Here is a 119,698-nt window from a genome sequence, read left to right as displayed (position 1 = left end):
CAGAATGATTGTATGATTTTTACTCTGCTTAAATCATTTAAAATCATTGTTAATGTATTCACATGTAAATCACAGCAAGAATTGCACTGAGGTAAATATTTTACAGAAGAACTTCTGTTTCCTCAAATCCACATTATGATATATGATATATAACACACATCTCAGAAAAGCAGGTCTTAGATAGTGATATGAAGCTAAACTCTCAACCACTGCCTTCAGCACCTGGTCGTTGTGCCACAGAAAATAGTGTATTACAGAAAATACGCACTAAGATTTAAATATGGAACCCAAGATGATCTGTAAATGAAAGAGTTCAACTACAGCTAAAACATGTAAGTGATGCTCATCATAATGCCTCGTAGCTAAGTGTAGAAGTAAATCTGGTTTTACAACATGCTTTCACGGTCATTGAGCTGCAAATTGGAAACTACCTACTAACGAGAACTGTTTGTATCAGTGTTTGTTATGTAACCAGAACAATGCTTGGTTTGGTTTTTGCTTCTTTACATCCTGGTTGTTGTGCCAAATGGTGGCCCTGAGTGGATTCATCAGTCCTATTTTACAAACATTCATATTAAATAATTCTAACATGCATATTCAGAACACTGTAGAAGTAACACAATAATCCCCAAAACTCTCCAAATAAAATAATGAATCCAGGTCATAATGCTAGAAACACAGCGTCACCGGTCAGATCAACTTTGACTTCATGGCGGTAGTTTACTAAATATAAAGTGATAAAACCCATAAATCATCACATAAATAAATCTCCACTCGCAGCAGCACTAAGACTCTCATTATATAAAGTAAAACCATAGAAGTGCAGTCGTATGACTTCTTGTAACTCTTGGAAAGAAAATGAAAATGACAAAAACAAAGTAAAACAGTCTTGGGGACGTTCCCTGGTGTGTGCAGAGGTCCGTGTCTGTGTTTACTGATCAAATTTGAGAAGGATAACAGGTGGGATCCAAATGAACAGAGTGCAGATAATTCTATGAAAACCGAAGCTTTAAATTTGTCTGAAGATGATGTGGTTTCACTTTGAAAGCAATAAAAGCTTGACTTCTACAGTTTAGCATGTTGTTGCTTGCAGGGCAAGATCTTCTAAATTCACAATTTTTCTCTCGACGTTTGTGCAGGTAATGAACGGCTTCACTGTGATGTGAGTCATGCACCAATTACACCGTTTGACCAGTTAAAGAAGTTAACTTTTTTTTAAAGATTCTTCCACACATTTTCACTTCACTTCAGGGACTGTGAGGCATCAAAAGCTTCAGCTTCTTCTTTTGGTGTAACAAGACAAGCTTTTTTCATCGCTCACTCATTTTCAGCTAATGAAGCTGAGTGTGAAGAAACTGGGAGGAGAATCAGCACCTAAAGTCTGGCCATGGTTCCAGCTGAAATGGGTGGAGCGCCCATCAGCACTACTTTTCGGGGATGAACTGCTGCCCTGATTGGAAGATATCAAGTATTTTGAGGGCATGTATAATAAGTGATGGGAGAGTGGAGCAAGAAATGGACAGGCAGTTTGGTCCTTTATTGGTTTGGTGTGGTGAAAAGAGCAAAGGGTAAAAATAATTAAGATTATAACTAGAAACTCAAATTAAAGATCATAACAAAATACTTAAATGTGGCCTGATGTATTTGAGTAAAATATTGGCCTGAATTGTCCAAGCTCCAACGCCAGGATTTGAACAAGTTAGCAACACCTCATTTGATATAAGCTTGTAGATTTTTCTTTCTTCCTGCCTTGACGTTACTTAGAGCCCAGCAGATAAGTAAAAATCATCATGTAAAATATGATCTCTTATTTAAATTTGTTATCGGAAAATGTGGTTTAGTTGTGCCAATGTTGATTTTAAAGTATTTACAGAAACAGCTAAACTAGTATAATAATCAGGATAAGGTGAAAATTTCCTCAGAGAACGTTTCTTTGAGGTTACATAATGGAACGTTTTGCATTTAATTTTTTCATTGACAGTCTGATTTCTCTGAGACAGTCTTCTATTTTATCAAAGTTAAATGATGCAAACCACGAGGAAGCCAGATTCCTATTTATTTCTTCCACATTTAGCTTTGAGTCATTAAATATATTCTGAAAAAGATTTACTTAATTGTTGTGATTGTTAACTGAACAAAACATGTCACAGAAAATGAACAATTACGTTTTAAAATATAATCTAGGATCATTTGTGAATCACAATGTTTACATACAGACATCAGTGAGCCAAACAATAACATTTGGTGATGGGCATTTATTCATGTACATTGTAAAAAGATAATGTATCACATAGGAAATTGACAATCAATGTGTTCCTTTGTTTCAGTATTTACTTTGTGGAGGTTCGTCTGTGTATCGTTACATTTATTCTAATTTCTTCCTGTAATAATAATAATATGAGCTTCCTTACTGATTGTTTGTATCCTCTGTTTCAGACAGTGGATCTATGTGATGTCAGTGAGACTAAATAATCCTAATATTGTCATCTCAGGCACACACCTCTGACTGCGAAAACAGAAGCCCCAGAAACTTGGTAATAAAATAAAACAAAACTTTTGAACCTCAATTAATCATTATTAATATGTAATACTGAATTAGTGCTGACTATAGGTATGATAGGAGGTGTAAAATGTGAAGAAAGTACAAAGGAGAAGGAAAGCCATAGATGCAAGACTTCAATCAGAATTTTGTGTTTTGTTCTTTACATGTATTTATGGTTCAGTATATCCTGTAAATTTGATGTAGTCACATGAATTCATGATGGACTCCTTCATCCTCCGTGAACCATAATCACCGCCTGCACTTTTTTGCCGGCTTTGATTTTTAGTACAAAGCCGTTGTCCAGTGGCATGCCATCAATGTGCAGCTTCAAAACATCCTTAGTGTATCCTACAACAGCTTAACAGAGGACAGAGAGGATTTTACTTTACAGTCTTTAAAATAAACATAGCTACAAATATGTCATCAATAATTATACCATGTTCCCTGCATTAAAGTGAGCCGCATCAGATTGATTGTCAGTAAAGGTGATCCGTAGCGGTTAATTAATAATATATTTTTATTATGAATAATAATAAAAAATAATTTCAAGAAAAAAATCTTCCAAGGCATTTGCACTTCATAAAATTTTATTGATTCTTTTAAATAAAAAAAATAATGAATGTAGAGTCATTAAGCACTTATCATTATAATTTTTATTTATTTGTTAACAATTTATAGGTTACTTACTTTTCATCATGAGCATTTTTAGCACTTCCTCTTCGAGAAGGCTCACAGTCATTTCTTGCAGCTGTTTAGCGCTCAGAGGCATCACGTGCCTCCGACCATCAGGCAAGATAATGAAGACTTCTAAAAGCATCTGAAAGTTATGAGAGGAGACGGTTACTACCTTTGTTTAACAGCGCTTAACACATTTATTAGATCACATATCATAAAAAAAGGAAAACACAAATAGTTTAGAAACCTGTCTTCTCTTTTCAGTGAATGCTCTAAGTGCAACCATTTTGAAATGAAGTGATGAAACTCGGTTCATGTTTTTATACCAAAATATTAAGTTAAAATAAAAATGTAAACTAAACATTTACACAGAAATGAATTATAATTTATTCCATGTGATATTAAATTTGTGTTGGGCATAGGTGTGACAGGAGCCTTAAAATGAGAAGAAAGCTCAAATTAATGATGGACCCCTTCCGCCTCCCTGAACCTTAATCACCTGCACAGTTGAGCCGGCTTTGATTCCGCAATCAGCCAGCAATGCAGAGGGGTTGTCCAGTGTCTTGCCTTCAACTTGCAGAGTGACATGTTTCTCAGTGTATCCTACACACACAGTATTAAACAGGTTTGAGTAACTGTATGTGCAACAAATTAAAAAAAATCTTTGAAGGTGTTTGCACTCCTATTCACAACATTTAATAGTTTTTTTGGTAAAATAAACAACAACAAAAAACAAAAAGAAAACAGGTTTTAGGGACAGTTGATCATATCCTCATTAAAGACTGTAGGTTAGATCATTATTTATTTAATGTATCAGTTTTCAGTTCTTAGGTTATTTACCATGGATGGCCCACACTCTCAGTATGTCCTCTTTGAACTGGCTTACAGTCATACTCTGCAGCTGTCCGGGGCACAGCATCATCGACACCCTCCGACCATCAGGCAAGATAATGAAGACTTCTAAAAGCATCTGAAAGTTATGAGAGGAGACGGTTACTACCTTTGTTTAACAGCGCTTAACACATTTATTAGATCACATATCATAAAAAAAGGAAAACACAAATAGTTTAGAAACCTGTCTTCTCTTTTCAGTGAATGCTCTAAGTGCAACCATTTTGCAATGAAGTGATGAAACTCGGTTCATGTTTTTATACCAAAATATTAAGTTAAAATAAAAATGTAAACTAAACATTTACACAGAAATGAATTATAATTTATTCCCTGTGATATTAAATTTGTGCTGGGCATAGGTGTGACAGGAGCCTTAAAATGAGAAGAAAGCTCAAATTAATGATGGACCCCTTCCACCTCCCTGAACCTTAATCACCTGCACAGTTGAGCCGGCTTTGATTCCGCAATCAGCCAGCAATGCAGAGGGGTTGTCCAGTGTCTTGCCTTCAACGCGCAGAGTGACATGTTTCTCAGTGTATCCTACACACACAGTATTAAACAGGTTTGAGTAACTGTATGTGCAACAATTAAAAAATTAAAACAAATCTTTGAAGGTGTTTGCACTCCTATTCACAACATTTAATAGTTTTTTTGTAAAATAAACAACAACAAAAAACAAAAAGAAAACATGTTTTATGGTCAGTTGATCATATCCTCATTGAGGACTGTAGGTCATAATTTTTTTTTTTTAATGTATCAGTTTTCAGTTCTTTGGTTATTTACCATGGATGGCCCACACTCTCAGTATGTCCTCTTTGAACTGGCTTACAGTCATACTCTGCAGCTGTCCGGGGCACAGCATCATCGACAACCTCCGACCATCAGGCAAGATAATGCCGAGTTTACAATTTTCCTTGTTTAGGCGGGGAACTTGTGATCTTTCCAGGTTGTCTGTCTGAAGGTAATGAGAGGTAACAGTTAGTACCTTTGCTAAACAGCGCTTAACATTTTTTATACCACATATCATGGAGACAAAAGAAAATGCAAATATTTTAGAGACATGTCACCGCTTTTCAGGTAGCCCTCGACGTCCAGCTATTTTGAACTGTAGTGAGGAACTTCAGACTTAGTTCATGTTTTTAAAAAAATATAATATTAAAATAAAGATGTCAGATAAAAATGTTCACTTCAATGATTATTATCTATTCACTTTAATAAAGAATTAGCATAAGTATGACAGGAGCCGTAAAATGTGACAAAAGTGCAAAGGGGAGCAAAAGCAAAAGATGCTACACTTCAATCAGAATCGTGCATCTTTTTCTTTACGTGTATTTATGATTCATGAATTTGATGTAGTCAGATGAATTAATGATGGACTCCTTCACCCTCTGTTAACCTTCCTCACCATCTGTACAGTTGAGCCGGCTTTGATCCCGTATTTTTTCACTGGTGCAGAGTCATCATCCAGTGGCTTGTCATCAGCCAGCAGCCTGATATTATCCTTATTGTATCCTAAACACACATAACACCGGACAGGGAGGATTTTACTTCGCAGCCTTTAAACTAAATATAGCTACAAATGTGTCATAAATAATTATATTATGTTCCCTGCATTAGAGTGAACTGCATGAGAGTTTGATTGTAAATAAAGGTGATCCTTAGCAGTTAGCAGTTGAGCCGTTTTATTAGTAACTATAATATAATATAATATAATATAATATAATATAATATAATATAATATATGAAGAGATTAAGAAATTATTAAGAAATTTGAATATAGAGTTTTTAAGTGCTGATAACTATAATTTTAATGTATTTATTTTCTGTTTTACGTTACTTACCTTTCTTGATGAGCATTTTCTTCACTTCCTCTTTGAAAATGCTCACAATCATTACTTGCAGCTGCATGGCGCTTAGGAGCATCGAACACCTTTGACCATTAGCCAAGATAACGAAGATTTCACACATTGCCTTGTTTAGGAGCACCTGAAGGTTATAAGAGGTGACAGTTATATCTTTGTTTCCATGTAGTATTAAATCAGCGCTGAGTATAGGTGTGACAGGAGCCTTAAAATGTGAAGAAAGCTCAAATTAATGATGGACTCCTTCAGCCTCTATTTACCTTCCTCACCACCTGCTCAGCTGAGCCAGGCTCGGCAGTGGACAGTGGTGCAGAGTCGTGGTCCAGTGACTTTCCTACATATTTCTCAGTGTATTCTAAACACACATAGCACAGAACAGAGAGAATTTTACTTTGCAGCTTTTAGACTAAATATAGCTACAAATACGTTTTAAATAATTATACCATACATTAGAGTGAACCACAACAGAGAATATTTTAAAAATTAAAAAAAAGAAAATAAAGGTGACCGTAGCAGTTAGCAGGTCAGCAATTTTATTCATATTATCTGATACCTAAGTGTATCTCTAGGTACAACATTACAAAAAACAAATATGTGAACGTGCTTTCGCTTCACAAAATTTCACAGATTTTTTTGTAAATAGCAAACAAACATGTTTTAAGACATTTGAATAAACTGGGACAGTGGCGCGGCTGCCCCTCTGTGGGTCTTCCTTGGTCTCTTGTGTTCTGGGGGCCTCTGGATGTCTGGAGTTTTGATCTCCTCCATACCTGCTTGATACCATAAAGGACAGGGCTGTGGCCCCCCCACACTCCCTAGCAGATCATTACATGGAGAAACCTTTGGAATGCAAGCATGCTGATCCACACAGGTATGCACACAGGTGTACACACGGGTATTCACAGACGCGGACTACAGCTTTCTTGGCTGCTGCCTCAAAGCACACTGTGTGCTGTCTATCTTGCGTGCTGCACAATATCGTTTATTATTTAGTAACTATTGATATCTACTGCTAGCTAGTTTATTGTGATGGTGCTTTTTTTTCTTATTATGTTGCTCTTTGTTGTTTGCTTTCTCTTCTGTTTTTTTTCTCCATACAGGTGACCCAGGAGTTTTGTTTTGTTTTTTGGTTGTTTTTTTTCTTTCTTCCCCCCCTTCTCACCGTCTCTTCTCCCCTTTGGTTTTCTTTCTCTCCCTCTCTTTCTTTCATTCTTTCCCCCTGTCCTATCCCACAGTCATGTCTGTCCCGTTTGTAGCAACTGAAAATAAATTCATAATTATAATAAAGGTCAATCAAATGGACCAATATGGCAAGGCCATGATGATCCACGTGGTAAAATAAATCCGCTTGGCATCTTTCTTGGCCTCAAGACAACAATTCTGATGGCTATAGATCCAAACGGGACAAAAAAAAAAAAAGACATTTGAATATAGACTCATTAAATTACTAATAATTACACATTTATTTCAGTTTTTATATTACTTACCTTTCAGCAGGTGGGGATTTTTCTTCAACCCCCACCCATAGTGGGGGTTCATAACATCGACTGGCGCCATTGCTTTGTTTAGAAAGTGAGGCTGCGATCCTTTCAGGTTCTCCGTCTGAAGGTTATGTGAGTCGACGGCGTGTTTATATTATTTATAGACTCGCGGGTGGGTGTTACCTGTTCGTTGTTTCATCTTCAAAGGGATTTAACATTGCACACATTATCATTATCATTCATCTGACTCTACTGTGGGTATTATCGACACACCTTTAAAATTCAAAGTGAAAGCATTTTTGTGCATTTTTTCTGTTGTTTCCCCACACAAATAATTTCTTAGTAAATGAAAAAGACATGAGTAATAAGAAATACATTTTCAGTTGTTTAAACAGTGCTTAACAAACAGTGCTTATCATGCCACGTGCTATAAAAAAGAAAATGCAAACTTGTCTCTGCTTCTCGGTATGTCCTCGATGTGCAACCATTTTGAACTGGAGTGAGGAACTTACACTCACTTCATAGTTTTATACCAAAATATGATGCAGCACATTGGACTACTCTGAAAACCCAGAAATTAATCAAACACAAAATTCAACCACTGAAAACATTCAGTTTAGCAGTTCAGGCAAGCAACTATAATTTGGGGTCTTATAAATAATAATAGTGTTTTACTATTTTTTCTTACTTTTTGTAAAACAGTAACTTAGCAAACAATGACTGAGAACCTTCACAGACATATTGCCCTAAACTTTGGGAGGAACACCCTTCAATTGGTGTGGAAGTATAAAAAGGACTCAAGGAAACTAGCGGATTATAGGAACAATCTCCGCATCAACCTAAGATACAGACAAACTAGAGTCGTTCCTAAGAGTTTGTGCCTTGGATTCATGGTCAGGAGACACAGAGCTGTGTTGATTCTAGGGAGAGCACAAAACAACTTCTAAGTGAAAGGATAAGACAGGTCCATTTCACTGTTGATGCCCTCCGGACCAAATTAGCCAGACTCTGCAGGAAGTGAAAACACTTCTACCCTCCCCTATCTTGTAAACAAGGCTCAGCATGCCCAACTCACTAAAGGAAAAGAAAGACAACTCAGGAAATTTCACACTTTACTAACAAAAATTAGAGCCTATGCCACACAGAGGAGAACAGGAAGACTTCACAACTGAAGGCAGTCAGGAAAAATTCAATAATAATGTGGGCTGTATTCTTAAATGAAAAGAACAAGTAACTGCTTTGGAGAGGGGAAAAGCATGTAGCTAAAAAACTAAACTAAACTCCAGTCCAGTGGAATACCAAAGAAAGATGACAAAAAATGATTACTTACCTGTTTTAGAGGGTCCCACCTGAAAATGAAGCAGCTAATGAAAGAGGTGAAGAGAGAAAGATGGCAGCTTGGTCAGCATTAGTGACCTACATATACCCACATGTATATGCAAATACATGTGGGTTGGAATCAAGCGCGCCCCCAGAAGACAAAACAGAACCAGCAGATTGAAACTGAACAAAGAGAATTGTAAGCAAAACAAAAAAATTATAGTTTCAATTGTTTTATTTTTTTCAGTTTCAATACAAGATTTTTTCAGTACATTTATTTCAGTTACAATAATTTTTTTTCAGTTTCAATATTTTGTCAGTTTCATTTTAAGTTGGCATCAATGCTTAATCAAAATTTAATAAATAAAACATGCAGTTCATTTACATAATTTAATTTCAAATTACAAAACAAAGTATCCCTGAAATTAAAAATACAAGTAACACGAAGGTTTAGGGAATTCGGGGTGACCATTCCTATTCTGTGTTTATCATTTGTACTGCGTGATTCGGGCTAAACGCAGCAAAAGGTTTAGGAAATTTGTGTTTTGGTCTGGTTAATTGTTTCTTTTTTGTGCTTCTTGGCAATAAAGGAAAACAAATTTGTGGGTTGAGCAGCAGAGTGAGTATCAAATCTTCTGAGCCAATGTTAAACAACTCCAAACTTTGACCTTTCGATCCAGCTGCTATAGGCAGAATCTGGACTCATTGCAGAATATAATGTTCCACCACATCTTCTGGTTCCAGTGAATCATTTTGGGAATAACAATACAGACAGGTCTGAGTGCAGGGCAGTGACTGACTGTGTAGAGAGCCGTCTGCCAGATCATCCTGCAAACCATGACCATAAATCTGTAGCTACAGCCTACAGTTCTCCTCAGTGCTGACACTGAGAGCAAACTTGTTCACTTTGGGGTTTGTCTCTGACATTCCCCTGTTATACTTGGCCTTGCATTTGGAGATGGTACTGGGGCTCGCTCCAAATAATGCTGCAGCTTGGTTTTGCAGAGCACCAGCTTGAAGTTGCCCCATGGCAGTAATGTTGATCACAATGCCTGGAAAATCATTGTAGAAAAAAATCTCCTTATTAAATCAAATGTTGTCATTCAGATGAGAACTGGAAATTACCTAACACACCCTCATCAGTCTCATATGTAACCACAACAATGTTTGGTATTTTTCTGGGTTTTTGTCTGCTTCACATCCGTCTTGTTGTGCCAAATGATGGCTATGAGAGAATGCATTAGCTGTGTTGTATAACCATATAAATAATACAACTTTTTAACATCTAGTTTCATGTAAATTCAGAACACAACAGTGGCAAAAGCAACACAATAAGCCCACAAACTCTCAGAGTAAGATGACTACATGGTACAATGTTCCAAAAGTAGTGCAATAAAACCCATAAATCGTAAAATAAACCTGGACTCTCAGGAGCACTATGAGGGCTTAAGTAAAATATGTATAAAATAATCATGATCGTTAATCTGCAGTCACATGCCTTCCGATTACTGCTGGAGAGAAACCGAAAGTAATAAAGATTAAATAAATAAAGAATTTTAGCAGCATTGCCTGGTGTGTGCAGAGGGCATGGCAAACCGTGGGGGGTGTGGGGAAGGAGGACCCAGGCGCGGTGCTCTATGTACAAGCAGTGCGTTTATTTACAGTGATGGAACTGATACACAACAATAATACATCCCCGTGTGCTCCCGACTTCCACTCCGTGTCTTCTCCCAGTGTTTGTGCCCATGTGTCTGCTCCCTCGTGCCAGTGCACTCTGTGTCTGCTGCCCTCTCATCCAGCAATCCTTCCTGGGAAAATAGAGGCAGTAGTTAGTACCCTCAGTTCACTTGGTAAGCTCACACTCACAAACAGACCAGCTGGAGAACTGACGGGAAATCTCACAAAATGATCCCACGCCAGTGGGAGCTCCAAGACTCTCTTAAGTAGCTCCCCCGACGAGGCCTGATCAGCAGCAGGTGTGTGGCTTCGGGTGTGGCCAGTCCGCCAGCAGGGCCATACCCACCAGGCCTGAAGGTGCCCGCAGAAACACACACACACACACACACACACACACACACATACACACACACACACACGCAGGGATAACGAGGGACAGCAATACAAAATATATATTATAATATTAGTCCATAACTGCTCAGGGATCCCAGGACCCTGACAGGTTCAGTGTTTACTGTTCATTCAAACAGGTGAAAGGATAACCGATTGGCAGCAATCAGAGGAAAAAGAAGGGAGACTTAACACAGAGATATGACTGTCTGTGTTTGTGGTTTTGCCATGAAAACAAACATTTCATGTGTGCAGCAGAATCAACTTTTGGAGATTTACTTACCTGGATGGTTGAGCATGCATCAAGATGTTCTTTTTTTTGTAGTTTATATTGAAGCCTAATGTCTGGTTCAGGTCATTATTTGGTTTCTCACTGTTTAACTTTCCTGGCTGTAAAACAACCTCTGTATTTTCCCTCTAAAGAACAAAAGTACAATATGTTCTTTCATCAAAAGCTGAATGATATCTGGTTAGTGCATGTCTTTCTTAAAAGAAGTTCACATGTCATTTGGTGCACAGCCCCACCTTGTGGCAGTAGGAAAAGTACTTTTTAGGTACTCCGTGAACTATATGAACTGCAGTATATCCGGTATCTGTGATTAATGGTCCTTTTATTAGAAAAAAGACTGATTCAGGTACTAATGTGATATGTGGAATGCTAACTGACACTGATAAACCCATCAAGACTTTTAAATGTAATTAAATAAGCTTTAGTTGATAAAACTGCTGGTGGTGCTTTATTGTAGTTTTAATATGTTGATGTTGAAAAGAATCAGCTTGGTTGCAAGAGTTAAATAACTTTAACTGTGTTCAAATTAACTTCCATGTAGTCATTCATATTAACTATAGACTAGAGGACTTAATGAAAGCCTAAAAAGAAAAACCCCAAAAGCATTATATCCCAGATTTCAGGTCAGTCCTTTGCAGTAACCATTTTGGTAAGGACATACAAACAACAGCTCAGAGTAACAGTTCATAAACATTTTAAAGCCACAGTTTTAAATTCGCTTTCAGAACAATTTCTGAAAGCTGAGCCCACGTCCTCATTTTAGGTTTGACAGCTTTTAGTTGGTAAAGATGAACTGCTTGGACAAGAACTGAGCTGTCGCCTGATCATTGGGATTTAAATTTTAAATTTAAATTTAAATAAAATTGAATTTAATTGAAATATTTAGATATTTCCGAAAACACATTGTAGTGACGTATACTGAACACAATAAATGATATAATGTAAACAACTACCTGAGAAAAAGCAGATAAATTAATTACAGGCATTTACTTTTGTATCGATTATTGCATTGATGGAGGGAGTGATGTATGCTGGGTAATGGCACAGCTAGTGACTGGGTGACTTTATTCACTTTATTCATACCCACTTTGGATGTTATCAGTCCATACAATGTGCGTTATTAGCACAAATCTGTCCCATAGATATGGGCCATCTCCACCTGCTAATTTGTTCAGAAGGTTGTTATCATCCATCCAGATGGAGGATCACTAAAAGGAGCGTGGAAAGACTCCAGAATCCACTCTGGCTGGAATCCGGTGAATACAGCAGTGTTTACAGGTAAGACCATTTAAATGGACAGCATTTATAGAATGACTATTAAAAGTCAGTGAGTGTCAAAAATGTTAATGTGGTAACGTTTATGGTGTGAGCATTAGATTATATTGTAGTAAAGCTGTTACTTTTTAAACCACGTTAGGACAGAAATATTAGCTTCTGTTATGGACTAATGAAGTTACTAGTTAATAAAGTTTCCAGTAAAGTGATTTATCGCTGCCACAGATTGACAGTAAATATCCTAATTAGCTTCATTGCATCAATGCATCAGTTTCAGTGCTTCATTTAAACTGTATGACACTTATACTGACCCAGGGTCAGTGTAAAATACAATCCTAGCTGTGTGAACAAAGCCTGGCTCTTTTAATCCTGCATGACAAACCGCAGGATGCAGGTTTATTGAGCCTCTTTCCTGCTGGCACACCTGTCACACCTGAGAGTCAGCTACAAACTTACAGTAATGTGTACATCTTGCAAAGACTGCCAGACTCTGTAATACTGTAAATGATCAGTGACTCGGGTTAAAACTAAACCTTAAACAGTACCTCTGTGTCTGTGTGTGTGCTGAACATCTAGAATCAGGATGAGTCAGGCTGCACATTGCTGGCATTGCGTCTTTCAACAGGTTTGTGGGTAGATTTGGATGCACCAGGGGTAAGTGCAGCCACTCAGCCTCTACTCAATGTGATCATAGCAGCAGGTGCAGATGTGTGTCACAAGTTAATCTAGTAGTAGGCTATGGTTCTTGGCCACAGGTGGCAGCAGTGGACTCACCTCCATTGGAGACTGCTCCAGCTGCTATGTGATAGTCAGTAGATGGATTCCAAATTGAAGATCATATGAAAGTTTTGGACACTGTTTATTACTAATCACTGTGTAACTCCTGTAAATTCACAGTAACTGCCATCTCCTTACAAATGTTTATTGGATTAACCACACTTATACAGACTGTATATAACTACCACCTCTAAAATGTTTGTTTGCAGAGAAAAGACACAGACAGACGATGCTTACAGGATGTGATGTGACAACACTAATGAAATATTGATGTGTCATTTTTGTTCAAGACGTTTTTCTTATGGGCCAAAATATTAAGATCATGATGAACAGGGGTGGTGATTCCTATGACTTTGTGTATGTAATTTGGAATTTTTTACAAATGTGGTCCAAAATAGATACATGATATCATTTCATTCATTTTAAAGGTTTATTTGCATGACGCACAAACAGACAAAATTGAAAGGTACAAATGTGTTGTGCATGAAACGAATTCAAACGTGGTGCAGATGTGTGTCACAAGTTGATCTGGCTGTAGGCTGTGGCACTTGGCCAGAGGTGGCGCTGGTTGATTCGAGTCCATGTTAGTGCACAAAGTAAACTGCTCGCTTTAGTTGTGCAGCAAAAACGCTGAAACCAGAGAAATAAAAACGTGCGAGGGGGACGATAACGACGAGTCTCCCGATCGTTTACTCTTGCTGTCCCGTGAACAACATCGGCGTGGTGTTAATTGTTTGCTGTTTTCGCGATCGCGTCGCGCATGAGGATATCACCAGGTAAACTCGCGACGTTTTTAAACATTATTGTTCAACAGCATCAAGACTGACGGAGTGTGTTAACCTCACAAGTGTCACAGATGACACATTTGGCGTTTTTTTTGCTGGTTTGTCGGTAGCAGCTCCTGAAACGCAAGACTGCCACACATCTGTTCGACCAACGCCAGTTGATCTAAACGCCAGTTGATCTGGAACACCGGCTGTAGCTTTTCAACTCACAGCCCGACACATACCAACAACAGCATAGAGAGCACAGACGTTAAGGCGGCGAGGCGTGATTGCGGGTGCCGCTCAGGTGCGTCCTTTTCCCCTGGAGCGGCGCTGCAGACCACGCCCGCCACGCACATTAACCAGGTAAAATACACATTTAGGCAGAATTTTGCAAATATCTATTTTTAATTTTTTAGCAGCATAGTGCTTTTTTTCCCAATTATTTTTTAAAAGTCAGGTCAAGGCTCCAAAAGCCCAAAGGCGATATAAGGGTGGCGGCTCCCAACAGTTTTTGTTTGCTACATGGATCATTTTAGTTCAGCTGGGTGTCTTTCCTTTTGTTATATTTCTTTAAGAGTTCAAAATGTGTTAATTACATAAATAAAATGTAATTTTCTCTGTGGCACTTCATAAGCAACACACCTTAGTTGTTCACACAAAGCATAAAGGTAAAAAACAATATAAACAGTGTTATCTTCATTTTCAATCAATCAATAATTTTAGATGTCAAAAAGTATTTGCAAAAACATACTCAGGAGAAATGTATAAAATCAGCTTTATTCTATGATGTTATACACATTATTATAAAAATCATTTTCTCATGACTGGAACATCAACTACCTGAGAGTAAAAGTGCAACTAAGTTAGAAAACCAATTTTATGCCATTTATGTGGATATAAACATATTTCAACTATATTCATTTTAAAAGGTGTGCTGCACTGTCAGCCTATGAGCACAGACCTTTAGACAACCTATGTAGTGGTACCAGCTTAAGTTGTCAAGTTTTGGAAAGAGGCCACTGAGTGGTGCTCCATCCCTGCAATGCGTGGGCTGACTTCATGGCTGCAAAGGTCACAAAGTCATGAGGGTTGTTTTAAAGCTGAGCCAGCTGCTTCAGCGCCTCCCCCTCGCAGCGCATGCAGTGGTAGCCTATGGTAGCAGTGGCATCGAAGCAGCCCTGGCCAAGGTAAAAGTCCATCGATGGTTTGTTCCAGTTCAGGACGGTGAAGTTGAGCTGGTGGCAACCAGCAGCCAGAGCCAGCTACAGGAGGGCAAAACCAAGAAGGAAGACAGGAATGACTGCTGAGCTGAGATCTGTATGCTACCTCTGAGACACTGTTCATCATTTTTTTGTGCAAATATTGAAAATAGGAAAATCCTCAAGGTTTATCTTCTACAGTGTTCACACGTTTTACTCACCTGTGCCACCTTGCTCATTAGTGCTTTACCAACACCCTTCCCTGAAAGACAGATCATGTGCATTACTTGAGATTTCGTGCAAATACAGATGCACAGCGATGATGTGACATCTTCTCAGAGGCTGTACTGTACCTCTGAACTCAGGCATCACGTACAAGTCCTCCATATAAATGGCTCTGCCTACAAACGAGCTGTAGGAATAGAAGTAAAGTGTATAGCCGACCTTCCTGTGTCCTGAAAGAAGAAAAATATCAGTAAGCTAGCTTACAGTTTACGGTTAACAGCTTCAGTATTCTTAAATCTTTATATTTGTTTTGTTGTTCCTTCCGATTGAGTTAATGTCGGTGAATATTCAGAACACTGATTATTAATAACATAATGTTTTATTGTAAACACATAACTATGTAACATTTCCTTTATATCAGTGAAAAAAATGATCGGATTTGTCGTGTTGCTCAAACTTAATGTGCAACAGCCTTTATAAATGTAACCTCACAAGAAGGTGACTGTTTACTATCTCTCGTATTGTCTTTCCCTGATGAGCGACAAAGACTTCATGTTCCCTCTAAAACTTAGAGGCACACTTAGTGTCAGTGCACTGAAAACCACAAATTCTATTTTACAGAGAACTGAATTTCTCAGTGGGACAAGATTTTTTACATGCTGATGTTTTATCCTAAACATACTTGCTCCACAGCGTTTTAGATCAGTGCTGGCTAGGTAGTTTTAGGAGTTTGTTAAGATTTTAGACAGCATAGGTTCATTTTAAAGTTTCTTCTATTTAACAATTACCCATCAGTTTCGAGTTTGTGTAAGTGTTGGGTCTGTGTTTCCACATGCCCCGCTAGTTTAGAGACTTATTCCTCATGAAGAACACACGACATAACAGATCATCTTCAACCGGTCTTTATCTCGCTAACAAGGGAAAGGTTTGGTCAGAACCAGGCAGTGGAGCATAATGCTCATCACCTGTCTCTATCCTAAATCCTTCAAAGAGCAGCTGTCCTGCGTTTGTGTGACCTCCTGCTCACCAAAAGGACCATAAAAGCAGGAAGCGTACAACACAAGAAACAGATCTTTCAGATAGGATGTATCTGCAATAAAACCTCCCCCAGCACAGAGTGGCTGGAGAGGTGGTCAGGATCAAAGGAATGGCTTTGATCCTACTGCTTGAACTAAGACTTCACAAATTTAAGAAACACAATGACACATTCAACAATTTGACTTAACAGTAAGTAACTGGGTTAGAGTTGTTCGATAGTAGCTTGAAACAGTGTGTGTGAAAACTGTGTAAGATGATCTTCCTCACCTTCTTTTGTTCTGTGCTGCTCTGGCACCTCAGCGATGATGCCATGAAAGAACGGGTTATTGGAAAAGCCATCTTGCTCCAAGTCTGAAAAGAAATTACAGACAACTAAACATAATAGATCTAATTTTTTTTACTGACATTAAAGTTACACATTACAGAATATTTTCAAAACGGGGACATTTAATTTATATTTAACATTGAGAACCTTTTACAGTTGTAGCTCTGACGGGTACTACCAAAACTGGTGTTTTGGACAGAATAAAGAGGGCAAAGACACTTAGTGGTGGAATGAGGAAGTGTGAGAAAGTATGAAAAGAATTTCTGCTCTAATTCATCCCAAAGCTGTTCTGTTGGTTTAAGGTCAGGACTTCAGGACTTTGCAGGTCAGTCAAGTTCTTATGCTGGTGCCCAGTCAGTCACTTTGTTGTAATACCAAAAACAGCTGACAGTGGAATATGGGAATATGTTGAAATGTCATGACTGGACTTGTTGCACAGGTGGCATTCCATCACGGAACTATACTGCACTGAGCTCCTAAGAATGACCCGTTCTTTCACAAATGTTTGTAGAAGCAGTCTGGAAGTCTAGGTGCTTGATTTTATACACCCATGACCATGGAAGTGATTTGATCACCTGAACTGAATGATTTGGATGAGTGAACTAATATTCTTTGGCAATACAGTTGTTAGGTTTTGTATTGTTGATTGTCATTTATGCTTAGAAATATTTAACCATATATGCTTAGAGGTGTATAATCAATTGTGTAGTGATAGGACTGTGATCTTTAGCAGGCTGTAAAGGCTTGGTGTGTATTCCACACTAGAATGCACACCCACAGTCTAGGAACATCAGAGAGGTCCTATCTTCTCTTTGTTGATATATGGTATAGCAAACACACGTATATCTCTTTAAGTATAAGAGCCTTTTGTTTAGATAGATCTGCTAGACGCCTGGCACCAGCTTTGGGGAGTCTTCACAGGGTCACATCTTGACCTCACACAAATCACACCACATACACACACACACACACACACACACACACGATACTCTTTGTTTGTATGTAGACGTCATATGTTAATGAACCTATGCATATTCATGTAACCTCAATAAAAGAACAGTGTTACGGGAGAACGAACGAGAGCAACTGGGGTCAAGCGAAGGAATGGCGTTTGTCCGGTTCTCTCCCGTGCACGAGAAACATGAAGAACTTTGCCTACTCGTGTCTTGCTTTGCTGTGTAATTATATTGCCTTCAACGTTCCAGCGAATAGGTTCAAGCTACAAACCTATCAACAGTGCACCTGTTGAGATATAGGAGACAGCAGTGGAGTTTTTAACCAGACTTCGGAGTCTTCCGCTTATCCGTTCCAGGGTCACGGGGGGCGCTGGAGCCTATCCCAGCTGTCATAGGGCGAGAGGCGGGGTACACCCTGGACAGGTCGCCAGTCTGTCGCAGGGCTAACACATAGAGACACAGACAACCATTCACACTCACATTCACTCACAGATTCACAATTTAGATTGACCAATTAACCTATCCCCACTAACTGCATATTTTTTGACTGTGGGAGGAAGCCGGCGTACCCGGGGAGAACCCACACAAACACAGGGAGAACATGCAAACTCCACACAGAAAGACCCCGGCCTGATGGTGGAACTGAACTCGGGACCTTCTTGCTGTGCAGCAACAGTGCTAACCACCGTGCTGCCGCGCTTAAACCAGACTTACAAACCAGATATTACAAAGTTCACATTACTACAAAATTAATATGCAATTCTGGGTATGTGATGTCTTTGAACTTCATTTGGCAAAGGGTGTTATTTATGGTACTGTGCCAAAGTGTTGAGCCACCCTTCGTTCCTTAGTATTTTACTTCCAAGGAGCAAGATTTTCTTTAATTTTTCTTTTCTAAATGGTCTTGAGCAATAGTTCTCCAAGCTTTCTGAAGGTCAGTCAAAATTTATCTTTTACATTCGCTGTTTTTTCATAAATTTTCAGTCGAGTTATATCTGGGCATTTTCAGAGGAATTTTAGATTTTATTTCAACACTGAATCGTTCAAGCAAAAACAAAAAAGGCACTTGTCATGGGGGCTCAGAGGCCAGTATGTGGATGTGGATCCAAGTGTAGATTCAAACACATGAAACAGCAAAATGGTTCTCTCCCTAGCTTTGTTGCTGAACATACAGTAAATGTGAAAAATTGTTACAAGGAAGGAATGGGAGGATCTGAAGTAGCGGAAGTGTGGACAGATGGAAAGTGTGGTTAGGAAGGGAGTGAGGGAGGCAAAGACTGATAATCGTGGGAATGATTGGATTTGTGTCTTACTTGGCAGGTGGAGTGAGTATGGCTCTGGTAGGAGGGGAAATGGCTGGGTGAGCATCCTGGAAGGTGAATGAGTGGAGAGAGTTGACCTTGTTAATACAGAGATCCAGAAGAAACAAAGGCAGGTGGGCAGGCAGGTTGCGAGAAGTTTATCAGTGACAGAGAAGCAGAACAAAGAGTCTTGTTGTGGCAACCAGCATCCTGGAAATACGCTCTGAATGTAACTTGACTGATGGTTCCAGGTGGGCAATGCCCCCTGCGTTCGTGTTCAGACGTGACAGTATTGCATATGATGCTGGACCGAAGGAATGGCAAGCTCCACCTCGGCTGGCAGCCTAGAGAAGCTTCAAAAGGGGAAACCAGTTGTAGATAAAATGAGGGAATCATGCACATACTCAACCCATGGAAGGTGTGATGACCATTTTGGCAGATTATGTGTTGTGATGCAGCAGAGAGTGGACTCTAGCTCCAGGTTGAGTCTCTCGGTCTGGCTGTGGTAGCCTGAGCTGAGATTGGATGGGCCAGAGAGCTAAGCAGAAAGCGTTTTTGATTTGTGAGGTGAATTGGGGTACTGTGTGAGAAAAAAAATCTCAACCAGGATGCCGTAAAGCATTTATCTGCTTTAATGTACAACCGGTTTTCCAGAAGACATTGAAATATGAAATGCTGAGGTGAAACAGTTAGCAACTAAACAATTAGCAAGACAGAAGACATTCCAGCTAGTGATGTTTTGCCCAGACCAGTCAATATGTGGATTAATAGAATTAGTGGGTTGTCAGAGGACATGAATGTGAAGAATGCGAGCATCTCCCGGTGGTTGCCAGACGTGACTAGGGAGACAGGCTTGGTTTGGAGGGTGATAAGGGCAAAAACTTGATTCTTCGGCGCCGTGGTACGTATGGGGGGGATTAAGCAGAATTAGGGGCAAATGCAACTGCTTGGCCAGCGTAGTGTCTGTTAGATTTGGCTTGGCCCCAGAATTGATGAGGGCATGAAGGGAATTAGTGGTCTGGTTCACACTGAGAGACACAGGTTTTAGAAAATGGTGTTTGAAATGAGTTAGAGATCCACCCGCCCATATCCCCGATGTTGTAACTTTATTGCAGTTTTGTTTGATAACAGCATTCTGATTATTTTGTAAGTGATTTAAGTGTTAGTCACATGTTTAGTGAGGGCTGTTAATTATAGATTTAATTTTCTGCTAAAAGGGAGCATTTAACAGTTATTTTCATTAGAAACTGCGTTTCCCAGAATCCTTTGTGGTAGACGAAAGTTACTCTGGGGTTTTTTTAGCTAGCAAAGAAAGTTTGGGAAGCCATTATATGTTGCTCTGATGTCGAGCAGTTTATTTGTTGTACATTCCCCCTTTTGAAGCCTTATATAAAGACTATCGTTTCTCCAATTGATGTCCGATCCATTTTTTTGGCTAAGTGGATTCGCCACAACACCCAGAATTACTGGTGAGTGGAGCCTTTTGGCCCAATTGGGCAGACCGCGAGGTAGTGATTGAGAGAACCACATAAAAACACTCGCGGGTGCGAAAATGTCGTTCCCGCTCCTCCAGAGAGAGCTGAGAGTGACCAGTTTGCATGGGTCCGACCTTGTTAATCAAGATATCCAGAAGAGGTGAAGGTAGGTGGACACGGAGGTGGTGAGGAGTTAATCCGTGACAAAGAGTCTTGGTGTGGTGGTGACCAGTGTCCTGGAAATGGGAGCTGCAGGTAACTCGAGTGAGAGTCCCATGAGTTGACTACAGGCACAAGGAAACTGAGGTATATGCAACACAGAAACAATGAGCATGAAGCAATGCTGCCTGCTACTGGCAGAGAAGAGATGTGGATGCTGTTCTTAAATACTGCACTATACTGTTGACTGTCCTGAATCTCCATCAGGTGAGCTGAGCAGGTGGACTGACAAGTGGTCCGCCCAGAGGTGAATACACAGGGAAGTAGTAGAAAAACACAGATAGCTCACCCAGACCATGACAGCGCCTAACTTAAGGGATCAAACCCGTAACTGAAAGGATGAACCAGCAACTTAAGAATGAATGACAATTTAGCAACAAACCTATCTTAAATTCTAACTTTAGCCAGTTTATGAGCCTGTTGTAATCATTGTCATCATCATCATCATCATCATCAAGTGCTGCTCCCACCAATGGTAACACAATTTGGCAGACAGAAAATAGAACTTTTTGCACTATTTGCACCTTTTTACAAGGTGACTTCTAAAGAGCTATTACCTCAAACATTGGCATATCTCAGCATTTTGTGCAAGGTGTCTTTAAAAACAGAAGAAAATACATTATGCATTTTTTTTTCTTTTTTTTTTCTTCTTTTTTTTCTTTTTCTGCTCATTCTGTTGGTTTTTGCCCTTCTCCCCCGTCCCTCTTCTCAGCTGTTTCTCTTTCCCTCTTTCTTTCTCCCCTTCTTTCCCCCAGTCAAGTCTGTCCCATATTCAGTAAGTGAAAATAAAATAAACAATAAAAGGTGAATCAAATGGACCATTATGGCAAGGCTGGGATGGTCAATTTGGTAAAGTAAATCCGTTGGGCATCTTTCTTTACCTTTAGACAACAATTCTGATCGCAAAAGAGCCAAACGGGACAGGCAAAAAAAAAAAAAAAAAAAAAAAAACAGAAGAAAAGAGAAGTGTGACAAAGTCAGCATTACCTGAAAGACATTGCCTTCAGAAATTGTGCTCTTCAGTTGATCCTTCTACTGTTTACTGAGGCACATGAAAAATGACGTATTTGCATGATTCAACAAACTGCTGCAACCATTTCCCATTTTCCCAGCAAAATAATAAGAAATGAGGGGTGGATTAAGATTTTCAGTACTGTTCTTTTAATGACCATTGACATGCAAAGCTTACCTTTCCTGAAGCAGCTGAAATACACATTTAACAAAATGTCAGCTGAATATCTTTTTTGGTTCACAGTTTATTTTACAGCTGCAGATAAAGATATTAAAAATCTTCTTTCTGTGTTTTACAAAAGATTTTTGGAAGGGCAAGAATAAACTCTGAACCATGTTCTTATAGTTAATTAACAAAAACATAAAACACAACGTGAGATGTGGAAAAAAAAAGTTCACTAAAATAAAAACTAGACTTCTGAGTTTGATTGGTAAAAATGTGGTAAAAAAACAAACCCAAAACGTTATTAGAACTTGTCTGCTTTGACGGATGTGTTTCTTGAGACTTTGGGTGTCTACGAGACTGTGAGCTAACTGCTTTCATAATGATGTGATATTGTGTTTGTGTTTTTATTGTCATACCTGTAATAATTTTCCTAAATCTGGCCTCTGACATATGTCCTCAATACAGTTAGAAAAAGACTAAAACTAAGACTGAAACTAATAAATAATCAACTAAAACTAAACCTTTTCAAACAATAAAAACTAAAGTGAAATAAGAAAATCAACTCTGTAAACTAAACTGAATAAAAAACAATAGTCAAAATAACATTAAATAAATAACAGAAAAAAACTACAATAACTCAGCTCTGAACCTCTATTGAGATATCACCTTGGATTTCATGTTTTTTTTAAAAAAATAAAACAATATATTTAAAGTCAAGACAGAAACTTGAGACATCGCTACATACATTACCTTTCTGGGTCACTTTCACATGCTCTGCCAGGTTCTCATACTCTGCCAGTTCCTGGAGAAAATCATAAATAGGATCAGCTGCCATCATTTATTAGGACTTCACTGTTCCTCAGCCAACAATAAAAACATTATTTACAGGGAGTTTATTAGCCTGTTTGCAATAAAACTAACAAGCAGGACAAGCACAGTTCATCCAATAATATCTCAGTAATCTAATAATAACTGCAGCGTTGTGTTTTTAATACTCTCAAACATTTAAAAATAGATAAACATGTAAAAACATCAACAAAATAAGGCACAACAATTCTAATTTCCACATTTCAGTTTTTCACAACATAAAGCTTTTTTAACCAATACCTACAGTAAATCATAGGAATATATGAACATTGCAAACCATTTCCAGTGACAAGATATGCTGTAAACTTTGTATTCATTTTTGATCCAAATGGCACAGCAGCCTCAGCGAAAACATTTAAACGAGGCAACTTCAACATATGTACATACAAGGTTGCTCACTTTACCATAAATTGTATGGGTGTGCATTTTTTTTCTGCATATTTAGAAAAAATATGCCATTTCTCCACTCAGTGAAGTGATGGTTAAGCTTCAGCAGCAGTTTGCTCTCATGTTTCTTTCTGTGAAGCTGTAACTGTTTAGCAGTGAACAGGAGTGCTGCCTGACTAAAAAGTCCTTCACAGGCTCCAGATGCAGGAAGAGCTGTGTAAGGACAAGAAAGACATTGTGGACAAAACAGGACACCCCCCATAATCTTTAGTTACAATATTATAGTTAGTTAAATGGTCTGATTGTTCAAATCTGTATTTTCTTTGATTGTGGTAAAATAATGTGTGCCCCAGTCTCCAAAAATGACATAGTGCAGGAAGCGTAGTTATTCCTCCGTTACACCACAAGAGGGAGTATCCCCTAAAATGAGCAGCTCTAGCGGGAGTAAATAAGCCCAGCCACTACCCATAAGGCAGTGCGCCTATAAGAGTTGTGTGCGACTGCAAAGGTGTGTAAAGTTGTGCTATGTCCATGTATATATTTGCAGGTAAGCAGATACAAGATGGTAAATAACTTAAAATGTATCTACAGATGAGTCCACGGGGTTGCAGAGAATGTGGGAAAGTTGGCCGTTAATCCCCACTATGTGCCATTAGTGTATAAGTTATTGGTAGCGATGTGAATTAGCCGTGATGCTAACGATTAGCAGCTAGATCTAATTCATTAGTTTGTGCGGAAACCTCGTGGCACTTTTGTGGATTTATACCTGTACCGGGCTGTAATCACAGCAGATATAGACTGGTGGATCACACTATCTTTTGTTTATGTTTATTTCATTGTTACACTGTAAGAAATATTAGTGATTTGAGTTTAAAGACTACCCATAAGGCAGTGCGCCTATAAGAGTTGTGTGAGACTGCAAAAGTGTGTAACGTTGTGCTATGTCCATGTATATATTTGAAGATGCAGTAAAGGCGAACTCACAAAGCCACACTGGTTTCAATTCATTTTAATCCAAGTGTGCAACAGCTGTATTGACTTTGATTGACAGCTTCTTGATGTGAGGAAAGCCATGCAATAGATCCGAACCTTCAGTGAATGGACATGAATGGTACCTCTCCAGCTCCCCTGCTTCTGGCTTTCCTGACCCCATGGATCCAAAAAAGTCATCTTTGTCGAATAGGCCGCTGTTTGTGCTGGCTAGTGATGTGTCAGTCGCGAAGAAAACGAGAGCCGGATCATTGACATGAACGACGGGAGTCGGAGCCGTATTTCTTTTTTCCCCCTTTCTCTCACACTCTCTCTCTCACTTTTTTTTCGCTTCATGCTGCACGTGAGGCTTGTGTTTGTGCTGAGCAGAGGGGGGAGGGGCGCAGACACAGCTTTATGCTTGCCGAGCAGAAAGGGGAGGGGCGGTAGTTACACTGGCAGTAGCACAAGAACAGAGCAGGAGATAGAGAGAGAGCCAGGGGCAACAACAAGAGACAACATCGTCACATTAGAAAGGTATAGTAATCATCCACAAGTATTTTCAGTTGCAGATGATAAAGGATTCAGAAAGTTTATTCATGCAGTGAATCCTATGTATGCAATTCCAAGCAGGAAAAAACTCTCCCACAAAACCATCCCAGGCCTATATGACAGAGAATGTGGATCTTCTTTTTGTTTTGCATATTTTAATGTATATTTTATTGTGTTATGGTTTGCAGTGTTTTGTGTTGTTTCACTTTAAATTTGTTTAAAAGGAAAAAGCTGAAAATATAAATAGTCAAAAAGTTAAAAGTTGAATTGTAAATAGTTGTTTTTTGTATTTTATAATTTATTTTTTAAATTTATGTGGAGTGAATAAATAAGAGCACATTTATATATTAAACATATATAAATAAAACCACATTTTTTTTACATTAGTACCGTATTTCCCGGACTACAAAGCGCACCTGAATATTAGCCGCACAAGCTAAAATCAGGGGAAAATCCTGTTTTGTACATACAGTAGCTCCGAATGAAAAATAGATTCGGCCTACCTTTTAGGCTCAGGTGCAGTGACACGGCTTTAACAAGAAGAAAAGTCAGTCATTCACCATCTTCCTGCACACTAAAACCACCAAAGTCCTCTTCTCCAGTGTCGGAAACGAACAGGCTCAGGATGGCTTCGTCATCCACTCTCAGCTTCTCTCCTTCGTTGTCAGTGTCAGAGTCGAACACCCTCAGAAGGGCCGTGGCGGTGTCCTCCTCTCCATCATGCAGCAGTCCAGCCCTTCGAAATCCGTTGGTGATCATGGATGTTTTCACACTTTTCCACGCTGTCAGATTCCACCGGTGGAGTTGAGCATAACTTGCTTTTCGCAAGTTTATTGCCGCTTGTCATCCACGCCTCCGGCTGAACGTGTAGCGCTACTTTGAAGTTTGTTTTTCGCGCTACTTGTACGGCACTATGTTGCCTGGCGGATGGACACGTGACCAACATACCACTCTTGAACTGTGTGTCTGATCACATGCCCTTCCGCCAGGCAACGTAGTGCCGTACAACAGCGGAACAAACAAAACAAATCGTCTTACGATATGACAAAAATCATGGACAATCCAGAGAAAAGCCGCACCTGACTAAAAGCCGCAGGGTTCAAAGCTTGTGCAAAAAGTAGCGGCTTATAGCCCGACAATTACGGTAATTCATTTTGTGCATCATTTTATATTGTTGTTGATAATAAATTAATTAAAGCAACAAAACAACCTGAAGAGCCGGTTGGGAGCCGAAGATCCAGCTCTTTTTAGTGAGAGGATGAACAGGATGAAGAGGATGAACATCAATCAATCTTTATTTATAAAGCAATTTTCATACAAAGATGTAGCACAAAGTGCTTTACATGGTTAAAAGCAGCCCACCCCACCCCGCCCTCCAACTCACTCCCCACACTCTCATTAACATGAACGATCATGGTTACATACACCCCCCCCCCCCCCCCTCACGCACGCACACACACACACACACACACACTTAAAGAGTAAAATTGGGCTGGGCACACATGGTGTTGGGTGCCATCTCCAACAACGATGAGGCGGCCTACATGGATGAAGTGAAGAATCTGACATCGTAGTGCCAGGACAACCACCTCCAGCTGAACGTCAGCAAGACCAAGGAGCTGGTGGTGGACTTCAGAAGGGGTCAGCACAGAGACTACAAGCCCATTATCATCAATGGAGCTCCAGTGGAGAGGGTGCAGTCCTTCAAGTATCTTGGTGTCCACATCTCCTCAGACCTGACATGGGCTGCCCACATTCAGGTCCAGACCAAAAAGGCTAGGCAGCGCCTGTATCACCTACGACAACTGAGGAAGTTCAGGGTCTCTCCAAAGATCCTCAGGATTTTCTATACAGGCGCTGTGGAGAGCATCCTCACACAGAACATGACATCGTGGTTCGGGAACAGCTGTGTGAAGGACCAAAAAGCTCTCCAGAGAGTGATCCGTACAGCAGAACGCTGCTGCAGGATTGCTCTCCCCCTGCTTCAGGACACCTACACCAGGAGATGCCGGACTAGAGCAGCGCAGATACTGAAGGACCCGTCCCATCCTGGCAACAAACTGTTCCAACTTCTGCAATCTGGTAGAAGGTTCCGCATCTTCTGGGCAAGGACAGAGAGACTCAAGAGACTCAAATTGACTGAGACAGGACTCTCTTCCAGACACTAAACCAAGGCACAATGTACATTTCAATTCCTTTAATTTTAAATATGTTTATATTGTCTATCCTGTAAAATAGTCAGATGTCTATTCATATTAATGTACAGAATTCACCTGCTTGCTGCTACTACTGCACATTCACCCAGTGTATATACTATATGTATATATATATATATATATATATATATGTAATGTTCTTCCTCTACACCCCCCCCCCCCCCCCCCCAATTTTTGCACATGTCGAGGAGCGTGTCAGGCTACATTTCACTGTGTGTTATACTTGTATAACTATGCATGTGACAAATAAAGAACCTTGAACCTTGAACCTTGAACATGGGGAGCCGTCTGCACCGGGAGACGGTCACAGACCGCAGCCTCTAGGCTGGGCACACAGCAGGAGGGAGGCAAAGAAGCCCCCCAGCCAGGCTGAGAGGACCCACAGAGCCCCAGCAGCCACGGTCGATCACAGCCCCGGTGCAGAGAGCCCTTTTCCCATTCCTCCCTGTACTTTTGCAGCCTTTTTTTCCCTCTTTCTCTGAGGTGAACAAACATTGCTGCTCTAATGCTGGGCTTACACTGTGTTATTTTTGGCCTATTTTGAGACGATTTTTGAGTATATGAGTATATGAGTATTTTAGTATATGTGGGGTAACGAGAAGCGCTCACACTGCTCAAGCGCAAACACGTAAACGTCGGTGAAAAAGACGGAGCAGCATGGCAGTGCAGCATGTGATCTGGACACAAGCGATGGAGGCACAACTTGTAGAACTTTGGAAAGCTCATCCGAGCCTTTTCGATGTGGCATCACAAAATTATCATGACCACAACAACCGTGAAAATAGTTGGATTTACACTGCTGCTCAATCACAGCCGTATAAATGATGACACTGGACGCAGCGTGTTCGGGTGATGTTTTCCAACTTTACTCGTAACCCGGAAGCTCCCCCCACACACAGCCTTATGGGAACAGTAGCCTACTGCTACACCTCCTCCTTTTAGCTAAAGACATACTTCATAACGTCTCAAACAGCTCACTAGAACAGAAATGGGGAACATCATGAAACGTGAAAATTATACACATCCCTCATTTGTTCACTTACATTTAAACAAAACACATTATTGTAAACATCTCTGACAGCTTAACCCAGCTTTGAATAGGGTATGAATGGATAACTTCAGAGAATTACACATCCAGTCTTTCAGGAGGTCTCACCACTCGACCAGATCTGGTAATAATAATAATGGATTGGATTTATATAGCGCTTTTCAAGGCACCCAAAGCGCTTTACAATGCCACTATTCATTCACTCTCACATTCACACACTGGTGGAGGCAAGCTACGGTTGTAGCCACAGCTGCCCTGCGGCAGACTGACAGAAGCGAGGCTGCCATATCGCGCCATCGGCCCCTCTGGCCCACACCAGTAGGCGGCAGGGTAAAGTGTCTTGCCCAAGGACACAACGACCAGGGCAGAGAGCCCGGGAATCGAACCGGCGACCTTCCGGTTACAGATACGCTTCTCAACCCCCTGAGCCACAGTCGCCCCACATAGTTCCTGTTGGTCTGAGGTGGCTCCTATTTCTCCTCAGAAAACCCCTGTCTGTTTCTACCACATAGGATCTGGGAGCACTGGCAGGTCCAACTACTGCTCCGGTAGTTCCTTCAGTGGTAATCCACACTTTCTGTCCTGACGATAGTTCCGGAAGCGGTCTGACTCTATGTCTGCGGTTGTAGTGTTTTGCCTGCTCACGCCTCCCCTCCTCATCTTTTTTGCGAAAAACCTGTAGGTCAGGCCACTTTGGCACCAGCTTTGCCACAGCTTGTGGCAGCGTGGTCCACAGGTGTCTCCCCATAAGCAACTGCGCCGGCGAGAGCCCATGTTCCAGTGGGGTGGCCCTGTACGCTAGCAGTGCTCTGGTGTAGTCACAGTCCTTTTTCCACAAGTCTTTAATGGTACAAACAGCGCGTTCTGCCTCCCCGTTGGCTTGGGGGTACCTGGGGCTGCTCGTTTCATGTGTGAACTGGTACTCTTTGGCAAAGTGCTTGAACTGTTCTGATGAAAATTGCGGCCCGTTATCCGATACCACAGTCTTGGCAACACCATGTCTTGCAAAGGCTTCTTTTACAGCATTAATAGTGACCTCTGCAGTTGTGTGTCTCAGTTCAGCTATCTCAATGTACCTTGAGAAAAAATGAATAATCAGCAGGAAGTGTTTCTTTGACCACTCGAACAGATCCATGCCGACTTTTTGCCATGGGCGGTCGGGAACAGGAGTTGCCAGCATTGGTTCACGGCACTGTAACCTATGTTTTTGACATGTTTCGCACCTGTCTACCATTTGACGTATTTGGGTTGAGATGCCCGGCCACCACACAGACTCTTTTGCTCTGGCCCTGCATTTTGAAACGCCCTGGTGGCCTTCATGCAAACGTGACAAAACCTCCGCTCTCATTTGAGGTGGTATCAAATTCAAATTCAAATTCAAATTTTTATTTGTCACGTACACAGTCATACACAGTACGATATGTAGTGAAATGCTTGGACAACTGCTCGTGACCTAAAGAAAACAAAAAAGGAAAAGGCTATGAATAAGATAGGAAATAAATATGAGAAATTAAAAAGGGTAAATTTAACTAAGAAGGAATAAAATATAAATTAAGGTTAAAATGAAATAACTGTACAACACAAATTAGAATGAAGGGTAAATTTAACTGGGAAGGAATAAGATAAAATATATAAATTAAAGTTGAAAATAAAATAACTGTACAACAAAATACACAATATAGAACTATATAAGAATGTATGAAGCAATCTAAATATAAATAAATATATACACAATAACAGCAGCTGTACAAGTATTAACCGGAAATGAAGAATATAGTGACCAGTGTTGTGCAAAAAAAACCAATGTGTGCAAAAACAATGTCCAGAAAGTCCAGTGTGTGTGTAAGAACCATATGTGTGGGTCAGTACTGTGTGGTGGTGTGATTGAGAGACCGTATCGCCTGCGGGAAGAAGCTCCTCCTCAGTCTCTCTGTGTTGGTCTTCAGGGAGCGGAATCGCTTTCCTGACCTCAGCAGAGAGAACAGTCTGTTGTTGGGATGGCTGAGGTCCTTCACGATCTTCCTGGCCTTGGTCCAGCACCGCCTGCTGTAGATTGAGTGCAGGTCAGGGAGCTCGGAGCGGATGGTGCGCTCAGCTGACCGCACAACCCTCTGTAGAGCTCGTCTGTCCTGCATGGTGCTGTTCCCGAACCAGGTTAAGATGTTTCCCGCCAGGATGCTCTCTATGGTGCACGAGTAAAAGTTCCTGAGCACCTTGGAGGGCAGTTGGAAGTCTCTCAAGCGTCTGAGGTGGTAGAGACGCTGTCGGGCCTTTTTCACCACGGTGTTGATGTGACAGGACCATGACAGGTCCTGCGTGATGTGAACTCCGAGGTATTTGAAGCTGTCCACTCTCTCCACTGGGCACTCGTTGATGACGGGGGTCTGGTAGTTCCTCTCCTGCTTAGTGCTGAAGTCCACTATCAGCTCCTTTGTCTTGCTGACGTTTAGAAGGAGGTTGTTCCTCTGGCACCAGTTCTCCAGATTCCTAATCTCCTTCAGGTAGGCCGTCTCGTTGTTATCAGAGATCAGGCCCACCACGACGGTGTCGTCAGCAAACTTGATGATGGTGGTGGAACTGGTAGTGGCCACACAGTCATATGTGTACAAAGAGTACAGCAGGGGGCTCAGAACACACCCCTGGGGGGCTCCAGTGCTGAGAGTGGTGGAGGCTGAGACATGTCCGCCCATCCTTACTGCCTGTGGTCTGCCAGTTAGGAAGTTGGAGATCCACTGACACATAGATGAGCTGAGTCCCAGATGCTCCAGCTTGGTGGTGAGTGTGGAGGGAATTATGGTGTTAAATGCAGAGCTGTAGTCTATGAAGAGCATTTTAACATAATTCCCCCTTCTAGTGTCCAAGTGAGTGAGTGATGTGTGGAGGAGATGAGAGATGGCATCGTCTGTGGAACAATTTGGACGGTAAGCGAACTGTAGTGGGTCCAGTGTGTCTGGTAGTGAAGAAATGATGAAGTCTCTGACCAGGCGTTCAAAGCACTTCATCACTACTGAGGTGAGGGCTACAGGGCGATAGTCATTGAGAGAAGCAGGGTGGGGTTTCTTCGGGACAGGAACAATGATGGACTCTTTGAAGCATGTGGGGATCACCGACTGAGATAAAGAGATGTTGAATATCTCAGTGAACACAGGAGCTAGCTGGTATGCGCAGTCTCTTAGGATACGACCTGGGATGCCGTCTGGTCCTGCTGCTTTCCTGGTGTTCACTCTTTTGAAGGCTCTCCTTACTTCATGCTCGGAGATGACGAGCACGTTTCCGGTGCTGGCAGTATCTTCCTGTCTGCAGCACAAGTCTCTCCCCTTTCATGAGAAGACCATGGACTAGATTGAAGTCCATTCTGTATTGCCAGTACCCCTTTAACTCTGGATCTAGTTTACCTTTTTCTGGCCAGCCTGTCCCACATTGATACACCACCTTTCTACACAGGTCATCCATTTCCTGCGCCAACTTAATCTCCTCCAGCCTTTTATCTGTTGCTGGGAGATGGGAAACTACACCGTCCACGAAAACCTCCACCTCTTTTTCCAGCTGAAGATCCCCAGCAGAAGGAGGCCCTGCCAGCGGTGCTCGTGAGAGAGCATCAGCAGTGACAAGGTTTTTCCCTGGAACATGGACAATGGTGAAAGTAAAGCGCAGCAGCCTGAGGCGGAATCTCAGGATGCGTGGAGGCAGGTCGTCCAGGCCTCTTGTGCTCAGAAGAGGGACCAGGGGTTTGTGATCTGTGATTAGAGTGAACTGTAGGCCCATGAGGTAAGATGACAGTCGTTCACACACCCACGTTACAGCGAGCGCCTCCTTTTCTATCTGCGCGTAGCGTTTCTCTGTGTCTGTGAGACCTCTTGAGATATATGTGACCGGTCGCCAGGAGTTGTCAGACTGTTTCTGAGTGAGAACAGCCCCGACACCGTATGACGAAGCATCTGCAGCGACTCGTGTATCTGCTGAGTTGGAGTACTGAGCGAGCACTTCTGGAGAGCTTAATATCCCTTTTAGTCTCCTAAATGCTGTTTCCTGTGGCTCCGCCCATATCCACTCGTTTCTGTCTTTTAGCAGTTCCTTTAATGGTGTGGTGATTGTGGCTAGTTGTGGCATAAACTTGGCAAGATAGTTGGCCATGCCCATGAGACGGCGCACATCATCCACGCTCTGAGGCTGCGGCAGCTGCTGGATTGCTGTTATCTTGTTGGGATCAGCCTCAATGCCTTTTGCTGACACTTTGTGTCCCACAAAGATTATTTGACTTTTAGCAAACTCACACTTCTCATTCAGAGTGAGACCCTCCTTCTGAAACATTTGGCGCACACAGTGCAACCTCTGGTCGTGCTCCTGCCTGTCTCTGCCATATACAAGCACATCATCGGCGTGACAAATCACCCCTTCAAAATCTTCCAGCATCTGTGACATTCGCCTTTGGAAATGTTCCGGCGCTGATGCAATGCCAAAAGGAAGGCGGTTGAACTGAAACCTTCCAAAAGGCGTGATGAAGGTAGTGAGTGGCCTTGACTCTGGCGTGAGCGGAATTTGCCAGAATCCAGACCGGGCGTCGAGCTTTGTGAACACTTTAGCATCTTTCATCATCGCTAGTGTTTGATCTACTGCTGGGAGGATGTGTCTTTCTCTTTTGACTACTGTGTTCAGGGGTGTGAGGTCCACACATATTCTGGGGGGCTTTCCTGCTGGTCTGGGGACCACTACCATGCCAGAACACCACTCTGTAGGCTCAGTGACTTTGGAGACAACACCCATTTCTTCCATTCTGTGCAGCTCATTTCTCACTGCATCTCTGAGGGGAAGAGGAACACGTCGTGGGGCAGATAAGGCTATTGGTACAGCTCCTTGCTCTATCTCAATGTGATAAGGCTCCCTCAGCACGCCTAAACCTTTAAAAACGTCTGGGTATGCTGCCCTGAAATTTGTCACCGATTCCGTTACTGTGCTTACTCTGTACACAAGACCCAGAGCCTCACACGCTGGCCTGCTTAGCAGTGGCTGTACTAGACCTGACACAAGGTAGACGTCTTGAGAAACACTGCGCCCTTTCACTGCTAGCTGTGCCTCGAAGCAGCCTTTAACATTGAGTGGGTTACTGCCCGGCCCTAGTAACTTCTTTTTGGGTCTCTGCAGCTTACCATCCCTGTCTGGACTTTACAAACCCTCTGGAATAGATGTAACATCCGCCCCTGTGTCAAGTTTAAAATATACATTTTCCTCATTTAACTTGACCTTTTGCACCCAGGGCTGTGACCTCCCAGTCTCTACTTCACCCAAGAACACACAATCCTCGCTGTCTGCATCTTTCTGATTTTCTGTCACTTTGCGTAGCGCTGTAGCTTCACTACTGCGACAGACCGCATCAAAGTGCCCTTTTTTCTGACATTTTCGACACTGTACCTCTTTGGCTGGACATTCTTTCCATGAGTGTTTGTTCTTGCGACCACAGCGGCCACATTCCTTTCCGCTTTGCTTGATTGGCTTTTGTTCTTTCTTTTGCCACGTCTGCGTTTTCCCGCGTGTTGTATTTGTCCGTATTGTGTCCATGTTCAGTGTTTTCTCCACTGCCGCGCTGCTGTGAAGTATTGATTGTTGTTTCTTTACCGTTTCGCTCTGCCTAACTTTCTCAATGGCTTTAGCAAGAGTCAACTCTGAGTCCATTTGCAGCAGCTCGGACAGTCTTTTGTCTTTTATGCCAACTACAATTCTGTCCCTTATGAGTTCGTCTTTGAGTGCTCCAAATGCACAATTTTCTGCAAGTTTGTGCACAGCAGTGATGAACGACTCTGTACTTTCCCCTTCCTGTTGCCGTCTGGAGTTAAACTGTGCTCTTTCAAAAATTACGTTATGTTTTCCTACGTAATGTTTGTCAAATGCCTCTTTGACAGTTGCATATTTCTTTTTATCTGCATCGCACAGTGGTAAAACTGCCAAAACATCATCAGCAGCGTCTCCCATAGCGTACAGGAGTGCATTAACTTGATACTCGTCTGATTTGTTATCAAGAGCAGTTGCAATGCGAAATCTTTCGAACCTTCTGATCCACTTTGGCCATTCGGCAGGATGACAAAAGTCAAATGTTTCTGGGGGTGTTATTTGTACCGTGGTCGCCATCGTGACGTGTGGATCCCTGGCTTCCTCGCGTTCAGAATCCAAGCTTTCCGGTGCGCCGACCTCGTCTCCTCCTTCCGACATGTGAAGCTCGTGCTCGACCGCGCGCGCGCACGCGCCCTGTTGCTAGCGCCGGTCACAGCCTCGGCCACGCTTCACCTGCATGCCGGTCTTGTTCGGGTTACCAATGCGAAAACTTCTGTCGCAGTTAACTGCACAGTACTGTACTCGAAAAAGAAGAAGAAAAAAAAACTGTGGAGACCGCCGTTCGCACTTCTGACACCACGTATAAATGATGACACTGGACGCAGCGTGTTCGGGTGATGTGTTCCAACTTTACTCGTAACCCGGAAGCTCCCCCCACACACAGCCTTATGGGAACAGTAGTCTACCGCTACAACAGCTGCCTGACCAGTGTTTTTCATTAGCAATTTAGCAAAGTTGATGGTGGTGGTGTGTCTGTGTGAGTGAAAGACAGAGAGGGAGAGAGAGCGAGCGAGTGACAGAATTTCTGTTATAACCTTCATGTTATGGAGGCACAGTGTGAGCACTCAGGTCGCATCAGAGCATCGGGCGGTATAGTGTGAGACCCTGCATCGTGACCTACCAACTTCTAACCCCTGCGAGTCAATCGTGCAGTTTGAGCAGGAGCTGAATAATGTGACTGAAAAAATCGCAGTGTCTGGCCAGCTTTAGGTGTACTGTCGTCTGAGACTTGCACCGCAGTGTCGGCATTTGTTTCCCTGTTGGAAACAAATCTGAATTGTCATACTCGAATTGTCATAAGTGTGCTGTCAGTTCATTGGTCACAAAGCAGGAGAGGGGCTGGGAATTATGTTTTCAAACAAAGCGTTAATTCCATTAACATTTATAGACTACTTTTGATTCTCACTGTATTACGGGACAAAGTGCGTCCCTTATTAGCTCAATATGGGACGATTCCGTTTTTAAAGGGACGGTTGGCAACCCTATCCATGACCGCTGGCAATAAGGAAAGGCTGCTCTTCATAGAGGACTCACGCTCGGGGAGACGTTTTCTGGTTGACTCTGGCTCCCAGAAGAGCCTCAGGAACTCACGTGTTGTCGTTGTATACCTTGTGAGATTATTATATTATCTTATGCCACGTTACACCCCTAATTAAAGATTGTGAGACTATTATGTAGTTTTAGTTTGCATTATTCTCCTGAAGAGGTGATAACTATTAGATTTATTAAACTGATTTGTATTACATTAGACTGCTGATTTATTGTGAATGAATGATATTGTTTTATGATGCATTATACTGCTGAGTTATAAGAAATACAGAGAGTTATGGCCTTATTTGTCTGATTAGAAGAGAACAGAGCATACCGGAGAGGTTTTCTGCCCCATCTCATAAGGAGAAGATAAAACAGGGAGCCAAGGCCGTCACTTAGGCGCTGTAAGAGAGAAAGAATGTGGATGTTTAGGTTTTTACGACTAGGTGGGGGCCACCAGAGGCTATAAGAGTTTGAGTAACCCTCCACCATTTTGAGATTTGCTGTGACCCTCTTCATGCATGTCTCCCCATCCGGATGGTGTATGCTCATAAAGTGTTGAATTGTATGGAATAAAATAATTGTTGATTGAGCATTTATACACCGAGTATTGTCCTTCCTTCAGCCCAAAGATCAAAAGAATTGGGAGATTTTAACAACCTCCACAATGGTATATTATTTAATCTCAAAAAAATTTGTAGATTCCCCACTGTGGCGGGGCGTGGCCTGCGGTGCCGTGCAGAGGAGGCGGACGCACCTGCACGGCATCCGCAATCACGCCCCGCCGAATTAAATATTGTACTGGGTCCTGTGGTTGGGTTGTTGGTGTTATGTTGAGCGGGCAGCGGGAGAGCTGCAGCTCTGTGAGTATTGTGGACAGCAACTGTCAAAGCTTTAATAAAAAGCATCAAAATGCCACTGGGTCTGCCGTGTATGTTTACACCCACGTACTACCAGAGAGAGCCCGCGTACCACAGTTTGGAAAAGACTGATCTAATGTGTAAAAGAAAAGTAATGAGTCAAATATTGCCAAATATAGTGGAGTAAAAGTAATGTTTCTTCTTCACAAATGTACTCAAGTAAAAAGTATGGTGCAATAAAAGTACTTTTAAAAGTTTTTTTTTTTCCAAAACTTACTTGAGTGTAGCTAACTCATCACTACCCACCTCTGATCACACACACAGCTGGACTGCATGTGTGAGGATGTGTCAGCTCACCATGATCATCCGCATGATGTCCTTGCAGTCATCCAGGTTTGCCGTGCGGATGGAGAAGTCCATGTCAAGTGGATGCAATGAGGTTTTGCTCCAGTCTGTTAGAGGACGGACTACTTAAGAAGTAGGTGAGCTCTTTATCTTGGTTGGACATTGTGGGTGGGCGGATTAATCCAAATATTGGATACTTTAGTTTGCTCTTACTGAATGTTTTTGTTCTCCATTGTTAATCATGAAAGAACACCAAGTGATTTTGACCCACTTGGCAATCCAAACATTCTGCAACTCCGTTTAAACAAAATCCCATCGTTTCACATTTTCTGACTTTTCCTAAAATGGCCTTATTCGTTAAATACTGAATTTTGGGGTGTGTAGCTAAAAATAATAAATACATATGAAAAACTTCCTTTTGAAAACATCATTTTGAAACCATATGAGTTAATGTTATTTTGTGTGTGTGTGTGTGTGTGTTTTGTTGTTTGCTCATTTTCTTTTCATGATTTTATTCTCAGTCCTGGTTCCACAATTTGCAATTAGTGAGTTTATAGCAGAGTAGCTTGAAAAGCGTGTTGTGTTGCAATGGCCCAGGCAAAGTAAAGACCTCAATCTTACTTAAGTGCTGTGCATAAACAATGTCAATTCAATTCAATTTTATTCATATAGCGCCAAATCACAACAAGTGCCTCAAGGCACTTATGTCCGCAAACCACAATGAACTGAAGCACCGTCGTAAAGAAGAGTGGGCGCAATAGAGTCATAGAGTAAACTTACTTAAAGTTATTGCTGGTAAAGGTGGTTCTACAAACCACTGATTTAATACTGTGTGGGTTATCTCCAGGTATCCTCCCACAGTCTAAAGACATTTAGTTAGTTAGGTTAAATGGTGATTCTAAAATTGGATGCAGATGTGAATGCTTGTGTCTGTGGCGTACCTGCTTTGCGCCCCATGGCAACTGGGATAGACTCCAACCTACTTCCATACTACTCTCAGCAGTGTCCTTGAGTGAATTTTAAACTGAACTTGAAAGAATAGAAGAGCAGATCAGAATTGTTAAAGGATCTTTTAACAAAAGGCATTCACTTGGGGGTTCATACTACAGAAAACGAATGATTAAACCTGATTGATCTATCTATAAAGAGTATTTGAAATGTTAGATTTATGTTGAACACTAAAACAAAACATTTGACACTCAAGTTTAGGTAAAGTAGTATCATCATATGAAAAAAATTAAAATACAATCTTAGTCTAACAGTGAGGGATTTGTTTCATGAAGATGGGCTTTATCCACCAAACAGTGAGCCACCCTACCATGATAACAAGTGCTGACATCTCCTAACTACAGGTGCTAAATAAAAACAAAACACAAAAAACAAACAAAAAGGTTTTTTCTAACTTTTAGTAACCCAACAACTCATCTTTTTTTTTAAAATCACTACACTGCAAATTAAACCGTTGTTCATGTGGTGAGGAGCATGAACTTGTTTTGAGAGTTCAAAGAGTTTAAAGTTTTACTGCTTCCAAAGCAGAAAGTGTCACTGGCTCTTCACACTGTGTGCTGTCTACTCTAAGCAACCAGCTTGAGTAATGGGCAGAACAATTACATTCTCTTCCACTAGAGGACAGTACAGCTACCTGCTCTAATTAAATGGGTCGCCAACTGCCAGTAAAACAGAAGAAGACGAAGAAGAAATCTAATAGAGATTGACAGACCACGTAACTTTCGCGCATTGCATGCCGGGAACTCGTGGCAAAACAATCCAAGTACTGCATCAAATGCAAGCATTTTCAGCACCGCAAAACGTTCATTCTCCGGTTCCAATACCTTCTTGCTTTTTCTTTGCCCCCCCAAAAAGTAATGTACAAAACGAAGGAGAACGATGCTCATTTCACCCCACATCACCCTCCTTTGACTTGCATACTTCCTACAACTAAGGAGCACATGCTCAACTGTCTCCATAGCATTGCACCCATCACACAACCCAGTCGGATGTTTCCCCATCCTAAAAAGAGTACCATTTAAAAAGCAGTGGCCTGTTCGTATTCTACTCATAATAACCTCCTCCTGTCTCTTTAATCCGCTACTCCTCTTAGCTTCTATTTGCACCCTATATAAATGTCTCCCTTTTGTTTCATTATCCCATGCCATTTGCCAGAAATTCTTACTTTCTGTCCAAACTACACTTTTCCCCTTCAGATTTTGACAGTGGTGTCTGTACATCTATATTGACTATTTTAACAGCTGCTTTGGCCAACCTATCTGCTCTTTCATTACCCAAAATACCCACATGAGCCGGAGTCCACATTATTACTACATACTTATTTTGATCAGACAATCTATGATGAGCAAAAAGAACGTCATACAAAATCTGCTGATGGTAATTTGTGTTTCCTTGTTCAATACTTAATAATGCTGACAATGAATCACTACATATTAGTACTTTTGAGATTCTGCTGTCTTCCACCCATTCTAGAGCCAGCAGTATGGCATATAACAACTGCATATATACCCAGAAGATTTGACGTTCTTTTCGCAATCTTTATATTTAACTCCGGAATTACCGCTGCTACACAAGTTGCTTCAGTTTTAGGATCTTTTGACCCATCTGTATACACCTGTATGACCTTTAATATCCCTGCATCTGTCCACTGACAAAAAGGCGAAATTACTTAAACATGATTTATCGAGACAGAGAAATTAATGTATGATGACCCATCATGGCAGACAGAATCCGAGGGGTGACAGAATTTAGGACAGGACCCCTTTGAGTCTGTAAAGTGGTGGTGGTTATGAAGATGGAAACTGAAGCTTGGCTCTAACTGAGGTGTCTGTGAGGTGGTTTGCGAGAAAAGTACTAAGGTGGAAAGCAGAATGCACATTAACAATAAAACAACGGAATGAGGTTTTCAAAACATAAGGAACGGTAAAAGGGAATATTGGAGAAAATATTGTGAATTACTGGGTAAAAATACACCATTAGACAGGGTTTGGTTTACAATTAAACCAAAGTCCAATAATGCAAAAGGTTATCACTTCCCAGCAATGATAGATAATGAAAATATTACAATAGATAAATAAATATGAATTATTAGCAAAATCATTTGCAAAAGTGGATACTACAGAGAACTTTTATAATAAAGAAAAAGAAGGACGGGAAACAACATCACAGAGAAATATCAAAATACTTCACGATCAAGAAAATAATGAGGATATAATTAATGTACATTTTTCTTTTTTTGTGTTAAACAAGGCATTAAAGAAATCTGGAAAAACTATCCATGGTAAAGATCAAATCATTTTTTGCATACTAAACAATCTGAGTGATGTAAGTTAGGAAATATTGATAGTGTTATATAACAAGATATGGGAAGAAAGAAAACTACCAAATAAATGGAAAGAATAATTAAAAACATGCTACAGGTTATTGTGATTATTGCAGACAAATGTTCAATGTTCTTATTCCTCTATGAATAAAACGTCAAGAATTGCTCCTTGTGCTAGCTTCAGCTAGCTGTTTATTTTTTTACAGATTACTGCCTTACAGTTAATCTTAGAAAATCTGCCATCTGCCTAGTCCTTCAGGTGTTCTATGATTTGTTTTTATGCAAAAATGCCATGCTGTCACACTGTCTGGTCTTAAGAATCAGTTTGCATGGTTCAGTAGGTTTGCGTGGTGCGTTTAGATACACCTTGTAAACTCAGCAATCTTCAGTGATGAAGAAGGTCGTTGAGATATATTTATATTTCAGATTTTTCTTTATTAAAATAAATAACTTATGTTTTCTTCTATACGGGCACATTTATATATTTCAGGAATAACATATGCAAGTTGTTATCAACAAACTTCATATTCTTGATCATTCTTGAGCCGACATATTATACTTAAGTCATATCCATTATATATGACTTGGAATATAATTTGATGAAAGGAAATCTATTAAATTTTTATCAACAGGCCCCATAATATTCTCAGCGACCGTGGCTCAGGGGGTTGGGAAGCGCATCTGTAACCGGAAGGTCGCCGCTTCGATCCCTGGGCTCTCTGTCCTGGTTGTTGTGTCCTTGGGCAAGACACTTTACCCTACCAGAGGGGCCGATGGCGCAATATGGCAGCCTCGCTTCTGTCAGTCTGCCGCAGGGCAGCTTGCCTCCACCAGTGTGTGAATGTGAGAGCGAATGGGGGCTGTAGCTCAGGTGGCAGAGCAGGTCAGCCACTAATCTGAAGGTCGGTGGTTCGATCCCAGGCTGCATGCCAAATATCCTTGGGCAAGATACTAACCCCATGTTTGCCTACTGGTGGTGGTCAGAGGGCCCGGTGGCGCCGGTGTCCGGCAGCCTCGCCTCTGTCAGTGCGCCCCAGGGCAGCTGTGGCTACACTGTAGCTTGCTATCGCAAATGGGTGAATGACTGAATGTAGTGTAAAGCGCTTTGGGGTCCTTAATGACTAGAAAAGCGCTATACAAATGCAGGCCATTTACCAATGAATAGTGGCATTGAAAAGCGCTATATAAAGCCAATCCATTATTATTATATAACAGGTTGCGGTGCTTTAGGGATCATTTGCAAATTCTAAGTAAAATCAATAGATACTAAAGTTATTCCTTTTTCCTTTTCCTAATAAATCATTAGTGTTGATTTGATATCCTGAGCTAAATCATCTCAGAATATCAAATAAAATAGCCATACTAGCCATACTTGCATGCCAAATCATAAAAAATGTATAAAAAAATAAATAAAATCGCAATTACCTATAAAGCAAGACATGTAATTTGTCTGATAAATTCTCCAAAAGGCAGATACTAGCAGATACAGGTATCCCCCTCCTGTTGGTCAAAGTCACTGCACCCCTGAACTTTAAACTAGTGAGTTAGAAAACGAAATCACATACAGTTGTCATGAAGGGAGATGTTCATTTAAATAGAATTGATGCATGTGGCTTCATTAAACAGATTTTTATATTAAACACATTTTTACACCTTGGTTTAAAAACAGTTTGGACCTCTACTGTACTTTGACACTTAATTACTAATTAGCAAATGTGTGCCTGTGCTTTTTCACTAAGCAGTCTATTGTGTTTTCTGTGTGTGTTTAATAAGCCATGAGCTGGTGTGGGTGACATTCAGTTGACAAATTGCACAAACTGCGCGCTGAATCATTTTACAGCAAAGAGTCTGCGAAATGATTCCATTAAGTCTTCCTGTAGAAACGGAAAAGTATCCCAGCCTCAATGTTTCTGGATTGTCCTTTGAATTTTAATTTTGATTAATAAAAAGGTTGAACACACAATACAGAAAGACTGAAAGCAACACAGGAATGTCTATAAGAGGAAAAGCACTGCAGCATAATATAGTATTAAAAGTATGTGCTGTAAGTGCTTTGGTCTGTAAGCCTGGAAAAGACCTAATGTCTTTATAAGGTTTAGCCCATTTGAAGTCAGGAAAGATAAAAATGCAGAATGTGTAAGTGAAAATCTAATGCTTCTCATTAAATTTAAAAGAACCTTGTAGTGGTGTTGAACAGTCTGACAGTAACGAATAAATGTAAAAATAGAATTTTACCACTCCCCTAATGCCCGTGTACAGCAGTCTGAGGGATCTTCCAGGAATGGTAATGCAGTTTTCCAGAGATCTGATTGATTAGTAGACAGTGATTTCATACCTGCTGATCTAACCATTCACAGCATAACCATGGCATGGTAATCATGGTTATCATAGCAATCTAAGAAGTGACCTTCATAGTACTGAAATTATGTGGATAAGATGAAATCCTGCTTCGTAGTACTGGGCAAACACCAGATATAACTTTTCCCTACTCTTTATGCCAGGTGTATTGATTTTAGTGTAACAAGAAATCCTAAACCAAAGCCAGCACAGAAAAAGTCCTCCAAACTTCTGCTCAGTGGTGATGGGAGAAAAGTTTTTGAAGGCAGAGAACTGAGAGAATGTGTTGTCACCCAGCACTGAAGATGAGAACACAAAATCCCATCTCTACAGTTTTTGTTCTGATGCTTTATTATGAATTGTATTTTCTATAAATAAGCACAATGTTTCCAACCTTTTGGAGCCACGGCACATATTTCACATTAGAAAAAAATCACACAGCACACCACCAAACAGAAAGGTCACAAAAAGCATATTGATAATTTTTCCCCGTGCACCAGGCATAGTGAAATTTGCTCAGTTTGTCCCCCTCGGATTCTGTCTGCCATGAATGGTTTAGCCCATTTGAAGTCAGGAAAGATACATTAATACTCTCTCAAGTTTTTCAGGCTTTATCATCACATGGTAGTGTGCCACAATAGGTTTTAAGGCATTTTCGGAAAGGAATGTTGGGGAGGATAGATTGCATGCCTGAATGCCCTCCATTATTTTCTGTCCTGCCCCTGAAAATCTGTCTGCTAGCTCCTGCAACATTCGGTCCAAACAAGGAAAGAATATCTCGCACCTAAACTGTTAAGTCTAATTGTTGAATGTTGCCATTGTGTTTCTTAAATTTGTACAGTCTTAGTTCAAGCAGTAGGATCAAAGCCATTCCTTTGGCTTTGACCACCTCTCCAACCACTCTGTGCTGGGGGAGGTTTTATTGTAGATACATCCTATCTGAAAGATCTGTTTCATTTGATGTAAGCTTCCTGGGTTTATGACCCTTTGGTCAGCAGGAGGTCTGACACACACACACACACACACACACACACACACACACACACACACACACACACACACACACACACACACACACTCTTACTTAAATTACAGAAGTTCACACATCTTAGGACCATGTGGGTGTGGTTTTGTTCTGACGTGTTTTGTGTGAACTGTCTCCCAATAAAAGGTAGCAGGAGGAGGTCAGATCTGGAGGTCATTTTCGTGCTGGACACAGACGAGGCCTCCCTTGCGCAAATAATCGATCGATCGACTGTCTTGTTTTCTTCATGATGAATAAGTCTCTAGAATTAGCGGGGTTTGTGGAAACACAGACCCAACATTTATTTGGTCCTTCGAGCCAGAGTCTAACACATCGCATCCACCGAGGAGAGGGAGAGGACGCCACCGCAACGTCTGGGATGATTGACGTAAAGCCCTGGTGTTTCACTTTGCTTTGTTACCAGGCCGGGAAGTTTGCGCCTGACCTCCCCTCGGGATGGATGACGATTGACGGGATCCAGAGACTCTTCCCATGAATGTAAACAAACAGTGAGTACAGAAGGCCTTAGAGAGCGGCTACGTGCCCGTGCGTTAAAGCAGGTACGTGAGCGCGCAAGCTGTGCGTGTAGACGCAAGCTGCCTGGTTTCTCCGCCAGTGTTTTTGTTTTTGTTTTAATCTTTTTGATTTATTTAAGGAGGGTTAAGTCGGTTTCTCCACCGAAGGAGGTTTAAAGAGGTTTCTCCACCGAATAGAAGGAGGGTAAGGACGGTTTCTCCACCGAAAGGAGGATAGAGCTGTATAAAATAAAAAGGGACTCCGCAGTTAAGGGCATTGAGTGAATGGTTTCTCCACCAATGTTAAGGAGGAAAGAGCTCGCCGCGGTAAGGGGGATTATAGGCCTTAAAAAGAGTGTGAATGAGCGTATGCGTGTGTGAGTGCCAGTAAGTGAACGCAGCAGCACAGAAGGAAACCTAAAGCGGTGTTAACGTAATTCTGTGACCTGTTGTGTACACGTAGCCTGGGTTTTGGAGTAAGGTGTTACCTGCTGTAAACTTAAAAGAATTGTCATAATGGGGAATAAAATATGTAAGTCTGCCTTAGAAGGGGATGTAAAATTTATGGAGAAATTTTTACCGGGCAGCACGCAGTATGTAGGTTGTTGGCGTGAGAAATATGGATTTGAAGGGACATTAGTGGAAGTTATGTGTAAAATGCTTGTAGAAAGAATAGCTGTAAGTGTAGCAGGTAAAACGGGGAAAGCGAAGCAGGGGAAGGAATTGCAGTTAGCAGTTGCTAAGTTGTGGCTGGAGCAGGCTCAAAAGAGAAGAGAAGCACAGAATGTTAAAAGAGCAATATTGCAAGCAGTAGTTGTGAAACCTGAGGATGAAACCACAGCTCAATCCACTGCAACTACTCTAGAACAACACCGTAGACAAGCATTATGAAGAGCAAGAATGTTAGCAGAAAGAAGAGCCAGAGAAGAGCGTGAGAGAGGCAGAGGTGGAGGAGAAATTAAAGGCTGAGTATGGGGAGGCATTAGGAGAAGCATTGAGTCCAAGACAGACTAGGCAGGGTAGGAAACAGAAAGTAAAGTTAGTGAACACAAACGTTACAACCACATATCCATCCCTGACACAACACAAAAAAAACATATTTCTGTCCCAGAGTGTGAAGATGAAGAAAGTTTTGCTCCTAATCCATTCCGTGAGTGTGAGCATGTTTGACGTCACGGTGTGTGTGAAAAGGTATCCAGCTGGGGCAGACATGATTCTGCAGGTCACCTCCCCAGTGGACGAAAAGAAATAAAATAGTTGTGTGGATGAATGATAGCATGAAGAGTGTTTGGTGTTTCTCAGTCTGAAACAGCTGTAATGCTACTTTCTGTTTTGGAGAAAAGTACAGTTTAAAAAAAAACAGAGAGAGATGTGTGATGAGAATAATGAAAGTGTGATGAGAGAGGAAAACAAAAACATACAGAAAATGCATTAACTATACTAACCCTACATGCATATACACATACAATGATACTCATGAAGACCAGACAGCATCTTAAGCATGAGATTCTGTTTGTCATCTTGTCCAAGTCACTAGTAAGATGAAAGTGATACATAGACTAGTGGACTGAATATTATAGGAGGACAGATGGTTGCATCATAGAGGAGAAAACAGAATGCTGATGAGAGGTCTTAAATGAGTGAGCTGAGTGAGCTGATTGTGAGTTTCTGGTGTGTGAAGAAGTTTTACCATGGCACACATTTAGTTACATGAGAAGAAACTTATTATGTGACGAGACAACAGGGTTATGTTGTATGTTGTGTGTATGGCTGATTTGGATGAATGTTTGAGATTAAACTGGCTGTTTATTTGTCTTTTGTTATTAAGTTGAGCCTGCCAATTGGGTTGTTACGATTTATCCCCCTGGCATGAAGAACACGTGTCATGACTTAAACAAGGCCTTTCTTTCCTTTGCTTTCCTTTATTTTCTTTCTTTTATTTTGTTACTTTCATGGTGCACTGAAAGTTTTGGTTGATGATCTTCGTTTGAGCAGATCTGCACGATTAGAACCGAAGCGTCGAGAAAACTGTTGCAAAGTGAGCTTCTCCAAAATTAAAATGGGCTCAGGAGAAAGCCACTTATTTGGGACAATTAGGAAACAAGTTCCTGTCCAAAAGGATTCAACGAGGAAATCCAGTCTAAATTATTTTTCTTTTTGAAATGACTTTTTTTGCTGAGCGTGGAAACGAATGCGACGATAATTCCACAATTAGCAAAAGAAGGAATCACTGAGTGAATGAGTGAGAATTTTTAAATAAATGGGGAACTGATTTACTGACAAAAGCTGACAAGACTGACTGACTTAACACCATTGTGTGAAGTTAACCCCCACCTGACAAAGGTGTGGATGTATCTCTGTGTGTGTCTCTGTTGCAGGAGCAGAAGGAGACCACAGGAGGAAATTTGGGTCACATGACTATATGAACTCTGAAAATTTAACCTTTTTAGTTTAAATTTTCTGTGTCTGTGAATTTACCAGGTACCATTCACTACCTTGTGTTGTTCACAGAGATTACTGTGAGAAAGAGTGTATACACCTGCGCAGCGCTAACATTTACATTTCTTTTTACAGCAGATGGTTAATCATGTGATTCGATCATGTGATTTACAGCAGGACACAACTTAATGATGTTTTTCTACCACAGGATTACTGAGATTTTGTATGAAGAAAACTGTAGTTACAGGCTATATGTTGATGATGAAATTACACTGTTGTTGAGAGAATGTTGGAGAGAATGTGAATGTTAAAGGGAGAAATTAATACAGTTTGAGACATACTGTGATGAGACAATTGTTACTTTTTCCACAGCGAGTGTTAACTTTATGACTTTTCACAGCTTCTCTAGAATCTGGATGGCCGACACCTGACAACCAGGACGAACCGTGTGTTTGGCTAATGTTTGTTTTTCTTTAAGAGTGCTTATAAAGGATTCAGCACAGACAGACAAGTGACAATTGAACAAATGTGCAGTTACAAAATAGTTACATGGGGCTCATTATCTGACCACACTGTTGGGCTCATGGTGAGTGACAAACTTAAGGGACGTCACTGATTACAATGTGGAATGACGTTGAGATGTTAAATAATTTGGAACAAATTATGGGAAAAAGTAGGAGTTTAATGAGTTTAGAATAAACCTGCAATGATCCTTGTCTCTGTGACGCTGAATACTTTATTACACTTATGATCTATAGTTGGTTGCAAATGTGAAGTTGTTTTAACTTTAAGACTTTTTCTTCTAGGATACAGGCTCTGGGTGGAGCTGGGAGTTAAACAAGCAAAACATTTAATTGCTGATTAATGTTTTTACACAGGGTTACAGGTTGGAGTATGGGTGCTCCAAGTGGGAAACCCTGGAGATTGTTTTAGGGAGACTGTGCAACATACTTGTACATGTCTCATTGGGGAGTTGACACATGGCGAAAGCCGTGTGGTGAGAGGAGTGTCATTTTTTAATTTGTAGATGTTGTGAGGTGCCATGACGAGAAGGAGTGACTCAGAGGATCGTCCACAAGATGGAAGCTGAGGCCTGTAGAGAGTCGTCAGGACTTCAGCACAGAGAGCTGTGTTACTGGGCTTCCAAAGGATTGTCACGAGGAGATTTTGAACAGCAAATCTTAAATAAGATGAAAGAGTTTTGACGTTGAGGAAGACAACTAAGGTGTACGACGTGCTCTGCTTTAAAATCTTGAGCAGCATTGGAAAATGGAACCTGAGGGAGCGTGCCAAGCTCCAAAAGTGACAGCGCAGAGGAGGTCCAGCGATGGACTTGTGGTTCTGTGAACAGCACAAATGCTAGGTGACTGTAAAATAACTAACAGCACTTTTTCCACAAGTGAAGCCAGTAACTTACTATCCTAAAAGATTAGCTTTAGTTGCTCGTGCTTTACCTCCATGCGTGAGATCAGTATGTGCAGCAGCTTAAGCTGTACAATGTTTCAGGAAATAGTTTATTTCACCTTTTGACACTGTTAGCTCCACACGAGGTAGATGTTTACTACTGCAGACTAAACTTACATTTCTGTCACCTACAAGACTCTTGTCTTTAATGTTACTGTTACTCTCACAACCATACATATTACCATAAAGTGGTGCACAATTCTGAATCTGTTAAACCCTTTTTGCCAACGAAGGAAGAGGGCACTTCTCATGAGTGTAGAGAGCGTGAGGAGAAGAAGTGTAAGCCGAGGGATGACTGAACAGATGTGCCACTCGTTGAGGGAAAGGTTTGGTTTGTTGATGATTTGAGTTTTACAATAGCAGAGGGACAGACTAGAACACGTTTTACTGTAGCAGACAGTGAGAAAGTTATCTGTGCAGGACAACTAGCATGTTTCATATTTACTTGAGCAGTAGAGATGCTAGCTTTAACGGAAGCATGTACAGCTGCAGAGAGACAATATACACTGATAGCCAGTATGTATTTGCTACTGTACATTTCTTTGTAGTGCAGTGAGTGAGACGAGGTGTGACAACCTCTGCAGGGAAACCTGTAGAACACACCAAACTCTTGCAAAATCTGCTGGAGGCAGTGTTATTAACCAGTGGAATTGCCGTTTGCGAATGTGCAGCACACATGTGAGGGAAAGATCCTGTCATGGTCCCGGGCCATGTGGGCCCGGTATTCTCAGTTTTTGTATGTTTTGTATTTCATCCCCTAGTCATGCCTTGGTTCCTAGGTTCTTCTGTTAAGATGTTCCTTATTTGGTTACCTCCTGTGTGCCCCTGTGTAACTGTGAGCCCTCGTGTTTTATTCCATGTCTTCCTCAGCCCGTTATGTCTGTGTTTTCCCCGTGCTCTCTCTCCTCCTGTTTGAACCTCTGTACTTCCTGTTTGACTCGTCAGTGTTTGACCCGTCAGTGTTATGTTCACCCCGCCCTGTCTCGTTATGGTTATCTGTGTCAGCTGTGTTCCCCGTGTGTTCCCTGTGTGTTCCCACTTTCCTCGTTAACCCTCTGTGTATTTCTGTCTGCGTCTCCCTCTGTTCGGCGTCGCGTTCTCCCTCATGTTGTGTGGATCTTCCTGTGTCTACCTGCGAGTGTTAGTTTACTTTTCCCCAGTTTAGTTTTGTATTTCCTGTGTTCTGCCGTGCCAGCATTAAAGCTGTGTTTCTCGAGTTCATCCCCGTGTCTGTGAGTTTTGCATTTGGGTCCTCTTCCTGCCTGCCACACAGCGATCCATGACAGATCCAGTTACATTAGGGAAAGTTTTTGCAGATAAGATCACAAAAGAGGCAGCTGTAGTTAAACATGGTGTTCACATTTTAGCAGTGCAACATCAACAGACATATAGGGCCACTCACCTACTGCAGGAAAACAGTTGTGACTTACAGAAGGAGCGAGCTTGCAGGATGGTGTTTATTATCTGTGTGATAAACCAATATTGCCTAATAATTTGTATAAGACTGCTGCTATTTTGAGCCATGGGCTATACTATGTCCCAACAGGAGGGAGATGAGCAGTAGTTTATACTCACTCTAGGATTATTACCGTATTTCCCGGACTACAAAGCGCACCTGAATATTAGCCGCACAAGCTAAAATCAGGGGAAAATCCTGTTTTGTACATACAGTAGCTGCACCTGACTAAAAGCCGCAGGTGTTTCAATGTTGACTTATCATATGTAAGAGAATATGCACAAAGCGAATTGTCAGGAAAGAGATGGCTGTTTGGAGACACACCCCTTTTATTAATATTTTGAAAAACAAGTTATGGGTACATATTTGCACAACTTTTTTGGTATATGTACAAGTAGCAGTAATTACAAGTACAAAACATGTACTGTGCTTCATAAATGAGTAACAAATGTAGTACATAACAATAACCTACAGCACACCAGAAAAATAGATTCGGACTACCTTTTAGGCTCAGGTGCAGTGACACGGCTTTAACAAGAAGAAAAGTCAGTCATTCACCATCTTCCTGCGCACTAAAACCACCAAAGTCCTCTTCTCCAGTGTCGGAAACGAACAGGCTCAGGATGGCTACGTCATCCACTCTCAGCTTCTCTCCTTCGTTGTCAGTGTCAGAGTCGAACACCCTCAGAAGGGCCGTGGCGGTGTCCTCCTCTCCATCATGCAGCAGTCCAGCCCTTCGAAATCCGTTGGTGATCATGGATGTTTTCACACTTTTCCACGCTGTCAGATTCCACCGGTGGAGTTGAGCATAACTTGCTTTTCGCAAGTTTATTGCCGCTTGTCATCCACGCCTCCGGCTGAACGTGTAGCGCTACTTTGAAGTTTGTTTTTCGCGCTACTTGTACGGCACTATGTTGCCTGGCGGATGGACACGTGACCAACATACCACTCTTGAACTGTTTTATTTTATCTGTTTTATTTTATCTGTTTTATTTTATCTGTTTATTACCGTCTCTGTGATCTGTGCCTATAAAAAATGCCAAGCCACTGTGCATGGTGTGAGTTGTTCTCAGCAGCTCACCCCTGTACACGTTTAGCAAAGAAAGTAACTTTGTCTCATTGTGTCTTTATTTCTCCTGGGTTTTTTGCAGAGTTTTCTCCCAACAAATACATTTATTAATATATGAGGTTCCATTCAGTTCAAGGAATTAAATTTTAGTGTGGCTGCAACTTACTCCTTAAGTTAAAAATTATGCTGTATATTGTAGTTTATATGTTATACTACTTTCACAGTGAATCACATTTTATAGTAATACACTCTGAATGAGGATTTAAGTAATTACTCTTAGATCTACAGTAGAAAACAACAGAAATCCGGATGGTGTAATAGTATAATCTCAGTAACATCACCAATTGTTACATTTGCTGTATTTTACAGCTGTTTCCATGAGTACGGTGAGTTACCGTAAAAATAATGTAATCTCATGGAATTTTCCCACAATTACATGCAAATCACAGTACCAAACTGCAAACATCCTTTAGAGTTTTTTACTGTTGATTTTGCAGTACTAAGCTATGGAAATTACTGCAAAGGCTAACAGTGTAGGAAAGAACAAACGCATAAATAGCATCAGCTGCCATCATTTATCAGGACATGCTAACATCACTGTTCCTCAGCCGACAGTAAAAAGTTTATTAACCTGTTTGCACTGAAACTGTAGAGCACCGCGAGCACAGTTCATCCGATAATATCTCACTAATCTAATGATAACAGCAACATTGTGGTTTTGAAAAATTGCATGAATCGCACACACAGCTGGACTGCATGAGCGTCCACATGTGTGCTCACCATGATCATCCGCGCGATGTCTTTGCAGTCGTCCAGGTTTGCCGTGCGGAGGGAGAAAGCCATGTCAAGTGGATTTGATGAGGTTTTGTTCCAGTCTGTTAGAGGACAGACTGTGAGAAGTAGACAAGCTCGAAATTATTGATACTTCAGTTTGCTTTGCTCCTCTGAGTCCAGTGTGTTACTTCAGTTTCAACAAACAGCAGACATGTCCTGGAACCACTTTGCCCTGCTCCTCCTGCTCTGCAGCTGGACACACTCATGTAGGCTGGAGTGTGTGCCACTGAAAAATCTGATATCGATCCAACACCACGCAAATACAGGACCAGACAGAGAGAAGTGTGTCATGACTGATAAAGCAAATGCATCATCAGAACACTTTATATAACCTACTTCCATACTACTCTCAGCAGTGTCCCTGAGTGAATTTTAAACTGACTCTGAAAGAATGGAAGAGCAGATCAGAAATATAAAGGGATATTTTAACAAAGGGCATTCACTTGGGGCGTCATGTTATGGAAAATGAATAAATACTGAACCTAATAAAGAATATCTCACTGCTGAGAGTAAACCTGGAACACAAAATAAGGTCAGTTCATTCAGCTGTACAATCTCAATTTTTCAGAAAATCAAATATTATATTTCCCTCTGGTTTTCTTTCTGAAAAGTTTTTTAGCTAATAAATCTAATTAAGCTTCTAAACATTACATATTTTCATCGATTTTTTTCAACAATGCATTTTCTTTTTATTTCCATTTTACATATGATCGAAGACTTTTGAAAATAATAAAAAGGGTAAATTTGCAGGTTCGTTAGAACAAACTGTTGAGTGAATGTCCCACTCTGCATCTGTTGAAAAAAACAAACTATAAAGTGCTAAATAATAAATGTGCTATATTAAGATAACTGTAATCCCAGAAGCTAAAGTGGTCGTGATGAAGAGTTATATTAACCAGGCTTCAGTGTTTTTTATTACTGATATGAATATAATTTGTTTCCTCTCTGACTCCAGAAGAGAAAGAAGTTTATTTGAAATGTTAGACATATGTTGAATACAAAAACAAATCAAAAGATCCAGGAGGAAATGTAGCTTCACATATAAGTCAAACAGAATAAATTCACTGACGTGTGCTGGTCAATATTCATCTGATGTGTTGCCTTGTTTTTGTTAGCTTAATACACATCTGTTGAACTCATCCACAAACAAATGTTTGAAATTTCGCTGATTCTTTGGTATCCATCCAAAATTCGACAGTCCAGTCAAGACTGGCAGCCCAAAGTCCAGCTTGTTATTAACTCCTTTCAGTCTAAGGAACTGGAGACCAAAGGTAGTGACCGCTGTCACAGTTCCAGGTGATCCAGAGGTCATTATAATTCAGAGAAACTGGTCAAGCAAATAACCTGTTATATCAGTTAATACAAATACACAGTACACAGCAGTACGGTGGGAATTTTTATCTCTGCTTTGAAAGTCAAAATAATAACCAGTCAAAGATCCCTCTTTTTTTAAAAACAAACAACCAAAGTTTGACACACAAGTTTAGATAAAGAAGCATCATTATATGAAAAAATAAAATAAAATTTTAGTCTAACAGTGATTTTAGTGAAACGGGTTTGTTTCATGGACATGGACTTTGACCACCAAACATTGAGCCACTCTACCATGATAACAAGTGCTGACATCTCCTGACTAGAGGTGCAAAATATTTTTTTTTCAATTTTTGTAACTTTATGTAGCCAAAGGACTTAACCCATCTACTTTATTTACCATCAGAGTACAAATTAAACAGTTCTTTACGTGGTGAGGAGGATGAACTTGTTTCAAGAATTTAACGTGTTTAAAGTTTTACTGCTGCCAATGCTGAAAGTGTCACTGGCTCATCACACTGTGTGCTATCCGCCTAGCTGAACTGGTTTAAAAGTAGCATGGCAACTGCTTATTTATAGGAACTACAATTCATAATATAGTATCAAAACAAAAACTGTAGAAATTGGATTTTGTGTTGTCATCTTCAGTGCAGGGGGATGAGTACAACACATTCTCTCAGGTCTCCGTCTTAAAAACTTTTCTCCCGTCACCACTGAGCAGACGTTTCCTCACAGACTCATTGGAGGACTTCTTCTGTGCTTTTGGTTGAGGATTCCTTGTCATGCTAAAATTACTCCTCAGTGGCGCTTGAGCAACCTGGGCCTTGGTGTCACTGAGATGTTGTTCTGCTGTGTTGTTAAAATTACTTAAAAGTTAGACAGCTCTTCCCTGCTCCGGGTTTTATCACCTTTCTCAGGTAGCCATCCTCCTCTCAGTCTTAGAGTTACATTTACAATGGACCTGTGTTGGATATTATAGTCACTGAGACAGTGACCATCCGTCAGCTCTCTGCCTTGAAAAATAATTCTCTGTTGATCTGAAACAGACATAAACTAAAAGTTAAAATCAGGCACCAAAAGTCAAGAAAGGCTAATAATTTCTAAAAACTGAAAATACTTTTTCATTTACAATTTGTAAAAAAACATCAAAAAAACCAAACAAAAAACATCTACTTGCAATTATGTGACCTGTGTATTTGGTGTTCGCCCAGAGGCCTGTACTACGAAGCAGGATTTCATCTTATCCACGTAACTTTCTATTCTATAAAGCTCAGTCGCTTCTCGGATTGCCATGGTAACCATGGTTACCATGCTAGGGTCTTGCTGTGAATGGTTAGATCAGCAGGTATGAAATCACTGCCCGGTGACCAATCAGATCTCTGGAAAACTCCATCACCATTCCTGGAAGATCTCTTTTTTTCTATCAGATATCCTGAGTTGATTCAGCTCAGGATATCTGATGAATACTGAGGATTTATAAGGAAAGAGAAAATGTAATGACTTTAGTCTCTACTGATTTCACCTAAAAAACCTGCAAATGATCCTTAAAGCACTGCCACATGTTAAATGACAATATTGTGGGGTCTGTTGATAATTATATTCAAAGTTATATATAATGGATGTGACTTAAGTATCATATCTCAGCTCAAGAATGATCAAGAATATGAAGTTTGTTCATAACAACTTGCATATGTAATTCCTGAAATATATAAATACGCCTGTATAGACCTGCGTGCTGTAAAGAACAAGAAATTCATAACAGGTTATTTATTTTAATACAGGAAAATCCGAAATATAAATATATCTCAACGACCTGTCCTTCTTCAACACTGGGGTAGATTGCTGAGCTTGCAACTAAACGCACAACGTAAACCTACTGAACCACTGAACCGTGCAAACTGATTAGAGCAGACTGTGTGAAAGCAGGGCGCTTTTGCATAAAAAAAAAATATCATGTAACACCTGAAGGAGTGAGTGGATAGCAGTTTTTCTAACACTATGTGTAAGGCAGTAATCTGTAACTGTTGAATGACCGTTTTAATCACAATCATGCAGTGTATTAGTAGCGATTTCAGGCCTACCGGGGGGGACTCCTTCTTTCTCCTTTATTCGAAGCTTTAAACTCTCAACAGTATCATCGCACTCCACTTCAAGCTCAAATCTCAATCCCTTTTCCGTTATGACCGTAAGCGTGAGCGGCATTTTCGCGACACTTCTTTCAGACCTTGTACTTTAAGTTTCCAATAATGGAAACTATCGTTCGAGTGGCCCTGTGTACAAAATTTGACGCGCTTCTTCTTCTTCTGTTTTTTTTAAAAGAAAAATTTATATGAATTACATCCTCATTATTTTCTTAATCATGAAGTATTTTGATATTTCTCTTTAATGTTGTTTCCCATCCTCTTTTTTCTTTATCATAAAGGTTGTCTGTACTATCCACCTTTGCAAATGATTTTGCTAATAATTCAGATTTATTTATCTAATTTTTATCATTATCTATTATTGCTGGGAAGTAATAATCTTTTGAATTACCAGAGTTAGGTTTAATTGTACAGTGAACCCTGTCTAATGGTGTATTTTTACCCAGTAATTCACAGTATTTTCTCCAATAAAGATTTTTACTGTCTTTATAACCCTTCGAACCTCTGCTTGTTTCCATATTTTCGGTATATATATTTATGTTTTGAAAACCTAATTGCGTTGTTTTATCGCTAATGTACATTCTGCTTTCCACCTTGGTACTTTCCTCACAAACCACCTCACAGACACCTCAGTTAGAGCCAAGCCTCACTCTCCATCTTCATCACCACCACCATGTAGACTCAAAGGGGTCCTGTCCTAAATCCTATCACCGCTCGGATTCTGTCTGCCATGATGGGTCATCATACATTAATTTCTCTGTCTCAATAAATAATGTTTAAGTGATCTCTCCTTATTGGCAATGGACAGATGCAGGGATATTAATCGTCACACACTTGTGCAGTAAAGAGGATGAATGTTGTAGACAGAATAAGACACCTGATCAAGTTGTTTCACTAACTCATCTAAACTAAGCATTTTGTAGAGGATTAAGCAGCCTTGGCAGTTGTTTGATTTGAAATGGCAACTGTAATCTCAACATTTTGACAGCTTGTTTTGAAACTATAGAGTGGAAAATTGAGATTTTGCGTTACAATGCAAAGCATAAAAGTAAAAACTAGTGAGAAGTAAAGTAGTGAAGAAACTGTACTTCATTTCTTTTTTATTTCTGACAGCTGTTAAATGTGTAAGACAGTATCTTAATTATGTGTCTTATTGGTAACTTAATACAAAAAACACCCTCAGGAGAAATGTATACAATTCGCTTTATTCTATGACGTTACACACTGGAACATCCACTGCTTGTAAATTACATGTAGCTGCAAAAATACAACTGCAACTAAATTAGAAAACCAATTTAATGCCATTTATAAAATAAACACATATCTGAACTATATTCATTTAAAAAGGCGTGCTGCACTCTTAGCTTATATGCACAGACCTTCAGACAGCCTATGTAACAGTTATCCTTGTAACGCTGAGGTAGGCGCTTCAAGTTGTTAGGTTTTGCAAAGAGGCCACTGAGTGGTGCTCCATTCCTGCAGTGCGCAGGCTGACCTCATGGCTGCAAAGGTCACAAGGTCATGATGAATAGGTTAAAGTTGAGCCAGGTGCTTCAGCGCCTCCCCCTCGCAGCGCATGCAGTGGTAGCCCATGGTAGCAGTAACATCAAAGCTGCCCTGGCTGAGGTAAAAGTCCATAGATGGTTTGTTCCAGTTCAGGACGGTGAAGTTGAGCTGGTGGCAACCAGCAGCCAGAGCCAGCTACAGGAGAGCAAAAACAAGAAGGAAGACAGGAATGACTGCTGTAGATGTAGCATGGAAGCTGTTTCTGCATGCTGCCTCTGAGACACTGTTCAGCATATTTTCCTGCAAATATTGAAAACAGGAAAATGCTCAAGGTTTACCTTCTCCATTATTCACGTTTCACTCACCTGTGCCACCTTGCTCATTAGTGCTTTACCGACACCTTTCCCTGAAAGACAGATCATGTGCATTACTTGAGATTTCCTGCAAATATAGGGTCACAGTGATGATGAGACATCTTCTCAGAGGCTGTACTGTACCTCTGAACTCAGGCATCACATACAGGTCCTCCATATAAATGGCTCTGCCTGACCAGGAGCTGTAAGCATAGAAATAAAGTGCATAGCCGATCTTTGTGTGCCCTGAAAGAAGAAAAATATCTACTGGTAAAAACAGTCGACATTTAGAAGAAGCTAAACCGTGTCTGTATTCATAAAATTTGTATATTTGTTTTGCCGTTCCTTCCAACTGATTGAATGACTCTGAACATTTATCAGAGTGATTATTAACAGCATAATGCTTTACTTTACACTGTAAACACATAAATATGTATCATTTCCTTTACATCAGTGAAAAAAATTATACAAATTTGTGGTGCTGCTCACAGTTAATGTGCAGCAAACTTTATAAATAAAACCTCACATTTTTAACCTTTTGTTAAAAATCTGCCCTGTTCTTTTGTTTCTCCTGCTCGCCCACTCTGTCGGTTATTTTCACTTACTTTAAGGGTTTTGTCACATATGGGTTCATATGTTTTTTTAAACACTCAACCATCAGTTCTAAGTTTGTTACAGCTGTTAGACAGTAGATCGCAACAGTGTGTGAGAAAACTGGGCGTAACATGATCACCTTCTTTGGTTTTGTGCTGTTCTGGCACCTCAGCGATGATCCCGTGAAAGAACGGGTTCTTGGAAAAGCCATCCTGCTCCAAGTCTGAAAAGAAATTATAGATACTGTTACACGGTGTTTTCACAAGGGGAAATTCAGTTTACATTTAACAGTTTGAGGCTTTTTATCAAAATGTAATCTTAGCTAAGAGAGAGCTTTAAAACCAGTTCTTGACCTTTTGTTGGAAAATACAGTGCAATGGTTTTTCCTCAAAGGTCCATAGTTCCTAATTTTAGAATGAAGCTTCCTGAGAAAACCTGTTACCTGGTGGTAGAAACAAATGGCTCACAGACAACTACTTTATTATAGTGTGATAAAATCTACTGGGCTTAGATAAATATAACTAAACAACTAAATTTGGGGTAGCTGTTGCTCAGGCGGTAGAACAGGTCATGTACTCATTGGAAAGTTGATGGTTCGATCCCTGACTTTCCCTAGTCTGCATGCCAAAAATCCTTGGGCAAGACACTAACCCCAAATTGCTCTCCGATGCATCCATCGGAGTATGCATGTGTGTGAATGTTAGTTAGAAAGCACTAAATAAAAATGTGCTTGTGTGTATGGGTGAATGCACAAGTTGTACAAAGCGCTTTGAGTGCTCATAAGAGTATAAAAGCGTTATATAAGAACCAGTCCATTTACCATAAACACCAAACTATATTTGATCCAGATACTTTTTGGTTAGAAGTGTGTTTTATCTGGACGTGCATTCCCACTTCAGCTCCTGGCAGAAACTCCAGCTGTGGTCGAAGCCCACATTGCTACAAGAGGCACATGACTATAGAGGAGGTCAGCAGAGAGGTACAAGTGTCTACAGCCATCTGTAAAACACGGTATAGGCTCTGTCATGTTTCAGAGCTGCCTTTCAGCCAGTGTGGTGTTGGATATCCTGTCAAAATGAAGAAATTATGAATGCAGAAATGTGCCACCAGAATTTGATCAACCATTCAACACAATCTGGAAAGTTTCTGATTAGCAACACTTTCGTCTTTTATCTTTCATCAAGCACTGCCAGTCATGGACTGAAGCAGCTGCATCTGCATTTATAAAAATGTCAGTTGAATGTGTACGTGTCTTAGCTCAGCTTATTTTACAGCTGCAGACATTAAAATTTAGTTTCTGTGTTTCACTGACGAGATTTTATAAGATCTCATTTTCCCAAAGTCAAGAATAAACTGTCAAAGGAGCTTGCAAAGAAAAGCGTCTGGACTTCTTTAAGTTACTTGAAGACGTTTCACCTCTCATCCGAGAAGCTTCTTCAGTTCTAAGGTCAAATGGTGGAGAGTCCCCCCCCACAGAGGGACAAAGGACCCCTGATGATCCTCTAATCGCCTGAGCCAAGGTGTGAAACTGGGTGTGGGCTCCAATCAGCCAGAGTTTCGGGTGAGTTCATTGTGAAACCTGGCCCCACCTTATCATGCAAATTCCTGAGATCAGATGGCCCAGGATGTGAGTGGGCGTTAAGGCGTCTGGGAAGGGATCTCAAAACTGGATTATAGATGGCAGAGAGTTGGTGTCGTAAACCACCGCCTCTGTTCAAAGATGGTCGCTCACAGTGGACATAGATGGCTTCTTTCACTCCTCTTTCAAACCATCTGTCCTCTCTGTCCAAAATGTGAACATTGGCATCCTCGAAAGAGTGTCCTTTATCCTTAAGATGCAGATGGACAGCTGAGTCTTGTCCTGTGGAGGTGGCTCTTCTGTGTTGTGCCATGCGCTTGTGAAGTGGCTGTTTGGTCTCTCCAATGTAGAGGTCTGGGCATTCCTCGCTGCAGGAATGCCCAGACCTCTGACTACGATGACCTGGATGACTGAGAACCTTCACAGACATAAAGAATAAACTGCGCACCTCCAAAAATATCACCTTGGATTTAATCGTTTTATAAATATTATAAAAAAAATACCCTGAAAGTCAAGGCAGAGAACTTGACTACATACACTACCTTTCTGGGTGACTTTCACGTGGTCTGACACTTTCTCATATTCTGCCAGCTCCTGGAGAAAAACAAACAAAGCATGAGCTCATCGTTCATAACGAGCTCTCTAACATTTATTAGCCTGTTTGCACTGAAACTAAAGAGCAAAGCGAGCACATTGCATCTGAACCATGTAATAATGACAGCAGCAGCAGAGAGGTTGATGGATGTCAGCCTGACGGTCGATGCATGTCACTAAATGTCTTACACACACAGCTGGACTGCGCGCGCACGTTTCCGCTCACCATGATCATGCGCGCGATGTCCTTGCAGTCGTCCAGGTTGGCTGCACGGATTGAGAAGTCCATGCTGAGTAGATGTGGTGATGAGGTCGTGATCGCAGAGCTGGACAGCCGCGTTTCCTTCCAACTTCTTCTTCTTCTTTGGGATTTAAAAGCAGCTGGCATCCGTCTCCATTGCATTACCGCCCCCTGTCACATGTACTACTCTGTCTTTGCCAGTTTTTTCTTTACTGGTAGATTTCCCTGCTAACGCATCTGCTTTCTGATTTCCCAGAATCCCTGTGAGAGCTGATGCCACATGAACACGATTTTTATCCACTGACTTTTATCCACCAATTAACTGTGAACTGACTGACAACATGGCATAAACTAAAAACCAGCTGTCCCCAAAAGATACCAAAGCTTGCCTGCCATCATTTCCTCTTCCTAATCTAGCTAGCAAAATTGTACATTGCCTAAAATCATGTACACTGAGAAGATTTTTTATGTATACCAACCGGATTCCTGGGAATAGCCTCAGTGACTCCTGTCAAATGACTCCTGTTGTGGCTCTTTTGAATCATCTGAAAAAATTTGCACATATTCTTTATATATGAGGTCCCCAAGAGTGAAATCTTCTTTTCTTTAGCATGTGCATTTTGAGACCTCCATACTGGAATTGCAAGACAAATCACAAAAGTCAGTTTTTTAGACTTTTATGTCATCAAAAATGTTTTTTTTTTCTTTTAAGCCAATCCAGTATTTTGCAGCATGCTGCCTTATTTGAATCCAAAGTGGAGTCATCCATCAACAACCTTTACACCATCACTATCACAAGAAGGTGGTCAGAGCTGATCCCTGATTTGATCCCATCCTCACATTCAAACCCATCTGTCACTCCTATCACACACATCACCACTATCTCAGTGTCCTCACACATGTCATGAACAAGCTGTGACACGGATTGCCAGCCCCGGCAAAAAAAAAAAAAAAAAAAAAAGCTGCCCGTACTCATGTTGCCCCGACATCAGCCAGCGCATTTTGGGGATGGAATAGGCAGGGGTGGCGGGGACTCTCTGGCTGGCTGGAGCAGCATCTAATAACAACACGTTCTCATTTCCAAAGCGTAACATTTTACGACAAATCGTCAACATGTTGAGAACGGGCTCGTTGTGGTGATCCAAAAGTCCAAAATTAAAACCAATGCAAGATGGACAAAAAAAGTTCAGGTGCTCAGTGTAGAAAAAAAGGGAAAAGAAGAGGAGGAGAAACGAGCAAAAGATACAGGTAAGCAGATGTGTCATTGGATAATGGCAGATCATGTATCCTGAAACTATCAGAATCATAATCAGAATACTTTATTAATCACTAAGGAAATTATGTGCGTTACAGTTGGTCCAAGAAGAAATTGTAGGAGTGTTCGCCCAGGGGTTTCTGTTAAAGAATCAAGCAATTAAAAAAATCATGTTAACTTATAACAAACATCTGTGTAATTAAACCTGATCGATTCTCTTGCTCTTCAAACCAAAAATAATATTATAATAAAAAAAAGCTGAAGCATCAGTTTAAAAAAAATGAGAAAGAAGGGAGCAGAATTTTATTTCCCAGTCCTGTAAAATAAGTTTCACTCGTTATTTCTCTTGTGCTTTGCCCTTTTTCCACACATTTGCTTACTTCATTTAAACAGTTTATTTGTTAATGTTTCCTCCATTATTTTCAAATCATCTCTCAATACTGCATTTTAAAATATTAAATAAAATAGTATTACTTCAAAAGTTTAGGCCACCTGATTGGCTGAGGAAGTAATGCGCACACACCTCAGATCAATTTGAAATAAATAAAAAAATAAATTAGATTTAATATTGTGGAATTTATTTTAAATATAAAACACACACACAAGAAAGAGGTCGTCTGTCCAACAGGTATGCAACAGGGCAATGATCACAGCATGCAAGCAAATCCTGACATTTAATTCGCTTGTTTTTGATGTTCATCCTCAGTTGTTGCATGTTTGTCTTCTCCGTCGCTAATCTCAACCTGTCTATTAGATTATCACAGCTGCATCTCTGTCACTAACTTCACTCCTGAATTTTCATGATGCCGGACAATTTCTTTGTGTCCATTTTCCCCCCAAGTGTCCTGAAAAACCTTCATTTACTGGGTAATCTCATTAACAGCAGAGTTCAGATCCAACACTAATTATCACTGTAATTATACTTGTCCATCATTTTTGTGTGTATTATCACTCTGCAGTGTGATAACTGACTTTGCTTTCTCATAAGCGTCTTCTCACTGGTCATATTTGTCACTGATTGCAGGTGGAAAACCTGCCTGTTTTAACTATCTACAGCACGAATAATAAAATACATAATAAAATAAAAAAAAAAATATAAAGAAACATATGCCTATGGTAACAATTATGAGTCTTGCTTTTTGCCTTTCTGTAAAATAAAAGATATGCACTCTGGGATCTAGAAGAAGAAATAGAAAAAAAGACAAAACACAACTTAAAAAAAAACCTTAAAACAATTTTGAAAAATACAATCTGCACTTGTGATTAGAGTTTGGTGTAACATACTCCATACGTACAGTCATCTATATCATATTTGTGTTTAAATAAACTTTAAATATTGATATATTTGCAAATTAATCTATAGCAAGGACAAGAAGAAAGACAAAAACCTACTTCTCCTGGAATGGTTGGTAATCAAGCTATGAAGGGAAAAAAACAAATATAACATGATGAATTTTTCTTTTATTTTTATACATAAACATACAATACAGTAATTTTGGAACGTGTTTCAATTACACTGAAGAAAACGCGATCAGCCTTACCGGTGTGACCTGGGTATCATCAAACTTATACCATCTGTCTTCATCCTGGGTTTTGATTGTTGCGCTGTAATGGCCACCTCTCAGACCACCAAAATGATCCACAACTGCATACAGTTCGTACACCTCATTCTGATCCCAGAGGACAAAAAATAACAAAGTGAGAAAGAAAAATGAAGATGATTTTTGATCAAATATTAAAGTACACTTTGTAAATACCCCTGGTATTTGCAGGCTGTAGGGAACCTCCACAAAACAGCTGGTTTTGAAGTAGGACATGTAACTGTAGTTGAACTCAAACCTCTTCAGCAGCAGAATCAAAACATCTGGGTGATGTTTTATTACATCTGTCTGAGTGAAAAATATGGGTTTTTAATGTGTGTCATTTCGTTATAATTTCATTAAATCAATATCAATGTTCAGAAATCACAAAAAATTCTTCATTTACAATAGTAGCATCAACTTTGTGACCGCAGCGGTCACAGTACATCTGGTGTTCTCCATTTAGACATGTAGGTCTGAAAAACTCCTCGATGCCATTCACCTGAAAAATGAAAACTAATTCAGAAGCAGCTTTGATAAAGATGTGCCGAAGAGCTCAGCGTTCACAAAGATTTTCTCAAGAAGGGCATGCTAACATTAATAATTCATGACCTCTTTAAAAGACATAATATTGTCTTTTGAAGTGAGATATAAACAGTAAAAACAAACCAAAATTCCAACATCCAACACTTATCAGTGAACTCAGGACTTGGACTGTAGAGTTGATTAGATGTGTCAGAAAAAGAAAAAAAGGTATTGGACAGATCTGAAGACAAACTGAAAGGTCTACAATTTCATTGGCAGTTTACCTCAGTGGGATTTAGATCCAGTATGTAAAATTTCACCTAATCTTGGTTAAGCTTCAACATTTTTTTGTAGTATTCAGACATGAACTCTCTAAGACCTCAGTAACACAGGTTCACATACTTGATAAGTGTTGGAAAGTGTGTATTCCCAGTTAGCGAGTGGTTGCTGGCAGTCACTGGGTGAAACTGGTCACAAAGATGCTGCACTAAAAAACTCCTTGCAATTCCTTTGGTTGCTAGTATTTTGCCATGGTCATCAAGTTTGGATGATAGCCATTAAAACCTTCAGCCACCACTCGCTAACCCATTTTCCACAAAACAAACAAAAATCACATCAAAAACTCCATTTTGTTTTTCTACAAAACATTGGAGTAGGTTTACCTTTTCCTATAATTTCTCACTAAAAGATACATTTGTTGCATTTTGTGACTTAGGATATTTACATGACTCATGAGACTATAAGTCAACTGTGTTATGTTTGTTTTGTAATGCATTGAAAGTAATAAGAGATATATTTTTAAAAAAGAAACATTTTCAGAAATAATATTAATTAATATGTTTTGACACAGGCAGGATCCAAGGCATCATCTGATTTTTATGTGTCCTCACAAGTAGATACATAGTTCCCAATCAAACAAAAGTGTTTATTAAGGAAAATGATAGAATAACACAGATATGTTACTGGCAATATTATGCGAACTTGTTGCAGCTGTGAGTCCTGAAAACAGAAACATGCTGAGAAGTTTATGTACTTACTACACTGTAGTCTTGATTGTAAAAATCCACCAATGACAGAGGAAGATGCCAAAATGGTGCATCCCTGTCAGTCTCTTTATGACCTTTAGAGCAGGTGATTTGGTTTGCTAACAGACCGTGGAAGATCTGAAAACATAAATGAACAAAAACATATTATTAAGTATTATTTTCAAACCAAACGATTCCATTTGATATTGACAAAGACCTTACCTGTGATGCCTCAGGACTGGTCATGGTTAAAATCTTCTCGATGCATTCAGCAGCATCTCGCTGTTCATACACTGGATGGAGAAATATATGTGCATGTCTTTAACAAACATATTCATTAATTAAAAAAATATATAACCCCATAATTATTCACTACAATCAAAAATGCCAATCATAAACCCTCAAAATGTTGTGTAAAGTGACAAAGTTTCTCAAAAACATGAAACATCAAAAACATTATTCAAAGGTTTTGTTGTCTGTGTGTTATCATACTGTACCTCTGTTGATGCCCAGCTGGGTTATTATTTTGTGTGTGTTTGCTGTATGTTTCTGTAAATTATCAAACAAGTCTGTAAGGGCACCAAGAAGCCCAATGCCAACATTTTGTTTGGAGGACCTAAACACAGACAAAGTCCCCATAAGTAATAAAAATGAACCATAGACCCCATTAAATGCACATATGTGACAATAAACCTTTTCACAGCTTCTCTGAAGTCTTCGGTCATAAACAGCACCTGCAGCACACTGTTCAGGTAACACGTCGCACCTTGGTTTACCAGCCCATGGTATTTAATATTAGCTTCTGTAAATTGCAGAATAAGAACATGAGTGTGCATCATAAACTGCCAACACAAGCAGAAGGTCGTCAGAAAATAGCTCGTTCCCTTTTGCGTCTTTTCTATAATCCATTGAAGCCAATGATTTGATCTACATTTGCTAACATATAATACCAAGAATAATTAAAAAAAATAGAATTAATAAAATCTTGAAACTCATTTTTTAACCCTGGCTTTTCATTCGAGTTCCGCTTAAGTACCATCAGATTTTTTTAAATGTTGTTTATGTTGTCACTACATAATGTATTTGCGTCTTCTCACGTTTCGTTTTACTGTATTTAGTTTCTATTGTTCATTAATGAACTTGTAATGCATTTTGGTTAACTTTGATGTTGCTTGTAAATGTGCTATAGAAAACACTGACATTTACAAATTGACATTGACATTCCTTGTCAGGTACCTAGCAGGTTAAGAAAGGCACGTCCTTACAAATGGCGCAAGGTGTATAAATTCTCATCATATGTCAGTAAACTCTTAATAATAAAGCAGCTCAATTGAAGACGCTCTGAGTAAAGGACAGTTCCTCTTTCAACAGCGTTTCCAGGCTGAATTTAAAGACGTCTGAAGAGCGTAGGAAAAACTTTATATAGAGAACACACAGAAGACCAATTAACCAAAACTAAATAAAAAATAAAAATAAAAAAAGGCCTCGGGACTTCGAAATTCACTACAAATCTTACCCACAGAGGTAGAGATGTTCTTGAAGCCATGTCGACCAAATAAACGCATTTTCTGCCCCCTCTGACGATCTACAAAGAAATTGTTGTTGGAGGCAGAAACAAACGCGATTATTTTGAAAAGAAATCAAAGTAAGCCAAAGATGCAGGCCTGCCTTCAACACAGTTTTAAGACATTTCTTCAGATACTTGTTAATAAAATAGTTCATCCGCTATAGGAGCATTAGGCTATCTCAATCTCCCGTGCAGTTAAAAACACTCCGACTATCGCTTTCTCTTTCACTTCTGCCGGATCAGTGATGGGTTCATGGCGTGTCGGAAATGTTAATTGTTAAAAATGCGCATTTCTGTCACTGTTTCCTATTCTACAGGTGCAAACTCAGCAGCTTTCTTTTTCTTCCCAAACTGTTCTGTTCTCAGTATTTCTGTTCCCAACAATAGCTGGCATCAGCTGTTGCACTAACCTGGAGGTTCATGACTACAGCAGGCTACACATCACCAACCTTTAAAAAATATTTATTGCACATGTTATATCTTAATTCAGATTCAGTTCAACTCAGTTTTATTTATATAATCACAACAACTGTCTTCAAGAAGCTTTATATTGCTAGGTAAAGACCATATAATAACACCAAAAACAGACAAAAACCCAACAATCTTAAGACAACCATAAGAACCACAAGACACAGACATTTAGTGTAATAGATTTATTTTATGCAATGTCAGAAACTGTATGTTTCACATATGAACATTACAAAGGATAACTGCAATTTAAAAAGCTTATACAAGGGTCTGGTGCTTTTCCTCATTCAGCTTTGCACTTTTTCATTTTCATACTGTTTCTCTCAGGCACTTAGCCCATCTTGTGAAAATCTTTTTGAGACTGTGAGGGCAATTAAAAACGTAGAAGTGCACTTTAGATGTTTTTTTGCCAAAGAATCTGAGGTTGACAATCCTGAGATTTACAGGATTTGTATAGTAATGAGATTTCATTTCCTGTGGATACCGTAAACACCTTAAAGCAAAAGAAGTATCAGATATCATGAGGCATCAGAAGAAGCAGCAGTGACAATCATATGTTGAGATGGTGTCTGTCAGACTCTTGGTCTTACAGCAACTTTAATCACCATAAAAATGTCAGATATCTGCAGACCCCACAGTATCAAGAAAATCAAAGCGATACAAACCCGTCCATCTTTTGCCTCAGCTAAAGAAAGGTTACCAAAAATATTGATGGTTAAAAACTGTATTCAAAGACAACTTGACCTCTAGAACTTTCTTTTTTAAGCAAGCTCATCCAAAGCTAGCCCAGTAGAGTCCATAAACGACAAGGAAGATAGAGAAACCAAAAGACGAAAGAACTCGAGTTACACATACACTTCATTCTGGTTTTCATGTTTTGCTCCACACAGGGATGGAGGTCTGCCTTGGCGCGACCCCACTGGGGCACATTCTGTATGGTGAACTGGAACATTCACGCTTTAGTTTCAGGCAGACAAAACAGAACTCAATTTTGCAGCGAGGACATTTGATATTTTTACAGTGTTTTCTGTTATGCTCCACCCTCAGGCCACATGTAGGACAGACTCTAATGGCAGGGCAGCTGGTGACGCCCTTTACGTCAGGCAGATCAATGGTTTTACATGTCTGCAGAAGTTGCAGGTCCTTGTTCTCACAGCCGTCGTTGTCGCAGCGTTCAGATCGAGGGCCTGAACCCTTCCATGGTTTCAGACACTGCCAGCAGAAGTAAAATTTCTTCTTCTGAACAGCTGTGCATACGACACACTTTACACACAGGTTGGACAGATCCATCCTCTCCACACTTGTTTTGCACTGTGGACACTGATGTGGAAATAAATGAAGGGACATTTTTAAGAGAAACCCAACCACAATATTAAAAAAAATATTGAGTCCACTGGATTTCACTGAAATCAAGAAGCTGTAAACATTAAAAAGGAAAAACAAATTAAAACATAAATAACTGGGTCACTTACTTCCTGAACCTCACAGTGGTCTGCAAGAGCCAGACGAGCCATGCTCTCTTCAAAGTGCTGCATTTCCTCCACAGTCAGATCAGCCAGTCTGCGCACCTCCTGGTACGACCACTCTTTATTACACTGCTTGGTTCCCTCCACTAAAGCCGGGCATCTGAATTTGTAATTCCCCTTTTAAAGAAAATACAATTAAAAAAAAAAGTTAATTTAATTAATTAGAGTGCCTCCTGGGTGAGGTGTTCTGGGCATGTCCGGGGCCCGGGACAGACCCAGGACACGCTGGAGAGATTATATCTCTCGGCTAGCTTGGGAACGCCTTGGTGTTCCCCCGGATAAGCTAGAGGAGGTGGCTGGGGAGAAGGAGGTCTGGGCTTCTCTGCTTAGGCTGCTGCCCCCGCGACCCTTCCCCCGGATAAAGTGTAAGAAGATGGATGGATAATTAATTAGAATTTGTTGTTTTTAAAACTCCTACTTTTATTTTTAATGCATCTTTATACCGTCATTCTTTTACGTTTTTATATAGTTGTTAAATCTGCAACATGTTTAGCTACACATATAAACAGTAAACCAAAACATTTCTGCAGATTATCTATTGTCACCCAATCATGTGATAACTTAAACAAAATCAGTGTATTTTATAAGTTCAATAATTTTACCTCTTTTTGCTACAAACACATAAAGCTGTTAAAATCAATCTGAAATGATTTTACCAAAAACTCCAAAGACTAAATTTTAGATGGAATTATATAATAACTATAATAACAGACCGGTATTTGTATCTGTATTTGTATTTGAGTAAAATTCAAAATAGGTGTAAAAACCCAGTTTTTTGCATTACACTTCTAATTAATGTTAGAATGTAATTATTCTTTAATTATATCCATTATAATAATTATGGATATGCAATATTAGTTGATGGTTTTCCATAAATCCAGCAATGAACATGTAACAAGGAACCTCATTGAAAAGAAAATAACATCCATTGCCTCATTCGTGGTTAAAACCAACAACTAGTAAAATACCACTGCGAACATTATGAACCCCACCACCACCTTGGACGGGTGGTGGTGAACAGACAGTGAAACTGGCTTGCAGGGACAGAACATGGCTGTAATTGTGGGGGGATTGGCAGACAGTACCAGGAATAAGATGCTTTAAGTGCATGTGATTATGCATAACAGATGTTGACAGATGTTTGATATCTCTGCCTCTGCTGATTTGACTTTTGCACACATTACATATCACTTTGGTTTCATCTGCAGCACTGAATGTAAAATGCTTCCACACAGAACTGGAACAAGATTTTTGGCTGGTGGAGGACCAAGAGATGGCTCAGCAGCAGCCACACTCTTTTCTATTGAGTTGACCAAATCCATGTGGGGAGTTTCAGCTACATTAATGAGGACAACGGGAAGCTCTGCTAAGGTTAACTGGCCTATAGCCTACATCTTGCTGTCTGCAAAAGACGAGTAACTTAAATGTAACAACTCCCACAAGTGCATACAATTCAACACAACTACACAAGCATTGTTTTAACCTTTTAAACCGAACTTTAACTTTACTCTGTCAACAGCCTATTGTCTAAATTACCGAGGGTACAAAAATTCTATTCAACAAAAATAGTGATGCAGTTCAGTCTTTTATCGCTCAGCTGAGTCTTCTCTGTTGCTGTGTGGAGCAGCCTGTGTCAGTCACCTTTCACACGTCACTCACTCATCCGGTCATGCACTGCAGTCTCATAAGGAAACTCAGCTTTTTAATATAAAGTTTTTCTTGTTCCTGAATACAAATATTTTTTAAAGTATTTGTTCGAAATAAGTATTCATAAAAAACACGATATTTGTTCCTTTCCGAATACGTATTCAGGTTCGGCTCCACCCCATCACATACACTATCTGCTACAAAGACATGACACACCTGATCCAGCAGGGTACGACACCATCGTGTCAGAGATTCAGGAGTGACAGCGTGGCCACAGGACATCTCTGCTCTGAGAGAGTCATCACCTGAGGAAGAAGTGGACAATAACAGATGTATCAGTTACACTACATATACTGGATTGCACCAAAATATAATAAACTCCGTGGTTCATGAAAAATTTAAAAAAGGAATAGGAGAAATTTTATAATGTGTGGTAATGACTGTTTTTGTGGGGCAACATGGTGGTGAAAAAGAAAAAAAAATCTTACACAGTGGATTCAGATCATCTGGCCTGTTGACGAACTTTAGGGTAGAATCTAGTGGATCGTATCGCTTCTCCACCTGCTCCGGTCCTGGAGCGCTCATTTGGGTTCTACGGAAAGAAAATCTGACACTACGAATACTGTCTGGTTTAGTCTTATGTTTAGTTTAGTTAGTTTAGTTTAGTCTAGTATATGGATTTCAAATCGCATCTGCCGTTATCACCTGTCACAAGAACCATGTCTTTTCCAGACTCGATACAATAAAAACGTTAAAAGGTATTAAAGATGTATTTAAAGTACTTATGAGCCATTACATTTCTTTCTCACAATCGCTATTCTAGTTCATGTTAAAGCTGTATGATGGGCTGAGTTTAAGGCCACACCAAACTCATTCAGCCACGCCTTTATGGAGCTTGCATTCTGCACTGGAATGTGCATGTACGAACATGTATTCATTTATGATCGCGGGCTGAATAATGTTGACTCATGTTAGAAAATGTCAGTTTTCATTGTTACACAAAGCTGCTACAAAATGTGTAAAAGGACGAAGGGGTCTGAAGCGACTGCATGCTCACAGTGTTGTGTGAGCTATCATGAGCCGTTTAAACAACATCCAGGGAATTTCCAGTTGGATGAAACTGAAAGCACCAAGTGCACTAAGTGCTTTCAGCTTTGATTGCCTATTATTTTTAAATTGAAAACACTTTTAAGAACAGTGATCACTCTATTAAAAATGACATACATAACCATATTAGGACTACCTTATGTCACAGGGTCTATAAGATGACACAGATTTAATTAGCAAAGGAGCAAAGACTGCAAATATCAAGAGTAGGTTTAAAAAGTGAAACGTAACATCTTACCCTGTTGGCACAGCTTGTGTCGTTTTAGTTTCTGGTACTTTCCTTCTTCTTTTACTTCCCAACTGGTATGGGAACAGCAACCTAAAAGTAAAAAGGATGAACTTAGTAAGTTATTGTTTAAACCTGTGGACAAAATGTGAACCATCACAGAAAATCTAACTAAGCTTCCTAAACGCACAGAAATATATAGAAACGTATATAGTGACAACTTATTGTCATCACATAGTCACAATTTATTTTTATTTTATTTTATTCTACCACAGGGAAACCTATCATCAGTGGCCATTATATATTATATATGTGTCTGTACCGAAGGAGTTACGAATTAAAAAATAAAATATACACCACTTAAAAACAAAGAGTGAGCTCACGTACCCGTTTAAATAAAGCTTCAATAAAGCTTCACACATGACTTCGACTGTACTTGGAGACCTAAAGGATGAAAAAGAACAGCAGACAGCATGCATGCAGTTTAATTTTAGCATGTACTCGACAGAAACAGTTTACACTAAAAACAACAACAAAACAAACTATAACACAAGTCTTATGAGTGTATAAAGCAAGATTTGAATACTTAACTGGTGTGCAAACAGGGACACTAACGCGTACTCACCGCTCCTCAGCAGGACCGCTAAGCGACGACTGTACTAACCTTGAGGAAGTGACATGACAGGAAGTCAGTCATCGCGCAGAGGAAATTTTTTTTTTCTTTCTTTTCCTTTTCTTTTTTTTTAATCACGCAGAGAAAATAAAAGCTCAGAATTATAGAAATTAAATGCACGCACACGCACACACACACACACACACAGCGAGACAGAGAGAATAAGAGAGAGAGTTTCTACTTTTTCTGCGTTAACAATTCACTTCACTGATATAAATAATTTAATAAATCTATTGCAAACACCCGCTTAAATGCTGCTTATAGATAAATGAATCAACACATACAACAGCATAATGCATAATGTAGTTCACTCTTCTATGGATGCTCCGTCAATGCTTACTTTTAATTCATTATCTCTTCTGCGAGCAAGAAATCTTAGTCTTCATCCTCTACAGCAGTGGTTCCCAAACTTTAGTAAACAATTAAGCAAATACAAGTAATCTGCAATAAATTACAGGTAGTAAGAAAATAAACTACTAACTCTTTTACTCTACGTCCACACCTACACAGGTATTTTTGAAAACGCAGCTGTTTCATCCACACGTAAACGGTGTTTTGAATCACCGAAAACTGAGATTTTTTTAAAACTCCTTTTTTGCGTTTATGTGTGGATGAGGAATACAGAGTTGGTCAGGCAATGTCAAAGGTATGTGCCTTTTTCACGCCACGCTGTGCACACGTTATTGTTTACATGAGATGAATTGCAGAAATGCAGATATACTGTTAATCTGACTGTCTGCAGTTTTACACGCTTACATATACACACGCAGTTAATGCATCAAGGTGTGATTATTTTACATGTAGTTGTTTTTTTCCTGTGTAATAATATTCAACATTGCTATCAATACATTTTTCAAAAAATGCCTCTCTGTGCAAAATAGGTTTAAAAACATAAACAACTGTGGGATACTGTTAGTCCGTGATTTAGACAGCCCAGCGCTGCTCCCAACGAAGGGAAAAGCAATTCTGCAGGGGTGACCTACCTTGGCACTTGTGCAGGTGAAACCAAAGGGAAGATCTGCTTCACCATATTTTCTAGTCTTTGGCTTAGAATGAAGTTGGTTTGGAAACATATTCAGCTATGCTTCATTTCCTGCTTTGCGTTTGTGTGGGCGCCCCGTGCTAGCAGTGTCCAAGCTTTTTGTTTCTTTTCCCCCCTAGGGGGCGGGCCCCTCACTTTGGAAAGGTCTGCTCTACAGCAAATTACAAGTACCCAGCTGGGATAATAAGCTGGCCAAAGGAGGAGATAGAAGCCACTAGCGTCAAGACAAGAAAGCTATATATATATATATATATATATATATATATATATATATATATATATATATATATATATATATATATACATACACATATACATATATATATATATATATATATATATATATATATATATACACACATACACATATATACATACATACGTATATATATACATACATACATATATATATATATACATACATACATACATACATACATACATACATACATACATATATATATATATACATACATATATATATATATACATACATATATACATATATATATATATACATACATATATATATATATATATATATATATATATATATATATATATATATATATATATATATATATATATACATACATACATACATACATACACACACACAGGGAGTGCAGAATTATTAGGCAAGTTGTATTTTTGAGGAATAATTTTATTATTGAACAACAACCATGTTCTCAATGAACCCAAAAAACTCATTAATATCAAAGCTGAATGTTTTTGGAAGTAGTTTTTAGTTTGTTTTTAGTTGTAGTTATTTTAGGGGGATATCTGTGTGTGCAGGTGACTATTACTGTGCATAATTATTAGGCAACTTAACAAAAAACAAATATATACCCATTTCAATTATTTATTTTTACCAGTCAAACCAATATAACATCTCCACATTCACAAATATACATTTCTGACATTCAAAAACAAAACAAAAACAAATCAGCGACCAATATAGCCACCTTTCTTTGCAAGGACACTCAAAAGCCTGCCATCCATGGATTCTGTCAGTGTTTTGATCTGTTCACCATCAACATTGCGTGCAGCAGCAACCACAGCCTCCCAGACACTGTTCAGAGAGGTGTACTGTTTTCCCTCCTTGTAAATCTCACATTTGATGATGGACCACAGGTTCTCAATGGGGTTCAGATCAGGTGAACAAGGAGGCCATGTCATTAGTTTTTCTTCTTTTATACCCTTTCTTGCCAGCCACGCTGTGGAGTACTTGGACGCGTGTGATGGAGCATTGTCCTGCATGGAAATCATGTTTTTCTTGAAGGATGCAGACTTCTTCCTGTACCACTGCTTGAAGGAGGTGTCTTCCAGAAACTGGCAGTAGGACTGGGACTTGAGCTTGACTCCATCCTCAACCCGAAACCAGTACTCCACCTCCACCTTGCTGGCGTCTGAGTCGGATTGGAGCTCTCTGCCCTTTACCAATCCAGCCACGGGCCCATCCATCTGGCCCATCAAGACTCACTCTCATTTCATCAGTCCATAAAACCTTAGAAAAACCAGTCTTGAGATATTTCTTGGCCCAGTCTTGACGTTTCAGCTTGTGTGTCTTGTTCAGTGGTGGTCGTCTTTCAGCCTTTCTTACCTTGGCCATGTCTCTGAGTATTGCACACCTTGTGCTTTTGGGCACTCCAGTGATGTTGCAGCTCTGAAATATGGCCAAACTGGTGGCAAGTGGCATCTTGGCAGCTGCACGCTTGACTTTTCTCAGTTCATGGGCAGTTATTTGGCACCTTGGTTTTTCCACACGCTTCTTGCGACCCTGTTGACTATTGTGAATGAAACGCTTGATTGTTCGATGATCACGCTTCAGAAGCTTTGCAATTTTGAGACTGCTGCATCCCTCTGCAAGATATCTCACTATTTTTGACTTTTCTGAGCCTGTCAAGTCCTTCTTTTGACCCATTTTGCCAAAGGAAAGGACGTTGCCTAATAATTATGCACACCTGATATAGGGTGTTGATGTCATTAGACCACACCCCTTCTCATTACAGAGATGCACATCACCTAATATGCTTAATTGGTAGTAGGCTTTCGAGCCTATACAGCTTTGAGTAAGACAACATGCATGAAGAGGATGATGTGGACAAAATACTCATTTGCCTAATAATTCTGCACTCCCTGTATATATATATATATGAAACCCCATCAAAATCCAGACCACATGTGAATAATCCAGTCAGAGCATAGGAACACAGTCTATGGCTGAGCACTGAGCTCTAGTCTCACCTGTTAGAGTGAGATAAACAAAGGCATGAAGCCAAATTGTACTTGTTAAATAGCTGGTCTGACTTTATTAAATATACTTTGAAAAAAAATTAATTAAATAATAATGAAAGCAGAGGGTAAAATATGAAGACTGAAAAAATATTGCTGTTAAGGCATCACTTACATGAACATTAATATGTAGCATCATATCTAAAACAGCAACCTCTGGTGACCAAACTGATGTTCATCCACAACCCCAGAGACCATGATGGAGGAGTCTAAAGTGGTGTGGATCCAGGTCGCAGTAACAATATAGCAGGTCTGACCTCTGACACATTGTGCTGCTAAACTCTGCACTGTGCTGCACAAATTTGCAAATGAAGAGATAAGCTGACCCCTGCCTTTTCAACTGAGTTGATTTAATCCCCCAAAACTGTTTAATTAAAAAAAAAAATTAAGTAAAATTACTTCATACTGTATGACTTAGCCTTTATCGGCATCCCTTTCCTCCTGTTTGAAGGTACAACACCAAAATAAATGGGAGTAAGTCTCTGGGAAGATCTCTCAAAAAGAGCAAAATATATCTGATTTATTCACAAATTTTTAAAGTTTGAAGTCTGTTTGTTTGTTTATTATGGAGGTAAAAACTTTGAATTAATTTAAATAAAACCTAATTGACAGAAGTTTTTTGTAGCAAAGAATCAAATCCATCAATAATGAAATTGATAGATGAACACAGATCAGCACCTCTTCAAAGTGTTACCTAATTTTGGCATTCATATTTCCATGGGAGGAGAAATGGGACCTAATGAAGATTCTTCAGGAGGAGACATAGACAAGGGTGATGAAGGGATGAGAAAGGATGCCATCAGAATCATTGAAGATCTATTTTAGGTTTAGTGGGGTGTTGTACCTGTTTAGGAGCTCTTAGTAACTGTATAATAACTTACAAAGAGTTTCCCTTGCTGTTACAACAACAGGCCTCCATTACTTTACATCTGCCCTCATTACTGCACAAGTTCACTCATTCAGCCAACTAATACTGCCATCTTCTGGTGAAAAAGAATATCGCTCTACGATGACATCAGGTAAGAGAAAATGGGTTTTGCATCAGTGACACAACATTGCCTTTGCAACAAAATTCAGAAAGAAATAGGGGGGATTACAGTCACAGTAAAACTCCTTCAGTGAAAACTCAGAAATTTATTTTATTGTTAAACTTAATATTAATAAACTTTTTATTAAGTTATGTTATCAAGTTAATGAATTATTAAATTATTAAACTTAAACAATTTACAATATGTAAACTAAACAGTTGGGCAGCCTTCTCTTCAAAGAAGAGAACTTTTATTTAAAAAAAATCTAAACTTATATTAAAATATTCAGGGCACCACAAGCCATTTACTCAGATTCCTGTGTGAGCAGCATTTTATTGGTAAGTCTGGTTCATGTTGTTCAACCACTGGCCAAAATAATGAAGTCACCATGTAGAAGATATTCTTTCAGCTTCTTTACTTTGCAAATTAAACAAAGACATGAAACCAAATTGTTTTTGTTGAATAGCTAAATGGTCTGCCTTCAAATTGTTTACATTAATAATAATAATGAAAGCAGAGGGTAAAATATGAGACCATTTAAAAAAAAATAAAAAAATAAAAAATCACAATTGTGACTTTATTGTACATTCTCTGGCTTTTGTGTGCCCTTTATATGAACTGTTTGAAACATGGACTTCATCAGCAGCTGACATTTGACTTATTTCTGCTCAGGTACTTATAAACACAAGCACAGCTAAAGCAACACAGTGAGCAATGTTGCTTTTAACAATAATAGCTTTCGGTTAAAACAATGCATGAAAACAAATCTAGTTCACTTTAAGAGTTCGAAAATCTCTAAATAAAACTTTAAAAACCATTTGGAAATAATCGCTCCTGCTGCAGCTGTCACACAGTGGGCAGGTTGCCAGTCGGAAGTAAAGGCATAAAAATAATTAATGGGACATCAGCATAATTCAAGACTTTGTGGATACATTCATAAAGAAGTTAGAAACGCTTCCTGTTAAAGGTGAGTGATGTAAAAGATACCTACTTATATCCTTCTTGTATTTTCAGATTACAGTGCTTCACATTTTATCTGAACAGCATGCGTCAGGTGTGTTAGAAGATCAAAGATTTCCCAAATTATGTAAAAAGGGTGGATATTATAGTTTTGTTTAAGTCCTTATCACATTTTTAGACTAGTCCAAGCTGAAGAAAGGGGAAGAAAATACACCAGGTCAAGTTCACCAATTACCAAAACAGCAGTGTAAACACTCGGAAGTAGAGTCAAGAAACCTTTCCCAGAAGCACATAGGCAGAGTATGTTATTTTATGATTCATTGGGCAACGCTAGGTAATATGCTGAGCTAAACTAAGCAAACAAGGTTCTGCTCCAGCTTTCTGTTTAGGTTTTACCAGAATGACAATTCAATTCTAAAGGAAAGTCTGGTATGAGAGAAGAGTACATAAAGTCTGTGTTGTCTGCTACTTTCTGCGCCACACGGGTATTGAAGTTTGTCTGGGAGCTACACCATCACTGCAGGGGATGAAGTAAGAACTTGTCCTCAAGCACACAGGAGTGAGTTTCAGACACACAAAGCAGAACTCTTTCTGACAGCGAGGACAGATGATGTTCTTGCAGCCTGTTTTGTCGTGCTCCACTATCTCACCACAGGTGGGACAGGCCCGGATGGAGGGACAGGCATTGACCCCCCGAACCTGAGGGAGAGCGGTAGTCTTGCAGTTCTTGAGAACTTCGAGTTCGTGGTTTACGCAGCCATCATTATCACAGCGGTCTGATCGTGGAGCGCTACCTTTCCACGGCCTCAAACACTGGCAGCAGAACTCATACGCTTTGTTGTTGTCTGCTGTACAGATTGTGCACCTCACACTCAGGTTAGTCAGGTCCTCTCTCTCCACAGAGGTCTTGCAACCAGGACACTGTTGTGAGAAAAATAAAAAGAATAGTTTACAATTTGAAAAGTAAAACATTTTGTGCTTTCCTCTGTATCTAGGATAAACTGTAGTCCCTTGGGCTGGAAAAGCCTGCATAAACCCAGCCCCACAAACTTTGCATGGAGAGTTGAGTTTAAAGGCTAGAAGGCCACACCCTGACAAGACAAGATCCTGACAAGATCTCCAAAGAGTGGTGCTCTCGGCCAAACGCACCATTCAATCAGAGCTTCCTGACCTTTTGTGCATCTACACCAAGCGGTGCAAGACCAAAGCCAGGAAGATTATGATGAACCTCTCCCATCCTAACAATGGACTCTTCTCACGGTTGAGGTCTGGGAAGCGCTTCCGCTCCCTTAAGGCCAAAACAGAGACAATGAATTCTTCCCCCCGCAACTCGGGCCCTGAACCAGGTGTAGAACTGGACTCTGCTACATCACATCACTACACACACTCTGTTTATTTCTTCTTATAATTTCTTTATTAAATTGTTATTTACATATTTTTTACTGTAAATTTCTAAATGTAAAATCTGTAAATTTTGTACATTTCTTTATTGTAGTTTAATGGTCGGACATTACACAGCATTTCACTACATGTCATTCTGTGTATAATTGAGCGTGTGACGAATAAAAATTGAATTTGAATTTGGAAAGGTGGGATCTCTCTGTGTAGAGTTTGCTTGTTTCCTTTTAGGTACTCCAGCTTCCCCTTACAAACCAAATTCGTGCTCATTCACCTATATTTGCATTTTCTTATTTCCATCGATATCTACTTTGTGGGATCTTCGACTTCCTGTGCATGTCACTTCTGGGAGTTTAAACATAAATTTTCAAGCAGGGAAGTTGAGTCGTCTTGCCCTGTGTCTTCCTGTCTTATGCCTGTTTGTTCATGATTGCTGAGTGGATTAGAAACACTCTCTATAGAAGACTTACTATTTTCAGCTCACAGTAGTCTCTGGCTGCCAGCTGGGCAATCTTCTCTTCAAAGTAGGCCATCTCTTCAACTGTCAGTGCTGCCAGCCTGCGCACCTCTGGATATGACCACACTACACCACACGTCTCGTAGGTGTCCTCATTTAAAGCAGGACACTTAAATTTGTACTGGCCCTGCAGGGACACAAAAGGTTTAATCACCCGTAATGGGGAAGACATAGAGTGAGAAACTTTTTTTTAAAAAAAAGTTTAAAATGAAACAAAACAAAGTATTGTCTGGCAACAAAGAGCTTCATCATACAAAGTCCTATCAAACCAGATCAGGATGACAGTTTTTAAAATTAAGGGTGGCATTTCCATTTGACGTGTTTTCTATTTTGCAATTGTGGCAGGTGAGACCTGAGTCTGGGAACCGCCCCTGGTGGGCGGAGCTGGACTTTGCTCCTTTCATAAGCTCAGGTGTGGGCAATTAGGTATTCCTCAGCAAACCTGAAGCTGCGAGTGCTTGGTCCAAGTTGGTGTTTTTAATTTCTTTCCATGAAAGCTTGATGCGGGTCCCCCTAAACTTCTGTCAGAACGGTGGGAAACATTGCGTTCCCGTGAGAACAGTGTAGTGGACTTCACCGCCACTGACCCACATTTATTAGGGTGTGACGCGAACTTGTGGACAGAGTACCGAGCTGCTGCTTTGCCAAGTGGATTTCTGGCTGCGGGCAAAGGACCCGACACATCAGAGTGTTTTAATTTGTTTCATACTGGTGTAATTCGACAGACTGTGACTGCTGCGGCTGTCGATTTTGTTTGTTTCTTGTTTTATTTTTCTGTTTCAGTAGGCACCACAGAGATTGGTTCTTTTAGTATTTAACCCCTATATACAAAAGTCGCAGATGGTGAAGGCGCTGCAGGGAAAACACATCCCTTTTTTTTGTCTCCCCGCTTTTGCATGCACGGCGGTGGGCCTGAGTGAAGACGGCACTGAAGATTTGCCTTTTTCTATAGTGTTTTGCCCACTTGGGGTCATGTGAGTTGCCGTCCCTTTTTAACCTGTGTACTATGTCGATTTGTTCTTAAACGGTTCCCCGCAGCGCTTGTCCTGTCTCACGGGCAATCATACAGTTTTATCGTTTTTAATAAGTTAAAGTTTTTAATTGTTTTTAGGTGCCGCTGTTACACTGTTACTTTTATTTTGTATTAAAATTAAACTATTTTTAACTGACTGTGCGCCTACGGCTCTGTCCTATTTTAAATAGGTACCTACCACGGGTCACACTGTAAACACTGACCAAAATTTGGAAAGAAAAAGAACAAAAATGAAGACAGAAAGAAACCTGATCCAGCAGACTGCGGCACCATCCGGTCAGAGATTCCGCTGTGACGGCATGACCGCAGGACATCTCTGCTACGAGACTGTCATCACCGGCTGCACAAAACAAAGAGAAAGCACAACGAGTTTTATATCAACGTCACATACAGTCTGTATTTGACCAATACACTCTTAGAAAGGATGTGTTAAAATTGACACATCATGTGTTAAATTTTAACACATGTGCTGCATCAGCTCAGGGACAACACATGATGTGTCAGTTTTAACACAATTAATGTGTCTGCTCCTTTAACACATCTTCTGTGTTAAAAAAAGTCAACACAAGGATGCGTTATTTTGACACAAAGATGTGTTAAAATGTGTGCATTTCATTTTTTTTAAAAAGGAGAAAAAAGATGGTATATATTATACATTTATTGAATTCCATTTGTTACTTAGCATATTATAAATTATTACAAACTGAATAAACAACAGTTTTCAGAATCTTTTCAATTAAAATGTATTAAATTCAATTTTAGCCAAAGCTATATTACAATTTTTACTTGACAAAATCAAACAAAATTAATATCTGTTAGTTAATTAATAACTTTCTAGATCACTAAAATGTCAAATATATATGTTCTCATATAATCATGTCCAGACAATACATGAATTAACTTTTTTTTAAAGGTAACAGTTGTCATCTTCAACAAATTGTCAACATTCAACAAATGTGCAGTTGCATGCAAACAGAAAAATATATTTACATTTTGGCAACTATAGCATCCAGGTTATACAATTTTGTACCTTGGGTTTAAATACAGCTTATTAGCATCAAAGCTTGTCACTATATATAAAGGCTGAAAATCAAAAATTTCAGCCAATGTAATCAGTTCATATTCGTCTGACCTTTCCACTGCATAGGCATAAAAATGGTCATCAAAGAAGCTGACTTTCAGAATCCTCACAAACACGAAGACGGACTCATTAACTGACTGTGGCAAGATATGAATGACTTCACCAAACAAAGGCTCTTCTCTAAAGTCTCTTCTTAATGTCAATACAGAACCAGTTCTATAAGTCTGGCCGTACACACCAATACTGTGTGACACAAAAACAGTACTAGTCAGAGAAAGGTCTTGTTCAAGGGTTAACCTCAAGTTGTCTAACAAGACATCTGCTTTTTTCAGTGACCCCACACTAACTAGATAGGCATTGGGCACATCCATTTTCTTAGCTAGATTATCACTATGCTTATAGTGATACATGTGTTGAACCTGATGTTTAAAAGCCAATGTTTTTGACACATTTTTGAAGTTACAAACTGAATGTGCTAGTCTTTTAAATGGATTGTGCTTGGATTCAAATCGCATACACCAAAGTTTAGACAGAGGTCCAAACAAAACCATCATTCTTGGATAATGTATCATAAAATGATGTTTCGGAATAAGATTTGTGGCATACAGCTGTTTGAAAAGAGTATGGTGCTCTATTATCAGTTCTTTTAAGAATACTGCAAGTCCCCTTGTAACGACTGGTGCAAAGATGATACTGCATATCTCTCTCAGTAAAATAAATAAATGCCAATGTTGACTTTTTCGGTCTACACAATCTCCCAACAAAAAGGGCAAGACCAGTAAAAGGCACCACATTTGAGATGCTGTCTGTTTTAATGCACTCTCACTGTTTCTCAAGTTCATTATAACACTTGGCTTGTTTTTAATGTCTCCATATCCATATTGAAAACTGGAAATCCTCTCATTTAGCTGTTCCAAAGTCAACAACTTCTCCTCATAAATGAAATGGCGAAGCATTAACTTAACCTCTAAAGGGGCTACACCTTCAAGTACATCATGCATGATATCAACACTTATGTTTTGTGTTACATGAAAATACTTAAGGTTATTCAGACAGGAGTCCTCTTTTACACCAGTTTTGCTTGGTTCGTTTAAGCTGACATGTTCCTGATAACTGTCTTTGGTGCGCAACTCAACTTTGTCTTCATCATATATCAACTGTGCATCTGCTTTGTCAATCATGCAAAACTGACAGAATTTGTTTGCAGAGAAACTTTCAAGGTAGCCACAAAGTGAATGAATTGCCAAATTATCTGCTGTTAACACACAAACTGTACCATATAGTTGATGGCTATGACCTTTTAAATCCACAATTAGACCAGAATTTTCAAGAAATCTCAAGTCATCAAGAAGTGGTTTCAAAATCTTGTCAAATCCATATACCTCCCTGTCAATTGAGTTAAACAAAAGACACAGGTGAATATTTGCAAGTGAGGAATTCCACTCTGGTGGCAAATTCTTCAAGGTAAAATACACAGCTCCTAGCTTATGTATTTTTGTCTTGGAACCTAAAGGATTTGTTGTTTCAAAGTCATCAAAGTAAAGTTGCATTTGAAGAGCATCAGGGTACATTTTAAACAATGGGTGTGAGGAAAAGTGAGAGCCATCACAGTAATCACGCATTTTGGCATCAGTGTTCTTCTTATTCTGAACAAAGAAGTCCTGAATGTCCTCATGTTGGAATACAAACTTGAGCGTTTCAATGACTGATACATACTGGCATGTATCTGCTGCCAAAACCTGTTTCATCTGACCATCTTTTCTTACAGTATCTGACCTGTGACCCAGAAAGATTTCCTGTGGTTTAACAAGGGAAAACTTCTCAGTGAAGTATTTGTTCATTTTATATTTCGTGTCTACATCTTCAAATATGTTTTTAGCACTTTCAAACTCCTTCATTAATGCTTGAACAGCCTCACTGTCTTGTGGTACATCCAAGCTACTCAACAAAGCAGCAGTTGACTGTTGCAAACAGTCTACAGTTTTCTCAAGCAACTCCTTTGTACAGTTTACACTTCTTGTAACATCTGTTAAAGTAATATTTGATGATGCATACATCTGTGCCATAAAAGAAGCAGCACATTCACCAAGATCAGTATAGTTTTTTAACTTTGATACTGCACCTGCTACATCACTGGGTATCTCCAAAACATCAGGAACTAGATCATCAGTTTCAACTGAACTGTTTGATGTCTCTCCTTGGTAAGAAGGTTGAACTGAGTCAGCATCCATTGAAGATGAAGTAGAATGAGATCTATGCAGGTGCTTTGAAAATGAATTTAAGTTATAATACGTCCTTGGGCAGCCATCTTGGCTACATATAATTTTCAAGTTTTGTCCATCTGTTAAGCAGTGTATTTGACGAAGATGCCAAATGAGGTTTCTCACCTCTGTGAACAGAGACTCTCTACATTTTGGACAGGTGAACATTTTACTTGCATGCTTTAATCTGTGCAATCAGCTCCAGTACTTTGGTTTTCCTTTGGGTGGACAGCGGCAGGTCATAGACAAACTCAAAGAAGGTGAAGACGGAGCCAAGCGGTGCTGGATAGGACAAGTTACATACCCAGTACAGTTTGAAAAGCTTATCCACAGCACACGTCAGGCCATCATTCAGAGGAATGGTTACTTTATCATTCTTAGCAACAATGATGTACTGCCTGGTTGCACTCTTTAGATCACCGATGCATATCAGCTGGGGTTGGTGTGTTGTGGATGATGCTTCAGGATCACTGCAAAGCGATGCAATACTTGTTCCAGGCTTGGAGATGGGGAAGATAAAGATAGATTTTTAGAGAAGTATTCAGTGAGGTGTTGACCAATGCTTTCCTCAGGTAAATACCATGAGAACTGTACTGAATACATACCAGTGCAAAATCAACCAAGTGCGTTATAGCTGATTTAAGGCTGCAACGACTGGCACCAACTGGTGGGAGCAGGTGTGTTAACACCACAAGGGCAGTGTAACAAACCTCATCTAGCAAAGAAAAGCAAGATGTAAAATTATTCAAAATACAGAAATGTGTTATTTAATGAATTATGAGATGTACATCAAAAATGACTTTTTCTTTTGTGAATAGATGAAATCAGAAATGCAGAGGCTTAATGCACCTCATTTGGCTTATATGTGCAGCTAATAAAGTCGCCCAAGGCCACATAATTTAAATTCTCCTTACAACCATCTCCATAGACCTCATTCTCCACCATCAGTAAACATAGACATATTTCAATTCATTTACCAAAGGGTGGCATCTAACAATTTCTTTGAAAAAGAACAACAAAATTTAAAAATATAACCCCTTCTTGTATAGTTTTTCTATTCAGCCTTTAACATCCACTTACTTGTCATCTAAAGACAGTAAACAGAACTATTAATTTGATCATCCTTTTTTTCTTACTTTCTAATAGTAAACGTGAGGCGGGGGGGATGGAAAAATACCTTCAGTCTTCTCTTCAAAATCCTTCAACAGAGAGGACATTCTTGTTTCCAGGGCAGCTACTGATTTGAGTTTCGGAATGATACTGGCTTCCCATTTTCGTAAAAAGAGGTCCACCTTTCCTCCTGTAAGCTTGCCAAACTCCAAGTCCAGCTAATGGAGAGAAAAAAAGTATTTAAGTTTAAAATTAAGCATTAAATACATGAAATTAAAAGTACATTCTGCCCATTTGGTAGCTGTATGGCTAAAATCAAACCTTACAGTATCACATTTCTGTTACCCACTTCCACATCAAGCTTACCTACACAGTGAAACATAACAATTTACTTGGAGTGGTATTTGAATACAAGTCTATTATTCCTTAATTTTAGCTATGATTTGGGTCCCATCAGACCCTGAGAAAAAAAATAGGACTTTTTAGCTGATGTTCAACTTTCTAGCAGCCAATTTCTTATTTTGTCTGCGGTTTGTCCTGTAGAGCTTTTTTGCTGAAAATAGGTGAAAGCAGAGTTCGTACAAATTTAGGTGATCCTTTTGTCGTTTTTTCACTTCCACGAGCAGCACCTTCTGCATTGTCATTTGATGTCCCTACTATTAGATAGTCATTTGGTGGCACGACTAAGATTTTGGATCATTTGAAACGTGATGCTCATTGTAATAAAAGCCCAGTGAATAAAGATCCAACTCTGAAATTATAAAACTTTCAAAATATTCACTAGGAGCTCATAAACATACCTCCAAATGTATCCACTCCTGTTACATACTTTGTATGCAATACACAACTGAGTGGAGAAGGAGTACATAAACCATTACCAGGGAACCAAGCAACTTACCAGACTTGGCATGTCCAAAAACCGTGGGTACTTTCTGAATATTTCAGCAGCAGTGGGGGAGTCCTTGCTAATCCAGGCTCTGCGACTGGTGTATGTTTCCTCCATGCCTGACATGATAGTTGGAAGGTTCTCAGCTGAGGGCCGCAATCTTTTGATCAGGGTGACCCACTCATCTGTGCTGCTGGTATTCCCATCCTCTTGCCTGAGCTTCTTGTCTTCACCACAGTCATTGGTCACTTTTCGCTTCTTATAACGTCTCTGCCCCTGGTCGAGATTCCGTCTAAGGTTGCGCAGTTTAGTCTCTAGGAATCCACAATGAGAGACTGGATCATAATAATGCTCCTGAGGAAGAAAGGACAGAGGTATATGGATAACAGCTGAGCAATTTTAACTGAGAAAAAAACCCGCTCTAATAAATAATGAGATAAAGGTTAAAAGATACACAGTAAGTGGGAACAAGTGCAAGTATGTAGTGGAATTTACATTATTAAAATGCTAAATTTACTTACAAATCCTTCCCCCTGTCCTGCCACTCGGACACTCAGGGATGGAAAAGTGGTGATGATGCTTTTTGCTACAGTCAACTTCTCTGCACTAAGAGGGTAACTGGAAAATAAAGGTAACCTTTTTTTTACTCCTGTGCACTTCAACATTTTTAAAGAAAACATTCATTGCAAAATTTTAACAAAGTGCAGTAAGGTGCTATACTTACTAACCACACCTCTCCACCAAATCCCCAATGCAAGTCTTCACAAGAAGCTTCCTCGATGGCACTGACAGGGTACCTGTAGTTTCATACTCCTTAAGAATCTGTGGGGCTTTCCTCTTGAGTAGTGACTTCAGGGGTTGACTTTGTTCTTCTGTGGTAATGGTAGACTGTGTAAAGGCAACACCAGACACTTTACCTCTCTGCAATAATCTTCAAAGTCATGACAGCAAATTTCCACAGAGCATAGAAGCATGAGTTTACTCAAAAAGCTGCAGCAGAAGAAGGCGGTTTCTTAATTACCGTGATTATAACGCAATGACTAAAAGAAATTCTGAATAATAATTAAATTGATTTTATCTTCTAGTTGCTACTTGGTGAATAAATCTGATCCTGACTAATAGTTAATAACTGTTAAAACACATTTTATGACTTAGGAAACTGAAGAAATGCAAAGTGTACCTGATTTTGTCTAATCTCCCCAAGAGAGGTTTCCATCGGTGGCCCTCTGGCTGACAGGAAGATATGGAATCTATCAAAGTCCTTAACGTCTACCTCATTGTCAACATCAATATATTCCATGAAATCAGTGTTATGCTTTAGCAACCTATCAAGCACGCAGCCCATGTGCTGAGCTTGGCTTTGACCTATGATGTCTTTGGCACTGCTGACATGAAGAATTTTTTTACAAATCTCTTTCTCATCTATAAAAGTGGTTACAAGGACTTTGACAGATTCTAAGTTGTCATATTCGTGCTGAAAAAAAAAGAAACACATGGCTAAAGTGCATGGTCAAGTTGCTGTTGTTTTTTTGTTTTTTAAATAACACTGACTATTACTTCCTCATAAGGTCTGCATAAAAAAGAAACTATATCAGAGCATGTTTCCAGCAAAAAGCCTTAAAAAAGAAAGACTTTAGTTAATCATACTAAATGCAAAAACTGCTTTAACTGCTTAAAAAATAATTATCTCTGTCAATGTGAGGTATATTTCATGTTAACCAGTGATAAGTAATTATAACAAATATTTATCACAACACTACTAAATGTAGTCTATTAAGTGTGATAACAGAAGACAGAGGGGCGACATCAAACTAAAGTTACTCAGTCTTAAATTCCTATTCTGTGCTAGCAAACGAATGGTCGCGGTGATAACTACATTTGCTATATTCAGAGCTAACAACAATATTGTCATTTTACACAACACTGCAAATGTTAGGTGCTGACTCTGGCGTTGCTCATAGACACCAGAATGCCTGTCGGAGCCGCTAGCCAACTACCACACTGGTTCTAAGAGCAATTTCTGAATACTCTAATACATAAATAAAGTAAATAGATAAATACATGAATAAAGTAATACATAAAAATACTACCAAAACACATTAACTCTAATGGAGTATGGCACGAAAGCCAAGAACTAATAATAAAATTAAGAGTAGGATATGTTAGCAAGACTGTTACATTAAAGTTAGCTAGGTATAGTTAAACAGTAATTAACTTAAACTCAAAACTCCTACATAACTCCAATATTTTATGTAAATTCACATTCTTCCAGAAACCCGGCATATTTTCAGTACATTAAGATAAACTGGTAAATGATACTTACTGTAAGGTCTGACAACATACTAGGCGACGTAACCTCCATCTTTGTCTCCTTTGTCTCAGTGGCGCGAAAGATAGCGCCCCCTTCCCGCCGCTGGTATGTCATGTTGCTGGGCAGATTTTGTTTCAATTTTCAGCATGTGTATTCTCAATTTCCTACTTTTGCTTCAATTGTATTCACATGTTGCGGTCAAAAATTAAGCCTGTTCTTTGTGGATACTTATGCTTGTAGTATAGCCATGGCCATTAATTGGTATGCCATACATATTGAGAAATAAAAAATTAATCCTCTTTCAGAATTTTAGTACACCATACACACCTTGGTCCACATTAAATTATAAAATGTTTTATTTGTTGAACGTAATGAGGAAAGGATTAAGGAAAACAAACAATAACTAAACATTTTATTTATTCAGTTAATATAGTTATAATACATTGTTAATCTACAATTTATTTCACTAAACACAGGGCTAGCATCAAATTACTGAGCTGCTAATTTTAGGTCCTGTTGTTAGATTCTGAAAATAACACACAAAATGTGTTAAACTGTGCAACACATCAAGTGTGTTGAGCGTTTTACACATTTTTTCAATGTTTACACATTGTCTTACACATGTTATGTTAAAATTCACACAAAATGTGTTAATAGTGTAACAACACATTTTTTGTGTCACTTTTTAACACATCTTTTCTAAGAGTGTAGGAAGAGTTACCAAAATACTGAGTATATGTGAGCATTTTCCTTACATAAGCTAACACCGGCATAACACGTGTATAAAACTGCTTTAGTTGGGTTAACTGGTAAAATAACAAGTATACAGACAACAGGTAAAACTGTGTATTTTAAACGTATTTTAGTTCTTACATAATGGATCCAGCTCATCCCTCCTGTTGACAAATGTCAGCGTCGTATCGTTGGGGTCGTAGCTCTTGTCATCCTGATCTTGTGTCGTCATTCTGGTTCAGACGAGGAGGTTTGCTCTCTGTCCACAAACTTGATCTTGGTTTAAACACTACAAATGAAATTAGCACCGAGGTTCTTGCTCTGTCTTCCTCTTTTAAAGCACCAAGATTCAGCAGCCCGTTTAACTTTCAGTTTCTCTACGGCACTTACAACAAGTCACATGGTGCAAGATAACAAGTTTGCATTCCCTTCTGATATATTCGCACTATGTGTACAGTTAATCCTCACAGCTTTAAGTAGCCTACCATAGAATATTAACTGTGCGTTGTGCGTTAGTGCGTTGGTTTAAAAAACAAACAAAAACCCCCAAAAACGATTAATGCCAACACTTGATAAACAAACGCTCCCTGGTCATACGACAGACAAAGGCGGAAGTCACCCCCTGATAATAAACATTTTAAACAGTTTTACGCAGACGGAGAAGCAGAGATACTACCTTCAAAACAATAATTAATAAATAAATAAAAATAATTAGAAGCTGAAGAATTCTGAGCGAAAGTGAAAGAATTTATCTGCTCTCTGACGTCAAACAGTTGTTCGCACTGACATATCAGTGACAGACTTTAGAAGCGCAACAAGTCGCACTTAAGGGCAAAATGGGAAAAATCTACCAGGTTGTCGTTCATGGACTAAGGGGGCAGAAGATGATGTTGGACCTGTGCAACACCGAGGAGCAGTTTAAGAGCATGACCGTGAAACAGCTCAAGGAAAAATTGGCGCAGAAGCTTCCGGAGACCGCAGGTAAGACAGCAGATAATAAAACAGTGTATGTATGCTTTTATGTTGCTGATTAATTCAAAGGCATATTTACTGTAATGAGAATATTTATATAAAGTTCTAATCCTAAAGTAAAACAGTCAGCAGCTTGAAGTGAAAGTAAGGAAGTGGCGATAATAAATAATAGAAACTGACTCCAGTCAATAGAAACTGACTGGAGTAAATAGTCAAGTAAATAGTGAAGTCCAAAATGAAAGTAAGCGAGCCCAAGAACAATTAGTGAAAACTCTACATCAGAATGCTCAAGTTCATGTAATTATTTGTAGATAGAGTTTCAAGGGCAAAAATGTTAAAGCACTTAGAGAAAAAATAAATAGAAATAAAGAGGGTTCTTTTCATGGACCATGAGGGGAAACAATATTTTCTTAAATCTTATATACATTGAATCAATATGATAAATCTAGTGTGTGTGTGTGTGCAGGAGAGGAGGCTCTGCGCCTGATATTCACAGATAAAATGCTGGATGGAGACGACACCCTTCTGTCTGAATATGGAATCCAGCACATGTCTGTCCTCCACATGGTGATGAAGGTTCCTGGAGGACTGAAAGCTTGACTAAGACCATCTCCACCTGTCCTACCACTACTGCTGCTACTTTCTGTAATGCTTCATAAAACCTCTTGACACTGTTTACATGCAATGTAAATGGTTCACTTAATATGCCGTTTTACTGTTTAATGACAATGATTGTTTAATTGATCATCCTTTATTCCAAATGCAACACAAGTCTGTGTTGTTCTATGAAATAAAATTTTTTTCCAGTTACTTTCTTTGTATTTTTGATTATTTTTAATTAGTATTTAATCTTTATTTAAATGTTTTTTTCAGTTACCACAATAGTCTCACAGTAGTTTAAACAGCCATAAAATACTTAAAGCTTCTGTATTCTTGCTTTGAGTATTTTAAGGAAATTGGCAATGACAAAGGACACTTTTTGATTTTCACGTTTCCTATTTTAGCTATAGGTACATACGGAAGAGGATTAGGGCCACTGGAAAAAAAAAAAAAGAATTCTGACTTTATTCTCAGAATTCTGACTTTTTTCTCAGAATTCTGACTTTTTTCTCAGAATTCTGACTTTATTCTCAGAATTCTGACTTTTTTCTCAGAATTCTGACTTTATTCTCAGAATTCTGAGATTAAAGTCAGAATTCTGACTTTAATCTCAGAATTCTGAGGTGGGCACCTGCAGGCTTCCAGCTTCGGTGACAGCGATGTGTCCAGTTTGGCAGGTGGAGAACTAATTCACTAAATATGGTGGATATAAGTGACTTTTTGCGTGGCCGAGGGGTCCCCGAAGATGCTATTTTATTAATGGAAGAGCAGAAGGTGAGTAACAAAAAAGAGAAATAGTTTGGTGTCTCCTATTTTTACAGGAAAACAGTTACGGTACAGTTACGGTTAGCTGTTAGCATGCTTGTTAGCTTATAATGTTATATAGGAATGAACGTGTTTCACAATGTTACAGTATACTAGGTGAATTGACGTTTTAACTGTTGTTGATCGCAGGATCATCCCAGATGGGTTCGTTGCATTTTATTTTATTGTTCTACTATTTCAGAGTTTTTCAAGGCAGTTAAGCGGAGCTGTGTTACAGATGCTAGCCGCCTGCCAATATCACTGATATATTTGATGTGTACAAGTAAGTTACACTTAGTACAGCGGAGGAGAGAAGCTGTAATGAATGTTTATGCGGATATTTCACTCAGAAAAATGGGTGGCGTTCATACACAGCCACCGACACAGCCCCGGTTGTTGTTCTGACGGTGGCCGACTGACGATCCCCTCACAACATGTTAGCTAACACAAACTAATGTAGTGCATGTAATTGTGTATACGTTAGTGGTACAGTGTCGGAAGAAATGAGCAAACTGTTTATAATGTCAGAATGACATCATCTTTCTCCTATATAAAAGTGCTGGCTGAGGAGCGCTGCCGGGTTGAACTTTGACCTCGGAGTGACGTGACGTTTGTTCGCACAACCGATAGAAGTGCAGAAAGTCGCAAATCAGGCATATTGTTCGCATAAACACAAAAATAAATAAATAAATAACGAAATAATCCCGATATTGTGCCAAAGACTGATTTACAATGTTACTTTGTGTTCTATGTGTAATACCTTTGCTTAAATGACTAAATGGACTGTGTATTTATGACTCTGCGTTATAGTCTTACATACATAAGTAACATTCATATGTACAGATAAAAATGTACAGAGCTATGTACACAAGCGTGTACACAAAAGTCTACTGCTGATCGAGCTGCTCAGTGGTCGTACAGTCTCATGCAGAGAGCGTGGAGGTGTTGTCCATGGTGGATGTTAACTTAGACAACATCCTCTCCTCCCCAGTCTGCTCAGTGGACTTTAGCAGACCGCTAAAGCTGGCCCTCCCGACCAGTTTGTTAAGTTTCCCCCTGTCCCTCTCTGCCATTCCACCACTCCAGCAGACCACAACATAAAAGACAGCAGACGCCACCACAGTGTCGTAGAACATCCTTAGAAGACGTACTACCTACATCATAACCAATCAAGTCCCGCTTTTTTTTAAATACAGAAGAGGATTTATTATTTACTGAAAGGCTATGCCTTAGTTTGCTTCTTTCATTATTGTGTTTCACCCTGCATAAAATAGATAGCTTTTCTGATAACTACAGTCAATACTCTCCTACTGGCATTAGCGGTGACCTAAGAGGCTTAACTGTAATATTGCTTTGCAGTGTAAATGTTGCAGAAAATGACTGTCTTTTCTTTCTTCCTGTGTGCAGATTGACTGTGACGTCATAGCGCTGATGGATGACGCAACTTTGGCAAACTACATTCCCTCGTACGGAGACCGAATTGCCGTCTTCAATTTCTGCAAAAGCAAGCAACCACTGTCAAAAAGAAAACTAGGACTTCTGCAAAAAGTTCACCTCTCAAAGTGAGAGAAACAGTGGCTGACATGTCAGATTTGGATGACTTAATAAGACTGGATTTCAGACTTTCTTTCAGTAACAAAGAAATACTTTCAATTTTAGCACATAGTCATCAGACAATTATAAGTGTTCGAACTCTAAAGAGAATTTGTAAAAGACTTGGGCTTTTTAGAAGGAAGAATCAATCAAACTTGGAGGAAGTGCTAGCCTTTGTCCAACAAGAGATCATGACAAATGGACAGATGCAAGGTTATCGTTGGCTACATCTACTTGCAATTCAACATGGATTTGTGGTGTCACAAGATACTGTAAGATGCATAATCAAATTGCTTGACCCTCAAGGTGTGGAACTGAGACGAGCTCGACGGTTGAGAAGACGACAGTACAGCTGCAGAGGGCCAAATGCTCTCTGGCACATGGATGGCTATGACAAGTTGAAACCATATGGTATTGCTATCAGTGGCTGCATAGAATCAGAATCAGAATCAGAAAGGGGTTTATTGCCAAATGTTGAGCAGGTTTACAACATTAGGAAATTGCTGCGGTGCTTCAGTGCAAACATAGTGTCATAAATAGCACTTAAATAGACATGAAAAAATAAAAGTAGGGATAAGAATTAAAAGTGCTATGTAGAAAGATATGTGCATGAGCTATACATGAGATATATACATGAGAATAAGAATTAAGAGTGCTACGTAGAAAGATATATACATGAGTGCAGGTGGTGATCAGTGCCAAACATGGAATGATGCAGTGAACACAGCGTAGGGTCATGTGTTAGTGGTGGGAACAGTCATATGGTTATTGTTCATGTGTCCAACAGCAGAGGGGAAGAAACTTTTCTTATGGCGAGAGGTTCTGGTGCGAATGGACCGGAGCCTCCTGCCTGAGGGGAGCAGGTCAAACAGACTGTGTCCAGGGTGAGAAGGGTCAGCTGAGATCCGAGCTGCACGCCGCAATGTCCTGGAGGTGTACAGGTCCTGCAGAGATGGTTTTAGCCGCTATGTTTTATGGATGGAGGCTTATACTACAAACAGTGACCCTAAATTGATTGCAAGTTATTTTCTGAAAACAGTTTCATGCATCAGCGGATGTCCAGAAAGGTTACGTGCTGACCGAGGTACCGAAAATGGTTGTGTCGAACAAATGCAGATGTTTTTACGGAGAAACCACACAGACAGTTTTGCAGGTGAGAAAAGTTTCCTTTACGGAAGAAGTACGGCCAACCAACGTATAGAAGGATGGTGGGCTACCCTACGCAAACAGAGTCCACAATTTTGGATGAACTTATTTCAAACTTTTCAGGATGATGGCCACTTCACAGGGGATTTTTTGGACAAAAGTCTTATCCAATTCTGCTTTCTCAATCTTATTCAGGTAAAAGCATGTGCTCATGCTATGTAATGTCTTAGCTGCATAAATAGAAAATATAAATATGGTTAGAACATTTTTTTTCTTTAAATTAAATATGAATTTTATTTCCATTTTAATATGTCTTGATGCATGCTCAATCAGCCAGGTAAGGAATGTTTTTTGACAGAACATTTCTCACACTGAAAACGCTACATCCAGATGAACAGAATCAACTTTTTGGGATTCCATTTTAATACTTTGATGGAATTGTATTCATGTTATCAGTGGAAGTAACTGCACCTTTCTCAGCGCAGGTGCATGGAGCATTTTTTTTTTTTTTTATTGCCACATGGTTTAAATTACTATGGAGTCTGTTACCTAGTGGTCCTTTGGGCACGGTTTCAGAAAGCAATCCTATCATTTGGTTAATTCTCTATTGAAAATATATTGTAGAATCATTGCACACTGAGTATAAAGTGTTGGGCTATCTATTCAACAGCAGAATCATGCAGCACCATTCTGTGTCCATGTGCTGTTTAGTGAAAGTGCTCTTTTGTTGTTGCTGCTTGGTTTTACATTAATTAGAGGTCAGTTTCTATGTCTGTTGATTAATGAGTTAATAAGCCTCAACTTTGGCTAAATCTACTGGTACATGGTCTGTTTCATATACCGGTACTTATATTGTGTTGTTTTTCATGTAGGATGAACTTGATGAAGTTGTGAACACATGGAACTCGCACAAAATCCGGCCAAGTGGTAGTGCAGCATCGGGTCGACCAGTAGTAATGTACTCGTTTCCAGAGCTGCACAGTGCTGAGGATAGACTGAAGCCTATTTCTATGGAGGATATCACTTTGTGTATGGAAGAGTGTAGCCCAAAAGGTCAACACCCCTGTGATGAAACAGTCTTTGAACTGTGTTGTCTGTTTATGGTAGAAAATGAATGGGATGCCCCAGGAGATCCACTTGGTGCTGCGGATCTGTACATTAGGTTAAGAGAAGAAATACTGCAAAGTATTTAAGGAACTTCAGTGTGTAAATGTACAAATAAATACAAAATATTTCTCTTTATCTTGATAACGTGATTTGATAGTAGGTGCCATGTCTTACAGGTACCTTTTATGCAGGTATTTCTGCACTGCATTAAATGAAAAATGTTTTTCTACATTCACACTACCATTAAACAGAAATGTTTATATATTACTTGAAAAAGCTGAATATTGTGATACTATCAATCAGTTATGAAACACATGTCAATCCTTTTAAAAGGCCATACATTAAACTGCATTTACAAATGTTATATTTTTGATTGAATCATAAGTGGTGTAAACCTGCCTACCAGTAAATTGCAATATAAATTTCTGTGTTTTGTTGCCAGACATGTGCATAGTATATAAAATATAAACTGACCAGCTCCCTGCTCATTATTTTCTGTATCAACCTTTACTCTTAATATTCATGGCTGGAAACCCAGGCACCAGCATATGATATGCTAAGTGCCCGGGTTATCTGTGGTATGTTTCAGCAAACCATAGTAGCATTAACAATTCTAGGTCTTGACAACAGCATGTTTCTATAAACGTATCATTGTTAATATTTAAAGTCGTTATGCCTTTTGGGGAGCTTTTAGTGCAATTATATTAAAGCAAAGCTATTATAATCATTTACCCATATGAAGATCCATCACTTAATTATTAATGTATTTCACTTCTGTTAGTTGTAAGATATTTTAGCTGGTTTTCATGTAAAATGACCATGAATCATTGCTATACTGATTCAGTGTTAGCTGTTGTATACAAGGCTCCTTCATGATATGAATCCTAAAATTATAAGAAACATACCAAAAATATTTTGACTTTTATTTGTAGTATCCCAGCAACAATGCAACAAAACAGTTCCTGCAAGTGGAACCAAGTTATTGTCCCATTAAGTGCAACATGTTTTACATTTATATTTGTGTATCTTTATGAAATATTTGAAATTAAAAATAAATGGTATTCTTCCATGTTACTGAGCTCATGTGTGGCAGTCTCTTGAATTCTGGCATGTTCAAATAGATATGGAGTTTGATGAACATATTCAAAACAACAATACAAATGTACTTTGTACAGTAACATTTTATTGGAAAAAGTTTACAAGAAACCTGTTCTTGCCAACGCCAATAACATGGCTAAAACTCATAACCGTATAAGCTGCCCTGTAACAAGAATGACTCAACTTTTAAAACAAACTTATAGATCTCATACAGTCTTGTTATGCATCAGTATACATCAGTGACTTACTGTAAAGACCATGAACACTGGCTATTGTGGTATCACATATTCCTTCAGTGTCATCTATGGTATAGAAATAAAAACAAGTGTGAATGACTGAGAACATATATGCATACAAATAAAAATGCATAATTTCTGGCAGTAACAAGACATTTTTTCAGGTGTTAAGATTAATACTATATCTGAGAACATGACAATTTGGCATTACAAAAGGATGCCTGAATAATCACAGTACTTGACCACTGCACTGAAGTGTACAGTGTTTATTTATGATCTCAGTAATCAATAACCATCTTCAAAACAGACTGAATCCTTTAAGCAGCTTGAATCAATTTGATGGATGAATAACAGGTATGCTTAGAAACAATATGACATTAAGAAAATACTGGAATTTTAAAAAATATTTTCACCAACTTTATATGGAACCTTTGTAATCAACAACAAATGCCAAACTTTGATACCTTAACCTACCTTAACTAAAAATTGCATATACTGTAAAGCAAAATGTTTTCAGACATGACAAATGCTAAAGTATAAAATTGTACTTATTCCTTTTACAATACAGTGTCGCATAACAGCATTACTTTTACGTTATAACTATGTTCAGTTTTAGCCCTGACCTAATAAGAAAATACCATCTGAATGAATTAGTCTTTCTACTAATTACTTACAAAAGTATTTGACTGTGCTGAGCTCTCACACCACACATGGTGCATTAAAGAACGTTTAAGAGCAGTTTAATTATAGTTTATAGATCTTAAGTAATCTTTCTTCATGCTTTTGCTGAAGGTTTCTGTCTTACAGCTGGAAAGCTTGGATTTGGTGAAGACAGCTCTGGATATGGTAGTAAACAGTGTACCTGTTCGTTTTGTTTTGTGACTGTATTATGTAAAACTCAAAATGATAAAAGAAAATGAAATATTAGCCAAAACTAGACTTCTAACAGAGATGAGAAACTTCTCTCTAATTAAAAAAAGTATACTGTATAAGTTCAAAATACATAAAAATACATACTCCTAACATCTCTTTACAGTTATGCTCTAGTGTGCATGAGCAGTTCAAATGTAGCGCATTGCTGTGAGAGTCTAAACAATGTCCATCACCCAGACATTACTTTCAAGAACTGCATTAAATTCAGAACGAAAATCTGGGAAGTTTTCATAGCTGTTAGCTAGCTGCAGAACATTCCCACACGTGCGTCCGACTGGTCTTCTTCTAAACTCTGTCATATCTTGAAATTCCACATAAATACTGTTTGTTACTATAAGGTCAGATCCGGTGCAGAAACGCATACATTTCTGAAGTTTAATGTTATCCAGCTCTCTGATGAATCTTTTGAGATGATATTTCACTTCTTTTTGTTATGGAGTCAAATCCACAGCAAATTTCAGCAGCTGGCACACTTTTTTTGAAGTTGGTTGCAGTTCAGAGAATAACTTGGTCAGTCCCTCCGGACTGAGGGAGATATGGGGGTCGATGATCTCCTGCCAGCAGTCAATAACAAACATTGGTTTTTGGACAAGCTCTTTGTGTGCTATTTCATCAAGGATTGTAGGTAGAGTCTCAGCAGTGATTCTTTTTCTACAGCCATAACTGTCAAGAATTTCCACAAGATCATCCAAGTCAACTGCAGAGAAATCTTTTACTGCTTCCATCAAAACATCACATTCTTGGCTGCTGACAAACTGTAGAAAGTGTGCTTTAAGATCACTGTAAACACCACTGAAAAGCACTTGTTCCAGAAAAGGGATTGCAAGTTTATTTGGAAAATACTGACATTCTTGGTAACCTTTCAGGAGTATTCGCCCAACTGCCTTCCATTTTTCAGCAGGAAAATCATGGCGAATGAATGGCACTTTAATGGTTGCACCTAGGGTGCATCGCTCATAAAATTCATGCCAGAAGCATGTGAGTACATCTCTTAGTATTCCTGATCCAGTGCCTGGTTCTTCTGTGTTGTCTGGAAGTATGCGCTTCACATTCAGTGTTTTGGTCAAAATCTCCTCATCAGAGAAAGCAGTAATCATGTCATGTAAAGTGTCAGTATGACGTATGGTGATTGTTATTATGTTCTCTGAATTAGGTGGACTGAGGGGTACAAGAAAACCCTCATAGACTAATGTGTCTTCTGTATCTTCTTCAGCATCAAAAATTGGACCAAAAGTAATTTCTGGATCATCTAAAATTTCTGAACCAGCGATGACTTCATCAAAATTACCCCTGACTTCCCCCACTTGCAATGGATTAATATCACTGCCACTGCTTTCTGAGACAAACACCACTTCAGATGTCTCGCTGGCATCTTCTTCAGGATCTTTTGGTTTTGTTGCAATGTAGAAGCGTAACATTGTCAGTCTCGCTGCCTCATACATATTGCCAATAGACTGGCAGGTATCATCAGTAAGGTGGTTCTGTTTAAAGTCCCAAACCTCAAACTCAAAATCTGTTTCACATCCCTTAGGAGATATGCCATTAGGAAAAAAAAGTTTCTTTCCTTCCTGAAGAATATCTTTTAATCCAGCATCAGTGGCCATTTGAATTTTTCTAGTGCCACCTCCCTGCTTCGCTCTCACCTGTTTGGCTATTTTTCCATCACAATGTATCCATCCTATCTCAACATTGCGTGTTGCTTTTTGCTTCTTTGTCTGTCTTATTCCTGCATCTGTATGTGAAGTGGTCTCCTTTGGACTTTCTTTTCTGGTTTTCATTTTCTCACGAAGTTTTTGCAGAAGTCCTAGTTTTCTTTTTGACAGTGGTTGCTTGCTTTTGCAGAAATTGAAGACGGCAATTCGGTCTCCGTACGAGGGAATGTAGTTTGCCAAAGTTGCGTCATCCATCAGCGCTATGACGTCACAGTCAATCTGCACACAGGAAGAAAGAAAAGACAGTCATTTTCTGCAACATTTACACTGCAAAGCAATATTACAGTTAAGCCTCTTAGGTCACCGCTAATGCCAGTAGGAGAGTATTGACTGTAGTTATCAGAAAAGCTATCTATTTTATGCAGGGCGAAACACAATAATGAAAGAAGCAAACTAAGGCATAGCCTTTCAGTAAATAATAAATCCTCTTCTGTATTTAAAAAAAAGCGGGACTTGATTGGTTATGATGTAGGTAGTACGTCTTCTAAGGATGTTCTACGACACTGTGGTGGCGTCTGCTGTCTTTTATGTTGTGGTCTGCTGGAGTGGTGGAATGGCAGAGAGGGACAGGGGGAAACTTAACAAACTGGTCGGGAGGGCCAGCTTTAGCGGTCTGCTAAAGTCCACTGAGCAGACTGGGGAGGAGAGGATGTTGTCTAAGCTAACATCCACCATGGACAACACCTCCACGCTCTCTGCATGAGACTGTACGACCACTGAGCAGCTCGATCAGCAGTAGACTTTTGTGTACACGCTTGTGTACATAGCTCTGTACATTTTTATCTGTACATATGAATGTTACTTATGTATGTAAGACTATAACGCAGAGTCATAAATACACAGTCCATTTAGTCATTTAAGCAAAGGTATTACACATAGAACACAAAGTAACATTGTAAATCAGTCTTTGGCACAATATCGGGATTATTTCGTTATTTATTTATTTATTTTTGTGTTTATGCGAACAATATGCCTGATTTGCGACTTTCTGCACTTCTATTGGTTGTGCGAACAAACGTCACGTCACTCCGAGGTCAAAGTTCAAACCGGCAGCGCTCCTCAGCCAGCACTTTTATATATCGTTAGCTTCATAGCATAATTGCCTAAGTCATTTGACTAAGTCAATGACTTAGGCACTTATGCTATGAAGCTAACGATATAGAAGAAAGATGATGTCATTCTGACATTATAAACAGTTTGCTCATTTCTTCCGACACTGTACCACTAACGTATACACAGTTACATGCACTACATTAGTTTGTGTTAGCTAACATGTTGTGAGGGGATCGTCAGTCGGCCACCGTCAGAACAACAACCGGGGCTGTGTCGGTGGCTGTGTATGAACGCCACCCATTTTTCTGAGTGAAATATCCGCATAAACATTCATTACAGCTTCTCTCCTCCGCTGTACTAAGTGTAACTTACTTGTACACATCAAATATATCAGTGATATTGGCAGGCGGCTAGCATCTGTAACACAGCTCCGCTTAACTGCCTTGAAAAACTCTGAAATAGTAGAACAATAAAATAAAATGCAACGAACCCATCTGGGATGATCCTGCGATCAACAACAGTTAAAACGTCAATTCACCTAGTATACTGTAACATTGTGAAACACGTTCATTCCTATATAACATTATAAGCTAACAAGCATGCTAACAGCTAACCGTAACTGTACCGTAACTGTTTTCCTGTAAAAATAGGAGACACCAAACTATTTCTCTTTTTTGTTACTCACCTTCTGCTCTTCCATTAATAAAATAGCATCTTCGGGGACCCCTCGGCCACGCAAAAAGTCACTTATATCCACCATATTTAGTGAATTAGTTCTCCACCTGCCAAACTGGACACATCGCTGTCACCGAAGCTGGAAGCCTGCAGGTGCCCACCTCAGAATTCTGAGAATAAAGTCAGAATTCTTTTTTTTTTTTCCAGTGGCCCTAATCCTCTTCCGTATGTACCTATAGCTAAAATAGGAAACGTGAAAATCAAAAAGTGTCCTTTGTCATTGCCAATTTCCTTAAAATACTCAAAGCAAGAATACAGAAGCTTTAAGTATTTTATGGCTGTTTAAACTACTGTGAGACTATTGTGGTAACTGAAAAAAACATTTAAATAAAGATTAAATACTAATTAAAAATAATCAAAAATACAAAGAAAGTAACTGGAAAAAAATTTTATTTCATAGAACAACACAGACTTGTGTTGCATTTGGAATAAAGGATGATCAATTAAACAATCATTGTCATTAAACAGTAAAACGGCATATTAAGTGAACCATTTACATTGCATGTAAACAGTGTCAAGAGGTTTTATGAAGCATTACAGAAAGTAGCAGCAGTAGTGGTAGGACAGGTGGAGATGGTCTTAGTCAAGCTTTCAGTCCTCCAGGAACCTTCATCACCATGTGGAGGACAGACATGTGCTGGATTCCATATTCAGACAGAAGGGTGTCGTCTCCATCCAGCATTTTATCTGTGAATATCAGGCGCAGAGCCTCCTCTCCTGCACACACACACACACTAGATTTATCATATTGATTCAATGTATATAAGATTTAAGAAAATATTGTTTCCCCTCATGGTCCATGAAAAGAACCCTCTTTATTTCTATTTATTTTTTCTCTAAGTGCTTTAACATTTTTGCCCTTGAAACTCTATCTACAAATAATTACATGAACTTGAGCATTCTGATGTAGAGTTTTCACTAATTGTTCTTGGGCTCGCTTACTTTCATTTTGGACTTCACTATTTACTTGACTATTTACTCCAGTCAGTTTCTATTGACTGGAGTCAGTTTCTATTATTTATTATCGCCACTTCCTTACTTTCACTTCAAGCTGCTGACTGTTTTACTTTAGGATTAGAACTTTATATAAATATTCTCATTACAGTAAATATGCCTTTGAATTAATCAGCAACATAAAAGCATACATACACTGTTTTATTATCTGCTGTCTTACCTGCGGTCTCCGGAAGCTTCTGCGCCAATTTTTCCTTGAGCTGTTTCACGGTCATGCTCTTAAACTGCTCCTCGGTGTTGCACAGGTCCAACATCATCTTCTGCCCCCTTAGTCCATGAACGACAACCTGGTAGATTTTTCCCATTTTGCCCTTAAGTGCGACTTGTTGCGCTTCTAAAGTCTGTCACTGATATGTCAGTGCGAACAACTGTTTGACGTCAGAGAGCAGATAAATTCTTTCACTTTCGCTCAGAATTCTTCAGCTTCTAATTATTTTTATTTATTTATTAATTATTGTTTTGAAGGTAGTATCTCTGCTTCTCCGTCTGCGTAAAACTGTTTAAAATGTTTATTATCAGGGGGTGACTTCCGCCTTTGTCTGTCGTATGACCAGGGAGCGTTTGTTTATCAAGTGTTGGCATTAATCGTTTTTGGGGGTTTTTGTTTGTTTTTTAAACCAACGCACTAACGCACAACGCACAGTTAATATTCTATGGTAGGCTACTTAAAGCTGTGAGGATTAACTGTACACATAGTGCGAATATATCAGAGGGGAATGCAAGCCTGTTATCGTGCACCATGTGACTTGTTTTAAGTGCCGTAGAGAAACTGAAAGTTAAACGGGCTGCTGAATCTTGGTGCTTTAAAAGAGGAAGACAGAGCAAGAACCTCGGTGCTAATTTCATTTGTAGTGTTTAAACCAAGATCAAGTTTGTGGACAGAGAGCAAACCTCCTCGTCTGAACCAGAATGACGACACAAGATCAGGATGACAAGAGCTACGACCCCAACGATACGACGCTGACATTTGTACTTCATAGAGTGCACTATACAGGTCATCGGATGTTCAAGATGGGCTTTACATCTTCCAACAACTGCTCACACTGTCAAGGCAATACACCAGACAATTACATCCACGCTCTTTGGTTCTGTCCACCAGTGCAAAAGTTTTGGCGCGAGATATGTGAAGACTTATCAAAGTGTCTGAAATGTAACATTCCAACTTCCCCCTTAGTGTGTCTACTGGGCAGCTTAGATAATGTCACTTCAGAAAAGAATATAGCCCATATGATCTTCACTGCCCTATGCATAGCCAAGAAAACAGTCCTCATGAACTGGAAAAATAAAAATAATCTTAATTCTAACCAATATAGAAATTATCTATTAGATTACATTAGTCTTGACACAGCCTCTGCCACCACATTAGATCAATTGCTCTGGGCCCCTTTTATCAGCTCCATCACCTAGTGGGGGTGGGGGGTCATAGTTTGGTCCCGCCTTCACTGTTGTGATTGGTGAGGGGGTAGGGACAGGCTTAGGGCGTCGGGGGGTTCCCCAGAGGCATCTTCCTTGGGGGGCTCAACCCGGGGTAGCGGTCACGTCCGGTTGGGGGCTCTGTTGGCTCTCAGGTGACTGTTTCCTCGCGGCTGCGTGCAGCGGGGCTAGGGGAGGGTCTGTGCTGACGGACGTGGGTTACTGACCTGGCAACCTGGCTGCCCCTGGGTGGGTCCGGGATGGGCGTGAGGTTCTGGGGGCGCTCCGTCTCTGGGCTGGGGCCTGGGCCGGGCCTCGGGGGCTTGGGTCCTGGTTGGTGTGTTGCCGGGGTTGTGGGCGGGTGGGTGCATGGGGGCCCGGCCCTGGAGCAGGGTGCCGCCGGTGCGTCGAGCCGCCTGGGGGGCTCTTCATCTGGTGGGGGGGATGGTCACATCTTGCAGGAGCTTTCTTCTCTTCAGGAACTCTCTGCGGGAGGGGGAGATACAGGAGAGGTGGAGGAAGATCTCAGCCTGGGCGTTTACCGTCTTATGTAGTCTGGAAGATGTGTGGATGGTGGGGTGGGTGCAGTTTTCTCTGTGGTGGGGTTGGGTGGACTGTCCAGGGCTCTGTGGAGCCGGGGGGCGCTACTGCACTGGGCCCCGGTCTGATGGGCCTGGGCCCCCCTTCCCTGGCGGGTCGCGGAGGGTGGGAGTGCCTACTGGGGTCAGCGGGGGAGCTGGCCCCAGGGAGGGGTTACCTGCCCCTCCCTTCCTTCCCTCCCCATCTCCAGCTGCCTCCCTCTTCCCGCTCCTCCACAACCACCCACACATGCAGGGCCTTGGAGTGGGGGTATGTCACCAGGGTGCAGAGGAGGCTACCCCCCCCCGTCCCCTTCTGGCTGCCTCTGCCTCAATTTTATCCCACAACTTAGACATTCACATTACTCACACTCTCATTACACATACATATAGGACCTTGGGGGTGGGCACAATCACGGAGTCCAATTTACCATCAGGGTGTATACCTCACCCCTGACGTCGTTGCCCACCTCTCAATTTTAAATACATTTAGTCATTGAGGGCTAGCAGGAGGGACTATGCGCTTACCTGCTGCTCCATGGCAGGTAGCTCCATGCCCTCCTGGGTTTTAATTGCACCTTAGAACACATATGCATCAACACTACAATGAGCGGGTGGAGGGAGGTTTGGAGTCTTCTCCCACCCCCATTCTCTGCGGCCTGCTGGAGCAGGGGGGCTAGTAGGAGGAGTTGGCCATCCGACTGCGGTCTGGGGTGTGGGGCCTCCCTGCTGCTGCGGAGTCGGGGTGGTCTGCCTCTCCCCACCGCAGGGAAAAGGGTAACACCACCTGGGTCTGGGTGCAATTCCCCCCTCCAGGGGCAAGGGTACCTAGACCCGGTTTGTAGAGTACGCTTGGGGAGTGTGATTGTGTGTACAGCGTCTCTTTATGTCTGTCTCCACGTTGGTTGAGTGTGGAGTGAGTGCATATGAGAGCATGAGGGTGGGAATGGATGTTTGTGTCTGTGTGTGCCTGTATGTCTGTGTCTATATGTCAGGTTGGGTATCAGACGCCACCTCTCTGGGGACACCTCAGGCCCTCCAAGGTTTGGAGGCCTATCTCCACCCACCACCACTTCCCCTGCCGGTGGCGGACTCCCTCAGGTGTCGGTGTGTTGGTGGTTCTTTGTGTCTGGGGGTGGGCGTCCGGGTACACACCGGCTCACTCCTTGGCGGCCCCTTGTCGGGGCCTGGGGCCTGGGGCTCGCTCGGGCCCCTTTGGAGGTGGGGTGCCCCCGGCCTCTCGGCCTGGGGCTCGGTCACTCAGGCGCAGCTGGGGGCCGGCGGAGCTCACGGGCGCGTCACTGCAACTCCCCCTGACTTCTGCTCCGCGGCTGCTGGGCGAGCCCTCATCTGGGACTCTCCTCAGCTCTTACTGGAACAGTGGCGCGGCTGCCCCTCTGTTGGTCTTCCATGGTCTCTTGTGTTCTGGGGGCCTCTGGATGTCTGGAGTTTTGATCTCCTCCATACCCGCTTCACACCCTGGAGGACGGGGCTGTGGCCCCCCCACACTCCCTAGCAGATCATTACATGGAGAAACCTTTGGAATGCAAGCATGCTGATCCACACAGGTATGCACACATGGGTATTCACAGACGCGGACTAAAGCTTTCTTGGCTGCTACCTCAAAGCACACTGTGCGCTGTCTATCTTGCGTGCTGCACAATATCGTTTATTATTTAGTAAATACTGATATCTATGACTAGCTAGTTTATTGTGATGGTGCTTTGTTTTCTCTATTATTATGTTGCTCTTTGTTGTTTGCTGTCTCCTCTGTTTGTTTTTTTTTGTTTGTTTGTTTTTTTTCTCCATACAGGTGACCCAGGAGTTCTTTTTTTTTTTTTTTTTTTTTTTTTTTCTCTCTCTCTTCCCCCCCCTTCTCACCGTCTCTTCTCCCCTTTGGTTTTCTTTCTTTCTCTCCCCCTCTTTCTCTCATTCATTCCCCCTGTCCAATTTATTAAAAAAAAAAAAAAAAAAAAAATGACAAAGGATGAACTGAAGCTCTGCCATCACGTAATGTCGCATACTGCTGTTTCTGATGTCATTTAAAAAAAAAAAAAAAAAAAAAATAGGAGACACCAAACTATTTCTCTTTTTTGTTACTCACCTTCTGCTCTTCCATTAATAAAATAGCATCTTCGGGGACCCCTCGGCCACGCAAAAAGTCACTTATATCCACCATATTTAGTGAATTAGTTCTCCACCTGCCAAACTGGACACATCGCTGTCACCAAAGCTGGAAGCCTGCAGGTGCCCACCTCAGAATTCTGAGAAAAAAGTCAGAATTCTGAGAAAAAAGTCAGAATTCTGAGAATAAAGTCAGAATTCTTTTTTTTTTTTTCCAGTGGCCCTAATCCTCTTCCGTAGGTACAAAATATTGTATAAATATGATCTTAAATCCATTTTGTAATTTCAGTTCTCTAAAATGGTTTACATAGTTGGTGCTAGTTCTAAGTTTAGTTTCAGTTAAGTTTAATAGACACGTTCTCTCTTAATGCTTCATCTCCAATAATTTTTTCAGTTGTTACAACACATTCACAAAGCATATTCAACAGTAAATCAAAAGCTTGTCACTGGTGTCTTTTCATAAATATTGTATTTGCTGAAGATCCAGCTGCAGGTTCTCTGACTCTTGAGACTGAGTCTGAGCACAGACTATCATAGATCCCACAAAGTTAACAAAGAGGTAGTGATCTAACTCAAAATAAAGAACTGAAATTATCCCTTAAGACTACAGGACTGCAGATTTACACATATTGAAAAAGCATCTTGAAGTCAGCAGATTCCAAGAGCTTTAGTTCAAACAACATGAACATAAGTATGCAGTATTACATACTTACTTTGCCATGGTCCTGTGGAAGACTCAAATTGTCATCCTCAAATGAGAGGAAGCTGGGTATCATTTTCAAGAAAAACCCAGGAACCATCAAGCCTCAAGCATGCCATTGATGTATAACTGCTGGAACACCCGTTTTACTGTCCATAGTGAAGACAGTTATACGTCTCTATGGACTGTGAGACTGCTGAGCAAGAACGAAGCCACTGCTCCATAATCAGCACCTTCAAGTTCGACTGAAATTTGCAGCTGCTCACATTTCAAGCCAAATCCCATCTGGAAAACAGTTTTATGGTCAAATGAGACAAAGATTGAATTATTTGGCCACAAAAAAAGAAGCATGTTTGAAGGAGTAAAGATGAAGCTTGTGAACTTTTTGCCAGAAAACCTTTATCAGTTTTCTTTAAAGTTACAGTGGGGTGGACAAACATATTTAACCATCCAGTGGAAGACACGTGCGACACTGTTGAGTACTTTGAGAGTTTATGAGGATTATGTGAGCAAGACATTTTGCCTGAAAAAAAAAAGAAAAAAGAGAGAAATTACCCAACTGTGGTGTTTGGTATGTGTCCATGGCAACCTGTTGCTTCACATCCTGTTTGTCTTAATAAAAAAGTGTTTCGAAGTAATCTGTTAATCCAAGCTGTGAGTCATGAATAAGGAACTTCACACAGACAGCAATACCACAAAGGGCAAAGGTTTACTTCAACTGCAGTACAATAAACCCATTATTTGACAAATAAAGCTGGACTGTTAGCAGAAATAGTTAAAAAATATTGTTATTCTGTGGTCACATGACCTTTTATTGCTGCAAAGAAGCTGAAAGCATATAAAAATCTAGGTGTAATCTAGGTAAGTAAATGCCCAAAAGTTGATTTTGTTAATCTGGACGTAGCGTTTTCAGTGGGAGAAACGTTTCATCACTCATCCAAGTGACGAAATGTTACATCCAGATGAACAGAATCAACTTTTATAAGACATATAAAAATCCACTATCTTCTTAAAAACGTATCCAGTTTAAGGTCAGAGGCTATCAAACAATGAAAAATAAATTCCTTAACCACCTGAAAACCATAAAAGATTTTCTAAATAAGACTTTGTTACTGAAAATAAAAAAATAATCCTGTAAGATATTATCAGGCTGAATCACAGGGTTACAGGCAGAGGTATTTATAGTTTTAAAGACACGTTTCCTGGTACAACAGATTCTCTGACATGATATGATCTCAGCTGAGGCTGAAGCAGTAAAAGAAGGTGTGGGGAGAAACACCTATGAACAAAAGACTTGCCACATCATTAGCTACACTTGTTCAATTGCACAGTAGTTTAGCTTTCCAGTCAACCAGTCACATGTGAGCAACTTAATGCATTTTGGCATTTCAGGCTGCAGGTCACACAGGCCCATCAAAACTGGGCAGCAGAAGATTGAAAAAGCATTGCTTGGTCTGATGAATCTCAATTTATGCTGTGACATTCAGACAGTAGAGTCAGAAACAACATGAAAGCATGGATCCACCCTGCCTGATATCAATGGTTCAGGCTGCTGGTGTGGGGAATATTTTCTTGTCACACCTTTGGCCCCTTAGTACCAAGTGAGTATCATTTAAACACCATAGCCTGCCCAAACCTAACAAATCTGCAGCAACTGTATGATGCTTTCATGTCAGGTTGGATCAAAATCTCTGAGGAGGAGGTGTTTTCAGCACCTTGCTCAATCTGTGCCATAAATAATTTTCTTTGTCTCTACTGTGGCTACTTAGCTTTATCTTAGTGGTTTCAGTGACTCTTCATGCTAACATTCACTGACATTATTCATCTCCTGTATGTTCAGTGTATCACTGTGTCTGTTTCCATGTTTATGATGCTGATCATCTTTTAGTATGTTTTCTTTTCTATCATCAACTTTATCTTTATCCTGAAATGTGTCACAGCACATCGCTGCTATTGGTTTATCACCACTAATCTTTCTTTTTGTGTCATGTTGAAAATTGGTTCTTGTTTTCTCCTCCTCCTCCTCCTCAGCATGATTAGGACAAGGGCTGTAATAATTTTCAGTTTTTTCTTTATTCTCCTGATGTTCACATATGTTCTCTCCAACAGTGTCAGCTGGATGCTCTGCATGGCTTTTTCTCTCTGACTGTTTATCTTTAGCCTTTTCATCTATATGTTTTATTATCTATTAATTCTATTAATATCATCACATGTTTTTTTGTTTAGATCATCACATATTTAAAACAACAATCCTATATTTTTATGATATAGGTCATCACATCCAGTGCTTCTATTGTCCTCATTTGCTTCATTGTCCAGAGGATGAGCCACATGATCCATTTGCCTCTCTGCAGCAAGCAGCCTCTGGATAACCTTCGGTGTCTGTCTCTTCCCCCTCTCTCCTTCTCTTTCTCTTATTTTTCCCATCTTGTCTCTGATCATATTCATTATTGATGGTAAGTAGTTCACTGGTGAACACATCTGTGGACTCTGGAATACCAATATCTGCAGCACGAACCACAAAGTAGAAACAAAATCATTCAGGCACCAAAGAGCTGAAATAACCACAACAAAGTATCTGCTCTTACCTTTCTTTTTCCTGTAAAACAGAAGATATGCAGTCTGGGACCTAATGGACAAATATGATATGTAATAAATATAACATTTGTTTTAAATGTTTGTTTATTTAACATTAATATGACTGTACTATATAATTATATGTGTCTCTGTGTAAATATATTTTTTCTAACAGTGTAAATATTTAAAGATACACCTATCTGTTTATATTTTTATCATTAATTTTATTATTGCTTTTGCACAGGAGAGTTTGGGGATACAGTTGAATAAAATGCAGAAACAATCTGCAGTTGTGATTATAGTGTGATATGACATTTTAACATGTAGCACAGCATATCTGTGAAAAGTGTATTAAAGGCATGTTTAATGAATACTCAAGTGAAAAATTAAGAAAATAATGGAAAATAATGTACAGTGGAGATAAGAAGCACAAACACTTACCTCTCAGTGTTATCCAGCTGGAATGGCTGATAATCAAGCTGATGATGTAAAAAAAATAATAAAGTATGACATGATGGATTTGTTTTGCCACTGTACATGTAGGTTTATAACACAGTGATTGTGTAACATGTTTCAGTATTAACAATAAATGATCACAAGTGATCAGTCTTACCTCTGTGACCCTGGTATCATCAAACTGATACCATCTGTCTCCATGTTCCTCCTGGACCTTGATTGTTGCACTGTAATGCCCTCCTCTCAGATCACCAAATTGATCCACAAATGCATACAGTTCATATGTCTGACTCTGATTACCAAAGGAAAAATGGCAAACATCAGAATGACTGAAGAAATGAAATAGATTCTGATTAAATATTAAAATATTCTGTACATTTACCTCTGGTATCTGCAGGGTGTAGGGAACCTCCACAGAACAGGTGATTTTGATGTATGACATGCAATTATAGTTGAACTCAAACCTCTTCAGCATCAGACACAAAACATCTGGATGATGCTTTATTACATCTGTCTGAATGAAAAACATTCAATTCAATTAAGTTCAGTTTTATTTATTTATCACAAAATCACAGCAACAGTTGCCTCAAGGTGCTTGTCTCTTCCCAAAATGTGTTAATAATGTTTCTAATTCTATTTAAAGAATCATAAACCTAAAAAAAAATTCTCACCATTGTGGAATCAACTTTGTCACCACACTGCTCACAGTACATCTGATTTTCTCCACAGAAATCTGAAGGTTTAAAAAACTCTTCAATGCCCTTCACCTGAAAAATACACTCGTGTTATTTAAAATCATCTCTGCCAAAGATGTGCTGACCAGCATAAAGGGTGTGATTGTGAAGTGCTGGCAAATGTTTTCTCAAGGAGGAAAGTTTTCAATACACTAACTTATTTAACGTAAAAATGTAAATGCATTATTAGCAGTTGTCATCAGATAGACTTACTCTAGACGTTTTTGAATACAGTCTCAAAACTCATGTTGTGTTGCTTCAATTTCAGTGCTTTGGGTCCTTCTGTTGTCATACGTGAATCTTATGTGAAAACTTTAGCCACAATTTAAAGTTGTAGCCTCAGTTTTGTTCTCAGTAAGTTTTTTTCTTCATAATGAGCTTAAAACTTTAGACAGATTGGTCTCTCCCAGTACATCTCAGTTTATACATCTCTAAAATATATCATGTTAATGTTAAAATTACTTCCCTGTCCTGGTCTCTGACTGAAATGTGGACATCTTGTTTACAAGACACAGTTGTAGAAAAAAATCCAACTTTTACTCAAGATCTGAAGGTAAATATGGAGAAAAATTATCATGTATTGCACATCTCTATCTGACTTGTCAGATCCTTACCACACTGTAGTCACTGCAGGAATCAATCAGTGAAAGAGGAAGATGCCAAAATGGTGCATCTCCGTCAGTCTGTATATGACCTTTAGAGCAGGTGGTCTTGTTTACTAACTGACCGTGGAAGATCTGAAAAAAAGTACAAATACTTGTTGGCAATTTATATTTTCACCCAGCTTTCATATTGATAGGCTAACTTTTGCAACAAGTCAACCAAAAGGAGAACAGTCGCTACCTTTGATGCATCCGGACTGGTCATTCTTAAAATCCTCTCCAAGCACTCTGCAGCATCACGCTGTTCATACACTGGGTGAGGAAATCAATGTGGATGCTTTCAACAAAACGATTCATTTATTAAATAAAAATGTTTTTGTTTTAGAATTATCCAGTCAAACAATTTAAACAAGTTGAACTATTAAATTACATTAAAAAACTGCACAGGATGCAGATCACATCAGAAGATTTTATCTCAAAACTTCATGTAAATTAATTAACTTTCTCAATTAGACTCTTCAAACAATTCAAAGGTTGTGCTGTTTTGTGTGTTAACATACTGTACCATTGTCAATGCCCAGCTTTTGTGTTATTTTATATGTGTATGCTGTGTGTCTCTGTAAGTCATCAAATAAGACTTTAAGATGATGATCAAGAAACTCAGTGTGAGGATTTCCTCCAGAGTACCTACACAGAAGGAAAATATGAGTAATTAAAAAATGCACAATAGACTTCATATTTGATAAATACAGGATCACACTTAAAGCTGGGCTGTAACAAACCTTGTCAAAGCCTCTCTGAAGTCCTCGGTCAGGAACAGCACCTGCAGCACACTGTTCAAGCAATCTGTCGCTCCCTGGTTTATCAGTCCATGGTACCTGTTAGCTGCTGGGAGGAGACTGACTCATGTAAATTTCAGAACTATGAGCAAATAATAAGTGTGGATCATAAACTAAAACAGACTAAAATAGTCAAAAACCCTGTGCAGTGTTAAACTGCACTTTTGATTTTAAATAGATAAAAAGGTGACCTCTTTGCCAGTCTAATAAATTAATACATTAATAAAACAATAAGAATTTACAAAAATATTCAAACTGAACCATTAAGCTCAAGGTTGTCAGTAAAATTCTTATTTTGAATGGAAGAAGTCCAGAGACACCTTCTTCATTATAGTAGTGATGCTAGAAAACAGTGTGAAAAGCAGACACTAAACCTGGGGTCCGTTCTTCGTACCTCGCTAAGTAAGTTAGCTGGATTTGATTGTTGACGATTTCGCGTGATCCTGGATCGTTCGGTTCCCCGAAGCTCATCCAGGTTTACTCTATGTAAACAGGATTAGATCGCGGCCACGCAGGTATGTCCCCTTCATGTATACGAAAGCAACAGCGATATTCCACCACTGTTTCACCATAAATAAATAACATCAATGTAACTAAAGACAATGCAGCACCTGATCCATTTATTGATTTCACACAGGTCATTTCCTAAAAAAGGGAAATGTACTATTAACATTCTATTACATGTATGTGATTATTACAGATGTAATTCATATTTCAGAGTAGTAATTGTAAATTACTTCGTGTAATCAAGATGAGAGACCACGGCTATAAAAGCGAAGGTGGATTTGGGAAGCCTGTCGCAGCCATGTCCTGTCCGTTTACGCGAGCAACCCATTGTGGAAGGTGCAAGATTGATAAGGAGAGTCCTCAGAATTCAGCGTATATTGCGGGACAGACAGGATCCTTTAGCTCAGCGCGACAGTGTGCTCATTGAGAGATATCGATTTTCCCGTGAGGGTATTATTCACTTAACCAACTTGTTGACGAGGGGGTGCAGGACCACCACCTGTCTTTTTTCTGCTCTGCCCTTTTCTTGGTTGCTGTTATGAACAAACAAACAGATTATTTCAGGGTCTCTTTCCAAGAGACGAAAAGCAGTATAAGTGATAAATATTACCATTCTGTAGAATATTCTTATATTTCACTTTTACTTGTTCCCATGTTCTAGTGGGTCCTGTTGTGGCTCTAATGTGAAAGAGGATAAAATATAACATATTATAATATAATGTAATATAATATTGGATAATATAGTGTGATATGTTAAATCTACCCTACCGCCTACTGGTGTTGGCCAGAGGGGCCGATGGCGCAATATGGCAGCCTGGCTTCTGTCAGTCTGTCCCAGGGCAGCTGTTGCTACAACCGTAGCTGCCTCCACCAGTGTGTGAATGTGAGAGTGAATGAATAGTGGCATTGTCATGCGCTTTGGGTGCCTTGAAAAGCGCTATATAAATCCACTCCATTATTATTATTATTATTATTATTATTATTATTATTATTATTATTATTATTATTATTATTATTATTATTAATAAATTACTTACGAGTTTAATTTGTCAGCAAATTTCTGCCAGCCCTCTCTCCTTGCTTTTGCAGCCTTTGCAGTGTTCCCTTGCTGAGCGCGCTCCTTCGACATTTTCGCCGACCAATCAGAGGGTTGCCGATCAATGTTTCTACTATCGATGCGTAGCCCCTTTTACGACACCCAGTGATCTCACGTTACTTCATCCAGCTGTACTAATCGTCAACAGCAGGGCCCTATTTCAGGAAGCCGGTTTAGAAAACTCAGAGTGAAAAACGATACTCAGGGTTGAGTAACCCCGAACTGTCCAACTCGGAATATTCGGTTTCAGAAAGGCTGATAACAATTAGTTCAGTCAACGCGGAGTTGCTTTAACCCCAAGTGAAGCGCGCGGACGAGGATACATAAAGCCCTGATAAGCGGAGCACAGATTAAGCGAGTCACCATGGAGACGGAGGGAAAGAAGGCGCGGTCAATGTATTTTACAGCGCTTGACGCCGAAATTCTGATGGCAGCATATGCCGATAACATGCAAATTCCGCGGAAAAAAGTAACACAGCCACAGCTGCAAAAGAAAGGGAGCATGCATGGCAAAACATAGCCGACAGAGTCAATGCGTGAGTGTTAATATAAACATTGATCTAGGGATTTCCACCCATTTAACACGTTATTTTATCATATGTTATTTTATTTGTTATGTTATACATTTTATTTTGTGACGTGATGTGAGCGCAGGTGCAACCCAACAGGCCCCCAACGTTCCTGGCAGCAAGTAAAAATGAAATATAAAAATATAGTCCAAACAGGTAAGGTGTAATTGTATTATGAGCCATAGTGCTTGGTCTGTTTGTCCGATGTAAATCAATTGCAGTTAGAGGCTACATTAATTTCCCCTCTGTAAGCACTTATTGAAATTATCTGAGCACATTACAAGTACATATTTGCTTACTCTGTATGCTCAAATGTGGCCCGTTATAGCCAACAGAAAAAAAGCGGAGGCCCGAAAAACAGGTGGGGGTCCTCCACCACCACCACTCACAGAGGCTGAGCAGTTGGCCCTCAGCCAAAACAGTGGCCGAAGGCATCTCTGCGGGGACATCCTCTGAGTCAATAACCCCGCAAGACACAAGTGCCTACATAGGGGGTAAATTCAAAATAATACATGATGTGCATACATCCTTTCTTCACAGTCACCTTTGCAGTGCTACTCATTCATTTGATAAACTCTTTACCATAATGAATTATTTTGTAGTGAAGTTATTTTCCGACTGATTTTGCCTTCCCTCAGCCTTGGTTGTCTTTGAGAGCATAATGACAATGAAGTGTAAGGTGATTGGTATATTTGTTAATTGCCATTTGGTCCCTTGTAAGTTATAAGTGACCTGTATAAACCTCATATTCTATCAGTTGATGGTGATGGTGTACTGCATCTGGTGCAGCCTCCTGTTGAGCCAGACCAACATGCAGTTGTGAGTAATACTCCACAGATTATATGAGTTTACAGTAGAACAGCAATGTTGTTTATTTCTTTACTACAGGAAAATAATGAAGAAACATTGACAGCTGTTACAGAGGAGGAAGCAACAGAGACACTTTATGAGGTTTACATCTTGTAATACTTTGTGTACAGGAAATACAGGCGACCAATAAAGCCAGTTGAACAAAAAATCTGTTTATTCTTCTTTCAACATGTTGAGGTGATGGGTCAAAAGAAATGATTGTGACATATGGTGTCTCTGACTGCGCTTCCATCTTGTATGTCCGTGGGAGGGTCAGGATGTTCATGGTTTGGATCACTGCTGATGTTTGGTTCAGAAGGACAGTGTTCTCCTCTAATTGTGGCAATGTTGTGAAGAATCACACATGCCACAATAATGTCACATGCCCTTTCTGGGGTGACCCTGAGTCTTTGCAGGCACTGGAACCGGGCCTTAAGCATTCCGATAGTCATTTCAATTCTGGCTCTTGTCCTGCAATTAGCCAGATTATATCGCTGCTGTGGGCCCGGTTCAGGGTCAGGGTAAGGGGTAAGCAAATAGGGTAAACATGGATACCCCCTATCACCAAGCAAGTAGCCAGTGAACTCTCCTAAGACAGAAGGATACACTTCAGTTCAAATGTCCCTGTAGCAATTGGTCTTTATATATTTTAAAGTATTCTCAACTCACCATGTCCAAATTTTGTGCTCAGTGTACATTCACGGAATATTTGTGAGTCATGGACAGAGCCTGGCCACTTGGCTTCCACATTTGTGATAATGTTGGCAGCATCACATATGATCTTCACAGTGCAGAGAACACAAATTAGCATCCATTACTATAATGAAATAATTTGTTAGTTTGACATGCTACAGGGAACTATGTACCTGTACATTAATGCTGTGGAAAGACTTCCTGTTCACATAGTCTCCTTCATTTACTGAAGGAGCAATGATTGGAATGTGAGTGCCATCTGTACAGCCAATCACGCCTGGGAACCCTGAAAATAAATGTAAAATTTAAGTAGTAGTCCAAGTATCACCACATCATACATTAAGTTTTGGTCATCCTGATACCTGCAACTTTGTGGCATCCCTCTTTGATAAATCTTGTGGGTCTATGACCGGGGAACACCACAAACGAGTACAGGAGACGTTTCAGTGCAACTGTAACATTCCTGACTGCCCGACAGACGGTAGCCTTGGAAACGTGCTCAGCGTCACCAATATTATACAGAAAGCTCCCGTTTGCAAAAAACCGAAGTGCAATACAAATAATATGCAATGAACTGAGAGCATGTCCGCGATGTGTCACATGCGTAATATATGGCCTGAGGATGTTATTCAAATGAATTATAGATTGTGCTGAGAAACGGTAACGTTCGCACAGAAAATCATCAGGAAATGATAAAATGTCCAAACATGCTCTAATCACTCTCTCCCGGCGGAGAGCTCTGCGGAGAATTTGGGCTTCACGATCTACTGGCTCTTCAAGGAAGGGACACGCCATGTCCGACACTTCCTACTGTCAGGTTTCCGACAAAGGGGCGGAGACAGTCAGGGTTAGTTGTAGTAAACCTGCTAGGGGGCAGGTTAGCTTCACGGAGTGTGTCGTCATAGTGACTCACTCAGGCTTCAGCTGAACTTGCTTTGTGAAACCGAAAACCCAGAGTTTTCGTTAACTCAGGGTATACTTACTCAGTTTTTCCACTAAACCGGCTTCCTGAAATAGGGCCCAGGGCCCTATTTCAGGAAGCCGGTTTAGAAAACTCAGAGTGAAAAACGATACTCAGGGTTGAGTAACCCCGAACTGTCCAACTCGGAATATTCGGTTTCAGAAAGGCTGATAACAATAAGTTCAGTCAACGTGGAGTTGCTTTAACCCCAAGTTAAGCGCGCGCACGAGGATACATAAAGCCCTGATTAGTGGAGCACAGATTAAGCGAGTCACCATGGAGACATAGGGAAAGAAGGCGCGGTCAATGTATTTTACAGCGCTTGAGGCCGAAATTCTGATGGCAGCATATGCTGATAACATGCAAATTTTGCAGAAAAAAAGTAACACAGCCTCAGCTGCAAAAGAAAGAGAGCATGCATGGCAAAACAAAGCCGACAGAGTCAATGCGTGAGTGTTAATTTAAACATTGATCTAGGGATTTCCACCCATTTAACACGTTATTTTATTATATTTCATTTTATTTTTTATTTTATACATTTTATTTTGTGATGTGATTTGAGTGCAGGTGCAACCCAACAGGCCCCAAACGTTCCTGGCAGCAAGTAAAAATGAAATATAAAAATATAGTCCAAACAGGTAAGGTGTAATTGTATTGTGAGCCATAGTGCTTGGTCTGTTTGTCTGATATAAATCAATTGCAGTTAGAGGCTACATTAATTTTCTTTCTGTAAGCACTTATTGAAATTATCTGAGCACATTACAAGTACATATTTGCTTACTCTGTATGCTCAAATGTGACCCGTTATAGCCAACAGGAAAAAAAAGCGGAGGCCCGAAAAACAGGTGGGGGTCCTCCACCACCACCACTCACAGAGGCTGAGCAGTTGGCTTCCACATTTGTGATAATGTTGGCAGCATCACATATGATCTTCACAGTGCAGAGAACACAAATTAGCATCCATTACTATAATGAAATAATTTGTTAGTTTGAAATGCTACAGGGAACTATGTACCTGTACATTAATGCTGTGGAAAGACTTCCTGTTCACATAGTCTCCTTCATTTACTGAAGGAGCAATGATTGGAATGTGAGTGCCATCTATACAGCCAATCATGCCTGGGAACCGTGAGAATAAATGTAAAATTTAAATAGTAGTCCAAGTATCACCACATCATAAATTAAGTTTTGGTCATCCTGATACCTGCAATTTTGTGGCATCCCTCTTTGATAAATCTTGTGGGTCTATGACCGGGGAACACCACAAACGAGTACAGGAGACGTTTCAGTGCAACTGTAACATTCCTGACTGCTCGACAGACGGTAGCCTTGGAAACGTGCTCAGCGTAACCAATATTATACAGAAAGCTCCCGTTTGCAAAAAACCGAAGTGCAATACAAATAATATGTACAGAACTGAGAGAATGTCCGCGATGTGTCACATGAGCAATATATGGCCTGAGGATGTTATTCAAATGAATTATAGATTGTGCTGAAAAACAGTAACGTTCGCACAGGAAATCATCAGGAAATGATAAAATGTCCGAACGCGCTCTAATCACTCTCTCCCGGCGGAGAGCTCTGTGGAGAATTTGGGCTTCAACATCTACTGGCTCTTCAAGGAAGGGACACGCCATGTCTGACACTTCCTACAGTCAGGTTTCTGACAAAGAGGCGGAGAAAGTCAGGGTTAGTTGAAGTAAACCTGCTAGGGGGCAGGTTAGCTTCACGGAGTGTGTCGTCATAGTAACTCACTCGGAATTAATCTAAACTCGCTTTGTGAAACCGAAAACCCAGAGTTTTCGTTAACTCAGGGTATACTTACTCAGAGTTTGCACTAAACCGGCTTCCTGAAATAGGGCCCTGGGCCCTGTGCTTCGTACGTCGCTTACTACATCCAAAATCAAATGAAACATCCAAGACCAAACCATCGCGCTAACCGTGAGTGCGCTAATCCGGTTCCCCGAACACACCTGCTGTTGACGATTAGTACAGCTGGACGCAGTAATGTGACATCACTGGGTGTCGTAAAAGGGGCTACGCATCGATAGTAGAAACATTGATCGGCAACCCTCTGATTGGTCGGCGAAAATGTCGACGGAGCGCGCTCGGCTCGGTATTTTTCGGCAGCAGAGCAAGAACTCTTGAGTGAGGGATTTCAGGAGTTTCAGAGTTTAATCAGAACGCAAGGGAACACTGCAAAGGCTGCAAAAGCAAGGAGAGAGGGCTGGCAGAAAGTTGCTGACAAATCAAACTCGTAAGTAATTTAATAATAACAATAATAATGGAGTGGATTGATATAGCGCTTTTCAAGGCACCCAAAGCGCTTTACAATGCCACTATTCAGTCACTCTCACATTCACACACTGGTGGAGGCAGCTACAGTTGTAGCCACAGCTGCCCTGGGGCAGACTGACTGAAGCCAGGCTGCCATATCGCGCCATCGGCCCCTCTGGCCAACACCAGTAGGCGGTAGGGTAGATTTATTATATCACACTATATTATCCAATATTATATTACATTATATTATAATATGTTATATTTTATCCTCTTTCACATTAGAGCCACGACAGGACCCACTAGAACATGGGAACAAGTAAAAGTGAAATATAAGAATATTCTACAGAATGGTAATATTTATCACTTATACTGCTTTTCGTCTCTTGGAAAGAGACCCTGAAATAATCTGTTTGTTTGTTTATAACAGCAACCAAGAAAAGGGCAGAGCAAAAAAAAAGACAGGTGGTGGTCCTGCACCCCCTCGTCAACAAGTTGGTTAAGTAAATAATACCCTCACGGGAAAATCGATATCTCTCTATGAGCACACTGTCGCGCTGAGCTAAAGGATCCTGTCTGTCCCGCAATATACGCTGAATTCTGAGGACTCTCCTTATCAATCTTGCACCTTCCGCAATGGGTGGCTCGCGTAAACGGACAGGACATGGCTGCGACAGACTTCCCAAATCCACCTTCGCTTTTATAGCCGTGGTCTCTCATCTTGATTACACGAAGTAATTTACAATTACTACTCTGAAATATGAATTAAATCTGTAATAATCACATACATGTAATAGAATGTTAATAGTACATTTCCCTTTTTTAGGAAATGACCTGTGTGAAATCAATAAATGGATCAGGTGCTGCATTGTCTTTAGTTACATTGATGTTATTTATTTATGGTGAAACAGTGGTGGAATATCGCTGTTGCTTTCGTATGAATGACGCGGACATACCTGCGTGGCCGCGATCTAATCCTGTTTACATAAAGTAAACCTGCTCCCCAGCAGGTTTACGCTTACGGCTCTGTTGCTATGACAGCAAGTCCCGGATGGGCTTCGGGGAACCGAACGATCCAGGATCACGCGAAATCGTCAACAATCTCATCCAGCTAACTCACTTAGCGCGGTACGAAGAACAGGCCCCAGGTGTGTTCGGAGAACCGGATTAGCGAGCTCACGGTTAGCGCGATGATTTGGTCTTGGATGTGTCATTTGATCTTGGATGTAGTAAGCGAGGTACGAAGAACGGGCCCCTGATGTGGCTGAGAGAAATGTTTCTACCTGTAACGGTTAGTTATTGAAAGTCATGTAAAAACAATAGACATAGATGTTAAACATATGTGTGCAAAAAAAACAAAAAACAACTGGCATCTGATCAGATCTTACCTAGAGTTCTCTCTAACAAATACATTTTCAGTCACTTCTATTCGGTGAGAGCTGCAAAAGAATTCAGTCTATAAACCAGTCAGTATTTACTTAAAAACAACAACGACGACGACGACGACGACAACAACAATAACAACAACAACAATAATAATAATAATAACTTATGTAATGCGTGTATGTGTTCTATCAAAATAAAACTACCATAAATATTCCTCCCACTGTATCTAGCAGGATAACAAAGGCCCATATTTTCGTACGAGGTGCTAAAATCCACAGGTCGTGAAAGGCTTTCAGTAACATCATGAATAGAAGACACTTTCAGTAAACTATATTCCTCCTACAACACGCTGCTTTTCTAAGCTGTATTTAATGACTTCCGACGAGAAAACAAACGCAATTATTTTCAAATGGAATACATAAGAACACAAAAACAAAAGATTCAAACATACCTTCAAAGGTAACGGGGATACTTTAGATATATTAAAGATATCTATCTAATATTTTTTCAGCTATTTGGTAATAAAAACATTTAGTTTATAGAATATGCTAGTATTATAATATCTCTATGTCCTGCGCAGTTTAAAACACCAGTAGCGCTTTCTCTTTCACTTCTGCTACACCTTAGTGTTGCATTCAATGTGTGCCCGGAATAGTATTTTTGTGGTGAATTCATCAGATAAGACCAAATATCTGCACATTTATTCAAAGATGAAACATTCAGTAAAACAGAGACTTATTTTATGCAACATCACAAACTGTATTTTTCAAACAGTGACTATTAAAGGATAACTACCATTAAAGCCTATACAAGAGTTTGGATACTGTTTCCTTTTTTAAATTTGTCTTTGCACTAGAAGTCATTTTTAGAGAGTTTCTGTCAGGCACATCGCTTATCTTGTTGAAATGCTTTCAAATGGCACCACTGTGAGGGCAGTGGGGATAAAGAAAACACAGTGTGCTGTGGATGTTTTTTGTGTCAAAGAATCATAGGATTCGGATTAATTTTGTAACGGAGAAAATTTATTTATTATTTATATTAATTATTAATT

General features: G+C 39.9%; 9 protein-coding genes and 2 long non-coding RNA genes across 18 annotated transcripts; 1 reads left to right on the top strand and 10 right to left on the bottom strand.

The window, feature by feature from the left end:
• Positions 1-1,827: 1,827 nt before the first annotated feature.
• LOC146580153 (uncharacterized) lies at positions 1,828-7,567 on the bottom strand. Its single transcript, XM_085266744.1, has 10 exons — positions 7,458-7,567; positions 6,231-6,325; positions 5,950-6,094; positions 5,514-5,620; positions 4,892-5,063; positions 4,545-4,648; positions 4,058-4,187; positions 3,717-3,820; positions 3,230-3,359; positions 1,828-2,899 (listed from the first exon to the last, which is right to left on the bottom strand). The coding sequence occupies exons 1-10, from the start codon at positions 7,525-7,527 to the stop codon at positions 2,772-2,774; spliced, it is 1,185 nt and encodes a 394-aa protein (XP_085122870.1). The 5' UTR covers positions 7,528-7,567; the 3' UTR covers positions 1,828-2,771.
• Positions 7,568-14,931: 7,364 nt separating this feature from the next.
• Positions 14,932-37,199, bottom strand: LOC146580152 (thialysine N-epsilon-acetyltransferase-like). Of its 2 annotated transcripts, XM_085266777.1 has the most exons (7): positions 37,184-37,199; positions 36,255-36,349; positions 22,612-22,663; positions 16,676-16,759; positions 15,499-15,600; positions 15,367-15,407; positions 14,932-15,208 (listed from the first exon to the last, which is right to left on the bottom strand). In XM_085266777.1, the coding sequence occupies exons 1-7, from the start codon at positions 37,197-37,199 to the stop codon at positions 15,041-15,043; spliced, it is 558 nt and encodes a 185-aa protein (XP_085122903.1). In that variant the 3' UTR covers positions 14,932-15,040. The 2 variants fall into 2 exon arrangements, with proteins under 2 accessions (XP_085122903.1, XP_085122904.1); XM_085266778.1 differs by lacking the exon at positions 37,184-37,199 and having other exon boundaries at positions 15,367-15,402; positions 15,494-15,600; positions 36,255-36,317.
• Positions 37,200-54,415: 17,216 nt separating this feature from the next.
• LOC146580151 (thialysine N-epsilon-acetyltransferase-like) lies at positions 54,416-59,315 on the bottom strand. Its single transcript, XM_085266773.1, has 6 exons — positions 59,016-59,315; positions 58,738-58,789; positions 56,756-56,839; positions 56,167-56,268; positions 56,035-56,075; positions 54,416-55,864 (listed from the first exon to the last, which is right to left on the bottom strand). The coding sequence occupies exons 1-6, from the start codon at positions 59,190-59,192 to the stop codon at positions 55,697-55,699; spliced, it is 624 nt and encodes a 207-aa protein (XP_085122899.1). The 5' UTR covers positions 59,193-59,315; the 3' UTR covers positions 54,416-55,696.
• A 1,526-nt stretch (positions 59,316-60,841) lies between these two features.
• Positions 60,842-65,262, bottom strand: LOC146580150 (ubiquitin carboxyl-terminal hydrolase 50-like). Of its 2 annotated transcripts, none has more exons than XM_085266748.1 (10): positions 64,932-65,262; positions 64,109-64,217; positions 63,913-64,031; positions 63,638-63,708; positions 63,428-63,553; positions 62,272-62,367; positions 62,043-62,174; positions 61,827-61,955; positions 61,678-61,703; positions 60,842-61,462 (listed from the first exon to the last, which is right to left on the bottom strand). In XM_085266748.1, exons 1-10 carry the CDS (start codon positions 64,978-64,980, stop codon positions 61,336-61,338), a joined length of 984 nt encoding a protein of 327 aa, XP_085122874.1. In that variant the 5' UTR covers positions 64,981-65,262; the 3' UTR covers positions 60,842-61,335. The 2 variants fall into 2 exon arrangements, with proteins under 2 accessions (XP_085122874.1, XP_085122875.1); XM_085266749.1 differs by having other exon boundaries at positions 64,936-65,261.
• A 364-nt stretch (positions 65,263-65,626) lies between these two features.
• LOC146580149 (E3 ubiquitin-protein ligase RNF19B-like) lies at positions 65,627-71,631 on the bottom strand. Its single transcript, XM_085266747.1, has 8 exons — positions 71,613-71,631; positions 70,582-70,620; positions 70,344-70,400; positions 69,969-70,049; positions 69,112-69,215; positions 68,840-68,928; positions 66,923-67,093; positions 65,627-66,770 (listed from the first exon to the last, which is right to left on the bottom strand). The coding sequence occupies exons 3-8, from the start codon at positions 70,376-70,378 to the stop codon at positions 66,321-66,323; spliced, it is 930 nt and encodes a 309-aa protein (XP_085122873.1). The 5' UTR covers positions 70,379-70,400; positions 70,582-70,620; positions 71,613-71,631; the 3' UTR covers positions 65,627-66,320.
• A 3,586-nt stretch (positions 71,632-75,217) lies between these two features.
• LOC146580147 (putative E3 ubiquitin-protein ligase RNF144A-A) lies at positions 75,218-88,031 on the bottom strand. 2 transcript variants are annotated; one of them, XM_085266764.1, is made up of 4 exons: positions 87,425-88,031; positions 79,151-79,242; positions 77,823-77,996; positions 75,218-76,875 (listed from the first exon to the last, which is right to left on the bottom strand). In XM_085266764.1, the coding sequence occupies exons 1-4, from the start codon at positions 87,513-87,515 to the stop codon at positions 76,420-76,422; spliced, it is 813 nt and encodes a 270-aa protein (XP_085122890.1). In that variant the 5' UTR covers positions 87,516-88,031; the 3' UTR covers positions 75,218-76,419. The 2 variants fall into 2 exon arrangements, with proteins under 2 accessions (XP_085122890.1, XP_085122891.1); XM_085266765.1 differs by lacking the exon at positions 87,425-88,031 and adding an exon at positions 82,549-82,689.
• Positions 79,669-86,631, bottom strand: LOC146580148 (uncharacterized). Of its 2 annotated transcripts, XM_085266734.1 has the most exons (9): positions 86,564-86,631; positions 85,421-85,714; positions 84,965-85,128; positions 84,762-84,858; positions 84,253-84,594; positions 83,422-83,572; positions 82,850-82,959; positions 82,371-82,743; positions 79,669-82,247 (listed from the first exon to the last, which is right to left on the bottom strand). In XM_085266734.1, the coding sequence occupies exons 1-8, from the start codon at positions 86,600-86,602 to the stop codon at positions 82,414-82,416; spliced, it is 1,527 nt and encodes a 508-aa protein (XP_085122860.1). In that variant the 5' UTR covers positions 86,603-86,631; the 3' UTR covers positions 79,669-82,247; positions 82,371-82,413. The 2 variants fall into 2 exon arrangements, with proteins under 2 accessions (XP_085122860.1, XP_085122859.1); XM_085266733.1 differs by having other exon boundaries at positions 79,669-82,743.
• A 1,464-nt stretch (positions 88,032-89,495) lies between the features above and the next one.
• Positions 89,496-94,583, top strand: LOC146580146 (uncharacterized). 4 transcript variants are annotated; one of them, XR_014891225.1, is made up of 4 exons: positions 89,496-89,629; positions 91,067-92,405; positions 92,522-92,593; positions 93,271-94,583. It is a non-coding gene; the product is annotated as an uncharacterized LOC146580146 (long non-coding RNA). The 4 variants fall into 4 exon arrangements; XR_014891224.1 differs by having other exon boundaries at positions 92,522-94,583; XR_014891223.1 differs by having other exon boundaries at positions 91,067-92,593.
• Positions 94,584-96,197: 1,614 nt separating this feature from the next.
• On the bottom strand, positions 96,198-99,356 carry LOC146580145 (uncharacterized). Its single transcript, XM_085266732.1, has 2 exons — positions 99,223-99,356; positions 96,198-97,703 (listed from the first exon to the last, which is right to left on the bottom strand). The coding sequence occupies exons 1-2, from the start codon at positions 99,295-99,297 to the stop codon at positions 96,204-96,206; spliced, it is 1,575 nt and encodes a 524-aa protein (XP_085122858.1). The 5' UTR covers positions 99,298-99,356; the 3' UTR covers positions 96,198-96,203.
• An 8,053-nt stretch (positions 99,357-107,409) lies between these two features.
• On the bottom strand, positions 107,410-110,573 carry LOC146580144 (ubiquitin carboxyl-terminal hydrolase 12-like). The gene is made up of 11 exons (XM_085268043.1): positions 110,566-110,573; positions 110,253-110,369; positions 110,036-110,157; positions 109,712-109,782; positions 109,483-109,605; positions 108,806-108,901; positions 108,517-108,648; positions 108,292-108,426; positions 108,120-108,157; positions 107,690-107,730; positions 107,410-107,606 (listed from the first exon to the last, which is right to left on the bottom strand). The coding sequence occupies exons 1-11, from the start codon at positions 110,571-110,573 to the stop codon at positions 107,410-107,412; spliced, it is 1,080 nt and encodes a 359-aa protein (XP_085124169.1).
• Positions 110,574-113,483: 2,910 nt separating this feature from the next.
• Positions 113,484-119,231, bottom strand: LOC146580143 (uncharacterized). The gene is made up of 3 exons (XR_014891226.1): positions 119,099-119,231; positions 114,000-114,309; positions 113,484-113,919 (listed from the first exon to the last, which is right to left on the bottom strand). It is a non-coding gene; the product is annotated as an uncharacterized LOC146580143 (long non-coding RNA).
• Positions 119,232-119,698: the final 467 nt, after the last annotated feature.

This window comes from Mchenga conophoros, linkage group LG3 (assembly GCF_057382185.1).
Source record: "Mchenga conophoros isolate Kocher_MC1m ecotype Shallow Benthic linkage group LG3, M_conophoros_male_GT1.1, whole genome shotgun sequence".
Taxonomy (NCBI): Eukaryota; Metazoa; Chordata; class Actinopteri; order Cichliformes; family Cichlidae; genus Mchenga; species Mchenga conophoros.
The sequence above is the reverse complement of the archived record's forward strand: the minus strand, read 5'-3'. Positions and strand labels throughout refer to the sequence as shown.

What these genes read in the sequence shown, in the direction of transcription:
- LOC146580148 (XM_085266733.1), bottom strand. Translation starts at nt 86,602, where the DNA reads ATGGAGGTTACGTCGCCTAGTATGTTGTCAGACCTTACA. An exon ending in GGGAGATTAGACAAAATCAG is followed by an intron (nt 85,129 to 85,420) that starts GTACACTTTGCA and finishes GCCTTTACACAG; the next exon opens with TCTACCATTACCACAGAAGA. An exon ending in CAGGACAGGGGGAAGGATTT is followed by an intron (nt 84,595 to 84,761) that starts GTAAGTAAATTT and finishes TTTCTTCCTCAG; the next exon opens with GAGCATTATTATGATCCAGT.
- LOC146580153 (XM_085266744.1), bottom strand. Translation starts at nt 7,527, where the DNA reads ATGGCGCCAGTCGATGTTATGAACCCCCACTATGGGTGGGGGTTGAAG. An exon ending in GAGAGTGTGGGCCATCCATG is followed by an intron (nt 4,649 to 4,891) that starts GTAAATAACCAA and finishes CTGTGTGTGTAG; the next exon opens with GATACACTGAGAAACATGTC. An exon ending in AAGCCGGCTCAACTGTGCAG is followed by an intron (nt 3,360 to 3,716) that starts GTGATTAAGGTT and finishes CATAACTTTCAG; the next exon opens with ATGCTTTTAGAAGTCTTCAT.
- LOC146580147 (XM_085266764.1), bottom strand. Translation starts at nt 87,515, where the DNA reads ATGACGACACAAGATCAGGATGACAAGAGCTACGACCCCAACGATACG. An exon ending in GGATGAGCTGGATCCATTAT is followed by an intron (nt 79,243 to 87,424) that starts GTAAGAACTAAA and finishes TGTTTTGTGCAG; the next exon opens with CCGGTGATGACAGTCTCGTA. An exon ending in ACTACTGTGAGCTGAAAATA is followed by an intron (nt 76,876 to 77,822) that starts GTAAGTCTTCTA and finishes TTCTCACAACAG; the next exon opens with TGTCCTGGTTGCAAGACCTC.
- LOC146580150 (XM_085266748.1), bottom strand. Translation starts at nt 64,980, where the DNA reads ATGCGTTTATTTGGTCGACATGGCTTCAAGAACATCTCTACCTCTGTG. An exon ending in GAACATCTCTACCTCTGTGG is followed by an intron (nt 64,218 to 64,931) that starts GTAAGATTTGTA and finishes TGCAATTTACAG; the next exon opens with AAGCTAATATTAAATACCAT. An exon ending in ACAATCAAGACTACAGTGTA is followed by an intron (nt 62,368 to 63,427) that starts GTAAGTACATAA and finishes TTCATTTTTCAG; the next exon opens with GTGAATGGCATCGAGGAGTT.
- LOC146580144 (XM_085268043.1), bottom strand. An exon ending in CCAGTCCGGATGCATCAAAG is followed by an intron (nt 109,606 to 109,711) that starts GTAGCGACTGTT and finishes ACTTTTTTTCAG; the next exon opens with ATCTTCCACGGTCAGTTAGT. An exon ending in CAGCTGGATAACACTGAGAG is followed by an intron (nt 107,731 to 108,119) that starts GTAAGTGTTTGT and finishes TTTGTCCATTAG; the next exon opens with GTCCCAGACTGCATATCTTC.
- LOC146580145 (XM_085266732.1), bottom strand. Translation starts at nt 99,297, where the DNA reads ATGGTGGATATAAGTGACTTTTTGCGTGGCCGAGGGGTCCCCGAAGAT. An exon ending in TATTAATGGAAGAGCAGAAG is followed by an intron (nt 97,704 to 99,222) that starts GTGAGTAACAAA and finishes TCCTGTGTGCAG; the next exon opens with ATTGACTGTGACGTCATAGC.
- LOC146580152 (XM_085266777.1), bottom strand. An exon ending in TGTGAAAGTGACCCAGAAAG is followed by an intron (nt 16,760 to 22,611) that starts GTAATGTATGTA and finishes ATTTCTTTTCAG; the next exon opens with ACTTGGAGCAAGATGGCTTT. An exon ending in TAATGAGCAAGGTGGCACAG is followed by an intron (nt 15,209 to 15,366) that starts GTGAGTAAAACG and finishes GCCCTCCTGTAG; the next exon opens with CTGGCTCTGGCTGCTGGTTG.
- LOC146580149 (XM_085266747.1), bottom strand. Translation starts at nt 70,378, where the DNA reads ATGTGTGAAGCTTTATTGAAGCTTTATTTAAACGG. An exon ending in TTGAAGCTTTATTTAAACGG is followed by an intron (nt 70,050 to 70,343) that starts GTACGTGAGCTC and finishes TTTTACTTTTAG; the next exon opens with GTTGCTGTTCCCATACCAGT. An exon ending in ACACAAGCTGTGCCAACAGG is followed by an intron (nt 69,216 to 69,968) that starts GTAAGATGTTAC and finishes TTCTTTCCGTAG; the next exon opens with AACCCAAATGAGCGCTCCAG.
- LOC146580151 (XM_085266773.1), bottom strand. Translation starts at nt 59,192, where the DNA reads ATGCAATGGAGACGGATGCCAGCTGCTTTTAAATCCCAAAGAAGAAGA. An exon ending in CGTGAAAGTCACCCAGAAAG is followed by an intron (nt 56,840 to 58,737) that starts GTAGTGTATGTA and finishes ATTTCTTTTCAG; the next exon opens with ACTTGGAGCAGGATGGCTTT. An exon ending in TGTGATGCCTGAGTTCAGAG is followed by an intron (nt 56,076 to 56,166) that starts GTACAGTACAGC and finishes TCTGTCTTTCAG; the next exon opens with GGAAAGGTGTCGGTAAAGCA.